The sequence below is a fragment of the Amborella trichopoda genome, chromosome 7, assembly GCF_054954075.1.
Source record: "Amborella trichopoda isolate Santa Cruz 75 chromosome 7, AtrichopodaSantaCruz75HAP2 v2.0, whole genome shotgun sequence".
NCBI lineage: Eukaryota > Viridiplantae > Streptophyta > Magnoliopsida > Amborellales > Amborellaceae > Amborella > Amborella trichopoda.
Window position 1 is genome coordinate 39,471,922 of NC_142342.1, and position 105,178 is coordinate 39,577,099.

The following is a 105,178-nucleotide window of genomic DNA, read 5'->3' on the forward strand; positions in this document are numbered from 1 at the left end:
TGCTCGGACTTGGCCAGGTTATTCGCCTCAAGCCAAGGTCAAGCCCAAACGAGTTAGAAAACATTGGTCATAACTAATCACCATCCAGGATTCAAGCACTACGGGTTATGATGTTGATGAATGAAACATTACATCCCAAGTTCAAGTCCCTATGGCCTACCCAAAGAAATATGTGTCATCACTATTCAATCAATAGATGGATGGTGAAGGACAGAGGGTAGGACCGATCTCCTCATGTTTAGGTGGCTCCTAAACATTCTACACTACCATCCAGTCTTTGGTTGGATAAAAAAACACTTTAAGATCATTCTTTCTTTGAGGTTAGAATGATTGTATCCCCAGAAAAGACATCCTCAATTGTGAAAAGGTAAATCTCCCAAAGCCCAATGGACAATGACGTATGGTACTCCAAGCTACATCCACCATTCTTTCCCACTGATGAACACATCAAAATAACAGTACCCTGGTGAATGTCCCTGTGGGTCCACTACAATTAATATACAACAATGCAAGAGTGGTCACAGACAATAGAGGTACAGCCTTAGTGTACCAATATACCATAGCTCTGTCCATTAAACTTTACCTTGCAAAAAGATGCCAAAAATACACCTAAGTGAGCAAGTAAATCGCTCAGTGCCAAATTCTACCAGATTTAAATGAGACCGAAGTCCCAAAATAATTTAATGTAGCATATTTAAAATGGACAAACAAAATTCACAAATTTAACAACAATTTGGCCCTCAAAAAGCTCCATAGTTTATACTAGAAAATGCAATTTAGTATGTTGACATTTCATAGAATGCTAGCACTACTGAAACTATACTAGTATTCCGCCACATCAAATGCATGGGCAGGAAAATGAGAGAGATCGTTAACTCTTTGGGAGTGAAATACTTAAGATAAAACAGTGTTCCGAGACTTGGCCGAGTAACTCGGCCTCACCCTATGGGCGAGGCGAGTTTTGGGTGAGCAGGATGTACAACGCTTTTTTTAGTTCAATTATATAAATACCTCAATTTTAAGACAACTGTGCTAAGAAGCCTCTTCGGTTAGTACTACATAATAAATTTTAGCCCCGTGAACCCACTCAGAGTTCGATTCCCACAACTGTAGGCCACTTTTAAGAAGTGTCATTATTTTTGGAGTTCTAAAAAAATAAAACCCCCGTAGGAATGGAACACGAGACCTCTTGAGAAGAAAGCCATTTATACACGGGAAGCTAACCGGCATTCCAGTTTACTATTCAATGGATAAAAGTGGCGCTTATAATATTTATAACTATTATTTTCTTTCCATTTTCTTTAAAAAAAGAGCTGGACTCGGCGAGTTACTCGGACTCGCCCGAGTAAATCGCCTCGGCGCCCAAGTACCTTGTGGCCGAGTTGATTTTTTGAACATTGGATACAATTTAAATTTTCATAAATTTTAGGGAAAATATCAGTAAAATGATCAAGCCTCTTCAAAAAAATCCACAAGGTGGTTAAATCAACTAATTTGAGAATAAAGTGGTTAATTTTCAAAAATCATTGCACTTAGGTACCTTCTAAATGGCTTTTCAAAAAATGACAAAAGTGCCTCCTTTCCAGCTCTATAACCCTGAAAAGCAAGGACATTTTGGTAATTTGTCCACTACACAATTTTTTAACATTAGTTTAATTTATTTGATATTGCAAAGATAGAAATTTTAGTTGAAATCGGAGTTATAATTTTCCTATCATTTGGCACTTAAAACAATTTCAAATTAATTTCGGTCTTGAGGAAATTCAGGGTTTATCTGCTTTTATTAAAAACAAAATGGCGGTCTAAATGAATTTACAATTCCTAATAGCAAATAATGCAACATCATTTATTATTCCTCTTAAAAAGAACAATTGAAAGTTCAAGTAAATTTAATATATGCTATTAGTTGATTAATTAACATGATTTTCCTGAAATGATATGCATTCTTCCCAAAAAGCTCATGTTGGATTTCTATACATTATTCCAAAATACTTCAAAGCTAGGGTTATTTCAATTCAAAATGCTGACACTGAGGTGGTTTGCAAACCAAATGGGGATGTAATGAATTGGATGAGATAAATCTCAAAATTAATACATGTGAAGAGATGTAGCTTAAAATCTGATAAATGATCACCACTCTGAACAGACATGTAGTACATGGAATTAGATTCTTTGAAATTTAAACCCTTATTTTTCATGCATTAAAGAAAGAACTCCACCACCAATTTTTACCTCATTGTTCATGGTTCTTTCATTAAAAGAAAAACCATTGCAAAATAAATAAGTAAAGGCAAACCCCTGTAAGTTATAAATTATTTATCTACAGGATTTTTTATAAGCAAAAGGAAAGAACGAAAGTCCATTTGTTTGCAGCTATAAAAGTAACCACCAATACCTCATAACACCAGCATCTAGCCACATTCCTAATGGTGTACCCACCGCCGCCGAGGAGGAGCAATGGCACATTGAATGATCTCATGAACCTCACACACTCTGCATGGCCTTTGATGGATAGGTTGAAGCAACCTAGTCGATCTCCTGATAGGGAGTCAGCCCCGCACTGTAAAACAACGGCACCCGGTTGAAAAACTTCCATAACTTTGGCCATGATCGGCTTAAATAAGAATTGGTAGCTGTCATCATCAATTCCATCATCCAGAGGCACATTCAAAGAGTAATATTTCCCTTTTCCGTACCCAATATCACGAATATCACCTGTCCCAGGGAAATAATCGCCAAACTTATGGAACGAAACTGTCATAACCCTGTCAGTTGTGTAAAAGGCTTCCTCAACACCATCTCCATGGTGGATGTCAATATCAACATACAGAACCCGCTGCCAACAAACATGGTAACATGGTTTAGGGGATTTCAGAGGCGAAAAAGTTAAGTGGAAAAAGAGAGAGATAAGAGAAAGAAAACAAACAAATGAATGATACAGACTTAATTAAAGAATTCCTCTTAGTATCTTCTTGTCACTGATCATTCTAATTCAAGAAATTTTGTTCCAATGCCTCATCAAAAATCACTTAAAGATACTATTATTAGGTGTGTGTGCATATAACAACATACATATTGGACCCACTAATATAACTTGAATTAAAGATAATTTGTTAAAATTATTAAATTACTATCTTGTTGAATGAGTTTTTGGCCATTTGACATCAGGCCGTTAGAAATAACACATATAGCATGGTGTCTGTCTTGGCCTTACATGTTTAATATCATGACATCAGCTCCAATGTCTTATGATTAGTCAGACAGTGACATAGACCCATGCTTTAAATGTCACCACAATGAATTGCGGAGTGTCCAGAGAGATCTTGGTGGAGGCTAAAAAGCTTTAATCGATAGTATCTTAGTAAAACTCTATATATGTAAACACATGTTTAGATGTATATTCTTGCCTTCTTTGTTTTTTTATGTGATACAATTATTATTTTAAGGGCAGTTTTGCCATATTTATTGTACAGGCGTGTTTATGCACTTTATACCACTCAGTTGTACAAATATGGCATTAATCACCTATTTTTCACAATTAAAAATTCTGCACAAGTTACTCTAATACTGACATGGTATCAGAACCTCACACTATGCTCAAACACCAACCAGGGGATCAACTTTACCATATCTTGACAACCAAGCACTGCCTAGTGAAAAATTCTGATCCCCTAATTTTATAGACTTTCCCTATATTTCCCATAACTAAAAATCTATGGACAGCAAAAATACCATTAAAACGTTATGTTTATTTATCTAATTGTAGTTTCTTGATTAAATTGTGAACCCTATCTAGGATTGACTAAAATGATGCTCAACAAAAAAGCATAAGCTGGAAAGCCACCTATTATAAGTGCTCCCTATGTGCACAGTATACAAAAATACAAAATCTCTCCCCGCTGGGCCACTCAATCCTTGATCACTGTTTGAAAATCAGCAAGCAGACTAATGATTCGCACAAAGCATCTTAGATAGGGACCAGGCTGAGTACTTTTTTGAGAAATGTTGACATTTGTATTGCTATAAGAAAGTACTCAGGCAGAGTACTTCACTTGCTGGTGACCAGGCCAAGTCCCAAGCCTAGTTCATTGTTTAAATACATGGTGCTTGATTGCATCCAAGAAACCAAAACATGACACATCAAATCTTTGCAATTTGAGAAGGAAATAAACAGCAGATGCTGACGGCACAAAGTTCCAAGATGGCAATTGTGGAAACTAGAAGCTAGTTTTCACCATACAAATTTTTGCAAATTTTGTAAAATTAGAAGTGGCCAATTTAAACAAATTGTTAACCTCAAGTTATATTAGAGGGTTCAACATTTATGTTGTCGCATTCACATGCACACATATGTGTATAACAGATGGATGAAAGCTAGCTTCTACTTCCAAAATTAGTATCCTGTTGCAAGTCAATTTCGGGAATTTTTGGTCATTTAGCAGCAGGAAGTTTGAAATGACACGTGTAGCATGGTGTATGTGTCGACCTGACATGTTTAATACCATGACATCAGCTCTAATGGCTTATGATTTATCAGCCAGTGACATAAACCCGTGCTTTAAATGTCAGTGTCAAACTTGTTTTTGGCAAATTTACAAAATTAAGTATCACCACAATGGAATGCAAAGAGTCCCAAAAAAATATTGGTGGAGGCTAACAAATGTTAATCAATAGTATCTTAGTAAAGCCATATATATGTAAGCAAACACATGTTAAGATGTTATTTTCTATTTTATTTTATTTATGTAATATGTCTACTAGTTCAAGGGTATATGGGACTAATAACTTGTTTTTCCTTGATAAAAATTCTGCACAAGTAATTCTGATCCTAACATGGTATCAGAGCCTATAGAAGAACCCTCCCACTAGGGCTTGAACCTTGAACACCAGCCAGGCGTTCAACTATTACATATGCTAACAATGCCTACTGAAACGTTCTCATTAGTTGCTCCTAATTTCTTAGATTTTCCCTATATTTCCCATAACCAAAAACTAATGAGCAGAAGAAAGCAAAAATACCAATTGAAACTTTATGTTGACTGATAAAATCATAGTTTTTAGATCAAGTTGTGAACCCTCTATCTCGGTTTATTAGAACGATGCTCAAATAAAAAGCATAAGCTGGATATAGTTGTTGCGATCAGGGTTGAAAAATATCCAAGACCAGGATCAGGATCAAGATAGGGATCACAACCACAAGATCATGACAAGCAGGAAGCCCCTTATGATAGGGATCGAGGTCTATATACCCTGAAATCTAGGTATCTCGATCCCAAGTATGTGGGGGAGCTCAATCCAAACGTAACCAACCCCAACTGGTTAAAATCAATGTTCCCAAGAATACTCAATTAGTATAGTAGTATTGTATATATGACTGAAATATATACAATACCAAACTGCTACACTACACTGCAGTACTATGTTATATGATACTATGTATTTGAATCTACTATATACAAATACAATATGTACTATACTTCAAAAAAAAATATCATACTACACCACACTACTATAATCTTTATACTGCTGTACTACACTACTATATTATACCACACTCTCATACTATACGATAGTGTTATACTATAGTTCTAGAGAATCTGGACACTTGCAACTCAAGATCTCAACCCCCTAGTAAGAAGGATAGAGATTACAAAGTTTAAAAATCGCAGAGGAGCAAGAATCCAGAGCAGAATCGACCCCTTGGTTGGGCAATTCCGGTGACTAAGAGCTGGAAGCCTCGTATTATAGGTACTCCTAATGTGCACAGCATACAAGATCTCGCCTCATCTGGGCTGCTCAATCCCAATCATTGTTTCAAACTCAGCAAGCTGACTCAGGAATTGCACAACACCACTTGGATCAGGACTAAGCTGAGTCCTACCAGTTTGAAATTTGAGATATAAAAGGCAGTTCTAAGGAACAAATACAATACATGAAAGACTACATATTATATCAGCCTTTGACTTAAAGCTTAACTAAATGATATGAAATATAAAGTAAGGGCGCGTTTGGATGTACTCATTATCATTGATAATTCACTATTTCGATAAAATTAAACTTGATACTCAATAACGTGCTGTTTGGTATGTCCATCATAACTTATTTGTGATGAACTTACAGGCAGCTTTACATCTGGCTGAAAATTGCCAAACTAGTAATTAGCTTTAAGTGATGGCCCACAGTATCAAATAACAGTTAAATTATATTATTCATAATATAGAGTATGTACCAAAAAGCTAACAAGATAATATTATGCAGAGTGCATTAATTTTAGTTAAGGTAGTCTACTCCTAATAGAATTAACTGTCATGCGAATAGCCCCTGAAATTATGAAACTACTTCTGAAAAATTACCAGAACATCCCTAGGCCTTAGAGAAATGAAAAGTTTGCAACAACCAAGTCATCATATAACCATGGACTCCTTCTACAACTTCTTCCCATTATGTTTCATCATCATCATCCGAGCCTTATCCCAACTATTTGGGGTAAATAAAATAGCAGATGCCCATGGCACAAGGTACTGATATGGAAATGACGGAACTAGAAACTGCTTCTTCCAACATAAACACTATAAGAACCACATTTTCTTGGTGTGAAATCCGACAAGAACCACCTAAATGTCACTTTTATGCACAAAGAACCTAACAGCTAATTTTATTGGTATGATGTGGTTCGATTATATTTCCATTCCTAACACAATCAATAACTTATAAGCTCTTGTTTTTCTATCAAATGAGAGTTTCTACTTGCTTTGGAAGGTCATTGAGTCTTGGACGAGTCATAAGAGACCAGACTGAGTCCTGGTTTTCTTTCACTATACTAGGCTAACTCTTATTGAGTCTGCTAGGCTTGGAACACAATCATGGCCTAGGTGATATCCCAGGTTTCACTCTTTGCAATTTCTAACACATTACACTATTAAAGAGATATGATTCATTTCAAGGAACACAACTCTCTATAGCAATCACAGATTACTATGATAGGCAATTCAGTAACATGGTGGGAACTAAGCTATTGTGTAAAAGATCACAGAGTCCATGCTAAATTTGACTATTGCTGTACATTTCACTCAAGTTAGAAACTTTTGAGATCAAATGTCTGGCTTAACAGACATCCAACATATCTACAAAAGAAGCTTGTGAGAATCGTATTCAAAGGTTTGAGATCAGATATACTCCAGATGCACATCCATTCAAGTAAAAGAAATAACAGCCAATGTCTCTTGCATTGCATATGCTTCAAAATGAGGGAAACTTTGTCTTAAAAGGGCCATGCTCGAATCGTTGAATCAATTCCAGAGTTAAATAATGCTTTTGGTTTTTGATAGATGAATTATAAAATAATATTGTCTTTGTGGCCCAACCACACAACCATGTGAACAAGGTTTTGCACCCATTGATGAGACAGTATGAAAATTTGTGACAGAATTCATGCTTAGTGATATAATTAAAACTTCATTCCCATGAACATAATTAGTACTTTATGATAGGTTAGAAAAGTGATTTAATCGATCTAATCTGAATTCCAAAACAAAATTGTGATTAAACTCATGCAAGCTACAAGCAGCTAAATGTCTACCAACATTCCAAGAATTACATACAAAAAACCTACTAAGAAAATCAATAAGGAAGCAATGTAAATTTGGATCATGAAAATATATGAATTTCATTCATTTTCAAGCCGGTAGCTCAATTGGAAGACACTTGTCATTGCGACCTCAAGGTTATGGGTATGGGACCTCGCTTACCCACCCAATGTGTGTGTGTGGGCGGATGTCAATTTAATAATGACAAAAGTTGGCCCCAATTGGAGGAAAATCATAGATAATAACGCCATGACCAACAAGATGAACACAAAACAAAACATAAAAAGAATGAGAAAATGAATTTGAAAAAGAAAACGAAAAAGGAGGATAACGAGATCAGAAACAAACTTTTAAGAGATCAAGCTGAGAGTGCCAGTGCAATGACAACAAATAAAAAAAGAAGGTTATACAAAAACAAACACATATTCAAAATTTCAAAGGAAAAAGAGCCTCACAACAACAATTGCATAAAAGACGATTAATAACAAAAAAGAACGATCACATAAAGAATTGAGTCCAATCAAAACTATGATTCACCTATTTGGTACTAACCTCATGCTGCTTCAATAGTTCCAAAATTGCCAACACAATATCATTCACATAACAAAACCCTGAAGCCTCACACTTTTTGGCATGGTGAAGGCCCCCAGCCCAATTGATGGCAATATCACAGAGCCTATGGTTCAATTTCACAGCACCCCCAACTGATCCACCAGCATAAGTTTGACAAAAAGAGTAAAGACCATCAAAAACCGGGCAATCTTCTCCCACGTTGAACCTCTTTAATGCCTTCATATGATCTTGTTGAGTTTCAGGAGTTATACCCCTCAAAAAAGCAACATAATCATCAGCATGGAACTTGCATAAATCCCTATCCCTAGAAGGGAAGGGCTTGAGAACTTGCATTTGGTGGAGGAGGCCATAATGAGCCAAAAGGGCATGGGTCATACGGATTCGATGGGGCTTCATGGGGTGACCTTGACCATAATAATAGTTCCCGACCTCTGGGTCATAGAAATACGAGACCTTTCGCTTCACCCCGTCAGGGCCTGAAGGAAGAGAGCTTCCTCCAGTGTCCATTATAGACTACCTTGTCTTATGGGTCCCTAGAGAATCAGATCACGCAACATCATTAAGCTGCACTAACCCCTCAATTGTATTATGGGAAAAAAAAATCAACATTTATTCAATAAAATGTCAACAATAGTAAACCCATACTTCTCAAAAGGAACCCTCTCTCTCTCAAAAAAAAAAAAGGACTATCTCGACTTCTCTCTCAAAAAAATAAAAAGAGTAATTCCCATGGAAACCTAGCGTTCCACTGGCAACAAAAACACAGATGTATTTCTAGGGTTTCCAAATATTGTCTAAAACTTATTCTGATCATCAGAGGCAACAAACTACAGTTCACATTGAATTGAAATTCAATCTTTCACCTGACATAAAGCCCTTGATTATGAAGGAAGTCTGGGTTATGTAACTATAAGTAAGCCTAAAATACCTAAACCATATAGAAACAATGAGATTTTAACCAATTTTCAAACAATTTATTTCATTTAAATACTTGCAGAATATCACAATGAATAAAGGATCTCTCCATCTGATCAACAAGAAGAACTAAGTAAAGGTGAACGAATTAATCAATTCATGATATAAATGCTAGAATTTGAAGACCAATAGAACAAAAACACATAAATTGAAATTTGTACACTGTAAGAGAAAATAAACAATAAATGCGCAGACCCATAAGACATTCACAAAACATGTAAATTCGTTCATGATCACACAACCAAGAAGCTGTATTAAATCAGAATCGACACATAAATAAGAAGACAAAACTTGGTAAGAGACACCACTCCTTTCATTCTGAAACAACCCTAGAATTCCATTAACCGCTAAGAAAACGTGGATCACATAAAAACCCATACCTTCAAAAAGAAATTAAACATCAACAAAGAATCCAAATATATCAAAGCGGACAGCCATTTTTTAGATTATTTTAGAAATAATCAGTTTTAGGTTCATTTAAAACCTATCAAAAAATTAGATCTAGAGGCCAGAAATTTTTTTGGAACACTGTCGTCACCTTTATCACGAAAACAAAATTTCAAATATTTAGCCATAGAAAAGAAAACAACGAAAAATTCCAAATATTTGGCCCTAGTAAATAAAACAACGAAAAAAAATCAAAAAAACAAATAAAATGGGTCAATCTTTTACCACACAAGAGCGCAGAGGTACCAAAATCTCTCTCTCTAGAACGCTTGATGCATGGATGATCTCTCTCTCTCTAGAACCGTACTGTACAAGAGACTGAAACTGCAAAATAAGACAATAAGATTGAGTATATATAGTGGATGATTTCCCCGGTAACCAGCTCGCGCGTCTGGCATAATTCAACAATATACGGAAATAATAGGAGATAAGGAAAATTACTCCATGCGTCGGGGGACGGATTTCTACATTTGCGACCCGGAGGTACAAAGCGTGCACAATTAGAGATGGACTTGACTTCTTAAAACTATTATTTTTTATTTTTAAATTTACTTATTTTTCTATATGGTGATCTCCCTGTTATAAATTATATGTCCAAAAAATTGGGTCAAAAAATCCATTTCAAAAACAGATTTTTAAGAGGAAATTAATTTCACATGGAGTTATAGAAACCGTGATTACGTAAAAATAATTGTTTTGTGGTTGGACTGAAATCTTGCAATGACCGCCATCCAATTTGATTGGACGGTGGACAAGTTGTGCGGGCTAGCCCCACGCAAAAGTGTGCCCCTGCATAGATACATATACAATAACTTGTGATTTGTATAAAGCGGAGGCCCTAAATAATCAAAGTAAGGCGGACCTTCTAATAGAGCCAAAATGTGTTGTTTAGTATCGAAGGTTTTTGTGATGGCTTGCAAATTTATTGTCATCTCTAATTATAAAATTTTATTTCATATCAATCATCATCAAAGTTTTTTTCTAATTATTAGGAGTTGGCCACATAAATTATGGTCTACCATTCAGCTCTATCAATGATCGTAACTTCAACCTTGTTCTTTTGGCCATATCCCTTGCCATTTTTAGCTTTCTACTTGAATCAACTTCTATATTCTAACCGGTGTTGTTTTCGGTTTGTGTTGCACATAGCTAGCCCACATAAAACTCCGATTGTACATCTCTACTTTGCCAACTCAGCTATAATTCTATGCGTGATGTCTTCCTCAATTTCTTTATTTTCCTGGATTATCGATTCGAGATATCGAAAGTGTAAGATGTAGTATTTTTTGTACTTAAGAACCTTTTTTTTAATATCCATACATTTCAATATCTAGATGATCAATCAAATGGTTTTTAACATCAAAATAGCCTTTGAAGATTTAATTTTTGAAATGCACCTTAATTCTTTCAACCTTATATAAAAAAGTTTATATAAGGTGCGGCCCTAAACAATAGTGCAGATTGAACAGATCTATAAACACTTAAAAATATTAAAAATTGATGGCTTAGATAATTCATCACAAGATGTATTATTTCTAAGACCTAAAATCTATTTTTTCTCATGTCTATACATTTTGAGGTTAAGATAATCGAATTGAGGCTTTTAAGTGCACTTTAATTTGATTATTTAGGGCCACAACCTTATATTATGAGGTTGAAAGAATTAAGTTGCACTTCAAAATCGAAGGCTGCTTTGATGTCAAAACCATCTGATTGATCATCTAGACATCGAAGTGTATGGATATATTAAAAAAAAAAAAAAAGTTTTGAAGTCTGAAAAATAATACATCTTGCAACATATTATATGGATTGCCAATTTTCAAGATTTTAATGTGCTTATAGATATGTTTTATTTGAACAATTTTTGGAGCTCAAAATTTTATAATTAGAGATGAAAATAGATTCTCCTAAGAATTTTCATCACCAAAATTGGAGGTGCATCTTACTTGATTGTTTAATGTTCTAGCCTTGTGCAAACTACACCCTATAGATAAAAATTCAGCCTCGTGCAAACTACGCCTTACATATATCATGTTAAATAATTAAAAACCATGAAAATTTAGAATCAATAATTTAAAAAAACTTTAGAACTAGTATTATTTTTTCTTTTAGTATACAAAAATTTTATTTTAAACGCTTAACAAAATATTAGAAAATATTGCACACAGAACTTTCTGAAATTCATTATCTTTAGAAGTATAAGAGTTAATAGAAAATATATAGTTATTTTTTAAAAAAACTCTTACTCGTTAAGAAAAAAACATCACAATTTAGTTGAAGTATTTAAAACTTCGTTACAAGAAATTTGGTAATTGGTCAAAAACTATTTGAAGAAAATGAGATTTCCATTAAGAATTATGTTTTAAAACAAATAATATTGGATATAAATAAAATTCAAAAGAAATTGAAGTACAAAATTAAAAAATATAAATGATCTTGAAACTTAAAACACATTTGTAGCAAAGTGACTATATTATGATTTATACAAATATCACAATCAAGAAGTATCATGACTGCAGTGGCATAATGGCTAGGGTGCAACATTGATATTTTGTAATTTTTAAAAATCTTAAAAATGGAGAAATAAGTATATATTGCATTTTTCAAGCTATAAAAATTCATAATCCAAAATAAATAAGTCATTTGTACACTAGAATTAAAAGACGTGGGGCATTTTTTAAAAATTGGTGTTCTAATTTTATAGTAAATATAATACGATGTAGTTTAAAATTTTGAAAGGACTTAATAGTAAAAACTAGTATAACTATAATTAATATTATATGTAATTTAATAAATACTATATTATTCGAGTGATTAAAACGTGAGAAAATATGGATACCTAATTAAATTTCTTACAAGATGGTATTGAAGTCGTGCTATGAATATCTATTTTAGAATGAAAATACTTACCCTTGTGGTATAACTTTCATTCAAAAAAGCTCACTTTCTAATGAACATTCCTTGATGTGGGAACAATATGTGCACAATATTGTTTCTTTAGCCATGTGGATCAAATAGTAAGGGCATTTGATGGACCCCAAAATTCCCAAGTCGGCTTATCATTTTTAAGGGATTGTATATTTTTTATGCCATGTATGAGGAAGTCACAATCTCTCCTAACCGTAAAATTTTAAATATAATATTTTGGGTTGTGTCACATTGTTTGAACAAATTTTGATATATTAGCTCATTCAGTAAAACACTCTAGCTGCCTGATTTCAAATCTAAGCCTAAACATTATTGTGCCCTTATAGTAAAGGTAAATGTTTTTATTGTAAATCGTGTATACTATACTCGGGCAATAACATATTGCGTATCTATTCTTTCACTTAAAAGACATATTTGGGAGGATTTTTGTCGGTCTGGATTTTTGGGAACCATCTAAGGATCACCATATGATTATCATCAAAAGAAGAAAAAAAAATGAATTTTAAGTTTTTTTTGTCAATTAGATCTTGCTCTTAAAAAATTAAATTGTTTGTTCAATTTTGAGACATTTGTAAGTTGGGAGGATTTACCAGTGTTCGCTCGTCATTGATGATTCATTGACATGGTATTTTAAATAATAATAATAATAATGATGATGATGATATTGAATATGTTATAATAATATTATCCTTACAAATATATAGTATTTATAATATCATAAAATCAATATCAATATAAAAATATTTTATATACCAATTTTTATTTTCTTCTTTTCTTTTTGTTTCATAATAGATGAATGTGACTTTATGAACCGTAACTTTTAGTTATATTGTAAATTATATAATAATATAATTAAGAAAAATATTAATTGAATTAGCCGACTCATCTATACTTGCGTTCCCCATCAAAATCAATCTTATAGATGGATTTTATAAAATTTTAGGATTTGCTACTCTCAACTATAAATATTATCATGAAACTAGACTTTTCCTTTTTTTAAAGAATAGAAATGGTATTTCTTTGGAATTATTTCCTCCATCCATTTGGCCTTATAGAGGTACCATTTCTTAATGTTTGTCCTACACTTTAGTGAGATGTTTTAGATTAGAGAGAGATTCTTGAAAATATTTTAGGTTAGAGATTATATGAATTATTTGAGGTGAGAGAGATATTTTTAGAAATTTATTGGTAAAGATAGAATTAAGAGAGAGAAAGAAATAAACTTTCTTATTAAGTTATTGTCCCTCTAAACCCATCTTATTTCTTTTTTAAGTTTGAATTGGAAGTCTAGAATAAGGTTTCAAAACCGAATTGGAAGTCTGGAATAAGGTTTCAAAACCGAGGTCAAAAGAAGGTAAAAGGTTCGGGCCTGTAGGCTCACCACTCGGAGTCAATGCCGGTTCAGAATCAGCTCAAGTGCGTGACTTTTGCCAAGTGCTTTAGGGTATTCGCATTTCGAGGTGTCAGTTGACGTGCTAATTCGGCGACGAGCCACCGCCTATGTGAGTTTCGTTGGCGCAGGGGTTGTTGTAGTTAGGAGATTCGGACGAATTAACTCTCGTGTTAGCCCGACATCTTGCCCCCATATGGACTCGTGTTAGGCCGACATCTTGCCCCCATACTCCATACTAAGTTATTCTCTGATTCTGGACTGTTTACTTCATATTTCCTCTTGTCTTGCAGCCGATCTTAGACTGTCAATATGCCTTTCAAAGTTCCAAATTCAGGGTCGGGTCCCATTGAAAACTCTGTCGAGTGGTATGGGTAGAAGGGTACAGTTTTGGGGTTCCAAGTGGTTTAGATTTTAAGGTAGTTGTCCTAAGGGCACTTCGATTTTCCTACAATTATCTTAATCGGGACAAGGTTGTCTACCCTAATATGACGTGGCTTGTATTCATCCCCATGATAGTTAATGGAGTGGAAAAAGATAAATTTGCACTAGACCATCATCACAATTTAGCTTGTGAGCTAGCACAACTCCATTATTTACCTTGGACCTTATCGCAAGATAGAAGGGTACAATTTTGGGGTGGTATGGGTAGAAGGGTACAGTTTTGGAGTTCCAAATAGTTCAGATTGTAAGGTAGGTGTCCCGAAGGCACTTAGATTTTCCTACAATTATCTTAATTAGGATCAGGGTGTCTACCCATGGCTTGTATTCATCCCCATGATAGTTAAAGAAGTGGAAAAAGACGAATTTGCATTGGACCACTATCACAAAATAGCTTGTGGGCTAGCACAACTCCATTATTTACCTTGGACCTTATCGCAAGATAGCTTGTGAGCTACCACTACTCCATTATTTACCATGGACATTCTATGGTGTGGGAGTTTGCAATGCCTTGGATACCAAATCCTTCAAACATAAGCTCGGTGGAGGATACGTGCCCCCCCTACCACATTGAGAGAATAGATATCTCCTAGTTTGTTAGGTGCTAGCGCACTCCGGCTTTCGAGCTGTAGATTGATGGGGGAGCTAGTTGCGAAGAAAAGTGCTAGCGGCCACATATATTTTCAAGCCAACGAAGACTACCCAACTTGGACTCGTGACATATGTTTCAAGAGATCTGCTCCTGGACGCATATTATGTATCTCGTTGTGTTAATACCTATTTTCTTTAGATTGTGAAAGACTTCCAAAAGACTTGGAGCCATGGGATGAATATTGCCCTTTATAAACACAGAGAAGTTGGAGTTAAATTATATTCATGGCCAACCCCTAGTAAGAAATCCTTATGAGAACTTCGTTAAAAATAATCTAAAGTATATATACAACATTTTAAGGAGTGTGGACGGTTGACAGTTTGCTTGATGATTAAAGAGTTACCTTTACTGCTTATGTCGCACCCCGATAATTTACAATACTGATATTCCTGAGATGTGACAATCAAAACATATATACATCTCTTGATAGGACAAATTTACAGTGGCGAATTCTTACAAAGTAACAAAAAAAAGCTTAGGCACAACTACAATATCTTCCAAAGTTGCCATTGACGAGCACTCAAAATGAAACCGCAGTTATCCTGAAAAAAATGTTTACCATAGTTTGATGAGTTTGGCTACTCAGTAAGTGATCATCATAATCCTAAAAAAATAATCATGATTGAAAGATATAAACGAACTTTCAAAATGGAGGTCAATTAAAAACAATGCGAGCACAAGCATTTATAGATAACAATTTCACTTTCAGAAATGTACAATTAAACATAATCCAAATGATTGAAATGCATATAACATTTTATCGTCAGTGCATAATTCAAAAGATTTAACAAAATTACCCTACTGGCATCCCAAGTAGGTCACCTATATACCTCATTAGCGTCTTGATGGGTCTACTTAATCCCTATCGGCATCCCAGATAAGTCCACTTAATCCCTACAGGTCCACTTATACCTCTCCGGTGTACCGGATGAGTCCACTTAATCCCTACCGACGTCCCGGATAGATCCACTTATACCTCACTGGCGAACCGGATGAGTCCACTTGCATACTTAAAATATTTCTAAATCTCTTTAAACATTCGAAAGCAGCAATATCATGTACTCAACATATACCTGAAATCATTAATATGAATTTCACTGAAACCATTAATAACAGTCACTTTCAATAACATTTAAAAAATAACCAATCAAATATCTTGGGCTTAAATTTAGAAAGGTAGTCGTTCGTAAAGACATTCTAGCATAATTGCCAATTTAATATGTATAGAAAAACTCTTACAGAATTTAAAAAATACGGAATTATCACAATTTATGAGATGTCAATTGGCAAATACATATTTCACAGACAATGCTATAATCAATTACAAAAATATCAGTTTTTAGATAATAAGGCAGTCATTTGCACATGAAATTTACAATGTCTAAATATTCAAAAACAGTATAAAGAAATCTCACAATTTTACTAAAAGCAGAAATATTACATTTATTTCTAATAATTTTACAGTATCTAAAATTTTCTAACAATAGACAAGATAAATAAATAAATTTATTTCTAAGAATTTACAGCATTTAAAATTTCTAACATAGATAAAATATCACAATTTTATTAAAAAGATTATTTTTCAAAATAATGAGGTCGCTTGCGCATAAAATTTATCGCGCCTAAAATTCATGATAATAAGCAGAAATAATTATTTAATTTCATTTTAAAAAAGAACGGATTATTTTTCAAGATAATGAAGTCACTTACCTAAAATATTTGAGAGGGAGCTTCCGATAAAAATTCGGCTACAGAGAAGAGCTCACTGTGTTTCGACTAGAGAGAGAAAGGTGTTAGAAGTGTTCTAGGGTGGGAGTCCTCGCCTCTCGTATTTAAACTCTTACGATGCTTTATTATAATATTTTAGTAAGTTACACCTCACACACACGAGGTGTAACCGTTATATTACCTCTCGCACGCTTATAGCCCATGTCCACTAGACGTGGCAAGGCAGAAGCAAACAAACAAATTCAAACCAAAGCTTTTGAAATTGGTGATGGTCCCTAAGGACCATCATGCTCATATAGACCATCACTTATTAAAAGTTTATTTTCCTTTTCTTCCTTCTTTTTTTTTTTTTTTTTTTTTTTTTTTTTTTTTTTTGAAATTTTAGGATTATTACATTCTTCCCCCCTTAAAGAAATTCAGTCCTCTAAATTTGTGTACCTGATTACTGAAAAAGATAGGGATATTTTTCTCTGATATCGTCTTCTCGTTCCCAAGTCGACTTCTCTCTTTAATGGTACTGCCATAATACACGGACCAAAGGAATCTCCTTCTTGCGCAACACTTGCACCCTTCTATCTAGTATCAAAATTAGCTGCTCAATGAAGGATAAGTCCTTTCTGATCGGTAAAGGTTCATATTTCAAGATATGGGATGGGTCGGGCTGACATTTTTGTAGTGAAGATACATGAAAGACATTATGGACATTTGCCAATTCGGGTGGTAAGACAAGTCTATAAGCGACACTTCCGATTCTTTCCAGGATTTCAAATGGTCCGATGTAACGTGGGCTCAACTTTCCTTTCTTGCCGAATCTCATAATGCCCTTTATTGGTGAGATTTTTAGGAAAACTCGATCACTTTCCTCAAATTCAAGATCTCTCCTTCGGTTATCGGCATAACTCTTTTCCTGACACTGAGCTGTCCTGAGCCTTTCACAAATTAATGCTATTTTATCTGTGGTTATCTGGACAATTTCTGGCCCCAAAAGCTTTCTTTCACCCACCTCATCCCAACAGATGGGTGACCTGCATTTCCTTCCATACAGGGCTACATATGGTGCCATCTGAATACTGGCTTGGAAGCTATTATTATAAGCAAACTCAATCAGGGGTAAATGGTCATCCCAGCTTCCTGTAAAGTCAATGACACAGGCCCTTATCATATCTTCCAAAGTTTGGATGGTCCTCTTTGATTGTCCATCAGTTTGGGGGAGAAAGGCAATGTTAAAGGTGAGTCTCGTCCCCATCGCTGACTGTAGCCTAGCCCAGAATTTAAAAGTAAACCGAGTATCCCTGTCCGATACAATACTGACCGAAACTCCATGCCACCGCACTATTTCCTTAATGTACAACTGGGTTAGTCGATCCAAAGTGTACGACGTGCGAATCCGCATAAAATGAGCAGCTTTGGTCAGCCGGTCCACAATGACCCAAATGCTATCATGTCCTGAATTTGCTTTAGGCAAGCCAGTGACAAAATCCATAGAGATGTGCTCCCACTTCCATTCTGGCACGGGTAAAGGCTGCAACAACCCAGCGGGCCTTTGATGTTCAGCTTTTACTCGCTTGCATGTTAAGCACTTAGACACAAATAATGCTACCTCTTTTTTTATATTATTCCACCAAAAGGTTTTCTTCAGGTCCTGATACATTTTAATATTTTCGGGATGTATCGTATAACGAGAGTGATGTGCTTATTCCAAAATAGCTTTATTTACACTATCATCATTCGGGACACAAATCCGACATTTGAATCTTAGCAAATCATCACTACATAAAGAAAATTCATCTCTCTTTCCTTGCTTCACCTCTTCTACAATTGTTATAAGCTGAGGGTCTTTCTTTTGTGCCCATCAAATCTGTTGGATTAATTGGGGTTCTGCCTTAATGTTGGCAATCATACTTACACCATTAATAGACGGAGCCGGATGCCAATCCACTATCTCCTCTAACAATCTCATTTCTTGGATCATTAGATGAGTTAAGACTCCCGTAGATTTTCTACTTAGAGCATCGGCCACAACGTTCGCTTTTTCTGGATGATAATGGATTGTACAATCATAATTTTTTAAGAAATTCATCCATCTTATCTGCCTCATATTTAAATCCTTCTGAGAGAAGAGGTATTTCAAGCTCTTATGATCCGTGTATATTTCGAATTGCTCACCATATAGATAATGCCTCCATATTTTCAATGCGAATACTATTGCAGCCAGCTCCAAGTCATGAATTGGATATTCTTTCTCATATTCTTTCAACTGTCTGGATGCATATGCCACTACTTTCTCATATTGCATTAATACACAGCCCAAGCCTTTATGTGAAGCATCAATATAAATCACAAATCCCCTACTCCCCTCAAGAATAGTTAAAATGGGTGCTGAAGTTAATCGAACTTTTAGTTCTTTAAAACTCTCATCACATTCACTTGTCTACTCAAATTTGACATTTTTCTGTGTCAACCGAGTCAATGGGGTTGCGATTCGAGAAAATCCTTCTACAATTTATTCGTAATATCCTGCCAATCCCAAAAAGCTTCGAACTTCAATCACATTACTTGGTTGTTTACAATTCACAATGGCTTCAACCTTTAAAGGTTCAACTGATAGACCTTCATTTGATATGACATGTCCTAAAAATGTCACTTGTTCAAGCCAAAATTCACATTTATTAAGTTTTACATATAATTTATTTTCCCTTAATATTTGCAATACCATTCTTACATGCTGCTCATGTTCCTTCTGATTCTTGGAATAAATTAAAATATCATCGATGAATACCACAATAAATTTATCCAAAAATGGCTTAAAGATCTGATTCATCAAATCCATAAATGCAGCCGGTACATTGGTTAATCCAAAAGGCATGACTAAAAATTCATAATGGCCATACCTTGTTCTGAAAGTTGTCTTGGGAACATCTTCACTTTTAATCTTAAGCTGATGGTATCCAGATCTAGGATCAATTTTAGAAAATACTTGTGATCCTTGTAATTGATCAAATAAATCATCAATTTTAGGTAATGGATACTTATTTTTCATTGTCACTTGGTTCAACTGCCTATAATCGATATACAATGTCATGATCCCATCTTTCTTTTCAACAAACAATACCGGAGCACCCCAAGGTGACACATTGGGCCTGATAATACCTTTATCTAATAATTCTTCCAATTGTTGTTTAAGTTCTTTAAGTTCTGCAGGTGCCATTCTGTAAGGTGCCTTAGAAATTGAGGCTACCCCTGACAATAATTCAATAGAGAATTCAATTTTCCTGTCAGGCAGTAATCCTGGCAATTCTTCAGGGAAAACGTCGAGAAATTCTTAGATAACCAGAGTGGTATCCAAATTTATATCTTCTTTCCTATCTTCTTTGATATAGGCAATAAAGCCTTGACACCCTTTTCAAAGGAGACGATTAGCTCGAATACAGGTGATTAAATATGACGGGGAGTCTTCTTTGATACCATTGAAGTAAAATACTGGTTGATTCGGAATACTAAAGGTAACAATTTTCTTCTAACAATCAATACTTGCATGGTATGCAGAAAGCCAATTCATGCCTAAGATTACATCAAAATCTTGAATTTCTAGGAGTATTAAATCAACCAACAGTTCATTTTCTTATATCTTTATTACACATGATTTGTACACTATATTGGTGTTAATTGAATTTCCCATCGGTGTGGCTACCTCTAGAATGTATTCTAATTGTTCTGGTTTTACCTTTAAGTGGCATGCAAAGTGTGATAATACAAATGGATGAGTAGATCCAGGATTAATTAAAACATGAGCTACTTTTTAGAAGATAATAAGAGTACCTTGGATCACTGATTTTGAGGCCTGAGCGTCTTGTTTGGTGATCGCAAATACTCTTCCCTTCATCTGAGGCTTTCGAGCTATCTCTCCCTGCTTTGGAAGCTGTTGCATCTGTAAGCTAGGACATTGTCTACTCTGGTGTCCCAATTTTCCACATTTAAAACAGGCTCCGGTATTCCAATAACAAGGGCTGGATCCATGGTTTTTCTCACATTTTTTACATGGTTCTATTAGGCTTTGAAGTGGTAAGGGCCTTGGCTTCTTGTTTGCCCTTTCAAACTGTTGTCGATTAGATGGTGTAGGTCTAACATGGCTTTTCTGATTTTTCGTATTTTGGTAATCTTCAAAATCTTTTTCGACAATTTGGGCTCGATCCACTATTTCAACATAAGTTCTCAATTTTAAGACTGATATTCTGCTTCTAATAGCAGGTCTGAGACCCCTTTCAAATTTCTTCACCTTTCTTGCCTCATTGTTAATTATATGTGGTGCAAACTTGGATAATTCAGTAAACTTGGCCTTGTACTGTGCTACTGTCCGGTTTTCTTGGATTAATTCCAGAAATTCCATTTCTTTTTTGTCTCGAATAAAATATGGGAAATACTTTTCATTAAATGTCTCTAGAAATACTTCCCAAGTCAAGGGTTTATTTTCTTTAACCAATACTCCTTTTGTCATTCGCCACCAATGTTGTGTTTCTCCTTCTAATAAGGCCACCTTCCTATCATCAGGACATTCCGTTACCTCGAATATTTTCTCCAATTGCATAATCCATCCCTCGGCTTCTAGTGGGTTTACAGCACCCTTAAAAGAAGGTAGGTTCGATTTCTTAAATTGTTCGATATCACTCCCACCATTTCCCGTAACTGACTGTCTGGGTGGATTGTTGTTTTCCATCTGATGTTACATTAGAGCAACCATACTTTCCAAAGCTTTGTGAATTCCTTCCATAATAGCTTCAGCTATTTTGGATCTTGACTTCATCCCAGTCTGTACACGCAATAAATACGATTTTAAGTATATATATATATATATTTTTTAAATTTCCTAAGAATCTTAAACCTATTGCTCTGATACCATAATTGTCACACCCCAAGAATTTACAATACTGATATTCCTGATATGTGACAGTCAAAACATATATACATCTCTTGATAGGGCAAATTTACAGTGGCGAATTCTTACAAAGTAACAAAAGAAAGCTTAGGCACAACTACAATATCTTCCAAAGTTGCCCTTGACGAGTAATCAAAATGAAATCACATTTATCCTGAAAAAAATGTTTACCATAGTTTGATGAGTTTGGCTACTCAGTAAGTGATCATCATAATCCTAAAAAAAAAATCATGATTGAAAGATATAAACGAACTTTCAAAATGGAGGTCAATTAAAAATAATGCGAGCACAAGCATTTATAGATAACAATTTCACTTTCAGAAATGTATAATTAAACATAATCCAAATGATTGAAATGCATATAACATTTTATCGTCAGTGCATAATTCAAAAGATTTAACAAAATTACCCTATTGGCGTCCCAAGTAGGTCACCTATATACCTCATCAGCGTCTTGATGGGTCCACTTAATCCCTATCTGCGTCCCAGATAGGTCCACTTAATCCCTACATGTCCACTTATACCTCTCCGGTGTACCGCATGAGTCCACTTAATCCCTACCGACGTCCTGGATAGATCCACTTATACCTCACCGGCGAACCGGATGAGTCCACTTGCATACTTAAAATATTTCTAAATCTCTTTAAACATTCGAAAGCAACAATATCATGTACTCAACATATCACTGAAATTATTAATATGAATTTAACTTAAACCATTAATAACAGTCACTTTCAATAACATTTCAAAAATAACCAATCAAATATCTTGGCCTCAAATTTAGAAAGGTAACAGTTCGTAAAGACATTCTAGCATAATTGCCAATTTAATATGTATAGAAAAACTCTTATAGAATTTCAAGAATACGGAATTATCACAATTTATGAAATGTCAATTCGCAAATAACTATTTTACAGACAATGCTTTAATCAATTACAAAAATATCACTTTTCAGATAATAAGGCAGTCATTTGCACATGAAATTTACAATGTCTAAATATTAAAAAACAGTAGAAAGAAATCTCACAATTTTACTAAAAGCAGGAATATCACATTTATTTCTAATAATTTTACAGTATCTAAAATTTTCTAACAATAGACAAGAAAAATAAATAAATTTATTTCTAAGAATTCACAGCATTTAAAATTTCTAACATAGATAAAATATCACAATTTTATTAAAAAGATTATTTTTCAAAATAATGAGGTCGCTTGCGCATAAAATTTATCGCGCTTAAAATTCATGATAATAAGCAGAAATAATTATTTAATTTCATTTTAAAAAAGAACGGATTATTTTTCAAGATAATGAAGTCACTTACTTAAAATATTTGAGATGGAGCTTCTAATAAAAATTTGGCCAGAGAGAGGAGCTCACTGTATTTCGACTAGAAAGAGAAAGATCTCAAAAGCATTCTAGGGTGGGAGTCCTCGCCTCTCGTATTTAAACTCTTACGACGCCTTATTATAATATTTTATTAAGTTACACCTCATACACGAGGTGTAATCGTTATATTACCTCTCGTACGCTTAAATCCCACGTCCACTGGATATGGCAAGGCAGCAGCAAACAAAACAAAATCAAACAAAAAGCTTTTGAAATTGGTGATGGTCCTTAAGGACCATCATGTTCATATGGACCATCACTTATTAAAAGTTTCTTTTCTTTTTCTTCTTTTTTTCTTTTTTTTTCTTTTGAAATTTTAGGATTATTACGGCCTAGTTGCTACACATTCTTAGGGTGCTTCTCTATGAGATAATTTTGGTAATATACAAACCCTAAAATAGATGTTTAGGAGGAGATATGACTGGAAAATGTTATGCGACATTTTTTTTTGTGCAAATTTGCACTTTCTAGCTCTTGTGATAATATATTAGGCCAGATACTTCATTCATGGCTAGTGAAATGGCATGTGGGAAGCAACTGACTTTAGATGCAACCCCTTAAATACAATATTTAGTATAATCTATAAAATATCACCTCAACTAAGTGCCCTAGTCACATTACTATGAGCTTTCCTGCTCACTAGTAGTATGGATGGATCAATCAATACTTTTCCAAGATATATCATTGAAATCCCACCCATACTAAGGTCAATTGCCCATTCCTATCGAAGCCTTTTAGGACCGTGACTATGTAGACAAACATGGGGTAGCCTTAGATGAGCAAGACATAAGTATATAGGTGAGTAAGCTGGTTTTCAATTTACAAATTTTGTTTTCCAGTTCCACCTGGATCCAACATTGGTCTTCATTACCCTCCCAAACAACCCCCTAAAACAATTCAATTAACCGATTAATTTCTTATAACGTACTTTCTAAAAAAAAAAAAAAAAGCCAGAATCCGTTGACGTTTCCCCATAATTTTACATATACCTCTAGTCCGATCCTTTATAGTAACTACCCGTAATAACTAGCTTGAAAAATGGATTTGTTTATCATAAAGAGATTCGTTGTTCATGACCCTGCTTCACCTTAATTGTTATTTGAACAAAAAGATCACAATCAACTTTTCTTTTGGTAAAAGTTATGTCCTGGTCCGAGTGGGGATAGCATTTCTCTTATGCATGTCCATGCTAGAATCTTTATATGGTTTTCTTGAAGTGTTGGAAGTAGAGACCAACATAATTTCTCTCATATTTCTCTTAAAACTTCTCTATATTAGAAAAACTATGTTATGCCTAAAAATTTGGAAAGAAAGATTTGCACTAACTCCAATGAAACCTCTCACCCTTTTTTTCTTTAATAATTTTGATTAATTAATGATTATCCGATCCTATCAAACTTTATGTGTGATCCTAACAAAGTTTATGTGATATAAATGTGGCATCCAAGCTCCTCATACTTTATACAAACTAGATAAAATTGTAGACAGATAATTGTTAGGCGGACCTGTTATTTATTGGTAAAGAAGAACCATGACCACGTGGCTTTTTTAAGCAACAACCATGATCATTTAGCTATTCTGTCATCATCATAAGATCCATTTCCCAACTAATTGGAGTTTGACTACATGAATCGTGGTCTGCCATTATGCTCTATTACGAGCCTTAGTTTTTCTATCAACGTCCAATTAATTGGTGGACAAGTATAAATAATGGAGGCATGTAAAGCCAATAATATCACTTCAATTTTTGTGGTGGGATCCACATCGTCCAACCAAATTAGCTGTAATATCACGGTCCATGTTGTAATATCATGTTCAATGTATTATATATATATATATATATATATATATATATATATATAGAAATTCCACTATTCCATTAAACGAAAATGAGATTACAGAGTTAGAGACAAGAGACTCAGTAAGGAGAGAATCCCCTTTAGCAAGAGAATCAGTCATAACATTCGCTTTCCCTATAGACATGTTCAAAAGGCAAAGAAAAAAGACTAAAGAGGTCTAAGATCTGAAGAAGCAGAGATTTGAACTCCAAGGCAACTTCTGCTCCCCTTTACACCATTTGATGACGTTCATGGAACCCACTAAAATGAGATTACAGAGTTAGAGACAAGAATCTTAGTAAGGAGAGAATCCCCTTTAGCAAGAGATCAGTCATAACATTCGCTTTCCCTATAGACATGTTCAAAAGAAAAAGAAAAAGGACTAGAGAGGTCTAAGATTTGAAGAAGCAGAGATTTGAACTCCAAGGCAGCTTCTGCTCCGCTTTATACCATTTGATGACGTTCATGGAATCCCCTTCTAGGACGCAGTAATGCTCCAAGTTTCTTGACACAAAGATACGTAAGTCATAGAAAAATGCATATAGCTCAACATAATTAGTAGTACGCACCCCAAGAGGACCAGCATAAGAACGATAACATTTCTCAGCCAATCCCTAAGCACACCACTAAATCCCACACGACCTGGATTTCCTAATGAACTGCCATCCAAGTTTAGCTTGAACCCCAAAGACCGGGCCACCCATCTTCCTTTTGGTCTACACTTTAAAAAACCCAGCTGGAACAAAATCTTTAAATTTCTCTTAATAGCTAAATCCGAAATATCTTGGCCAACATTGGTAATCGAAAGATATAGCCAAATAGCATGAAAATCTTCTCTCATATTATCTTAAAAGGCAATCTAATCCCCTTAAACACTCTTATATTCCTCTCTTTCCAGATTTCCCATAAAAGTACGCTTCTAGTGATTTGCTAAATAATAACGCCAATCCGAGGTAAGCATAGCGTCAATTTTTGTAAAATACCTACAACACTTGGTGGCATTATCATCGCAATCCCAAGCAGGTCAAAGAACATACTCCAAATGCGATAGGTAAAAGAACAGTGCAGAAAAAGATGATCTCCAGATTCCCCATCCTCCTTACACAGAAGACATACATTTGACAATATTTTTCCCTTATTTGATAAGATTATCTACCGTCAGCACCTTATTTTGAACAGTCAGCCATAAAAAACCTCGCACCTTAAGAAGTAAAGGCCACCTCCAAAAGATGATAAATTCAGGCCTAAACCACCGCCACCTATCGTGGAAGAGCAGCTAGTACATAGACTTCACCAAATAATCTCCATCCTTATCGATCTCCCAAACGACCTCATCCACGGCATTATGAGGGATATAAACTCCATCCATTAATATTAGCAAACCAAAGAGTTCAGAAAATAGAGTATCAAGAATTTTATTATAAGGAAGGTCGATATTCCAAAGAATATGATTACCCCTACACTCATAGAGATAAGAGATTATAACATTAGGGTTAGCCATTCTTTGGAAAATCAAAGGAAAAACTATTTTCAAATGAGCATCCCCCCAACCACTTATGATGTCGAAATGAAATATTGGTGCCATTGTGTAAGATCCAACAAATGTCTTTGTAAATCAAGGCTTTACAATTATAAATCGATCTCCAGCATGAAGACATTATCCTAACCCCATTTCTTGTACCCACCCACATACCAAATCTGTCACCTCCATACTTTGAAGCAATAACTTTGTACCAGATATGATATTTGCAAGTTAAATTCCTCCACCGCCATTTACAGAACAAGCTTTGGTTAATAACAATAGTTTTCCTAACCTCAAGATCACCCTCCCTTTTGGGCGTTTACACTTTATCCCATTGAAGAAGATGGAATTTCCTCGTCTCCGCAGAGGACCCCCACAGAAAGTTTCTCATCATCAATTTAATTCTCCTAGCCACCGAAGAAGGGATCTGTAAGATTAACATTTGATATATAGGTAAGTTCGACAACCATGCCTTAATCAGAGTAAACCTACCCCCAAATGAGAGATATTTAAACTTCCACAAGCCAAGCTTCACTTGGATTCGCTGAAGAATTTTGTCCTAAACTGCAATTAATAGTCGGTCATCCGAGATTGACATTCCCAAATACATGATTGCAAACTTCTCTACCTTGCACCCTAGAACATGTGCCATTGAACTTATCACTTCATCACTGCAAATCAAGCCAACAACTGCAGTTTTTCCAAAGTTAACCTTAAGTCCTAAGGCAACTTCACAGCAACTTAAAAAAGTTGCAATATTGCTAACTTGAGCAATCTGAGCTTCACAAAATAACAGTGTGTCATCATCATATTGCAAGTGGGAAATACAAGGTCCTCCATTAGGCAACTGGAAACCAAAAAATGTATACTCCTTGCAACATTAGACAACATTAAACTGAAACATTCAGCATAAATAGGGAAGATGGAAGGAGAGAGAGGGTCCCCTTGGCAAAGACCCCGAGTAGCCTTAAAGAACCCAGTCAGACTTTCTTTATACAAAATAGATATATGGGCTGAGGATAGGCAGCCAAATATCCATTGTCTCCATTTATCGCTAAAACTCATGTTCTTCATTATCTCTGATAAAATATTTCACTCCAGCCTATCATAAGCCTTTTCCATGTCTAGTTTGACCCCACTCTAGGCCCTCCACAAAGAATTTGTGAATGGATACACTTTTGTGCAATCAAAACACTGTCAGAAATCAACTTATATTTGATGAAGGCAAATTGGGGACCATAAATAATGACTGGTAGAACCACCTTCAAGAGTTCAGCCAAAACCTTAACCACTATTTTGTAGAGGTTCGTCAACATGCTACTGAGTTTGATGTCTTCCAAATTGGCTATAATTAACTTTTTAGGGATCAGAGCAATAAAGGTGGAGTTCACTGCTTTAAAAAGGTGTCATCTCCTAAGGAATCACCTAGTCATTTCCAAGAGCTCACCACTGATCAAATTCCAAAACTTTTGAAAAAAGATTAGAGGGAATCATCAGGACCAGGGACTTTATCGCCCAGGAGAGCAAAAACAGCATTTTTTAACTCTTCAAAAGAGACATCCCTATCCAATATAGGAATCAAATTAGAGGGAAGGACTTTAAATCCCACCCTACTAAGCCTGGGGGTGCCTTTGACTTTTGAGAAGAAAGCATCTTGGAAGTGACTAATAATAGCTTGGGACATACCTTCAATATTATCAGAATCCACTCCCTGAATTAAGAGAACAGAAACATCATTTTGACGTCTTTGAGCATTAGCTATGGCGTGAAAGAATTTGGTATTCAAATCTCTCTCATTCAGCCATTTAACTCTAGATCTTTGTTTTCAATACACCTCTTCCACTATTCTAAGCTCTTGAAGCTCATTCATTTTGACACTTCTTGACATAGCTAGCTCCTCAGACCAGACCCCAAACTATTGCATAGATTCATCAACCTCCTCTATACATTTCAAAACAACGTCAATCTTCTTTTTGACATAAAAGCACTTAACTCTTTTCCAATCAATAAGCTTATGTTTAATATTCATGCGCTTATGTATTTGGAAGTCTAAAGAACTAAAGGAAATATAATTCTCCCAATTACTTCTTATTAACTTAACCACTTCCTTTTCCTGTAGCCACCTTATTTCCATCCTGAAAAGTTTATGACCCCCAACCAAACTTTAGAAGATAGCAAAATAGGAGTATAATCAGAAAAAAGTATAGAGACAACTTTGACAGAAGCTAAGGAAAAAAATTCAAATCACTCTCCAGACACCGTAAACCTGCCAATCTTGGACATTGGCAAGTTAGAGATACTTCCAATAGTCCAAGTAAAAGTCGTGCGAGAAATGGGCAGATCAATCAAAGCACGAGACTATATAAAATGGTTAAAAAGGCGCATAGCAGCAGTAATCCCCCCACCATGAGAACTTTATTCTGGCTACCTAGTGGAATTAAAATCCTCCCCCTCCCCCCCCCAATGCATATAGGATAATCATAATCAAATTGAGAAGTAACATCAGACATATCAGTAATGAAACTTTTCTTCTGAGCATCAGTATGGGGATCGTAAACATTCATCAAACCCCACTGAAAATCAGCCTCTGGACCCACAAAGCCCATAAGCAAAAAAATTTATTTTTTAACCAAAGTAAAAGAAAGCAAAACCGAAGGATCCCACAATTCCCCAAAGGCCCCAACTGAATCTAAACCAACAAAGTCTACTGCTCCAGGACCCCACACCTCCCTGGCCCCAGACAAATTGGGATTGGGAAGTTTAGTTTCTTGTAGAATAAGCACATAAGGCTTATACTTACAAATAAAAAAAATGACGTCTCTCTTACGTTTGAGGTCACCCAGACCTCTTACATTACAAGAAAGCACTAACATTAAAAAAGTTTAGAGAGGGAAGAGCCTAACCCATCTCTGCCTATGCCAAAATAAGTCTCTTCCTGCATCAGCGTATCCTCCATAGCCTCATCAAAAGCTTCTTCCAAAGATGACAAGGAAGGAGAGGAACTAACTTCAATCACCTGTTCATCATGAATGACAATTCCTGGAGCAATACTAGGACGATAACCCCAAGCCAATAACCGAGCAGATGATATAGTGCCCTTCATCAAATTCTTTCTTCTTCTTTTTTCTAACCACCTCCTTAGAAGCGGACATCTCACCAGCACATACATCCTTCTTCCTTGCATCACATATATTCACCTTCCCATCAGATATGTCTTTATGCCCTGCATTCTCCACTCTAAGTTTCTCAACAATGTCCTTGAACACAACCCCAATGGACACATCAAAATCCATCCCACTATCATGAACAATAGACACTGATCATGAACAATGCCCTTAGGAGATAGCAAAGGAGAAGAAATCACATCAGGCGCCGAGACAGAATCCCCAGTAGATGCCGCTGTCAGATGCAGGAGTAGTGGCTGGTCTTCAACATGAAGCACATTAAGGGGCGCATTCGCTTTAGCTTCCACCATTGCAAGCTCAGGCCCCTTAGCCCCTCCATCTTCTAACACAACATCAAGTGGAAACTCCAAGGTTTCCTCTTCCATCACTGCAATAGGATCGCCTCATCCACCACCACCAAGGCCAGTGGATTGATAATAAGAGGGTCAAAGGACGGCCTATGGGATGGGCGCTACTTCCTTGTTGCTCGACGATGCCATAGGGGATACATGATACCTAGCAGAATGTGCACGAACTGGAGGGCAACCATCGATCGGAGGCGATAACCTGCAAGTAACAAAACAACGACGAGGACCTTAACCCTCAAAAGAGTTTTATCCACCGCCTTAAGAGTAATCTCTGAAAGCTTGGAGAAGAAGACTCCAACCTTCGCGCATGCCGACAGAACAATGGTACGAACTGCCACATTGCTTCCCCTCCCTCGTCATCTCAACCCTCAAAGATTGGACAGCAAATGTGGCTCAGAGATACACCTTCCGCCATTTCGACGTCACATTGTGCACGCAAAACTGCTGGCTTTGGTGGTCGTGCACAATTCGTGACAGCTTGTGATCCCTCAACTTTTCTAGCAATGTACGATGACAACCCAACCAAACAATCAGTTAAACGACCCACAAGAATCCACCTTTCGCGTATTTTTAAAATTTGAAACTCCCTCTTTCATGTCCTGAAAAATCCGGAGCCCATTCGATGGCAGAGAAACAGAGTCTGGAATAGCCTGGACCGGTGCAGCTTTAAGATGTCGAACAACTTTTTGCTATCCTACCTCCTCTAACACTTGAGGTACAATCCTCTTTAAGCCAATACGGCCACTGCACAAATCCTTCGATTCTTGCAATACTGTAATTAAAAATGACTCTTGTCCCACTTGCAATCTCAAGGACTTACGAATGAAAGTCCCACACAATTTCCAGTTACAGATACAAACAAATCACAAGTCAACTCCATCAAAAGCAACTTTATCGATATCACAAAACTCCCCACACTTATTAGCCAACTTACAATCATCATAGACCAAGCATAGAAGGGAATACCTGACAACCTGATCCAAAGACTTTCTTTCCATAAATAAGAATGACGAGACACAGGTTTCCATAGGTCAAGAGACAAAAGCTTGCCTCTAATACGGACAAAATGATTCTTCAACACCCAAACTGCTTCCTCCTTAGAACGAAGAAAGAAGATGATCTTGTCCCCCATGATTTTAACCTTTGGAGCATAAGATAAACCCCAACTCCTTCTAGCCCAATAAGAGAGACCGAAGATATTATTAGATGGGGGAGAGAAAGAACCCACCACTGGAAACTTCACATCTGACAATAGCCCACCTGATAGATCCAACCTGATAGAAACCACAACATCTCCACCTGCTTCAAGAGCATCCTCACCACCTTCGTTCTCTTCCACCTCCATCCTTCTAAATTTCAAAGACTATTTCTCATCTACATCTGATCAATGTTTTTTATATATATAATGAAGGGACATGTGACATTTAACTCGAGTAAGGCACTAATGGAGAAAGGAAATTTAGGGTAGAGTAACTACTATTTAGGAGCCCTATCAGAGTTTAGGGTACCTACATTCTAATCCAATTTAATTATTCTCTTCTTATAGTATATATACAATAAATTTATTAAAACCGATGTATGAGATCAACCCACATTTTTTATTTAATTTTAAAATATCATCAAAATACTCATGAGCTTGGGTTGAAATAGTTGAAAAAGGGTATATTGAAAAGTTAGGTGTATTCTAATGAACTCGCTTATATATATTCATTTGTAATTTAATTTGGAATATAATATATATTTGGAAATAAATATTTTCTTTTAATAAATACTTTATATCTATTCAAATTTAGAAGTAAATATTTTTGATGTACTTTCACTTAAAGAGAGATTTTATTCTATTTAAAAGATTATTAATTTCATTGAAAACCTTGTACTTGATCCCCAAATTTCAACCATCAAAATCATAAGTGGGGTGCAGGAGACATGTAACATTTTTATTTCAACCCTAAAACATTATTACGAACGGAAAAGGAGCACACAAATGGCTCAAATTCTAGCAATTTTAATTCCAATTCTAAACCATCAGTTTCTTTGAGCTTCAAATCAATTTCTTTTTGGCTCTTCTCTTGAAATATAATACAAGACCATTTGCCTTAGTTATAGAATTTGAATCCAGTGGACAAGAATAACTCTCATATTCTTGTACCAAAAATAAATGTTCTCTATATTTTTTTATGGGATTGTATACAAGATCTCAAAGCTTGGGTGTGTCACAAAATTTGAGAAAATTTATTTTAAACTTTGAGGTTGGTCATTAAAATTAATTCAGCCACCCAATTTTACATCCAATGGTCAAAATTAATTGCGACCACGGTAATTGATTTCCTTGTATCCCCCTTTCCCTAAAATATCCCTCGTGGAGCACCAATTTCAGTGAGCCGGCCGGACCACGTTATCATTTCCCCTCACTGTAAGGCTGTCTCCCTTGTATAAACCCCAACTCGGAGTTCTTCTCCTATAAAAGCCCTAAAACCCTAAACCTAAAAATGCGTCTTTTAGGAAGCCCTTTTCCGTGGTTTTGCTGTAAATTGGAGTAGTATCAGTCTCTCTAACCTCGACACCGGTTCTGCACTTTGTTTTACACAATGAGGCCCCCAAGAGGTGATGATCTTTTTCGTGTTTGTTTTTCTTCTTGAGTTATAATAATTTTTAAAAAGTGAAATGCGATAAAGAAACTGCAGTATTCGATACTTGTTTTCACTAAATCTCTTAAAGGTGGATTATTTTTTATTGTTTTTCTTATCTTTGATCTAATAACGTCTGTATTCCTGAACATATTAAATGGATAATTATTGGTTTCCATTTTGTATTCATTATGTTAACTTTGTGGAACTGATTGGTGAGATATAAATTTTTCTTTTGCATGAGTCTATTTTTTTTTATCGAGTAAAATGATGCCTGGTAATGCTATTTAGTTGATTTTTGTGTTGGCTATAAGTTGGCATGGTAGTAGAGGGATATTGTTTTTGGAGATTCGATGTAAACTTAGCTTTTCATAAGTTTGGGAAGAAGTGAGAGGATGGAAAAAGTGGGAAGAAGCTCTTCAAAAGATTGTTGAAGTGCCAAAATAAAAATATTGAAGCTGAAGAACTAATGAGATATTTCCTTATAAGTTCTCATCTTTATGAAATTTGAGAAAAGGCACTGTTTTCTCAGTCATTTACTTTTGGAATCATGTGAAGAAGTCAATTTTTTCTTTGAATTCTGCTGGTGGAGGGTTTTTGGAAACTAAAAATCAATGTAGCTAGCCTTCCAAGCAAGGTTTCAAAAAACGTTAGGCGGCTGGCCTGGCGCCCAGAGCCTTGGGGGCCATGTAATACAAATTCTATAGATATATAATATATATGCATATATTTGTGTCAATTTTGTGATTTACTGCATTTGAAAATGTTGTAACATACTTTTTATATAGAAATATATGACATATCGTAATAAACTTGTTCAAAATTCAAACCACACAAAATTTAGAAGTATCAATAATAGTCTCAACTCTCCATATTCCATAGTAAGTGAAAAAAGAGTTTAGAAAGATTATTCAAACTACAAAAAATACTTTTGATTTATAACTAAGAGATTGAGGGTTTATGGAATTGTTCTTTTAACTTTGGGGTTGTAAATAACCCCATAACCTATTTGAACCTTTTGGTTAAAAAAAAAAACCTATGCCTAGGCCTCTTGGGTATCTAAAAAGTCCGCCGGTGCATAGGGTCTTGGGGGCGGACCGTTTTTTGACTCATTGCTTCCAAGTTCCAATTGCTTTATGACATAAAACATAATGTGAAGGTAAATTACAAAATTTCTCATCCAGTACTCAATGGCCATTCTTCGGAACTCTAAACACTTTTGCCTCCGTTTTCTAGAACTGACCATTGTTTCCGCACGAGTAGTGTTCTAGGCCATAATCACATCATAGTTGGGGCTGTCCAAACTGTCAGGAATCTTGCTCTTTTATAGAAAAAATACCTATTGCTTGGATACTGGGAAAAAAATGGTTTTTAATTCCAAGAGGTGAAAAAAATGATTGCATGAATTATTTGTCTGTTGTAACTGTGTTCAGCCTTTAACTCGATGGCGGAATTATAAAACAATTTCACCAACCGTAATGGTTTAGAGGCCACTCTATTGTTATAACCATACATATAGTTTATGGTGAACATTACTTTCAACTATCACGAGCTATTTGGTCATTTGGCGGTATTTAGTTATTTACCATAACAGTGGTTATAACTCTTAGAAGTTATAATGGATGTTATGGTTTTCAGGACTTCGCTTGATGTAAAGGTGCAATATGATCCAGGCCCTATGGGAGAACTATGATTGCTAAAGTAAGAAATAACTATTATGTTCTTCATATTCCTTTAGAATATAGTTTTTTTCTGTTCAGTTAACCTTTTCTCAAAAACATATAATGTTTTTCTGCTTAACTTGATAGCTCAAGTTTCATTCTGTAAATAACTGTCAAAAAAAAAAAAAGGTTCACTATGCAATGTTTTATATATTTTTGAATGTGTTAACTGCATTATGCAATATTTGTAAACCCTAATCTCTTGTTATCTAATTTTTGTTTTCCAGGTGGAGGACGTGGTGGTGGTGGCGGATTTCGTGGTCGTGGTGATGGAGGCGGTGGGAGAGGTAGAGGGAGGGGTGGTCCTGGGGGGGACCGTGGTGGTCGGGGGCGGGGTGGCGGAGCCCGTGGTGGACGTGGGGGACGTGGTCGAGGCTCAATGAGAGGAGGCTTTAAAGTTGTGGTCGAGCCTCATCGCCATGACGGGGTCTTTATTGCCAAGGGTAAGGAAGATGCCTTGGTTACAAAGAACATGGTCACTGGAGAGTCGGTCTATGGTGAGAAAAGAATTGCTGTTCAGGTGAATACTCATAACATAAACATATGACTATATTTTATCTGTAGTAAGGCATAGTTGTTGTGTCTAGCATGTGTCTCAACAGCTGTAGTCTCTCCTGCACCCCACCTTGTGATTTTTATGGGTGAAATTTGAGTCTAGTACTTTTGCCTAAAAGCAAGACAAGGCCGCACATGTCTATTCAAGTAGCTTTTCATAAATCTTTAGATATAATATAATTTTTTGTAAACATTTGTGTACTGCTGAGATAAAAATTTAAAAAACTAGAAAATGCTGTGTAGTCTAGATCCGTCTTTAAAAGACATTTTGACATAGGCTTTAACAAAAAATTTATGATAATATATAGAAATAATATATGTTTCAATAATGGAACAAAGTTGTCAAAAGAAACTCAGTGACAATATTATGGCTAACAAGAATATTTATAATTCAATTTTATTGTCTGTTAGTTACCTTTGATTATGTTCATTATGTGGTTTATGGTTAGCCGCTCACAAATCTCAATTAAAAATTTAAAATAAAAGGAGAACAAAAATAAAAGGGAAAACATTGTGCGTTCAATATTCAATGTATATATATAAGTTTTGTTTTTTGAATTTATGGTTAAGACATTAACTACTGGCTTCATTTTGAAGTTATTACACATACATATAGTTATTGTTTTAATTATATGTATAAAAATGAAAAGATTGGTTTAAGAAGAAATAAATAAAATGTTGCTTATAAATTTTTGTTATGTGTAGTTATTTGATATTTTTTGTTATGTTCAGTTATCATAGAATGAAGGCTACCATTGAATGTGCTTCCACTATTTAAATCTTTCTCTATATTTGTTTAATTGAATAAGGTTGGTATTTCTTAGGTTTTATTTCCAATTTTTTTTTTTCAATATGCATTATATCTCGATGCCAAATGTACTATTCTATACATGGGGAGGTGCAAAAGGTATATGAAAAGTTGAAACCCCATATGACTCGTGCCTACTAATCCCCTCTTTAAATGCCAAATGTACTATCTTATACATAGGGAAATATACAAAGTATATGGAAAGTTGAAACACCATGTGACTCATGTATACTTTTTTATTTTTCTATTATCTTTTTTCTATGAGAAGACAACTCTAACCATGTGAGAATGTGAATTTAATCGATTCACCTTAAATAATGATGGATATTTTTATTGCAAAAAACATTGACAAATCACAAATGGGACAGTCCATAAAAAGTGTCTAATGGGACCAACTTTCCTCCAACATGGCAAACACATGGTCAAAGTTTCTAAATTGTGTTGTCATGGTCCAAGTATTGGCATGTGTTGACACATGACACAAGAGGAAAAGGGAAGTGGACAAACAACATAGATTATGCATACCCATATTTATATATGTATATATGTGATGTTTGAGCGTACATGTGTGTGTTTTTGTGGGCGTGCATGTGTGTGTGTTTCCTTTGAAGTTTGGTGTTAGGTGGGTGATTATTTATCAAGTATGTTTCAATCATGGTAAGTTTTGTAGGAAGTGTACTGTTGTTCTTATGACCATCAAAGGTCCATGGTCATGATGGTCATCACCTTCTCATTGATGGTTGGATATGAAGAGAGAATGGAGCCCACCATTTTCTACTATCTGTCAGTGTCTAATCTTGTGTGCTGTGCACTGTGCACAACACAAATCACTTAATGATGACCATGGTCATCACCTTCTCATTGATGGTTGGATGATGAAGAGAGAATGGAGCCGACCATTTTCTACTTTCTGTCAGTGTCCAATCATTTCTTTGACTGTGATGAATCTCATGACCTTGGAGTTTCCAGTCATGAGCATTATAGTATTATTATCTTGTAGAGTAGATTGGATATGTTATCAAGCTATGCACCATGGAGACATTGTTTTCAAGCTATGCGCCATGGATATATTCTTCCTAAGGGAAGTTTTGGCACACCACTTCCATTTGTTGAAATGTGTGCGCCCTTTTTGGCTTCCCTTGTTGGTGTATTAGTGTGGAATTGCCCATTAACATGGCCTTTTTGCTGGCATTTCTACTAGTATTACCTAGGCACTTCCCTCTTCCTCTTGTGTCGCATTTCGACATGTGTCAACAGGGGGCGGCATTGGCACTTTTACCGGCATGTTTACCATTTCCAAGGAGAGGTTGACCATATTTATTGAATGTCTAGTTTGTGAGACACGGTATCCATGTTGTTTGCAATAAAAATGTCGGTTATTATTTAAGGTATATCATTTCATTTCATATTCAAGGTGGGATCACGTGGCTAGAGTTGGCTTCTTGCAGAGAAAGACATAGAGAAAAATAAAAAGCATGCACGAGTCACATAGGCTTTTACTTTTCCATAGCGCTTTTTATATTTCCCTTCGTATAAGATAATACATTTGGCATTTAAAGAGGGGACTAGTATGGCTGCCCACAAAGGTAAAAGAATAGGCATGAATCATGTGGGGTTTTAACTTTCCATATACTTGTTGTATTTCCCTATGCATGCAATAGTACATTTGGCATCTAAAAATAATGTGTATTTATTATAAAAAAATCACAGGTTAAAAAAAGAAGTACAAGTGGACGGACTGGTAGCCTTTGTTTCATGAGAGAGGGAGAGATGCAGGGAGGGATATTTAAAGGATTGAAATACATTCTACGGTACCCTTTGTTCCATGAGAATTACAGATTAAAAAAAAAAATCAAAGAACTCCACGTAACAAAAATTTATAAACATTTATTTATTTCTTCTTAAACTAATATTTTCAGATTTGATATATTTAAGTTAAGCATGGTAGCTCTATGATATTTATATGCGTTAACTTTCAAAATTAAGCTAGTAGTAATGATAGTTCCAAAAAACAAAAACTTATATATTTACATTTGAGTATTGAAACATGATATTTTTTTTTCCTTTTATTTTTAGTTGTTTTATTTAGGATTTGTTAGCTGCTAATTAGAGAGTAGAAAATTATAAGTATTCTAATTTGCTAATGTATTAATGACTAATTTTCTTTCTTTGACAAATTTATGGACTAAGTAGTAAAAATAGATTATTTCTATATGCTATCATAATTTTTTGTTGGAGAATATGCCAAAATATCTTTTGAAGACGGGATCTGGAAAAATTAATATTTTTATACTTTTAAAGCATGTAGCATTTTTAATTTTTAAATTTTTCTTAATCTTCACATTATATAATTCTTCATAAAAAATATTAATTTATGAAAAGCTAATTGTACGGAAGTTTTGGGCCATGTCGAGTTTTTAGGCTGAAGAACTAGACACTTGAGACGCATGCCTGACACCACATTTGTGTTAGGGACCATGTAATACTAAATCTCCAATCATCTGCTGAAAGAGTTGAGGTCTTTTGTTTACTTTTGTCTTTCATATGATTAAAAAAATTATCAATTGTTTGATTTATTTGAAATCCAGAATGAAGATGGAACAAAAGTTGAATATAGAGTGTGGAACCCATTCAGGTCAAAACTGGCAGCAGCAATACTCAGTGGTGTCGACAATATATGGATTGTACGGTTTTCATCGATCTACTTATTTTTTGGGAAAAAATTCTTATCTTTTTTATTATGGTGGGGTGTACAGATAGAAGATTTAACTGTCAGCTGGGAGGGTGGGAGGGGACTGTTTTTCAATGGCTCCTTTGTTATTTTGTTCTTATTCAGGTTCTATTGCCTTTTAGCTTGCTTGTTAATAGTTTCATCTTTTGTGTGTTTTTATTTTGTGTTTTCTTCAGTCTCCTGGATCCCGTGTTCTTTACCTTGGAGCTGCTTCTGGGACAACAGTCTCTCATGTTTCTGATTTAGTTGGACCGGTAAGCTGATAACTGTTATAAAATACTGAAATTCATACTTGCTATATCTTGTGATAGTTGCTTCAATGACTCAGGCTTCTTATTGAACTTTGTGTATTGAAATGCGCTCTTTTTTCTTTGGGGGTGGGAATAGAATGGAATTGTCTATGCTGTTGAATTTTCCAATCGAAGTGGTAGAGACTTAGTCAACATGGCTAAGAAGCGAACAAATGTCATACCGATCATAGAGGACGCTAGACATCCATCTAGATATCGTATGTTGGTTGGCATGGTTGATGTCATATTTTCTGATGTTGCTCAACCAGACCAGGTATGTTCCCTTTTTTTTTTTCCTTTTGGTAAGTGTCGCATCATAACTGAAGGGTCTCTGTACTGATAATTGCCTTCATCTTTTTAAAGGTTTAATCTAGTGTTTGGTTAGGGCTTGTGTAAACAATGACATGGATAATCTTTACTGATGTGTTGTAGCTTGTGAATGATGTTAGGAACTTAGGATGATGATGCTTTCCTTAAGGAAGAAAGTATTTGATATGTATTAAAACTTCTATGTCAACGATAGTTTGTTATTTGTGTTTCCACATCTTAACTTTCTTTGTACATGAAGGTCCTGAACTAAATGAATTAATAAACGTGCATATACTTTATTCCTCGTTCTGGCTTACATTTAAGCTTATCATAACCTTTTTTTCAAGGTCTAACTTTTTTTATTACACATATTATTAGTAACTTGAATTGTCTTAGTTGTCTAAGCTTTATGCGGCCGACCCCATATTGTTGGGATAAGGCTCAGATGATGTGATGATAACGATAATGATCTTTAAGCTTTAATTATTTTTCAGGGTATTCTTCCTCGGAAATTAGCCAACTCCTATGATTCCCAGTGATTAATGCCAAAATTGGGGAAGAAATCTTCCCCTCATCCCCTTACCTCATTTTTGGGAATAAGATCTTCCTACTAAATAGGTAGGAAAGTTTATTTTCTGGAAGTGGGTCTTCAACCCAATCCTGTCTGTCTCTCTCTCCCCCCTCATATTCATCAAATCCCATACCCTCTTTCGCTTCTCCAAAACCTGAATCATCTATCTTCTTAGAATTTTCAAGAAATTCTTTTCAAGAAATTTTTTCCCAAGGAGCCAAACAGGTCCTATAAGTGTATCATTTGATACTTGTGTACCCACTGGTTATAGAAAATGCTGGTTTACGGTGCAACTTGATGTTCTGTTAACCTCTTTTATGTGATTACATATTCCTTTGATACTGGATCATTGGTTCAGCTAATGTTCCATCACTTGATATACTCTGTTATAACATAATAATATTTGTCTTATCTGTTTTATTTTAATAGTATTTTCGCTTATGTTTTATTGGATGATGGCATGATAAATTCCCCTTCAGGTATGATACAGTTTTGCAATATATTTTTTTGTTCTTATGATAATATTTGGCTAATTTATATCACTTGCTATGACTTTGCTAATTTATATTTGGCTAATTATATCACTGCTTCAACCTCCCCTTCAGTTTTTATACTAAATAGCTTTCTTACTTGGGACTGATCTTTAGTAAGAAAATATCTATGGGACGCTTCTTGTGCTTTCTGGTTTCTCTGATTAGAGGAATTTTTTTTTTCTTCATTTCTTTGTAATTCACTCTTCATGCAAATGATGAAATACTCAGATTCCCCTTCAGGACATCCTGGATGATGTTATCTCGAGTTGCTGATGTACCATTTGTCAATCAGCCTTTTTTATTTCAACTTCTGAATAATTTTAAATCTGAGCATTTAGAATTGCTTGAAATGTTGATTGTACTTTTCTTTTCTTTTTTCTTTTCCTTTTCCTTCGATCTGTCTGTCATATTTACTTTTTTTGCCCTCATTTTGGATTTGTCTACACTAACCTTCCTCAACCAGTGAATGAGTTTTTCTATGCCTCAATGCTTGCATAATGTAAAATGCATTATGCACTCTAACCTTTCTCTGATTAGAGGAATTTTTTTTCCTTCATTTCTTTGTAATTCACTCTTCATGCAAATGATGAACTACTCGGATTCCCCTTCAGGACATCCTGGATGATGTTATCTCGAGTTTCTGATGCTAGCATTTGTCAATTCGCCTAGTTATTATTTTAACTTTAATAGAATAAAATATTTGTGACTTAAATCTGAGCATTAAGAATTGCTTGAAATGTTGATTTGTACTTTTCTTTTCTTTTTTTCTTTTGTGATACACTAATGCTGTCTGTCATATTTCTTCCCCCCCCTGCATTTTGGATTGTCAACACTAACCTTTACCAGTGAATGAGGTTTTTACGCCTCAATGCTTGCATAATGTAAAATGCATGTGGGAGAGAGGTGATTGATGTGGCATTTCGGTCTTTGAAGATAGCGTTCTTCCTTAGGTTTCTAAAAGCTGTCTAACTTCATCTTATGTTAAGTGAAGTTTGATTTTTTGCTTGCTAAGGAGGAAAACATTGATTTTCTATTTATTTCCTTTCCCTTAGTTTGTTACGTAAAGTACTTATTTTCTGGACTAGGTGTTGGTGTTAGACATGTCTTGTGTCATATTCTTTGAGCAACAAAAATGAGAGAGAGAGAGAGAGAGGAGAGGGGAAGGGGGAAGGAGGGGGTGGGGGTGGGGGTGGGGGTAGGGGTGATTTCCAAGTTATATCTCAAAATAAGTCCTTGAACGTCCCCTTGGTGATTGTTCATGACTAGGTGGCTGCTAGATAGAGGTCGATCAAAAAACAAAAGATCATGGCTTTGATAAATAGGTCTTCTATTTAATTTGTTTATACTATAGGGCATCCCAAGTGTAGTGACGATCAACTTCAATATGTTTAGTATTTTGACAGAAATTAATATTACGTGCAATTTGTGTGGCATTGGTGTCATCAGCATCGGTTACAAGGGTGAAATTATGAATCAGACTTCCCATGCTGCTGATCCCTCTAGATGTAGTGGAAGCAGAATATTTATTCTTACTGATTTTGAAATAATTCACCATGTGACAAACTATAATGTTATCTATCATATTTTTAGTAAGAAATGATGTTATCTAACATCTTGCCTTTATAGTATAGTGGTTTATGAATTTTTGGTTGGTTAGATGGGTTCGAACCCACAACCTCAAAGAGTACAGTTTGTTTATTGAAAATGCTCTGCTTACAATTTTATGTTTGTATGCAGGCTAGGATTTTGGGGCTCAATGCCTCATATTTCCTGAAAAATGAAGGTTATTTTGTGATATCAATCAAGGTGCGTCTCTTGAGGTTAAGATAAGATTACACTTCGTTTCTCAAATTTGTTTAACAGTTTCTTGATGATTGTTTGAGAACCCTTGTCCAATGCCTCAATTATTTCTTCTCATAGACAGTTTATATACCTCTAGAGTCAATGTCATACCTATCCTTTTTTCTTTAATTGGTACTGACCATCACTTTCTATTAAAAATAATATGAAGAGAGAGAATTCCACAAGTTGGGGAAATGACCTAGCAATAACTTCTTCAATGGCTGTCTCCTGTTCATTTCCAGTAGAAGTGGAAGACTTTCCAGTCATTTTCCCAACTTTTGCCTGCTATATTTTCCTATTTACTTGAGCGTATATTTCCAGGAAAACTATGTTAGAAAAACTGTTAAATTTTTATCTTTTCAGGCAAATTGCATTGATTCAACAGTACCCGCAGAAGCTGTTTTCGTCCAGGAAGTACGTAAATTGAAGGAGGAGAAGTTCAAACCAATGGAACAGGTCACGTTAGAGCCCTTCGAACGAGACCATGCTTGTGTGGTTGGTGCTTATCGGGTGCCGAAGAAAGAGAAACCCGGTAATGCAGCTTAGCCCCAAAAACGAACCTCATTTCACAATCGACTCTCTGGTCTTCTCTTATGGTGTTGATCTGATCCTTTTTTGTAATGTCGAGATCATACTGTCAGATGTTTAAGAAGGCCACAATTGAATTAGAGAGGCAGGCTCATTTTTTTTTTGCTGTTCTTTTGTTTATAACTTCAATTTGAATTTTAGGCTGGATTTAGGAGAAAGTAGACATTTTCATTGCTCCATTGGTACACGTTGCCTTGGACTGTAGTCTGTAGACGTAAGGCGCACCTCTAAAATTTACGTAAGAGACATCGTTCAGGTGTCATACTTTACGATAACTTGAAAATCAATGTTTATAATTGGTTATAAAATTTTAAATTTCAAAAATATTATAGATCAAGCTTATCATTAAGCACTTGAAAATTTTAAAAATGGATGGTCCAGATTATTTGTTAGAAGATGTACTCTTTTTCATGATGTTGGGAATTTTTCTTCTTCATGTCTATGCATCATGAGGTTGAGATAATCAATTAAAAGGTTCTCCAATGCTGGAATACATTTTTTTGTGGTTTTTTGTGGGATAGTGTGCCTTACTTTATAGCACAAGGTTACAACTTTTAACTTTTCCTTGCGCAAAACACTTCAAGATGGTTAAAAAAGTAATAAAAAGTACATTTTAAAAAAGGGTGCAGTTGGCTTATGGTTGCATCCGTACAGGTAAGGTGTACTTTCAAATTTTTTATCATGGTATATAATTTTGATGTAAAATGTTTTTAGGATTATTCTAAAATATATTTTTATATCTAATTATCAATTTTTAAATTTTAAAAATGGTTAAAATCAAGTAGATCTATAGATATGAAAATCTTGAAAATGGATGGTGTAGATACTATGTTGTAAAATGCATTATCTCTTAAGATTATAATTTTTTTTTAGTTTTCATGGTCATACATCTTGATGTCGAGATGATCAATCAAAGGGTTTTTCAACATTAAAATTATTTTAGCCGATCGATTTTTGAGGTGCATTTGTAGTTCTACATTATAAAGTTGCATCTTTATATAAATTTTTTTTTAAAAAATTATCGTGTGATTGGAAAATTTTTGAAATAATCTAAGAAAGGTGGGAAATGCAAAAATAAGTTTTTAGAGTCAAAAGACCCTCCAATCTTTGTCAAATGATAGAAAACATAAATAAATTTTTTATTTTCTAGAATTTTTATGATTTTTTTTTGTATTTTTTTTTTTATCCCCGAGTGGAACACCCAACTCGAGGTTACTCAGGCACGCCAGGATGCAGAGCCTGGAATGGTAGGCCTGACTCTTCAGCACTCCGACTGAGTGCTCAAACACTGCTTACAAAGCACATGCATATCATGGTCTTTTTGAAATTCATGAACTGCACGAATAAAATGAAATAAAAATGATCAATGTAAGGCATGACTTGATGATTTGTAACCTTGCCGTAAATTCAATAAATTTTTAGAAAGGTTAGTGTCATTTTGGATGCATGATTTAAATTCTTCTTGTAAGAAAACTTCCAACTTCACCTTGACTTCAAAATTTTCTCAATTTTATTTTGTTCCATCCTTGAGTTGTTTGGTTGTAAACCAAACTAAAAAACCGGTTAAGGGCCAGGTCTGAGTAATCGGTAAACCAGCCCAATCGGTCAGGTTTTGGTTGGTCCAAAAAGTGTTAAAAATAAATAAATAAATATAAAAAATATGAAAAGTATATATAAAACATGATTAAACAAAACACCAAGATGAAAAGTAGTGAAAAATAATAATTTTTACATACGTGTCAGGGTTATTTTCAAAATTTTCTATAAAAGATTAAAAAAATGTAAATTTAAGTATTAAGCCAAAACATTTTATAATTTGTGTCAAAATAATAAAAAACATTCAAATGCACGAAAACAAATCTCGTATTTTTTTAATTTTTTTTTTAAAAATACCCGGCCAAACAATCAAAACGGCCAAACCAAATTGGCTAGTGCCCAAGTGCCCAGGTTCTGGTTAGACTGCCTGGTTTGAAGTTCGACCGCCTGAGGGTGCTAACAATGATTCGAAGAAATAATAGAGGATTCCCTCTTTGGAAATTAAGCTCTCCCGTAGAGGCAAAGCGAGGTGGAGTGATCCGCATATATGTTCCTCTATCTATAAAAAACATCAACGTCCAAACTTGAATGTCTATGAGGAACTTCAGATTTTTTAAAAACAACACTAAAAATCTGTTGGTTAACTCAGATAAGGATAACGTTTCTTTAAGTCGTCCTAGGACTTGTGTTAAAAAAGATAATTATAGCTAACTGCAGATACGATGATTTATGGTCACACTGAGAGTATGACCTTTAATATAACAGAATGACGGACCAGGATTTGTGTAGAAGACTTTAATTAATTGAAAAAAAAACTATAATAATAATGATAATGACAGTTAAACTTGAAGTGATGGTCCAAAAGCCTTATACACAACGAAACATGGCGTACTTGAATTGCATATGATAATTCCCCTAAGTAATAATATAAAAGGTGGCAAATCAAATTATTTTGGTGTATTATTCATGGATTCCCTATAATACTCATAAATCATGGAAACAGTACGGTCACATCTAGAGTTTCATTCCCACCAAATTCAACGTTAACACACTAGGAAAATAATAACAATGACCATATTGTAGAAAGGGAAAAGTTTATATAAAGTAGAGGCCTTAAAAAATTAAACTAAAGCACCTTAAAAATTCACTGGGAGAAGTTTGATGCTTCATTATCTTAATAAATATTGCACCTTATAAAAAACAAAAAAAAGTTTCGATGCCGAAAGACACTCAAATCCGATCATTTCAACCTTGAGATCATGGGCGTAAAAAAAAAAAAAAAAATTTCAAATCTTAGAAATAGTGCATCTTGTAATGCTCTATTAGTGCATCTTGTAATGCACTATCTAGACTGTCAATTTTCAAGATTTTTTAATATTCATATATCTGCTTTAAACTTTAAAATTTTATCTAGAGATTAAAATAAATTTTCAAACCATCATGAAGATTTTCAGTACCTATACAACATCCTTCAACACCATTTGGCACGTCACTCTTATACAAACCACTCCTTTGTGAAAAAAGAAAAATTACATATGAAATGAAGAAGGCTGGTATTTCAAAAGCATACACTGAAGGCTTGGAAACCACTTTAAAAAGGCCTTTAGAACCTAATTTTTGCAAACAAATCTTAATTCATTTAGTAAAAATTCTAAAAAAAAATAAATTTTCAGATCTTAAAAATGAAAAATATGTTAGTCATTTAAGGGGCTGGCCTTTCTACAGCATTGACTGAAGCCCCAACATATACTTTGAGTGGATTTTCATGACCAAAGTTTTGCAATTGTATCTTAATTCATGTAGAGACATTCTATAAAAAAGTGAAAATTTGAACTTCAAAAATTGAAGATCTCTAGGGTCCCAACTATGGATGGTCCAAAGTTCAAGTCAGAGCAGAAGCTGATGTCACAAGCGTTAGGCGGCTATCTAGTGGCCATTATAATGGAAACATGGTTGTTATTTGTCATATGGATTGTTTTCTTTTTGACCCACTTGTTAGCTGTATGCAGCATCACATTATAAAGGCCGCTATTAATGTTATAATATCCAAAACCCAAACCATGTTTCAAAGTTAATTGTAAGTTTATTAGAAATATAATTGTAATAGAAAATCCTTGGTGCTATGGCCATGGCTTCTATTCAGATATCACAATTAGTTAGTACGACAACAACGGCAACCAATTTAAATAAGGGTGTGGTTTGTATAGAGCCAAAGTAAATAAAGCTTTGAACAGTCAAAGTAAAGCACTCTTTCAAATAACGACGAGAATGTGGTTTCAATATTGGAATTTTTGTGATAGCCTTAGAATATATTTGAAAAATTTATGTATGGATCATATTGAGAGAAGGACAATTATAAAGTGGGATCACGTTGTCCCAAATTACAGGCAGCACCTCCCCTCGTAGGGTTTTATTCCCCAAGTTACCCATATCCGATAATGTAAATACCGGACAGATGAAATTTATACTGTGTAAAACAACACAGTTGTCCGGTATTTGAAATACCATACAACTATATGCTATCATCAAATCCAACAAGCTCTCTTTCTCCAAATATTGTGACTTCGCATTTTTTTAAAAAATAATCTCTCTCAAGCTTTCTTTCCCCCAGACCATCTCTCTGCTGTAATCCATCTCTCTCGACGCTTTCTTTTCTTGTTCTGCGTTGAGAGTCCTTTATTTTTGCTCTTTGCCAAACAGAAGAGAGAGAAAAGGAGTCCTTGATTTTGCTTTTTCTAATGTAGTGCTAAGAGCCGTTTTCAATCTTCTACCATTTCTATATTTTTACTTGATTTGTTTTACTTTTCATTTTATTTTACTTCGTGGTCAAGGAATTCGATCCTTAAAAGTTGGTTACCAAAGGAACCAAGAATTCCAAATGGTTTGAACGGGAAACAGCAGCAGCCCACAACGGCGTTTTGCCCTACATTGATAACAAAAAAGACAACATATTTATAGGAAAATTTATCTCCTCAAAAAGGCTGCTAAAATAAAAAAAATCACTCGATACTTCTACTGCAATTATTTGCCTTTGGGAAATTCTTCCATCGGCAGTGAGAGTATCAAACACAAAACTCTCTTCACTTCTATTTCGGGGGTCAAAATAAACTCCATCCCACACCCCTAAAACCCCTAAAACCCAGAACTCTGTTGGTCTTTCTGTGGTAAAGATTGAGGGCTGGGTTCATCTTCCAAGGCTAATGGCCGTTTTCAGGTTAGATGAGTCTAATAAGAGGATGGGTGATTCATCCCATTCCAGTTATTTCCGTATCTTTTCCGCATTGGCGATTTTAATGTTAGGGGAGAGAAGAGATGGAAGGGAGGTTAGGGGAGAGATGTACTTGGCGATTGTAATGTTAGGGGAGAGAAGGAAGGTTAGGGGAGAGATGAGAGAAAAGTTGAGAGATATTTTTTTTTAAAAAAATACAGTCACAATTTTTAGAGAGAGAAAGCTTGTTGGTTTTAAGGATAACAAATAATTGTCTAGTGTTTCAAACACGGGACAACTGTTTTGCTTTGCACAGTATAAACCTCACACGTCCGATGTTTGTGTTACAAGATAGGATGGTAATTTAGGAAAAAAAAACGCCGTAGGGGGTAAGTAACACCCGTAATCTATTTTGTAATTGACCCCCCCAATATAGCCCGTACGTAAATTTCTCAATATGTTTTTATCTCTAATTATAAAATTTAAAGTTACAAAAATAGTGTAGATCGAGTAGATCTATGAAAACTTGAAAATTCTGAAAAATGACGGTCCAAAAATACATTACAAAATACACTATTTCCAAAACTTGAAATCCATTGTTTTTTCATCTCCATGCATCTTGAGGCCAAGATGATCAATTTACAGATATTTGGGCATCAAAACAACCTCTTCAAGTGGAATTTTTGAGGTGCCCTCTAATTTAATTGTTTAGAGCCTCGCACTTAAACTTTTTCCTTTAAATGATAGAACTACAAAAATGTCAAATCACAACCATGTCTTTTTCTTTTTCTTTTTAATTATTATGACATGATGAAATTGTATACTTTGGCTACAAAATTGGATTGAGAAAGAAAAATGAAGGTAGATAAATACGAGGCAATCTGCATACTCTTTTCTTCATCGCTTGACCCACTGGAAACTCTTTCTGGCCTTGGCCTTCCCAGGCTTTTTCCTTTCCACTACACGCGGGTCTCTGGTAAGAAGCCCAGCTGCAAAAATGCAAATACAAGATATCAGCACAGGGCGAACCGGCTCCCTCTCTGTGTACGCGCGTGCACATGTATATGTGTGTGCATGTTCCTCTGCACGTCCACACACACAAGCATGTGCAATAACACCAATCATTTAGTTGATTTTGCAATGGATTTTTTAATGAATCTTTCTCTCTCCCCCACACACGCACAGACACATCCAAATAGGAATCTTGAGATTTGCCCTTCTCCCAAATGATTATGCTCAAGTGGTTTGCATTAGCAGAGAGGTGTACTATTGAGTCTCAGATATTGGAAAACAATAGCAAAACCACCAAAGACGCACATGCAAATACACATGATCATGGACTTTAACAACAAGGTGAACCTACTTGATCTAAGATATGACCGGAGCCCAGGTTCCCAATTTTGCAAAGCTCTGCTTATTCCGAGACGAATGGCTCCAGCTTGACCTGCAATTGTAAAGAAAGGAAGGGAGCCTCAACCTCTAATGCAAATATTCTATAGGAGATTCATAAATTCTTACCAAGTAAAGAATTTAACTCAAGCATCACCTTCTCTACCAGTGAGTAGCAGGCCTTGTGTTTGAATATCTTGTTTCCCATTAAATTTAAAGCGAAGGATGTGAGAAAGAGAAACAATCAAAACTTACACATTGGGAAAAATATGCTCATCCAAAGATCACATTAATGAGTCTCAGCAGATTTAAGTTATATCAGTGTGCTCGTGTCAAATATGGTTCCATTTGTTTTCAACAAATAATAATTGGTCAAATAACAACGATCTAAGGAAAAAGAGATTATTCAGCAGCAAACATGACAGAAGAAAAATACAATAAATCCAAGTCCTCAATTGATCCTTAATTAGCCTTTCAACCTCTCTTAAGACAACTTACACTGCCTACACTAATAGAAGACACTAATAGAAGACAACAAATTGAGATTACCCCCCGCAGAAGGAGGGCTTCATGGGTTTGGTGTTGGTGTTGGTGTTACGGATTGGAACTGAATTACTTTAAGATAATAAAGTACCATGTTCCCACAATGGGGAAATAAGCTTCTCGTTTGAAAGAAAATATTTCATGGTGATTGTCATATCTTTCAAGGAACTCTATTGCTTCATCATCTCATCAAAATGGCATTTCCTAGCAAGTAATAGCAATTGACAAAATGTTTAAACCTTTTAATTTAATGTATGTACTAAAATACAATTTTAAACAGCACTTTCTTTTATATTTATGTTTATCAATTACTACTTTTAGCAGAAAAGAAAATGTTTATCAATGATTAAGAGCACGTGTGTGCACACACAAACACACATCATGGTGTACAAGTTCTCACCCCCAAAAGAAGATGTACGCACCTCGTATGCATTTAGAAGAATAATTCCCTTCTAGAGAACCCCTATAATCAGTCCAATCTTAGCTAGGGATTTGTTTTTACAAGCATTGTGCAACCAGAAGTGCGCTGTGCTGATGATGTTCTTCTTAAGTGGTTTGTTATTGTTATTAAAATGGGTTGTAGTTAGGAATCGTTTAAAAAATAAAAATAACAACTAATTTTAGCTTTTTTGTCCATCTAATATTTCATACTCTCTATTTGTTTCAAAAAAGGTTAGGCAATATCCAATATTACAGTTGCTATTTTATTGTTTGTGGGCTTTATTGCATGGTACAATCTATGAGTTGTCGATGATATGGTTGGTGTATTAGTGTCTTTGAAGTACCCATTTCAGTATCACTACTATCCTGTACAATTCTAGTGGCAATAACAAAAGAGAATCAAGTGATGGTAGATTTTATCAATAGTTGTATGAATACAATCTGGAAGTTTATCATCTTCCTAAACAGTAGGTGGAATAGCATATCAGATTAAATAACAAGAGAAACTTGGCATCCCGAAATTATTTAAGTATATCATGCACCAATAATTGAGAAAAGGTTATAATGATGATGATGCACCAATAGCACATCATATATGCACCCCACAGGAATATGAATCAAAAGTTCCTGAAGATAGATATTGGAGACGATATCAACAGGCACAGCTGATCATCAGGGACGTGGATAGTGGATGTTCCTATGGTGTGTCACACACCATAAGCCAAAATTTAAATGGTTAAATTCATTAAAAAGCCACAACATAAATGGTTAAATTCATTAAAAAGACTTCTACAAACCCTTTCAATGTAGCACAGCACTCTACAAATGCTTACCTGATACACCACCTCCTTTCACAGTGCACTTCACATCCCAAAGACCCAAAGTCTTGGTCTCAACAAACGGTTTTAGAAGATCAATACGATGGTCGAGGATTGGAAAATAAACATCGAATTGCTTGTCATTGACAATAAACTTTCCATCACCAGGTTGAACCCAAACACGAGCTATGCTACATTTCCTCCTTCCAGTACCATATGCCCTTCCTTTTTCATCAACTTTTCTCACATAGGTTTTAGCTATTTCTTCCTGTTTTTGTTGCTCCATTTCAAATCTAGGGGATTTCCTTTCACTGTTTGCCAGGCGGGCATCCTCAAGCTCACTAAGAGGTGGTAATCCCTCAATGCCTTCCAAGTCCTTTAGGGCAATCAAGCTGTCAAGCATAACCTCTGTGATTCCTGAAGCAGCAATCAGGTCTCCAAATGCACGATTAGGACCTGTCATTTGAAAAAGAAGACAATCAACAAAATGTTATGTTAATCATACAGTTCATTAAACACACAATGCTATAAACTTCAAGGGTAGGGTTTTAATGGAGTAAGCATATGTCTGCAGTCTGCACTCCATTAGCATTTAGTTCTTTTTAGCTCTTTGAAGAGTTAAAATTTGATGCAAAAGATCACGTCATCACTCTTATTGCCTTAAATTAATTCTCCACATTATAGCAATGCAGTTACAAACAGCCATTACCACTAGTTGTAACAACAAGCATATCGTTTATTTTATATAAAGCATGGTAATAAATGTTCTCTCTCAAAACCAGTGATTAAAAAATCAGTGACTCAGGCTTGGGCATGCCTGAGTCACTCTGACCCGGCCCCAGGTAAAAACATTTGAGACTTGGGTGATCTCACAGACTCACAACCCCCCATGTACTTTTTACAGGGACTTGCAGAGTGGGACCGCAGAGCAGCCCGAGTAGGAATCTGACTCAGGCTTCTGACCTGGCGAATCCAAGCCCAGTCAGGAATTTTAATCACTGCGCAAAACCTTCTAAAGTACCTAACATGCACCCATCTAATACCAACAACCTATATTTCCTCTAACTATTTGGCTGCAGTTTGCCTGCCAAAATTATATAAGACAAGGACATTTAGTTTTAGCTAGACAGTAATCAACAGTACGAAAAACACAACTTTAACCATGATGACTTCATACAATATGATAACATACATGCCACCACGGGATAGAAATAAGAAGCGTATCCAGGAGTTCTAAGGAGAGTATTTGCCAAATTTAACAACACCAAGCAAAAGAAAGAAGAAATCAATAGGCAAAGGTGGCCTAATTTACAAGTTGAAAAGTATTAGTTCAATAAGAGGTTGAGTTTCACTTTTAAGCAAGCAATGTTCAATATATGGCAAGAGAAAAAGCAATTGAACCAAATGTTTTCAATGGAGCTATCTTCCAGGTATTCTGGGAGGAGATTGTGAAATAGGACATTTTGGACTAATTCCACAGCCAAAAGAGGATGATTGAAGTACTTATTACAAAAGTTATTATCATATTCCCAAAAGGGTTATGAATGACCTAAATGTGTAATAAGCTCTGTTATAGCGTATTACAGTGATTACTATAGCCCTAGCCAGAGGGATCAAGGAGTACATGCTTATTGTAATTTAGACATCCCAAGAGAGCTTTGTTAAAGGTAGGGAGATATTTGAAGGGTTGAGACATGACTAAATGGAGAAACCTGGGCATACTCCTTTTTTTTTTTTCAAATTGTTAACCAAATTCATTAAACAATCTGATTCAGTGGCTGCAAGAGACGAAAGTCAATTAGCAACTAATTGAGCCCATCTCTTGAAAGGTCAACAGAAGATCTTACATGGTAGATCCCTACAACAAAAAATATTGAAGGACATTGTGTTCGCGTGTGGTTGTCTTTATTTTCCTCTTCTTTCCCTTTTTACCCTTTATGGGTTTTTCTTCTTTTTTTTTTGTTTTTTTTGTTGTTGTTTTGGATGGGGGTAGAGGAAAATATGAGAAGATGAGGCGTCAATCCATTGCAAAATAGTTCTAAAATTGCAGCAATACCATTTAGCAGGGCTTTCCCATTATTGCAGTAAAGATTGACTACATTATAAATTATACCTTTGGATCCCAGGGTGAGGTGTATGAGCATGAAAAATGAACAGTGGATGAGGAGTACGAGTCAATAATTTATCTCGACAAGATTAAGGCCTTGTGGAAGATGTAAGATATAGACATGCACATTGTTGGAAATATTTGGATGAAGATAACAGTTACAATTATAAAAAAGAGGGATCGCTGGTTAATTTCTTAGTTAATTTCCCAGATGAAATGTGTCCCTCAACTCTATTGATGTATGGTTATGTTGAGAAGAACTTCTCCGAGTTATTTGAAATACAGGACAAGGAAATCAAAATGCGGGGAGGAGAAGTTTGTGCGACTAACAACTGATAATCCAATTGCCTATCTAACCAAGAAGATGAGACAATTGTTTTCAGCATCATTTGTCATGGCTACTGCCCTCTACATTGGCTTAACCTTAGAAGGTCTGGGAGAACTCCAGAGAGCATCTAGCCTCACATAAAAAAGACAGGCTTCCACCATAATCACAAGTAGGAATCAAACTTCGGCCCCATGTGGATACCACGAAATGGGTCTCTAGAAGACTCAAGACACAGCATTTCCGCAGTTTGGATGCAATCAGGAAATGGAATTTCAATCTCCTTGTGGATATCTGTATCCACATTTTGAGGCCAAAACACAGAGATGTGTATTCCACCAAAATAATAATATAACAATTAATATATATATATATATTTATTTATTTATAATTAGTATGCATAATAATTCATATATTATGGTAAATATTTATTCATATATTAATTATATATTATCATCATTAGAGCCTTTTCCTAACTATATAATATATTAATTATATATAATTACAACAATTATATAATTATAATTACCTATATATTGTAATATATAATATTACAATAATATAATTATTATAACATCATATAATAATATCATTATAATATAATAGTATTAATATAATCCAAACAGTGGACATGCATCTTCTAGGTTTCTTATCAGATGCTATCCAAACAACAAATACTCATATTCCAGGAAATGCCAATTCCAGGAGATGTCAATTCCAGGATACGCATCTCCCGAGGACATGCTATCTAGGTATCCAAATGGGCCCTTGATGACAAAAGCATTGGGATAGGGATAGTGCCATCATGGCTAGAGAAATTAAAATTTCAAAATCACGCACATCACTGCAGAGTACATTAGATCTTAATTCATATTAAAGAAGGTGTCCTTCCTTGATGTCAGCAAGTTGGTAACACAATGATTATGTAAATCATAAGCAGTAAATCTAGTAAAAAAAAGCACATATATGTAATGAGATAGTACGGCTAGAGATTTTAAAATTAGAGGAACTAAGACGAAGTAAATATGGTTTTACTTTTAGCAAAAGTTTTGACTTGTTTATTTCAAAAGGAAAAAGTCTGTAAATTCTCAAAAAATACAAGACTTCCTTTCCAGTCTTCTATGCATGTTTAAGAGGAACCCTTTTTATTTGATACATTCTGATGTGTGGGGACCAGTCCCAGTTGACTCCTCTACTGGCTTTAAATATTTTGTTACTTTTATTGATGATTGGTCTCGTGCTACTTGGGTGCATTTATTGAAATAAAAAACCAAAGTTTTTCTTGTATTCAAAGAATTTTCCAATCTAATTTCCAATCAATATAATGCTAAGATTAGAATTCTGCGAACTGATAATGGCATAGAATATGTGAACAAAGCTTTTTCTAAGTATTTATGTAATCTTGGCATTATACACCAAACCTCATGTTTTGGGGCACCTCAGCAGAACGGAGTTGCTGAAAGGAAAAACAGACACCTTTGGGAAGCTATGAGGTCTTCGATGTTTCATATGTATGTTCCAAAAAATTATTGACCTTTTTCGCAACTTCAAAGGAGCAAGAGTCAATTTCTTAATTCTTTGGGCTCTAGTAATAGCTTTGAGTTTAGGTAAATTTACGCACCCACTAATTTTGAAAAAAGGAAGGAAAATTGTGTGAAAAAAGAATTAACAAATGCAAAAAAAAGGAGAAAAGAAAGCTGAAAAAGATGCATCTCCAATCCCCATACAAAGCACAAATACTAATCAGAGGAGTTTTCTTCTTCGTTGCTATTCCTCTGCTACCTGAAACTAAACTGGTTTTAGAAAGAGAGGAAGGAAAAGACGCCAAAGCTCACAACAGAAGGTTGGGTTGGGTCAAATCAGTTAGGAATGGTTTAAGGTAGTTGTTGGAAGTAGCTCGACATGCTAGTTCTCTATGTTCCCTTGTGGGATGATGAGTGTCTTAAGGTTTTTCTAAACCTTGTTATCGAGCCAGAGCCTCAATTTTTGGTTGCATATGTCCTTGTACTTTTCATTAATGTGACCTAACTAGGCTGAGCATGTCAACTTCAGTTGTGAGCCCAACTAACAATCTATGACACCATATTTGTTATTGTGTATCATTCTGTAATTGATTAATGTCTCGTGTTGGATTTTTATCTAAAGCTCACTTCATCCTTTCACCCATCATGTGGTTAACTGATACGAAGTACAGAATCCATCACATGCAGATTATGAGTTTAGTCTTTCCGTAATTACATTCTAGTTCTTTCATTATCTGCCTTTCATATAAATATCAGGATGATATCAGGTAACAGATTGTCCGATCACTAATTCAATCTGCATATCAGGCTGTCATACCATCACACTATCTCATGAAACCACATATGGAAGCCTATAATGTTTGCATAAGTAATGGACAGGAACTGTACTGCCCAATGTGAATTCCATGAACAGGCTACAAGATTGCAGTAGCTAACAGGTAGATGAGTGGTCATTCTAACAGTTGAACATCCACATCAATTTAATATGGAGGCATCACATGAGGTTAATTGAATAACACAGGTCCTAATATAATCCTAACAATGTGACACATCAGCCCAAAAAGCATGTCCATACCCATGGCAACAAGCAAGTACCCTTAGAAATATCCGCAAGTGGTGCGCGTAAATTTTGTGCATATTTGGTACGAATTTAGTGTGCTAACAGATTCTTTAGCAAGAGATGGTCCCTTGAGAGGTAACTTTGTTGTTGCCCCTCAGCCACAGATTTTTAGCACCATCTCCCATGTCATATATTTCTGTTGTTCCCTTTTTCTTCAAAACACACATTATTGTACACTTTCACAATGAACTAATGAACAATGTCACCAATAAGACAAAATTCTACAAAAGTGTCGTCCTTTCTAAATGCCCAAATTTTGGAAGGGTCTCATGTAATATTAGTTTATCAAATAGAGCAATTTATGACAGTCAAACCTAGAGTGATGCAGTTTATCTCTGAACAGTACATTCAACTTCTTGAGGGAATACAATGAGATACCACAACATAGATCTCTGGTGGAAATCAAGCTAAAACTAAAGTTGAACACATCAAATCTAAAGATAAGGGAAAGAACGAAAGAACTATCCTATATCACTCACCCATAATGGGCTTGAAAGTACCTAAGAATGGAAATTACAACACTACTACATGATTGATTCACTTGCAACATTATTATTGGGAACAGCCTAAAATATCAACTTTGCAGAAAGCTCTACGTTTTTAATAAAAAAAAAAAAAAACAGAAAAAAAAGATACAACTGAAGCATTGTCCAAGGAGCATTAAGGCAAGACAATTTAGAACCTTTTCCATCTTCAAGTAGAGAAAACTTCATAAAGAGGCAGCACAAATATAGACCAAGAAGATGTTTACAAACAATACAAAGTGGCAAAAATAGACAAATAGGAACTGCGCTGCAAGAAAAATCTCAACAACCAAAACATTTGAGAATGGTATTATTCACCAGAGTATTGCCCATATTAACCACAACAGAATGGTGTTGTCAAAAGGAATAACCATGCACTTGTGTATGTGTTCAATGTCATGCGTTTTAATTCCAATCTCCAATAGATTCATAGGGAGAGGCATTCCTGTCTGCATGCTTAATTTTGAATAGGATATAATATTCACATTCTAATGTTATACCATATGAACTCTTGAAAGGTTGGGAATCTTCCTTGGAGTTTCTTAAGATTTGGGGTTGTATGGCATACATGAGACTGCTGGCTTTAAAATGCTCAAGTTAGGACCTAAGATTTCAAAATGGGATTTTGTAGGGTATAAAGCTAACTACAAGGCCTACAAATTTCTGGACCTAAGATTCCAATGTGATCATTTAGATGCAAAAGTTTTTGAAATTGCTTTTCATGGTGACAGGATTATGACCACAAAAGCCAACGTGTAGGATAGGGTCAAGAGGAACATGATAGCCTTGATGACAAGGAACTTAGGAGAAGTAATAGAGCTAGAAGACCAACTAGCTTTGGTAACTTCTAGAATTTTCTTTTGGAAGAACCTACAAACTTTCGAGGAGCAATATCATGCCATGATGCTCCTTTCTAGAAGGAAATAGTCAACGATGAGATGGATTCCTTTTAAGTCACAGGAACTTGGAAACTTGATGAGTTACCTCCTGGTGCTAAGGCTTTAGGCTGTAAATGTATTTTCAAAAGGAAAATAAGGGAGGATGGCAGTATTGAGAAATTTGAGGCCATACAGTTTGCTAAAGTTTTCAGTAAGAAAACAGGTGTTGACTTTTTAGATACCTTTGCACCCGTGGCTAGAATGGCTTGGCTTCAAATTACCATCTAGAGATTCACCAAATGGATGTTAAGACCATATTCATGAATGATGAACTAAATGAACTTTACATGAAACAACTCGAAGGGTTTAGCTTGGAAGAATAAGAGCACAAGTTATGCAAGCTGGCAAAGTCCTTGTATGGACTAAAACAAACACCCAAATAATGGCATAAGAAATTCGACAAAATTATTCTTTCTACAAGCTGGCAAAGTCCTTGTATGGACTAAAACAAACACCCAAATAATAGCACGAGAAATTAGACAAAGTTATTCTTTATCATGGATTCTCTATCCATGAATCTGATAGTTGTCTCTATACCAGAGTTTTGAATCGTGCTATTCTAGTTATATGTCTACATATAGATGAAGTGCAATACTTAGGCAATAATTCTGCATGCATAGAAGAGACTAAGAATTGTCTTCTGAACTTAGTATGAAGGACATAGAGTTAGCTGATGTGATTCTTAGAATTGAGACAAGTGAGAAAATCAGATGCGTCTATTTTAACCCATTCTCACTTTATAGAGAAAATTCTCAAGAAGTTCAACCTCTAACTACAATCTCGTATAATCCTCATATCCTACTGAGGAAGGGCAACGTAGCTCGGTGTCTCAACTGGACTATGCCAAGGTCATTGGATGCATATGTATGTCATGCATTGCACTTAACCTAGTGTTGCTTATACATTTGGGGAACTGAGTACATTTACCACTAATCTAGGTTGGGTGCATTGGATGCAGTTCATAGAGTCCTCTAATATGAGGAACCATGGACTATGGCCTACATTATGTTGGTGAACCCTCCATTCAAGAAGGATACAATGTCGCATAAGGGATTTTGGATTGAGATGAATCCATGTCTACTAGCAGATGGATCCTCACCTTTGGTGGGGATGATGTAGCACGTGGCTCTAACATGCAAAATTGTTCTCTAGATTCACTATGGAATCATAGCTGAAGCAAGTTTAGTAATAATAGGAGTAGAGATGAGGAAATAATTAAAATTTACAGCCAAGAAACACCAAAAAGAGCCACTTTCGATATCTTAGGTAGATAATCCAGAAAAATAGAGAGATTGAGGAAGGTATCGCACATAAAATTAGAGCCGAGCGGGCGAAGTGGAGATGTGCAACCGGAGTTTTATGTGTATGCCGCATACCAATGAAGCTGAAGGGCAAGTTGCCAAGTTCTATAGAATAACTGTGAGACCAACTTTGCTTTATGGGGCAGAATGTTGGGCGGTCAAGAAACAACATATCCATAAAATGAGTATAGCTGAGATGAGGATATTGAAATGGATAAGTAGCAAGACAAGAAGGGATAAAATTCGAAATGAATACATTCGTGAGAATTACGTGTGGTACCAATATGTGATAAGATGAGATAAATTAGACTTCGGTGGGTTGGCCATACGTAGCGCACACCCAGTACAGCACCTGTTAGGAGGTGCGAGTTGGTTCAAGTGGAATGTTAGGGTCAGGGGTAGGCCTAAAAGGGCATGGTTGGACGTAGTAAGAAAAGATATGGGGACTTCAGGCCTCATTAAGGTTATAGTCCTTGATAGGGCAGAATGGGGGACCAAAGCCAACCCCAAATAGTTGGGAAAAGTCTCTAATGACGACGATGATGATGATCAGTATATTTTCGATATCATACATATCACTGCAAAGCATTCCTTTCAAACGAAAAGAAAGCATCGATATCAAATGATTGGATTACTAATAAAATTGCATATTCAAATCCTGTTAGTGAAGTTGAAATAATAATATGTCAATAAAAATTTTTGAGGTTCAGAAGAGCAAGGAGTCAATGGAACACCTATTTTGAGGACATTTGTCATAAAAGACAAATTAATATTGGGTTCCCATACAAGGCCATGGACAAACATACGTAAGCCAGAAAGAGGGTACACGTGTTTTGGAAGCAATTTTGGAGGACTAAAAATGTCAAAGGAAATAAGCAGTTGCATTAAAACATATATAAAAGGGGAATGCATGTCTTGGAAGCAATTTCAACAAACCATCGATGTCAAAGGAACCAGTTGCACTTGAACATCCATACAAAAGTTAAAAAGATAATTGTGCGATTGTTTTATTCAATAAAGAACAATTTATATTATTGTCTCCAATATACCATTTTTTCCCAAATGTAGAAAGCATAACTACCTGTTATTTGCAATACTATCACAATAAAAATGTTGGAAGTTACAGGAGATATACCTACAATTGAAACAAATGTTCATTAAGGTTTTGATCAAGACATGCTTTGGTTTTGGTAGTAATTGAGACTGGAAAAATTCATCTAGGACAAGGTCAGAAAGTCAGTTTATGTGGACAATTAAGGTCGATGCAGTTTAAAGGCATCTAGAGAAGTATAATCCATGAAACTTGATTGCAAGTTTCCACGAGGTTGGTTCACTTGATTGGTAGAGAAGAAAACGTCCCTCTTGACAACCGAAGGAACCCCTCACATGAGGAGCTTAGCATTTCATATGAACCAAAATGTACCTATAAATTTAAGATCATTAATAAATAGAACCAACCAACCAAAAGCCATAGATGGTGGCTGCGACATTAGCAATATTAGGGAATTGTCTAGATGGTGCTAATAGAAGACATGAGCATATCAACTCACTATCACTATGTGATGAGGCCAGTCAACCAAATGATACTCGTAATAAGCTGAAAGAGATAGGACGAACAAACAATAAGGAAGATGCCCATCATGAGGATCCAATGGCTAGTATTTTCCCATGACCATGAACAAGTGTAACTGAACCATCAATAAGGAAACATGACAACTCTCAATGATTTCATTTTGGGAAGGTGAAATCCATACAAATGGCATGATGTTTGTATCATATTAAACATACTGAAACTTGATACAAGCATCGAACGGATTTAAATTGGATCAATTTTAAGTAAGCCCTAGTGGAATGTTATTAAGGAAAACCATGAATGTCAAATGAAAACGATGAAATTTTAGTTTCATAGATTGCAAATACACATATAATCCAATATGCATGCATAGACTAAAAAACAAAAGGTAATAAATATACAAGTACTACTTAACTATGTAATTCACACACACACACACACACTATTCCCATGAGCTAATTTGTACAGTATTATCTCACAGCCCAAAACCTCATAAAAAATATATCTAAGGGGCCTTGTATGAACCCAATTTTTGCACATACACTCTTTTGAACAGAGGAACAATCTAAAAAAGGGGGAAAAGAGAGAGAGAGAGAGGAGAGAGAGAGAGAGAGAGAGAATCTATTTGTTAGAAAGAAAATTTGGTAAACGTTGGTCCTTCATTTTAGATTTATACCTTTAAGAGCTCAAAATCAATTTTTCCTTTTTAAATTTTTTTCATATAGTGATAATGAGGACATTTACAAAGTTTTGGGTGAAATAAATTTCCCTAAAGCCCAGAACTAACACCAACATTTCTTTCTTAAAATGGACCACTTGTATTTGCTGCATTTACTCTTTCGTAAAACCATCATTTTGGGATCTTTTTTTCAGGTGCTTTATAATTGGGATGAATATGTGTCATCTATAAACTTTGGGGGCAAAAAATGTCCCCCTAGAACTAGCATTTTTTTTTTGTGTCGTAAGATAATGTTGTAGAAATTAGTGTGTGTTTCGGCACGGTTTGTATAAGGTGTCAAACTTAAACAATCAAAGTAAGGTCACCTCTAAATCTTATTAAAACATGTAATTCCAGTGCTGGAAATCTTACGATGGCCTCAAAGTCTATTTCCACCACCAATTAAGAAAGTTAAAGCTCAAAAAATAGCTTTGATCGAACGATATATAAACTCTTAAAACTCTGAAAATGTATTGCCTAGATAATGCGTTGCAAGATGTACTACTTTTAGGACTTGAAATCCTTTTTTTTAATATGGATACATTTTGAGGTCGAGATGTTCAATTGTAGCGTTTTTCAACGTCATAACAACCTTTTCGAGTGGATCTTTTAGATGCACCTTAATGATTTCATGTCACCATGTCATTATATAATATTATGAAACCACTTCTAGAAAACCATGTTTGTGGCATTTGCATGACCCTAAAAAAATTACGCACATCCTCTCCTTATCCCAAAAATAAAATTCAATTTGCATCCTGGATATGGTCAAAATGAGTCCCCCTCCAACAATTAATCTAGATCATCCATTTGGTAAATTTCAAAATGTACGCCTTTACGAACTCAAAATCATTTTTTATTTTTTTTAATATTGTTCATCAAATGATAATGAAGCCATTTAAAAAGTTTGGAAATGGAAAAAATACTTCTAAGGCCTAGATCTAAGCATATTCCCAAAATGGACGGCCTATGGTAATTGAGCTAAAGAAACACATTCTGAGTTGTGTTTTCAAATTTTATTTTTTTGTTGTTCATTGGTATGAACATTTATCTTTGAGTATAAGGAGGTCATAATTATTCCTAGCCATTAGATTTCTAATTGGATTGAAATTTGTTTTTGAACTTTGAGTCTAGTCATGACACTCTTAGAACTAGCCGATTTGAAATCTAATGGGCAATAATGACTGTAACCTCCTTATACCAAAAGTAAATGGTCGCTTTGTATACTTTTCCATATATTTGATAGATATATAGATAAATAGATATAGGCCCAGTTTGGATGGATCATTTATTAACAAATAGCTTTGTTTACTACACCTTAAAATTAGGAGTGTCAAAGGAAATAGCTTGGTCTGCTTTGCAATTCCAGGGCATGGGCCCTTTGTGCCCCCTGCTTATCAAGATAAAGCAATACTATGTTTGCCCACACTTTAAACAAGATGTGGTTCACGTATTTGCTCCATTGTTTAATGGACTTGTTGGACCATCCATGAAGGGTGAAAAACATGACAATATTGTTATTAATATTTATTTAATATGCATATGGTATAATTTATATGTCTGTAAGACTAGATAATACATTAATAATGCTTTTTTTTTAAAAAAAAAAAGTTATTTAATGCTATTTACATGTATATATAGAGTTGCCAATCTACTTTTATGTGTACTAGTGTTTCATATTAATAAAGAACTCCAAGCTTGAGCAGAAGAACTCAGTTACTGTAATACCAAAGCCAATGAATTGCCAATATATAGATTTGAATCTAAAGATGCAAGAACAACAATAAAGGAGAAAGAAAATACCAACAAGCACAAAAGGGAAGCTATTTTTTTAAGAAAAAATGGATGACAAGTTATTGCCAACAATTACACAAAGCACAAAGATATAACAAATAAATTGACGACAACAACAATCATACAAAGCCTAACGAGTATACCTAACAAATCACTAGAGCTTTCTAATTAATAAGAAAAAACACCAAAACTTAAAAGCAGCAATGATCATATAAAAAAATAGTCTTAAAAAGTCCACCAATCAACCAACCAATTGACAATAAAGAAAAAGTATTTAATTAGCAGGGTATTTCTTTCTTTTTTTCCAAAAAAAAAAATACCTTTGAGCACAACAGATAGCCCCTTCTCCTCCTCCTCCAAAAGTTTATCAGCCTCACTCAACTCTGGCTCCATTTCGACTCCATCTTTCTCTGAAATTCCCTCCATGCCCTTGCCCTCTTCCCCTTCGTCAAAGCTCCATGGCTCGAAACCCTCTGCTGTTTCCCATTCATCATCTTTTCCCTTTGATCCAAACTCTTTGTCGACTTCTTTGAATATATCTTCTTCGACTCCTGAAACTGACCATTTGTCTTCTTCATCGCTTTCTCTCTCTAGACCCTTACCTTTTTCTCTCTCTATTCCACCATGAATTCCTCTCTCCTCTTCACCCCCGAAACCTGCAAGATCATTAAGCCCATCTTTTTCCACCCCAGAAATCAACCATTTTTCACCTTCATCACTTTCTCTCTCTAGCACCCCCTGACTTTCTCTATGTAGTCCAATAGATATTTCTCTCTCCTCCTCCTCGCCACCAAGGCCTGCAAGGCCCTTGAACCCTGCATTGTCATCCTTCTCATTGAAAATATCCCATTTTTCACTACCATTTTCTGGTGAAAAGCTCCACCGGTTTATGGTGTTTCTCTTCTCGCCTTCTTCGTTTTCAGTGTCTGATCCATTGCTTCCATTGGTTGAGAATAGCTTCGCAAGGTTGGGTACAGGAGATTGATAGACTTTGTGGTGGGAGATTACATGTCGGGGGGGGAAGCTAGGTTTTGGTGTCGCAGATATTAGGGTTAGAAGATGGAGAACATTTGGTCTGAGGATGCAGCGTGAGAACATTATGAGAGTTTGAAGAGGAACATAGTTGCAGAAGAGGGAGAGAGGTGAGAGTTTAGAGAGAGCAAAGTAAGGATTTTAGGAGCGGGTGCCTGAAGAGAAGCACGGAATCATGAGATAGGGGGTAGAAAGGCGGTGCACTGCAATGGATCATGAGATAGAGGGGGTAGTAAGGCGTTGCACTTCAGTAAGAGAGAGAAACTGCAAATTAGTGAGAGAGATGATCAATGGGTTTTTCAACATTAAAACGACCTTTTTCCGATCGATTTTTGAAGGGGCATCCGTAGGTCTACATTATAAGGTAGCATCCTTGTATATAAACTTTTTCCATTTTTGAGTTCTTCGAAAAATCGAACGACTGTGCATGTGCTCCGAAGCGGTTCAACTGATCTCATCGGTTCGAACCAATTGTTTACAAAACGGATCGGTGACTTGGATCGGGCATCCAAAAAACCGATTCGGATCGACGAATCGGCAATTCGGATCGAGAATCGGGTGAATCGGTCATAATAAAGCTTAAAAAAAATCCGAAAAAATTATTAAAATTCATTATAAATATTGTTTTTTAGGAATTCAATAAGAAATGAGGGTACTCCATTAAGAATTTTCATGTTTTTGAATGAATATGCGAATATTGATATGTTCTTTCCCTGCATGAGCCGCCATTCAGCATTTAATTTACATCACACAAAAGGATAAACATATAATTATCATGGAATAAGTATATCAACATACATGGACTACAATAAAGCATAAAATTAGTAACATATGATCTAAAAATAAAATGATAGACGACGTTATTGTTCTTCTTGGTCACGCTGGTGCCATTGATTGAATTCGTTTAACAATTCATTGATTCGATCTAAAAACGAATCATCAATATTAGCAGGCGTCTGACTATTTTCAAATCCCTGAGTGTTAGTGTTTTGTTATGTTCCCAATCTAAAATCTCCGAAGATTGTCCATCCTTCATGCTCACCTGCACTGTCGTGCTCATCCCTACACTGTTGCTGTTGGGACTCGATATGTGAATAATATGGCTGGGATAGGGTGGCCTCAGAATCATCATCTCTCTCATTTTCTCTTTGAATAATATGGATTAAACAAAAAAAAATAACAAATTTTCAAAAAAATCGATCATGGATTAAAAAAAAAATCACAAATTTTCAAAAATTCTATCATGGATTACAAAAAAAAATTTGATCATGGATTAAAAAAAAAAAATCACAAATTTTCCAAAAATTCTATCATGGATTACAAAAAAAAATTCGATCATGGATTAAAAAAACAAAATCACAAATTTTCAAAAAATTCAATCATGGATTACAAAAAATTCGATCATGGATTACATAAAATTCGATCATGGATTACATACAATTCGATCATGGATTACAAAAAAAAACAAATAAAAAAAACAAAAAATTCAATCGTGGATTACAAAAAAAGAAAAAAACAATTCGATCATGGATTACAAAAAATTCTTACAAAAAACTCTATCATGGGTTACAAAAAAAGCAAAAAATAAAAAATTCAATCATGGATTACAAAAAAAAAAACAAACATTTCGATCATGGATTACAAAAAAAAAACAAACATTTCGATCATGTATTACAAAACATTCGATCATGGATTACAAAAAATTCTATCATGGGTTACAAAAAACAAAAAATTCGATCATGAAGAAAAAAAAAAAAACATTTCGATCATGGATTACAAAAAATTCGATCATGGATTACAAAAAATTCTATCATGGGTTACAAAAAAACAAAAAATCCGATCATGAATTACAAAAAAACAAAAACAATTCGATCATGGATTACAAAAAAATCAATCAAGTATTACAAAAAAATCTATCATGGATTACAAAAAAAAAAAAAAAAATATTCCGTATGGGACTCGCCGATTTACTGTTTGGACTCGGCGTTTTTTAAAACACTGGTTCGAACCATCCAATTCAACCTTTCAAGTAGGACAACTCTTGTGTGGTAAAAAAAATGTATAAAATCATGCAAAAAAAATCTAATTAAAATATAAAAAATATATTTTAAAGAACTATCACACAAACCACGTCTAAGTTTAAAATTAAAGAATTTTTATTTTAAAAAAATGGATTTATACTTAAGGGTATTTATGATTTTTTATAAATATATATATATATATATATAAATTAATATTAATGACCAAAATAATTTACAATCTTTGCCACAATGAAAAAAAATATTAAAAAAATATTACAAACAAAATCCATTACTTTTGGGATTTTTCTTTCGATTATTTTTTAAATACCTATCGGTCACTAAACCAGGCCAAAACTAATGACCGGTTCTCATCTAACTGGGCAATTATTAGTTAGATCGCCCTGTTTTACCCATAGTAGTTCTACTTCACAGGCATGACTCACACATCGTGTTTCAAAATTTCCATATTGTTTATGGATGAAGTTTCCATAGGGATTAGGTTTTAGGAAAACAAAACAAAGCCTCATCTCAGATCCTCATCCATAAATCACTTTGGGCATCGAAAATCTTCATGATGGTTTTAAAATCAATTTCTAAAACCGACAATAAATTTTAAAACTAAAAAAATGGTACAAATCTTGTGGATATGTTAACACTAATTTTATAGTGAAATAGATGGTCTAGATGATTCTTGCAATATACATTATTTTTAGAATTTTAAATCCTAATTCTTTTTCATAACCATAATGTTGAAGTTGAGACGATAGATTTAAAAGCTTTTCAACACTTGAATTGCAATTTTTAATGAGTTATGAGGTGAAGCTTTACTTATTTTGAAAGGGTTGCAGCCTTGTCAAACAATTTTCCATTATTTATAGGGAGATTTATAAAAACTACGGTTTGTATAGAGCCGAGGCTCTAAACAATCAAAGTGAATTGCACCTGTAAATAGTATCGAGAAATGTGGTTTCAATATTGAAAATCATTGTGATAGCCTTAAAATATATTTTCATCTTTAATTATAAAATTTGAAGTTTAAAAAATAGTGTAGATCAAACAAATCTATGAAAACTTGGAAATCTTGAAAATTGACGGTCCAAAAATGCATTACTAGATGCACTATTTTCAAAACTTGAAATTTATTTATTTTCATGTCCATACATCTTGATGTCAAGACGATCAATTTGAGGATATTTGGGCATCAAAATAACTTCTTCTAGTGAAATTTTTGAGGTGCGTTCTAATTTGTTTGTTTAGAGCCTTGATTCTATATAAACATTTTCCTTCCATATTATTTATAAGGAGATTTATAAAAGGGTGTTGTTTGTATAAAGATGAGACCCTAAACAATCAAAGCAAGACGTACCTTCAAATTGTGTGGAAATATGTTGTTTTAATATTGGAATTTTTATGAGAAAAATGGTTTGATAGGGCTGCAGCCCTATCAAAATAAGTAAAGCCTTACCTTATAATTCATAAAAAATTGCAATTCAAGCATTAGACAACTTTTACATTGACCATCTTGCCTTGAACATTATAGTTGTGGCCAAAAAAAAAAAGGATTTCAAGCTCTAAAAATAGTGTATACTGTAACAAATTATCTAGACCATCCATTTCACCCTAAAAGTAATTGTTTGGATCTTGTACCAGTTTTTGAGTTTTGAATTTTGCTGTTGGTGTTGGAAATTGATCTTAGAGCCATCATGGAGAATTTGTCACTTGAAAATATGCAAATAACAGTGTGAATGCATTTTTTGAATTATACATTTTTGTAATTTCAAAATTGAAGAATTTTTTAGACGAACAAAGCAAAATGTTGGGCACTTAATCGGTTGAATGTACCTTGAGCCTTGATTTTCCGAATTATTGGTTATTCCTGGCTAAGAAATTGAATATGATCTTCAAAAGGTTTCTGAGTTCAGATGGGCAATTGAAGATGAGGAAGTCAATACATTTGACTGTCAGGAATCAACTAAGGTTTATGAATTTAATTTTTTTGATACATAACAAATTACACCTGTTGTTCACACTGTTCCATCACCTTCTTCATTTGCTGATGGTCTGTCTAAGATTCGGCATACTGGGAACTTAATGCCAGTTTTGCATCTTTTTTCTTAGCAATGCTTCATCAGTTATCTTTTTCGCGCCTTCTCTGTTTCACTGTTGTTTCCCTCCCCTCCCCCAAGCGTAATTTAGAGTCGATTTCAAAACTTAAACAAGATACAACTTCTATGTTGTAGGGAGAACATAAAAAGCTTTCTCAAAAAATAATGCTTTAGTAATTTGTTTCCCTTAAAATCATACTGAATGACCATGTAATCATCTGGACTAGTTTTGCTTATGTCGTTCTTTGGTTCATCTCAGCTCTGAATGGCCGTTGGATTGTTAACTGTGACATGTGGTAGTCGAATATACTTTAGTAAATTCTTGTACCCTAGAGGTATTTTGTTTCATGTTACTTGTTATTCATGTCATTTTATTGCCCTGGGGCTAAGGATGAAGCCAATTATTTCTGCAACTTGATGGGACTTTCAAAATTTCTCGCAACCTTGGGCTGTTCGAAATATTCGGAAGCTTGAAATTCTGATTACGTTTCTCTACAATGAAATCCGATGATGAAATTCATTTTCGTTATCATGCAAAAACTCCAATCACTTGTTTTTCACATTTTCATTATTGTTTTTCATGAGAGCTGTCCAATTTATCAAATACAATTAATTCTACCAAAATACCCACACCCTTTCAAGCAACCCACGACCCTTCTCTCTCTCTCGCAAAATATCACAATAACTGTCATCACATAAGCCCTGCCAAAAGAAAAAGTTATCCTTCTTTGGCTCTAACCCTCCTCTATCTCTCTCACACACCCTCACACTGATCGAGCAAGCTCTCTCAAAACCTAAGGGAGCTTTCTCTCTCAACCCTCGTTATAGATCATTGATTTTTAATACGAGCGGTCACAATCACTCTTATCCATCAGATTTTAAATTCAGTAGTTGTGAATTATCATCGATTAGACTCAAATATCAAAAAGTATTTCTCGAACTTTATGATACACCTTAAGCCATTCAATTTTTTGACATCTAATGCCTAAGAGAACTTACGGCTTAAAAAAATAAATAGTCCTATAGTATACCATCCCTAATTTTAAAAATTGGGAGAGAATGAAAAAAATGTTTTTTTTTTTTTTTTCTCAATTGAGTTCTCTAGTTTAATCAAACAAAAAAGTTTATAAACATCATAATTTCCAAATAGATCGTCAAACAAAGGTTCTAGATCTTAAAGGCTCTCATTTCATAGAAGCTCCCAGTTTTCAAGAAAAACTATGGTTCCCTTACTTAAACACACCAAGTGAATGCATCACAACTATGGTACAAGTAGAAAGATGTGCGGTCTGCGTTTTAGGTGGAAGAAGGTTGAGTAGGGGCATGCTCCCAATTTTCAAGAAAAACTATGGCACCCTTACTTACAACGCACCAAGTGAATGCATCAACAACTAAGGTACAAGTAGAAAGATGTGCAATATGCGGTAGAAAAAACGATGAGTAGGGATGAATTTTTTTTTGGGTAATTAAGTGGCCCCTATACGTTTTTTTAAGTAGATTTTAAATTAGCTTTTTGAAGGTGTTAATGAAATGGTGTTAGTAGTGGATATGAAAACTACGATATGGTAATTAGGATATAGGGGTACTACCACTACGACCCATCCCCATCCCCAATTTGTTTTTGACGGGCTAAGTTACCACGTTGAGTAGGGGTGATTGCGCACTTGAAAAGGCATAAATGATATTATATGATAAAGGGCATACATATAGCCAATGGTATTGTCCGAGTTCATGCTATTGGAAAGTAATGGGTGAAACAGGGGCAATAAACATCAATTCGTCTTAAAGTTATGCAAAAAAAAATCTCTTCTTTTCAAGCTCTTTATTGTGCTATGTCAACATGATATTAATCGATGTGAATAAGCTTCTTTGAGGAAAATTTTTGTGAAAACACAAGATCAAATACTTATCTTGCTTGATCAATGCACAAGAACAATAAAATCTCAATGCATTGGAGTTATTGTTGTTTTAGTGAAAGAAATTACATAAAAATATAGCAATAGTATGTAAAATTTATCTATAAAAAGTGAGATTTGTATTTTATTTATAGAGGAAAAAAGTAGGTTGTGATGATTTGTTGTGGAGCAACATTGACCAGCACTTGGATGCCTACGCGAGCTAGTAAAGCATAAAGTGTTGGAAATATGGCTTATCAGGCCCTTTTATCCCGAAAATTTAATTTTTCAATAATGGTACAAAAGCCATATTGAATAGTATATGTGAAATCCCATGTGGTTGACATGACGCAATGTCATATACCAGGATCTATTTTGGAGCTTTTATAGGATGTTGTACTGAAGGTAAAACCCAGTGTCACTTGAAGAAAAACCCAGTGATGTGTTTGAATTCTTTGTAAGAATTTTTTTTTATATTATAGATGTACAAAATTATTTAATTTCTAAATATCTTTTATCAAGTTGTAAGAATGCTTGGATGACATCCTATTACAAGAGTCATTAGTGCATTAATGACAAGTTTAACTTACTGCATATGATTAACAGTTTGGTGACAACTTGTTAATCCTAATTGGCTGCACTTAAATAAATTAAGGCAGGATTTATACTTGGATCTCAACTCCTATAGGCTATGAATGTGAGAGTTACAAAAATATAGTTCTCTATAAAAAGAGGTTAACCCTTCAAGTAAATCAAAGAAGGATGGAAAATTGGTGAAGGAGATTCACCAAAAAGACCCTCAAAGTAGTCTGTTACCAGATGGTTTGGTCTATAGGATTTGGTATGAAACATTAGGTTCCTTGTGTGATTTAAGGACAGATCCGAGTAAGTTGTTTATCGATTTCAATTTTATTTATTTGTTATTATTTTTTCTAGTGGGACTAACAATGGTATCAGAGCGAGATTGCTACACTTATTCCCAAATATAATTTGTTGGATCATTTTTTTTAGTGTTGTTGCCTATATTATTATTATTGTTTTCATTGATTTCTTATTAGAACGATCTATATGCATAAGACAATTTTTTTGTGCTTATATTTTTTTAAAAAAAAAATTGGGGCAATTTTTGAGGTCTTTTACCATTCTATAGTGATTTCCATACACTACCATATAGTCCAATTTATTGCTCAAACATCTAACCACTTATCAAGGGCATTTCCGTCAATTTTTTTAATGCTCCCATTTCCAAACTAAATATATGCCTCATTCGAAACTCCTGTCAAAACAAATGGGAAACTTTCTGGACAACTGCACCCTTCCTTTCTCTCTCGCTAAAAGCTTTGAGCCCAAACACTGCCATCTTGGTCGATGATGGCAGTAGCCGTGAGGCGCTGGCCAATGATCCCGCACTTCAAGTGCTCATCAATGTACACCTACCACGACATCTTTACAACTCTCTCTCTCTCTCTCAAATCCACTACAAAAGGAGAGTTTTTCTCCAAATTTTTTTTTTAAGCAAATCTCCATATGAGAAATCTTCAACAATCAAGAAAGAGAGAAAATATGGAGTAGGATGAGGAGCCATAAAAGGTAAGTTTCTTTTATTTTCCCCTTTTTTTTTTTCACCAGTTCAGTTTTTTTTTTTTTTTTTTTTTTTTTTTTTTAACTATTTCCTTACCATAATTATGGGCTGCAAAATTGTCCATTTTTTTTTCTCAACGAATATGACTGTTTCTTGGCAAAAATGGTCTTCTAAAACGGACATGCTGTCACTTGCCAAAATAGCTTGTTTTTTTTTCTTTCTTCAACGAATATGGTTGAATCTTACCAAATTTATTTCATTCTCTTCTTCAATGAGTATGACTGTTTCTTGCTAAAATTACTTAATCACAGGTTGCACACTCTAACGGCTATGTAACGGGTATGTGCCTCATTCACTAATTATTTTTGGTTGCTATGAAGTAATATAAACAGAGCTTGTAAACCCTACTGTATGATTAGAAAATCAGTCGTTCAATTTTGTTTCCCCCTTTTCTAAGACACTGTGTATTCTCTTCTCCTGCTCATATATCTAATTTTTATTACTGTTTATTATCCTAAGAATAGTGAGTCCTCTTCTCTAGTGTTAACATAATTTGTGAATCTTTTATATTTCACTGCGGTTTAATTCATATTGTTATTATCATTTTTTTCCCCAATTCCAGAGAGAGAAAATAATCTACTTGAACACCATATATTGTTGTTTGTATGCAATTTAGGTCTTTTCTGATGAGAAGGTTTGGAAGAATTATTGATTGAGCTGGATTCACATAAATGCTTCCTCAATTAACCGGTTGTTGCATATTTTTTCTTGAGCTCTATTCTTGATTGTCCACACTATCGCCCGTTGAGATAGCAACTATAAATTAGATTTATTTTTTCTTAGTCTGTATTTGTTATCATTCGCGGATCCTAAGCTCGATTTGAAGATATAAACTAGAATTGAAGATATAAAAACTCAATGGGCTAAATTATAATACATGGAAGAGAAGATTAGCATAAAAATTTAGATCACATTATTTCAACTGTAGTTCCTACTAAACCTATTGATATTAGCAATAGTGCAGGAAGATCAGCTTATATTGATTGGAAAAATAAAATAAGAGGTGTAGAAACATAATTTTAAGAAATATGAATAATGAATTATTATTGAGTTTTGATGAATTTAAAAAATACCAAAGATATTTATGATGAATTAGAGATACAATTTGGGGTGACTTCTATGAGTAATTTAAGAGTATTGACTCAAGAGTACTATTCTTTTAAGATGAAAGAAAATGACTTTGTGGTTGAATATGTTAGGACAATGATTTTGCTGGGCAAACAATTTTTAAGTATTGGTTATGATTTGAATGATCAACAACAAGTTTAACTATATTGAATAGTTTGCCTAATTCTTGAAAATCTGATGTGACTACTTTATCTTTAAACCGCAAGGATCTTATGCTACAAAATCTTGCTGTTGAATTAAAATCTGAAGGGGATGGTAGATCTTCAAGGAGTGCTGACGCACTTTGCATTGCTCAATCTCAAAACCCTGGCAATGGAGAATCCTCTAACAAAAGAAAACATTACTAATTTTGGAACAATAATAAAAGGTAGAATGTTGAAAATAAAAACAAGAAGCCTATGCGCAATGGACCCAATGGGGCATGTTTCATTTGTGGGAAGATGGGACACTTTAAATCCAAATGCCCAAACAAAAGGGTACTCAAGACTCCCAACCAAAGTCGTGACTACTTGTGTGTAGTAGTTGATTGTTTACTAGTTAATGTGTCTATTAATGATTAGTGGGTGGACTCTATGGCCACTAAACACATATCCAGTTCTAGAGAGGGCTTTGTGGAACTTAAAGAGCTTAAAGTTGGGGAACATGTCATCTTTATGGGCAATGATTCTAAATTTGATGTATTAGATATTGATTCTGATACTCTTTATGCTCCTTCCATGCGTTGTAACTTGTTGTCAGTCAGGAGACTTGATATCAAGAGATATGAAGTTCGTTTCAAGGATGGGAAAGTTTCGATTGGGATTAATAGGAAAATCATTGTATGGGGGAAAGCTCGAGGGGATATATATTTACTTGATAAAATGAATGAAATTTCATCTTCTTTGCTTACTTGAATATGAGTGATGATGAAACTTCTTTTTTGTGGCATGCGTTTGAGTCATGTTAGTAGAAATATAATTTCTAGACTTGTTAATGATGGCTTGATTCCTAAAATGGCAAATTTAGATTTTAAAAATTGTGAACCATGTTTATCTAGTAAAATGAGTAGAAAACTCTTTGGTAAGGCAACTAGATCTTATGATTTATTGTCTATTATTCATTATGATATTTGTGGGCCATTTAATGTAAAAACACATTGGGGTATGGAGTATTTTATTTCATTCATTGAAGATTATTCAAAATTTGGTTAAATTTATCTAATTAGTAAAAAATCTGATGCTCTTGAAGTGTTCAAAGAATTTAAATTAGAAGTTGAAAACAAATTAGATAAAAACATAAAATCCTTAAAACGGATCGAGGAAGGGCATATTGCTCTAATTTGTTTGATATTTTTTGTAAAAAAAATGGGATAATACATCATAAGACCATGCCCCACACACCCAACAAAATGGTGTTGCCGAAAGGCGTAATCGAACTCGTATAGAAATGGTGCGATCAATGATGAGTCATGCTAACTTGTCCTCATATTTAAACCAAGTTCCCTCAAAATCTATAGAGAAAACACCTTACGAGTTATGGATTGAACGTAAACCTCGATTGGAACATTTAAAATTTGGGGTTGTGATGCTCATGTACTTATCTCGAGCCATGAAAGATCTAAGTTGCATGCTAAAGCTAGAAAATGCTCATTCATAGGATACTCTGATACTTCTTAGACTTATAGGTTTTGTGACCTTGAGACCAAATCTTTGGTTGAACAGATGCACAAACTTTCTCTTATAGATAAACATGAATTAGACAATAACAAAGCAGTAAATGAAAACATAGAAAATTATGAATCCAATGTAGAAAATCGTGATAACTACATAGATAGTGGGAGTGATATATTTGATCTTACTAATGTATATGACAGTGAACCTAAGAGAAGTTCTAGGAACAGAAGAGCACCGTATCAAAATTTTTGTTTGCACGGACACTTTTGACTAATACTATAATTTTGCTTGTAAATTTCCATTGAGAAATGCAGTTTTAACATCCGTTTGAAACAATTCTAAATCAAGGTTGGCTACAATAGACATCAAAATTCTAAAAGAAGGAAATCTTACTACTAGAGAAAAAGTATCAACAAAATCTATACCTTCCTTTTAGTTATACCCTTTAGTAATATGTCGTGCTTTATATTTATCTATACTACCATCAGCCTTGAGTTTTCTTTTTAATATACATTTGCAACCAATGAATTTTCTCCCTCTAGGCAAAATCTACCAACTCCCATACATGGTTTTTAGAAGAGATATGCATGTTACAACATGAATGATATATTGTTGAAGGCAAAAAAAATAAAAAGTGCAAACTAATTAAATTACTATACGGATTGAAGCAATTTTCTAGACAATGGCATTTAAAATTTCATGATGCAATTATGAAACTTGGTTTTGTTTATAATGAAAGTGATCATTGTATTTACATTATGACTAGTGGGAGTAAGATAGTGATATTGTCTTTATATGTGGATGATATTTTGATTGTTGGAAATGACATAGATATGATTAATGAAACAAAATTATGGTTGCAATATAATTTTGAAATGAAAGATATGGGGGTTGCATCATATGTTTTAGGAATTGAAATTATAAGAGATAAATAAAAAAAGATGCTCAGTTTTTTTTAAGAGCATTATTTAGAATCTGTTCTTAAAAAGTTTAAAATGGATTTATGCAAGCCGGTCTCCACCCTTGTTGATAAAAGCAGTTAAATTATTCATTGATTTATGTCTTACTAATGATAATGATGATATAAGAAATATTCCATATGCTCAAGCAATTGGGTGCATTAATTATGTTGTGTCATGCACTAGGTCAGATCTACGTTTTGTAGTTGGACTTGTTAGCAGGTATAAGAAAACCCCAGAATGATACATGAAAACCCCAGAATAATACACTGACAAGCAGTAAAAATGATATTAAGATATATTCAAGGAAGAAAGAAATACAAGTTGCACTATGAAGGTTCTTCCTTTAGGCCTCAAGGTTATCTGATGCAGATTGGAGTGGTGATTATGGTGATAGTAAATCCACTTTAGGTTTCATTTTCAAGCTTGGTGGAAGTGTTGTATTATGGTATAGTGAAGATTGTGTTGCTGTATCAACCATGGAAGCCGAATATATGGCTTACATTTTAAGATCACAAGAGGCTGTTTGGTTGAGAAATTTCATCATGAATTTAAAATTGGAGTGCATTGAAAATTGGCTTATAAACATGTTATGTGATAATCAAGCAACCATTGCCGTTCTCAAGGATTCTAAAATAAACTCTAAATCCAAGCACATTCGCAGGAGGTACCACTATATTTGAGATGTAGTGGAATATAGAGATATATAACAGGTGATTATATACCTTCAAATGAGATGATTTCGCATCCATTGACTAAAGCTTTAAGTTGGGAGATTTTCGAGGAACATATAACAGCTATGAGACTGAGATAAGTCCAAATGGAAATCGAATAATGATTCATAAAATCATATTGGTGGGTATATGGAAATCGAATAATGATTCATAAAATCATGTGGGAAACATGAGGGATTTCCATATATAAGATGTCAAAGAGCCTTCAGGATGGGTATATGGAAATCTCATGTAGAAAGCATGAGGCAATGTCATGTACAAGAAGTTAAAGGGCCTTCAGGCTAACTTGGAGGTGTTGGAAATATGGCCTATCAGGCCCTTTTATCCCCGAAATTTAATTTTTCAATAACGGTACAAAAACCATATTGAATAGTATATGTAAAATCCCATGTGGTTGACATGAGGTAATGTCATATATTAGGATCCATTTTGGAGTTTTTATAGCATGTTTCACTGGAGGGCAAACCCAGTGTCATTGGAGGGAAAACCCGTGATGTGCATAAGCTTCTTTGGGAAAATTTGTGTGAAACACAAGATCAAATACTTATCTTGCTTGATCAATGCACAAGAACGATAAAATCTCAATGCATTGGAGTTATTGTTGTTTTAGAGAGAGAAATTATGTAAAAATATAGCAATAGTATGTAAAATTTATCTATAGAAAGTGAGATTCGTATTTTATTTATAGAGAAAAAAAAGTAGGTTATGATGATTTGTTGTGGAGCAACATTGACCAACACTTGGATGCCTACGCGAGCTAGTAAAGCATAAAGTGTTGGAAATATGGCTTATCAGGCCTTTTTATCCCGGAAATTTAATTTTTCAATAATGGTACAAAAGCCATATTGAATAGTATATGTGAAATCCCATGTGGTTGACATGAGGCAATGCTATATACCAGGATCCATTTTAGAGCTTTTATAGGATGTTGTACTGGAAGGAAAACCCAGTGTCACTGGAGGAAAAACCCAGCGATCTGTTTGAATTCTTTGTAAGATTTTTTTTTATATTATAGATGTACAAAATTATTTAATTTCTAAATATCTTTTATCAAGTTGTAGGAATGCTTGGATGACATCCTATTATGAGAGCCATTAGTGCATTAATGACAGGTTTAACTTATTGCATAGGATTAACAGTTTGGTGACAACTTGTTTATCCTAATTGGCTGCACTTAAAGAAATTAAGGCAGGATTTATACTTGGATCTCAACTCCTATAGACTATGAATGTGAGAGTTACAAAAATATGGTTCTCTATAAAAAGAGGTTAACCCTTCAAGTAAAACAAAGAAGGATGGAAAATTGGTGAAGGAGATTCACCAAAAGGACTCTCAAAGTAGCCTGTCACCAGATGACTTGGTCTATAGGATTTGGTATGAAACATTAGGTTTATCGTGTGATTTAAGGACAGATCCGAGTAAGTTATTTATCGATTTGAATTTTATTTATTTGTTTTTTTATTTATTGGGACTAACATAAAGTGCGCCTCAAGTACCCTTTCATATTTTGATATATGAATCTCAATTTAGATCTAATAACAAAGTATTTATATACTTAAACTTGACTTTTTCACTCCCATTTTTTTAATACAAGACTAAAATCACATGAGTTCTATTTTTTTAGGTGTTAATGTCACCTTTTTGAACCACCTTTGTTAAAAGACAGTTAAACGTACAACTAAATTTGAAAAGAAAGTAAAATAGAGAAAGAAAGGATAAGGTAAATAAGAAATAAAAAGGTAAAAGTTTATATAGAGCCGGGGCTCTAAATAATCAAATTAGAGCCTACCTCAAAATTTTCACTAGAAAAGGTTGTTTTGATGCCCAAATAACCTCAAATTGATCATCTCAACATCATAATGCATGGACATGAGAAAAAAATGGATTTCAAGATTTGCAAATAGTGCATCTTGTAATGCATTTTGGGAACGCTAATTTTTAAGATTTTTCAAGTTTTCATAGATCTGTTCGATCTACACTATTTTTGAAGCTTTTAAATTTTATAATTAAAGATGAAAATATATTTTAAGGCTATCATGAATATTTCCGGTATTGAAACCACATTTCTGGACACTATTTGAATGTGCGCTTTACTTTAATTGTTTAGAGTGTCGACTCTATACAAATCAGGGCCATAAAAAAAAGAAGTTAAAAAAGAATAGTTCTAAATAGAAGAGAAAGAATGAGGAATGAGAGACGGATGAAGATGGTTGAGAAGGTGAAGCAAGCGAAGAGAGAGAGACAGCAGGAGCAAAAAGGTGGAGAAAATAGAGCTGCAAAAGAAAAAGGGAAGAAAGGAAGAGAAGAGCAGTGATGGGGATGTTGGTTTCATGTAAAAGAACCTAAGGGTTTAGGTTATGGAGTTCTTCTCTCTCTTATCTCTCAAATATGGATTTATGGCTAAGGGTTTTAAGGTTTAGCAAAAAGAGAATCCATATCTCTCAAACTAGGTTGTTAAAAGAATTCACCTAGGGTTTGAGTTTGTGATCAAATGGGTTCTTGTTCTATTGGTGTGGCTTGGTTGAAATTTACCTTCTCGATTCGAGATTGAAGCTATACTGTTGATCCCGCGCCATCGGATGGTGGTGACTCGGTGCAGAGTGTAATAAGCCTGGTTGAGGTAATCTCCGACACTCTTCCTTTTGTTTCTTGCAATCTTATCTTTTATTCTCAAGCATAGTATATAGTTGTTTCAATGACATCAAGTTGTTAAGAAAGGGGTGAAGTGATCTTTTGCCAAAAGAAAAGGGTGAAAAAAAAAAAAAAAAAATGTATTCCCCAGTAAAAGATTACATAGGTCTTTCTTTCATTGGTATCAGAGCTATTGATACTTGATGTCATTAGTTATCTTTTTTCTTTATTGAGTTTAGATCAAGCTTGGGAATAAGATATAAGAAAGGTAATGACCTTTGTGGTCAAGAAATACACCCACAGTTAAGAATTTTTGAAATATTCCAACATTGAAAAGGTGCTCTGCATAATGAGTATTCTGGGTTTTTTTTTAGTAAAGATTTGAAGAATATAATGAGGTATTTTTCTATTATATACTTCAGTAATATTTTGTGTATTTAAGAGTATGATTTACCTATAGAATTTCAGTGGGAAATCCTATAGGAATTGAGATATATGGATTCAACAATTAAGGGTGTCAGTTCTGACCATGCAAAATTCAGGAACTGTCTATTGAGTATCGTGATTTTTCTCACCAACCATATGATATTATTTCTAGTTGAAATTGGATTGTCACTCATAAACTTGAGTCTACTTTCAAACAAAAAAAGTTTAATCAAGAAAATCCTTGTGGTTTGAAAGATATGATCAATTTATTGAAGGATGCGCAAATATTGTTTTCTGCAACGAAAATTATTTTCATGACTTGGAAGTTAAGATTTAATTTCTATTCTTACAAATTAGACTTTCATTCTGAGCCTAATTTGTAATAAAATTTATTTGAGAGAGAAATATCTATGGGAAGAGAGGAATACAAATTTTAGATTGAAAAGTGGTCATCCTGAATTTTTTGTAATTTGGTATGTCTTTCATTGAAGACATGAATAACTATATTTATCAAGCCTACTTAACAGAGTGATATAAGGCATGTGAAAATATATGTAGTACTATTATGTATTTAATTTCAAACAAAATTTGTTTGAAAGGGAAACTCCATGATGGTAAAGAGAAAAGACAATTTTACTAGATAGTGTCGATCTTGAAATTCTGTAGTATGATTTATTTTGTGAAGTGAATGTCATTTATTTATTTCTCTGAATAAAAGTGTTATTTGGGATTCAAACTATGATGTTATGATTTGGTTTTGAATCTAGTTTTCAACACAAAAGATTTCAAAACGAAATTCTTTGAGGATTGAGATAAACAAATTTTTTATTGATAGGTGCTCAACCTGATTTTCAACTAAAAAAATTGCATAGTGACTTAAATGAATATTCACTAATCGGTATGATTTAGGGATGGAACTGAGCACTATTTTATATTTTTTTGAGTCTATTTCAATACTCAAAAGGATTCGAAGATTAACTCTTTATGAGTTGAGAGATATCATATTTTTATCATGAGATGCTCAAGATTTATTATGCAATAAATTAAAAAGATGTGGCATGTTAAGACACATCTTTGGATTCCTAATTATAAAAACCTTTTTTTTGGGCTCATTTAAAAAGGTTTTATAGTGTGATAGTAAAACTTCAGAGAGAGGTAATACAGAGTTGACAAGAAATGACACTCTATGTGAAGAGTATTTGATCTGGGAATAGCAGAAAGAAGAAGAAACACAATACCTATAAAAACATCTTGGTTTCTTCGAAATGAATGGACATATAGAGAAACTTGGTGGTAGCATAGAAACGCTAAAGATCAGTGAGAGAATCGAAATTGTGATATTTGAAATAATTGAATGAATAAGATATTTTCTTCACGGTGTATGACAGGAGAATCCAAGTGCCGAATAGATGAACACTTCGTGACATGTGAAACTAATGACCAATATATTCTCCATCAATTGCATGCACTTCCAAGATCACAAAAGCTTACCAAACAAGTAAAAATGATGAATCAAGAAAGCCCAGGTACCTCACTACATGGTTTTGAGGTATGAAATCTATCCCACATTATATGGTAAAGTCATATAGGGAAAGGTCATATAGGGAAAAATCATATAGGGAAAGATGATTCAATAACTTTGTTTAATGTGCTTTGGTTATATTTTGGCTAATTGTTTTATGAATATGTTTGGAGTGTATGGACATTAAGTGATAAGTGTTAACAAATTTGAAAGTGCCGGTTTTGAATATCTTGTGTTTTTGTGCCTCCTTGTGCTTGAGTATAAACTACTTAAGGTACTGATACACATGGAGATGTGATTTGATCAAGGGCTTTGAGCTCTAAGGATGAAACACGAGAGATGGGTGTGGCTCATTCAAATATGTAAGCACAAAGCGAGTGTTTTGATGGAATTTGGTCTTGGTGACCATCCTATTAATAATGTCTATAATATGATGTGTTGCATGTGATAATGATTTATTGATAAATTCTCCATAATTGCCAAAGAGGAAGTATTTTGTCAAGGCTTTAATAGATATTATTTAGTCGTGTTCTATTTTGGATAAAATTATAAGATAGTATATATGATTTGTTTATATGTCCATGAATTTGACTTGGTAGGAAATTAAAGGCGAATGCGGTAAAATGATTTATGAAGGCTAAAGATGTATTTTATAATTAAATTGGATGATTTGAGAAAAGCTTAGGTCTATGAATATGGTTTTGAGAAAACCACATAGTCTTGCAATGTTCATTAAGTCTTTATGAAAATCATTTTAAACTGTCGTACTATTATATAACTATTGCTTGTGAATGCATATATATATATTCCAAGTTAATTTTTTTTATTAAAAAGAAAAACATTCTGTTTTGAAGATATTTATAAAAGTGTGAGAAAAACTATCATATACTGTTTTGTTTTTTTAAATACCTATATGCCTTGACTCATATTTCTAGTTATTTAGAATCCTCGATTACCTATGACTTTGAACCATAGGGAATGTTGTAGAAATGTATGCTGGGTTTCTCTAACACATATTATGTTGATTAGATAACTTGGTTTATATGAATTTACTATCAAGATATCTAGTGTGGTTGAACCTTTGTGGTTCATGAAGGGTTTTGCATATTGTGAAACCAACAAGTATTGAATTACATATTGCATGAGACTTTATATGCTACCTTATGATATATGCATAAGAATGTTGAGAATGTATATGTCGTATGTGCAATAATTGAGTGGGAGCTGCTACAGTCCCACGTTTTTTTTTAGCTCGCATCTCATAGATCCAGATGATGCGAAGTCTACATCTAGATATGTGTTCATGCTTATAGGGGGTGCAGTTTCTTAGAAATCAAAGAAACATGATGTAACAAAATTGTCTACCATGAAGGCAGAGTACGCGACGTGTTGTTTGGTGATCGAGGAGACCGTATTGATTAAGAAATTTCTTAATTGACTTGATTTTCACCTCGTGTGTTGTGAGGCAGTAAGAATTTTCTGCGACAACACGGTGACGGTATGCGTGTCAAAGGAGCCACGATTCTATAAGAACTCCAAGCATATAAAACCATGGTTTTATCTCCTGAGGAATGATGTGAGATTGAGAAAGATCGAGATCCAGATAAACTAAATATTCTAGTGGGAGCACCTGCTAGTATTTAACATGCTAAATGGAACAACAAACTATAATTTTGTTCACCCATGGAACCCAAATGTTTGGTGCTGGTTGTATGGCTACAAAAGAGAGCAGCTTATTTGAAGAACTCTTTTGAGCCCATGAACAGGTCTTTTGCGATAACAGGTCCTTGATTCACGATACGATGTGAAAGATGAGCTACGACCATTTTTTGGATGAAATCCGAGCAGCAAAGAGAAAAATGTGTTGCCTCTAAAAATCTTTTTGTGAAAGGATTGATGGCGAAAGCCATGATCAATGTATTGAGAGAATAAGTAAAAATGCTTGAGAGAAATTGTAATTGGGAGAGAGAGATGAGAACGAGAGAAAGTGAGAAAGAGAGAATGTAAGGCCTTCAAAGGCCAAGTGGGAGATGTTGGGTTCATGTGGCCTTTAAAAGCCTTATGAGTACTTGTAAAATGAAATGATATAGTGGAACATGAACTCAGTGGGAGTGTGGTCCCTCGTAGGCCATACTAAGCAAACGATGTTTGCAGATACTAGACTGTGCTTGATGATCTAGGGCAGTCGTTTGGGAAAAACCCATGTTACTTGGGCATAAAGAACAAACTGATGAGGGTTTATGGGTTAGTCCTTGATGAGGTCGGAGAACATGCCCAGATAAGTGAGCCGAAGGACTGTGTGACCCACCCTTATGTGTGATGGTGGCCTACAGAGACAGGGGCCAAAACCTCATCCATATACCATCACACGGCAGGCATATCGATAGATCGTTCGGGAAAGCTAGAAATCCACAGCGTATGCATGTGCGAGAGATACCCCTATGCGTCATAGAGCTGTGGTCGCATAAGGTCTTCGTGACCTTGACTTGTCTCTAAGGAAAGACCTGTAATCTACAAACTAGGATTGTGACCCCTTGACTCATCTGTCAGATTTTGGTGACCCGTTAATTAGCCCCTACTTGGACTGTGAATCATGAAAAACACTGGGTCGGTCTGATAAAGCAAGTGTGGTCTGTAATCCATAGTTGAAGGTGGAGTGCCCCATGATTGTTGATTCCTAAACCATATGGATTATTTTCCCATCAAATTAATTTAATTGTGTTTGTTTTATGATGACAATTACTTTAAGATTATTAGTTGAATTTTTATGAACAATTGGATATTTTATTTATAATTTTTAGATTTTTAAAATTAAAGATATTGCTTTTATAATTGATTAAATATTCAAATAATATTCTAAAATTATTTTATTAATTTTAAATATATAAAAATATCATAGGGACCTATTGTGCACATGGGCCAGCAATGTTTTTAGAAAGTGGGGCCCATGAGTGCCTCACTTGGGTGGCACGCCCCACCTTTATTCTCTTTCCTACTTTTTTGGTGATATGACATGTGGCCATATGGTTGGAAGATATTGACTAAATACTGACTTGATATATCTTTGAAAGATTTTGTGGAAAGATTGAGTAAACTTGTGCTATTTTATGGTATGCACAATATTTTGATTAGATTTAATTTATTTATGGGAAAATGGTTTAGGAAAGGAGGATAATGGTTCATGCACCTTTCATAATGTTGATGACCCATCTATGAAATGGATAACTCAGATCTCTCACCCCACAAGTCACCCTTGATCGACGGTCTACGTTCAATCTCACAAAAAGAGACAAGCCAAAGAAGACCCTAAGAAACCCTAATTTTATTCGAAGCCTATAAAAAGGGATTGTCTCTATCAAAAATCTCTATACTTTATCTTTATACCTCTCTCTCTCTTAAGAAAGTTTATATCTCTCATGTTTGATCTCTCTTTCCCACAGTGTGAAATAACCTAAGGGTTTAGGTTATGGAGTTCTTCTATCTCCTATCTCTCAAATATGGATTTATGACTAAGGCTTTTAGGGTTTAGCAAAATAAGAATACATCTCTCTCAAACTAGGTTGCTAAGAGAATTCACTTAGAATTTGAGTTTGTGGTCAAAGGAGTTCATGGTCTATTGGAGTGGCTTGACCGAAATTTACTTTCTTGGTTCGAGATTGAAGCTAGACCGTTGATCCCGGCCCATCGGATGGTAGTGACTCGGTGTGGGGTGTAATAAGCCCGATTGAGGTAATCTCCGACATTCTTCCTTTTGTTTCTTGCAATCTTATCTTTTATTCTTAAGCATAGTGCATAGTTGTTTCGATGGCATCAAGTTGTTAAGATCTTGGTTTTATTATTATGTTGATTTTATTTTGAAATTTATCTTATTATAATAGAGATCACATGTAAGTGATCTTTTGCCAATAGAAAAGGGTGAAAAAAATAAAATAAAAAAAATGTATTCCCCAACAAAAGATCACATAGGTCTTTCTTTCAGGGGATGCATAAAAAGAAAGGCGAGGCGGAAAAGAAAAGAGAAATAGAAAAGGTAAAAAAAAAACAAAATAAAAGGTCAACTGACGGCAAACATGTCGTCGGTAACTGTGGACTTTGGTTCAAGGGAACAAGATCTTCATCTTCCTCCAATTACAACTAAATAATCCCCATTAAGTCCTTTAACGCCCCTGCCTCGACAGGGCGTCCAACTCCTGATTTCTCTCTCTGTTGATGTGTTTAAATTGATCATCTCCATCAAGCAGTAACCATGTTACTTCCTCAATTATTGGGCTAATTTCCATAGGGGCCTTTTGGGCTGGTTTGTGCAAATCCCCTTGGTCATAATCCTCCTAAAGGTGGATGAGTTACATGTTAATCCTGGCTTAAGAACCCTAGTTCTATTTCATTAATTATGTGGCATCCCATGGGACCTAAAAAGGATATTATAATGGAATAGGTATTGTATCTCAAAAACCCGTCTATTCTTGCTTCCCTTGGCTCCCTTGAACACTTATGTCAAAATTAAGTTTAAGCCACTCCATTTTTTTCGAGGTAATTATGTGGGAAAGACAAGTCTTTACCCATTGTTTCAAATAGTTTAAGAATTAGTTTTTTGAAGGTGTTAAAAGACAATAACAATATGAATAGAGGCCACAAAGTTGGGACTAAGATGTAGATGTACTACCACCATGACTAGAGCCCAAACTATATGGTGGTCTGGATTTATATAAGCAACGTAGCTATCAAGTCTCTAATTGTGCGTTTGAAAGTGCTTATGTTCTTTTATTATGAAAGTACAAACATCACATCATGTCCTCCATACCCACATAACACCGGTTCTCGTTTTATGACAATATAAAATTTCATTTTCAAAAGATCGTAGCTTTGCGGATGATATTCTTTTTGAAATAATGCTTATTATTTTTATTATTAAAAAAATAATACTTATTATTTTTTTGAAAAAAAATAATATTAGAGGGACGTCCTCAAATCCTAATGTAGGCCAAGTGGATGAACAATGGCCAAGTCCCCATAGCCTAATGCAGTGGCAAATATTAAAGCCAAAAAAATAAAACAAAAGAAAAAAAAAGAAAAATCAGTCATCTATGAATATAGAAAATAATTATCAGTAAAAAAGATGCTTTTTGTCAGGCGGTTGTCAAAATGTGTAAGGACTCTTCTTTTGGAGACAAATGCATGCATTTAGCAACATAAAATCAAATCTCACATCAGGCCATGATGAAAATATATATATATGTTTTATGCTATATCCATTCCACCACTTTGCAAATGTTCTTTGCCAGAAAATTAAGGGTGGGTCGCATGTATCTAATGTTTACTGGTTGTTTTCATTGGACTCATATTTTGAGAAAATCATAGTGGGCACGAAACCTTGATGTTTGTTTTAATTTTATTTTGAAAAATCCCTTGATTTCTTTCATTAGGCAAAACACAAGCATCAATGTACAGGAGAATCCATGTCATAATAAAGGCAAGGGAAATTTTCATATATATAGAAATAAAGAATAGGCGATCAAAGATCTGAACCGTCCATGTATGAGCACTGAAAGATCATGTACTTCGATCTCAAACATAGGATGCTTCATTCATAGGGACATGCGAAATAAGCCTCCCATGCTCAATCCCAATGAATAATAAAGCTTTTTTTAAAAATCTCTCTCTCTCTCTATATATGAGGGGTTGACCGGATCTAAGCTGAAAATATATTATAGGACCTGGACCCGACCAGGTCCCAGAGTCCCCAAACACTGACTTAACCCGACTCAAGAACCAAAATATTTATATATAAATATCTTTAGATATATTTCATAAATATGTTTGTATAGATGCATTATTTAAATATCATAACTATTCGGGTTTGATCGGGTCTACCCGAGCCCATACCCAAACAGCGTTCGGTTCCAATATTTGGACATGGACCCGACCTGCATGGTCCAAATTTTCAACCCATACTTAGACCCAGGTCGGAAATACCCGTCGGGTCTTGGTCCGGGTCCATTGCCACGCCTAGAGCTATTTACCCTTGGAGGCTACATGTTCCGGGCTTTGGATAAAATTAAGTAGGCCAATTCAATGTACAGTCGTGGGTAATGCTAAAAAAAACATATAGTATTGGGAATCTTTTCTTGGTATCCGTCCTTCATGCATTTATGGGTGGCTTCATTCTTCCCAAAAGGAAAAATAACTTTGGTCATAGAAAGGGTGCGGTTTGTATAGAGCCGAGGCTCTAAACAATCAAAGCGGAGCCCACCTTCAAATAGTATTGAGACATGTGATTTCAATATTGGAAATCCTTGTAATAGCATAAAAATATATTTTCATATCTAATTATAGAATGTGAAGCTTAAAAAATAGTGTAGATCGAGTATATCTATGAAATTTTGAAAATTGACGGTTAAAAAATATAATATAAAATACACTATTTTCAAAACTTGAAATCTATTTTTTTTTCATGTCCTTGCATCTTAATGTCAAGATGATCAATTTGAGGATATTTGGGCATCAAAACATCTCTTCTAGTAAAAATTTTGAGGTGGGCTCTAATTTGATTGTTTAGTGCTTCGGCTCTACATAAGCTTTTTCCTTGTACAAAACATGCATAATTTTTTTATCTCTTTGGACGCTCAAAAGTTGCTTGGCCTTTGGGCAACTTTTGAAATGGATTAGGACTTATTTGTCAAGTTCATTGGATATGTGCTGCCCTTTCTCACTCTAGAATGAGGCTCACATCCACACTTTCTCTCTCTAAATGTCATTGGCGGCATTTCTCACTCTCTATATGAGTGATGGGCTCCTCATGGCCAGCATGTACATCAAAGGAGGAAAAGTAGAGAGAGAAAGGAAAGTAGAGAGAAAAAATGGCCGCCATGGGAAGGCTGAGAAGGTGTGGTTCAAAGGCTATGAGGTCTATGAGCACTTATCCTTTTTTGGCTTCTCAACCTCGACTCTCGCCACAAGAGCTGGCGCACCCGGAAATAACGGATTTTGCTAGACTTAATGTAAAAAAAAATATGTCTCAGGTAAGTTTAATTTCACAGATTTTGTCCTCTTTTTAATGCAAAATTTCCATTTTTAGATTTTGAGTAGATTAGTGTAGGAAAGCACGAACCGGGAGTGGAACCGCTCCTGGGCCAGGCCGAGTATCGTAAGCACTGAGCGAGCCATGAGCGAAGTAAGAGGAACAAAGCTAAGCGGTTCTACACACCAGGTCCGAGTAACCCCGGCCTTAACCGGGTAGGAAACCAAACTGGGTTAAAGAAAACATGGCCTGGTAGTCGAGACAATGCCCAAGTGGGAGGCCTACTCGGGCAGGTCAGGTAAGGGGTCCAACCTGTGGTGGTTAGAACCCCTGAACCCGCCAATAACTGGCCCGGTCCGGTTCGAACAGGCCAGTGTTTCCTACGTAGCCATATCTTGAACCTTCTCTTTCGATTTAATAAATAAGCTGATTTTTTTGTACTACTAGTGGGAAAAAAAAAAAGTAGGAGAGAATATTTTGATAATTTTCACGCAAGGGGTTTTATTTTTTTTTATTTATCAAAAAAATTCATCATCATCATTATAGTCATTTTACAATTAATTGAGGTCCTCCTGACGAATCTTAGTCGGCCATTTTACTCTATTAAATCCTATATCTTTAGTTATTAAATCCCAATAAATCCCTTAGCTAAGATTTATAAATCATTATTTTAAAATAGTTATCAAATTTAATTGATTTAATTATGAGTGGAAAGAGTATTTATTAAATTCTATTATTTTTTAGGTGATTGGAAGAACCCCTCTTGTTTATCTCAACAAAGTCAGCGAAGGTTGTGGGGCTCACATTGCTGCCAAATTGGAGATGATGCAGCCTTGTTGCAGCATCAAAGATAGGTATATATAGTCCATAGCCAAATATTACATGCTCCCGATATGATAATCTAGTTTCGAAAGTCTCATACCGTTAGATCTATGAAGCAACAGTAATGGACAGAGGGTGGGACCTATAGCTTGGTTCATCTCTGGTCTTGTGGGTCCCACGCCCTCTTCATGATTGGCCTTGTTGCAGCATCAAAGATAGGTATATATAGTCCATAGCCAAAGATTACACGCTCCCGATGTGATAATCTAGTTTCCAAAGTCTCATAACCGTTAGATCAATGAAGCAACAGCAATGGACAGAGGGTGGGACCTATAGCTTGGTTCATCTCTGGTCTTGTGGGTTCCACGCCCTCTTCATGATTGTTTATCCATCGATTGTATGGTGATTCAACTTAGGACCATGGAGTTTCTATGCCTATGTGGTTCATCGCACACACTCCTGTAATTTTTACGTGTTTCTCACGCGTACTGAATTTGTGACTCCTACTAAGGTCACACTCTACAAACTATAAAGACTTATAAATAGTTCTTTTAGGCCGGCAATGGGTGGCCTGGCCCTAAAAACATAGGGCCTGGGCCACAAACTGTGGCTAGCCCGGGCTAGGGTTAATACTGTCCCGGTTCGGCTAGGTCCAACCCTTTCTCTTTTTTTGTTTTTTGTTTTTTATTATTTTTTTATTTATTTTTGGCCTGCCCCTAATAAGGTTAGGGCCTATCTTGGTCTGGCCTTACGGGGACAAGGGTTGGGCCAAGGCCCGGGCTGGTTCGGCTTAGGTCCGGCTCATTGCCACCCTTACTCTAGAGTTTAGCTAGTTATTAAATGAATTTACGTTTTGATATAAATATGAACCATATAAATTTTATCCTACATACCAGGGTTGGCATCGCCATGATAGAAGACGCGGAAAAGAAGAAATTGATATCACCTGACAAGGTATAGAGTTCTACACTAAAAGGCAAAAGGCAGAAAGCAATTTAGTAAAACAAATAAGCATATAATATTGTTTGCATTTGGCTTTCACATGAAGGTCGCAATCACTCATAGCTTCAGATATAAATCATGTGATATATATATATATATCTAAAGAAAAAATTTATATAGAGCCTAGGCTCTAAACAATCAAATTAGAGCCTATCTAAAAAATTTCACTAGAAGATGTTGTTTTGATGTCTAAATATCCTCAAATTGATCATCTCAACATCAAGATGCATGGACATGAGAAAAAAATGGATTTCAAGTTTGAAAAAAGTACATATTGTAATGCATTTTTGGGCCATCACTTTTTAAGATTTTCAAGTTTTCATAGTTTTGCTCTATCTACACTATTTTTTAAGCTTTAAATTTTATAACTAAATATGAAAATATATTTTAAGGCTATCACAAAGATTTGCAATATTGAAACTACGTTTCTCTACATCATTTGAAGGTGGGCTCTAATTTGATTGTTTAGAGCCTAGGTTCTATACAAACCGTGCATATATAAATAGAAAGTATATAATGATACCATTTACCTTTGGGCAAGGTCATCTCAATTAATCTTGACTATTGGATATAAAATTGGGTGGCTGCATCTATTTCATTGACCAAGTTCAAAGTTCAAAAGAAAATTTTTCAAACTTTGTGACACACCTTAGCTATTAGATTTCACATCGGATGGTTCTTAGTAATTGTAACTTTTACATATCAAAGATAAATTGACTCATTTATATACAATCCCATATATATAAATTAGATGCTTAGGATTGTGCCATACAATGTTTTCAAACTATGTGTTACACTCCTACGTACCTTACCTACTTATATTTTATATTTATTTACAATCCCATGTATAAATTAGATGCTTAGGATTGTGCCATAGAATGTTTTCAAACTATGTGTCACACTCCTACCTACCTTACCAACTTTTATTTTATATTTGATTGGTGGGGAGTGGTTTCAACCTTTTTGTACCCCTAGTAAATGATTTTACAGTGTACGATCCCAAATTATATCTTATAAGCTAGAAGTGATTGTGCCAGTGCACAATCCCAGCCTGATGTGATATCTTATGGGTTATCTTATGGGTTAAAAGTGATTGTGACATTATTGTGAATATACAATTTCAATATAAGTACGAGGAGCAAGTGGTCCAAATATTTTAAGACAAGCCTTTGTTTATATATAATACTATTAAAAAAAAAATGTGTCCCCCTTTAACGTACCAATCACCTCCTTTTCCACTTGAATTTCTGAATAATCACAAAAAGTTGGTAAATTTACAAGACAAAATTACCTATTCCTACGGTTGGGAATGGACAGGGTGGTCCGCCCTCAAAAAAGGAGGGCTCAGGCCACAAACTGTGGCCTGAGGGCAGGGCTCGGGTCAGTTTCGGTGCGGCCCTCTTTTTTCGCTTTTTCTATTATTTTTTTCTCATTTGTTTTTGGCCTAGTCTGGCCCTACGGGAAAAGGGTTGCGCCAGGGCCAACGCTGGCACGGACCAAGCCGGGCCTGTTGCCGTCCTTACCTATTCCCTTTAGTATTGAGCAAAATAGTCATTTTGTTGGACTTTTCCGTACAACCCACGGCCTTTAAATAATGCCTTAAAGTTTTAAATTTGAAATATCTATTTTGTCTTAGCGTGTGGCTTTGCTAACGCGCAATGGTGTTGTGAAGAGTAAAGGCGAGATTATGTAAATTTCTTTTGAAAAGTAAAATTTTAAGAGAAACAAATCCGTACTCTTCGTTGTGCAGAATGTAGGGAAGATTTATGTATTTTTTCATGAAGTAAAAATCATAGGAGAAAAATATCCTAACTGATATGTAATATGGACACGCCTGGTTATAGTTTTTGGTGTATATCGATATTATATAAATATGATACTTGTGTTTGACATTTTAGAATTTCAAATTTATCCTTTTAAGTTTTCTGGATGAATTCTTACTATAAAAATACCAAAGTCGGCTAAAAATCCCACCTTCAAATATAGCTAAACGATATACCGATGCCTTATTTCCGAAAAGTCAATTATGTAGTTGGAGTTTACACGTATCCGTGTCCAATGATAAGACATGCATTGTGTTCTTGTAGTATAGTGCGTGTGACCTTGGAAAGGAGGGAAGATTATATGTCTTAATCTGTTTAATTCAAATGAGATACAGACGATTTTGATCGAGCCGACTTCTGGTAACATGGGGATCGGGCTGTCTTTCATCGCGGCATCGAAAGGTTACAAACTCATATTGACCATGCCCTCTTACACAAGTTTAGAGAGGAGGGTGACCATGAGAGTGTTCGGGTCCGAATTGGTACTCACTGATCCCACAAAGGGTATGGGAGGTGCAGTCAAGAAAGCCACTCAATTGCATGAATCAACCCCCAATTCATTCATGCTTCAACAATTTGAGAATCCTTCTAATGTTAAGGTAACTATAAACTAGAAAAAAACTCAATTGGGATTACTATTTTCATTGATTGAATTTTATAATAATGGAAGTTTGCATTCTAGGTGCATTTTGAGACTACAGGACCTGAGATATGGGAGGATACTCTTGGGCAAGTTGATATTTTTGTAATGGGAATTGGGAGTGGAGGCACTGTCTCTGGTGTAGGAAGATACCTCAAATCACAAAACCCTAATGTCAAGGTTAGTACTTTGTTTTGTTTGTTCCATGAGGATTAAAGTGTAATATATGTATTGATTCTCCTTCATGAATAGGGCTGTGTGAACCAGCTTGGCTGACCCGTGGGCCTTATGGCCGGGCATAAATAACGGTAAGAGACCTCGGGCAGGGGCAGGGTTTAGCCTTGCTTAAATTATTCGAGGCTGACCCTAGTTGTGGAAGTTTGAGGGACCCGTGCTGGGCCTGGCCCAGCCCAAACACAGTCTACTAGAGACCCTATAGTGTAGGCTTCCATTTCGGCCTGACCATCCAGCAAGACTCCAGTCAAATCCCGGCTTCAAGCCAAGCTCGGGTAGCCCTAGAATTTTGGGGATTTCAGAATTTTGCCAACCAGACATTTGGGGATTTCAGAATTTTGCCAACCAGACACTATCAATATCACTTCAGTAACCCAATGGATTTTTCTACTGTACATAGTGGCAACTACACACTATCAAAATCTCCTTGGTGTTGGCCATCTCCATTGATCTTATCCACTGAACATTTAGGTAACTAAGTAGTACTATTAGCTTAGCACTAGTCATCCCTGTCTCGAGAATATCTTTATCTCTCCATCTATGTGTCTCATTTCTCTCTTTTTTGCGACGACGCGACGAGGAACTAATACTTGGCTCATTTCTCTCCTTCTGGCAACAATGCGACGAGGATCTAATGCCTTTTTCTTTTTCTCTCCCTCTCTGAAGAATGTAACGTTAGTGTATGCGACGAGGATCTAATGCCTTTTTCTTTTTTTCTTCCTCTCTGAAGAATGTAACGTTAGTGTCTATATGTGTTTATTTGAGATCTTTGGGGATGCAGATTTATGGTGTTGAGCCTGCAGAGAGCAATATCCTAAATGGTGGTAAACCAGGTGAGTTATACTCCCAAGTTATTAGCCATTGATTAGATTTAGACTCTCTCTGTCAACCATGTAAATCAATTAGACAAGTATTGTGTCTTTTTTTCTCTGTGTTTTCCAATTTTTTCAAATGCAATTGGACAGGTCCACACCTCATCACTGGAACTGGGGTTGGGTTCAAACCAGGAGTATTGGATATGGATGTTTTGGAAGCTGTTCTTGAGGTAAGTAATCAACTCTTCAATGTTTTCCAGTCAACCAAATCTTCATTATCATTAGTTTTAAATACCTAGATTATCTTTTAAGCCTGGTTTTATTTTTTCTTGAGCAGGTGTCTAGTGAAGATGCTGTGAAAATGGCCAGGGAATTAGCCCTCAAGGAGGGCCTTATGGTAATTCCTTTTATTTAGTTTTCTTAACCCCTTTATTTTAAATTCAATTGTTTGTATTTCTGTGCAGTGCAAGCATACATCCATATGGACATGCTAATATATATGAGTATTGAAACTCTATGGCCATGTGCATCTTCACCATCTAATTAGGGCTGGCCCTAGCTTGGCCCTAGTCCCTACAAGGCCAGCCCTAGCTCGGCCCTGCCCTAACTGGGCCAAGGAGGCCTTGGCCCAAGCCCAACCCTGGCAGGCTAGGCCAGATTGGGCCAAATACAACCCAAGAAAAAAGAAAAAAAAGGACCGAGATTGGCTGAACCAAACTGGCCCTGCCCAACCCGACCCAGCCCTCAAGGCATAGTGGCACGGCCCAGGTCATAGTTTTTAGAGCCAGGACTGGGCCGCCAGACCCATCACAAGCCTACAACCAATCAATGATGGGTGGTGATTGAGAGAGAATGGGACCCTATTACTGGAAGACATGAATCAAATGGTTGGGCCCACTCTGTGTCCATCTCTCTCCATCCTTGTTGAACCTTAATGCCACAAATTTTTTTTGTGATGATGTGGATCATAGTATAGATTCTCACACGAATACCTTTAGGATGCGTTTGGGAGGACCATGAATTGGAAACTTTGACTATTTTTCTACTCCTCTTGTAGGGGAATATTTCTGCCACACTGTTCGTCTTCGTTCGATCTTGAACCTAAAGATGTGGAAAGTGTTAAAATGGAAATAACTAGTATAAAAAACTCTTTTCTCGTTCGAGGATTTTATACTATTTAGCTTCAATACAAAGAGGTCACAATCACCCACCCCTCGCCATCGAATATAAAATTAGATGATCCAAGGTATGTCATAAAGTTAAAGAAAAGAAAAGAAAAGAAAAGAATTTAGACATTGAACATGGTCAATGGTACATTCTCAACTAACCGATTTCACATCCAATAGTGCAGAATGATTGTGACCTTCCACCAAAAAGCAAATCTAAGTGTATATTTTTCCTTTCTGTGCTGTAAAACCATGAATTATGAATACTTATTGAAGTGGCGCAGTTTGAACTCAGCCTTGAAGTTTTACTCTCTTTCTAGTAACTACAGCAGAGAGTTGAGTGATTGAGTAATAGCGTTTGGTGTGAATAGAATTAAGAGCATGCATTGGCTTTGCAGGTTGGTATTTCATCAGGAGCCAATACGGTAGCGGCACTCAGGCTTGCAAGCATGCCTGAGAACAAGGGCAAACTCATTGTGGTATGAGTTTTTCTATAATCCATGCATTATAATTCTTATTTATGAGTTGCCAAGGGTCCTATATTTCTATCTCTACCCTCCCCTCAACCCCCAAAAAAGCAAAAAAGTTCACTTTTAACCCACATTTCCCACTTTCCCTCTCTCTGAGCTTTTGTGTCAGACCGGCACAATTTGAATATAGAAGTTGGTCTGGTACAAAATGTGTTGGACCAGCGGGATTTCCATACAAATTGGTTCGACACATTTTGTGCCAGACCAGCAAAATTTGAATAATAGAGGCCGGTCCGGCACATTTTGCGTCAGATCGGCAATTTTTTCAGAAGCCGATTGTATACATTTTGTATGCACATGTTGGGCGTCACATTTTGGAACATTTTAGAAACATGGATTAAAATGGAAGGGTATTTTGGTTCAAAAAATTAACTTATTTTTCTTGAAAAATGAGCATAAAAATATATAGTATTGGAATTAATAAAAATATATAGTATTGGAATTAATAGTGTGATATAAAAAATATAGGGAGATAAAGTACAAATTAGATGAATTTCTATAAATTTCAAAAGACCCTGGAGAGAGAGCGCCAAGTTTCTCAAGATGAACAAAACACTATTATTTATTTTTTCATTACAAAAAATTACTCACAAGCGACTCTAACATCTATATAAAAACAATGACTCACAACTGATTGTAACACCTATATCTCAATGTACCATCACATGTTTTCCTCAGCAACACAACCCAAAAATTTCCACAAAAACTACACCTATTCATTATTAAAATGACCAAACTACCCTTCATTTTAAGAAGACATTTATATGAACAAAAGTCTATTTACCTACTTTCTCAATATGTTCATCATTTCTATCATCTGTTAAGACTTTTTTTATCCAACTTATTTAACTAAACTTTAAGAAAATGCTAGATTGGCTTATTTAGGACAAATTTCAAGGTTTCCAACCTTTGATCTCTCTGACCCAAATTGATATGTCGACCGCTATATAATTAGCTTTAATCTGGCATATTAAGCCTTGCTTAATTATTTTATCTTGTCCAAAAACGAGAAAAAAACAAAAAGAGGAAGAAACAATATATATTAATATCATTGTTCATATCGGCGCTCAGACGGTTCATCCAAGCTTTGGAGAAAGGTATTTGTCGTCCGTCCTCTTTCAAGAGCTTCGGGACGAAGCCGAGAAGATGCAACCAGTTCCTGTTGACTAAATGCTGCAGCTTATGTACTTTAATATGTTTTTATTGTGCCTTAATGCATACTTTTTGTGTAGTTTTGCAATGTTTGGAATCAATGATTTTCCTTTGTGTTCTTTATTTTTATGAACAATGAATGGTAAATAAGGTAAAGAGCCTTGTGGCATGTTTGGTTTCTGGAATTTCTGGTCCTGGGAGCTAGAAATTCCATGTTTATGTGGTGTTTGATAACAAGACGTTCCATGTTTCTAGAACTTCCAAGTTCCACAAAAAGTTGATATTGCCAGTTCCATGCCCCCATGAAGGACTGAAGTTGGGAAATGATAGATGGATTGCAACATCATTTTTTAAAATTCGTTTATTAAATTTCTATACATTTTTTATTTTTACTTTTTAATAAAACTTAAATCTGAATGAATTTTGGAGGGTTTGTACCTCAGGGCATATCTTTATTTATATATATATATATATATATATATATATATATATATATATATATATATATATATATATAAAGTGTTTCGAGCAAATTAAAATGAAAAAAATACACCTCAAGGGTTTAGGGGATATTTTGGCCAATTTATTTTTAAAAATATCTTTTATAATTTTTATAGGTGTATGAAGGTGATAAATATAGATGCCTAAAACCTTAGCTCGATCCGATGTACTGAAAAGATAAAATAAATTTGAGATAATCAGACATGCTCTCAACCATCTATCTTGTGGGACCTACAAACACACTATTTTCTTTTTTATGTGATGTAAACCGTGCATTTTCTTAGACATACCGTTGATGGCTTATGATTTTAAAATATCAGTTATTGAACAAATATGACCCCCTAATGATAAGGACTTTAATGAACAGTTAAAGCTAGTTAATTTTACGATCTCCCATTCTCCAAGATCCCAAGTTCAAGCTTCCAGACTTTCTAGATTTCTGGAGAGGTCATCAAATGCAATATTTGTGTTCCAGACATCAAAATATCAAACTTCAAGAAGTTTGGAAATTCCTCTTTCTAGAGAACTTCTAATTTCAAGTTATCAAACTGGCCCTTAACATTTTCACGCAACTAAAATGCAATGGGGACATTTCCTTCGTGTATGAGGCATGACAAGTGAATATTGAAAAATGAAAAATGAACAAGTTGACATGATTTTTTTGCTTTGTTTCTCATAAAAATAAAAAATAAAATAAAAGAGATATGAAGAACAAATACAGAAAAGAAAAAAATATAGGGTAGTAATGACTAATGACCCACTTAAAAGTACGGTAACTCGAAAATACAATATTTTGATGATATATATTTCTAGATACAAAAAGTATCTCTCTAACCATTTTCAATACCCAAGCGAGCAACTCTTTAAACAACTCTCTTGACCAAGATCACTCATCGATCTTCCTTCTTTATACTGTAACAACTATGGCTAAACTTCATAAATATGCGAGAGCAACACAAAACTGACTTTCACTTTATAAAAAGGTTACCGTCCAAATCTCTATGAGAATCACTTCTCTATTAGAACATTTTTTTCTCTTCATATGAGGCATATGTACATTGAATCTCTCACTCGAAGCCCACTTATCTCTCTAGAGGCTCTTCTGTGCAGGAGGCTCTAGCCTCTCTCCAAAGGTAAATCCACCCTGACCCAAATAGGGTACACAAATGTCACATATACACTGGCATCATATGGGCTCAAAGAACTATAAGCAAGAGCTACATCCAATCTCGATCTTCTACCCTAGAGTAAGTTTTCATATGGGAAGATATAGGTTTCCCAAATTAAGGATTCACATCCTCACAAATAGAAAACTAAATCAGTCCCCAAGGTTTCTCTTTGGGATTCAAGAGTTACCAACATAAAAGGAGGCTAAGGAAAATAAATAGGACATCCAAGATTGCCTCTAGTTGTATTGTTTGTCGTACTCTTTTCTCCTCTCTCCATATCCTTCTCTTTTTATTTTTTGGGTAATTCAGTACGGATGACAGGTCCTTAATTTTTTTTTCAAATAGCTAGTGGTTTTATAAGGTGTCAGTGGGATTGGACGGCACAAATATGCAGGTATAAGACGTGCTACCACTTCAACCTCGGCTCCTTTCTCATCCCTTTTCTCTTTATGAGATTAGATTATGGAATAGTCTCTACCAAATGGGAAGGAATTATTCGTTAATTTTGGTTTTTATTATGTGGAGTTGATATTATAAATCACTTCCAAGATGCTACTCTCTATTCTTTGCAATTTTTCTCTTGTTCATGCCCTTTATGAATTGGCAAAGTCGAAGAATATGAAGGAGGAAAATCGAAGTTTCCATTCAAAGAATGTGCTTTCGAGATTGGAGAGATTCTCCTAGACTGAAATGAAAGGAGAGGGTATTATTCTTACAAAAGGTTCAATGGAGAATAATATTAAACTAGTGATAGTAATTGTAGGTAAGTGGATGCTAAGTTGCCCACTTCCATTAAATTCAGAGAGAGAGAGAGAGACAGCAATATAAGCATTTCTAGAGAGAGAGACATGGTTATATGAGAATACAATAATATCAGCATTTCTAGAGAGAGAGAGGTCAAGAATATAAGTATTTCCATACAAATCTAGTTTGTCAAGCACTAAAAATAAGAATATACTAAAATCATGCCACAATAAAAAAAATCCACCTTTGAGATGCTAACAACTTTGATGTAATATTTCTTTAACAACTTTGATATATAAAATTTTTTTACTTTTGTAAACTGATTAGGTTGCATAACAAACAACAATTTATACGGAAATATAAATAAAAAAAGTCAAACAATCTAAAAAATCTTAGGTACCCCTGCAACTATTTTGATAAAAAGGGTCCAAATTGTCCTCATTCTAGTTATGGGTCCTAGACCAGTGAGGATGAATTGGTAATTTAGTTATTGAATTCACTCTAGTCAAATGACCTAAATCCCTGTGATGGTCTGAGTTCGACCCCGCAACACGTGTTTGCCTTAAAAAAAATTGTTTCGGATTTTGAGCTGAGAGCGAAAATGGGTATTTACATATCTGGCTTGAGCAGATTACTAAAACGCCTCTCTCCTGCATGAGGTTTCGACTCATAATATTGTTTTTTAAAGACAAAAAATGAAATGTTTATATAAGGTTGCACCCTTAAAATGTAGAATTAAAGATGCACCTAAAAAACTCATCATAAAAAGTTGTTTGGATATTGGAAAAACTTCTAATTGATCATCTTGACATCAGATATATGAATATGAAAAAAAAAAAAAGATTTGGAGTCCATGAAATAGTGTATTTTACAAAACATTATATGGACTGTCTATTTTCAAGATTTTCATGTGTTTATACATCTACTTGATTTGAACCATTTTTAGTGTTAAAATTTTTATAATTAGAGATAAAAATAAATTCTCAAGTCATCCTAAGAATTTTTTATGTAAAAAATTGCATTATGATAAAATTTAGAGGTGCGCCTTAATTGAATTTTTTAAAGTTGCAACCTTATATAAACCACACCTGACAAAAAAAAATTGCCTTGGGTTCCGAAGTTGAAACCAAGGTATTTAAGTCATTTAGTATAAGTGATAATTCAAACAAATTAAAAAAAAAATGCCTTATACAACATAGAATAATAGCAATTTGAGTATTTTTATTAAATTTCTAGAGAAGCTACTTTAATTAAAAAAAATTAACAAGTGACAAAAATTTTGCTAATTTAAGCATCTTGTAATTGAAGCACTTTGGAAGGCATGACAATGGTTTACAAAAGCAATGTTTAAAAGAACGGATCGGTAACATGAATCGATCACTCCAAAAACCATGTCAAATCGGTTATTCAGATTGGAGAATCGCGGATCAGTTGGTTTTATCCTCAGAAAATAACTAAAAATTCATTAAAATAGTATTTTTGTGAGTTTTTTTTAAAAAATAGAGGTGATACATGTGGACTTTTTTGCAACTAGGCTAGCTTGGATATCCAATGATGGTCTTTCATTGAGAGAAAAAGAGTCAAATGGCCAAGTTCAAATATTCAGCAATTGAACCCTCCCATTAGTAAATATTTTGGAGTGAAAGACTGGTTCAAACATCCAATTTTTCAACAGTCCCGTTATAAAAGAAAATGTCAAGCTATCCAATATCTAAATTGTATTTTTATTGAGAATATTAAATCTATTATAAAAGAAAGGATAGAGTTCTAACATTGGGTGTCCAGACGAAGGTAAGTTGAGAATAAAAAAAATGGGAATGATCCTATACATTTTAGATACACCATATTAATGTGTATAAGAGTTTTTTTAACTTTTCTTTTGAGAAATGAAATTCATCCTTTTTTTGCTTTCTCATATGCGTTCCTGAACCCAACACCCAAAGCATTCATCGATCTTAATTCCTATATCCTTGGCCCAAAATGCTCTCTTTCTCCCTCTAGCTCACAAATTAATTACCCAAAATCGTCTCTCCCTCCCCTTAGCGTGCCTAGTTCTATTTGAACCTTCTACTGAAAAGAGAGAGAGGAAGCTGGTGCCCTTTTGTTGTGCTGCCCATGTGCTTGTATTTGAGGAGAGAGAGAAAGAGAACAACAAAAAGAGTCACTTTAAATGTGTTTCATATTTCCAAGTATGACAAGATTTGTGGATAGAGAAGAAGACTAACACATACTTAAGGAGAGGATCATAAAATAGGTAAAACGATGCAGAGGCATGGAGAAAGCTTCAAAGTAACTAATAGCTGTTGGGGACTTTCCGATTTGCCTACCTGAGAAAAAATAATGTACTGGCTTCGAGGGCTAGATTCTAAAAATTTTGAGAAAGATTTATTTGTTTTTCCTTTTATTAAGGACTCAAAGAAAGAAAAATTGGGCTTTTTCTCTCAAAAACCAAAGTTAATCAAATTTTATGGTTTAAGGATATCTCCTTATAAAGTGTTCATATTTCAAGAAAAGTCTTCTTCGTCCCATTAAAGTTTGTGATCATTGCATCAATAAGATGGAGATATGAGCTTGCGAGGATATATGCACGGTTGGCTTTGGAGCGGCCTGCATTTTGAGGAATACACAACAAGAAATTTGCTTGGTGTGAAATAGAAAGAGAGATGACATGCACAAAGCGTATTGATCTTTAGGTGATTGCCATGTTGTGGACCATCCCAGCCAGAGGAGGGACGAGACTGTTAATGTCGCAGCCAAAGGAGGGACGAGAAGTGAGATAAAAGGGGTGGACCTAATAGAAGACGGGTATCGACTATCAACACGTAGGGACAGGGAGAGAGAGAGAAAGGGTAAAAATGCAAGAAATTTAAATTAAAAAAACCTTTGCCTGGCTGGTCCAAATAATAGGTTAAAAAATTTTTGAATTGTCAAAATCAATAGTTTAAAACTCAAATGCAATCTATGACGGTTTATCTAAAATACATACGATCATTCCCCATAAAAAAATAATTTGAAAAGGGACTGATATAAGCTTCGAAAGAATAGACTATTTTCACAAATAAAAAAACAAAGGCATTTTTCTATATATGTCCCTTGTTCATGTGACAGTGTGTTCCATTTTTAGCTCCGGTTAATCAAGAGACAAAGGGTTCTCCTGTCATTCTCCCATAATATTTGTCCTCCTGCATAAACCACAAAGACTACATAAAAAGAGGGAAAATTATAGATACCCCCCAATGGAAACTTTTCCACATCCTACCCCCTTAATACATTTTTTTATCACACCTTAAACTCCAATATTTTTTTTTCTTGTATTTATCCCATGTCAATAATTTTTAACAAAAATGCTATTTTTCTCTCTCTTCTCCTTTTTAATTTTTCATTTGCATATTCTTACTCTTTCTCTCCACCTGCCCTTTCTATTTCTCTCTCTACCTGCCCTTTCTCTCATTCTCTCTATCTTTTTCTCCCTCTATGCCCAAACTCTTTCTCTCTTTACCCAAAAAACCTATTTGCTTCTCTCTGCCAAACTCTGTCTACAGAAAAAGCCCATTTGGATCTCTCTACCCAAACTCTCTCTCTTGAAACCCACTTTCTCTCTACCTCGCTCTCTTGAAACCACTTTCTCTCTCTATCTCTCTCTCCACCCACCCTCACTCCCTCCGCTAAAACCCACTTTCTCTTTTTACCTCTCTCTACCCACTCTCTCTCTCTTTGCCCGCCCTCTCTCTATCTTTATATATCTCTCTACCCGAAATCTCACAAAACGGGTTTGCAAAATGGTCTAAAATCAAAGACCGGTTCTTGAAAACTCTTGTCCTCCCTTTGTTCAATGCTTAAATCCTCAAACCAAGTCTTTTTTATAAATCAATACTCTCTGGTTTTGACTGCTTAAGCATCGGAGTAGAAAGCTTAAGAAAATTAGTGGCTAGCACTTTGCGGCGATTATAAGTTTAACAATTAAAAAGCGATGTTGCAGGAGATAAAGAAATCATAGTTTAAAAATTTTAGAGCCTTTTTCTGCTTTGGAAGACACAATGTTGGTACTTCCATTGATTTTACTATGCTTCTATTTTTTATATTTTGGTCTGGCACAGAGTTTAGAGAGAGGGAGAGACGACAGGTAGATAGAGAGAAAGAGAGAGAATGAGAGAGATAGTGAGTATAATAATGTGTGTATATAAATAAGATGTATAATTTTCACTTGTATCTTTTATTGTCATTATATATTTATGTAAGGATAATGTGGTCTACATTGAATATATATTGTATGTAGCCTTTTTAGGGTTTCATTCCTCTGAATGAGAATTGGTCGACATCATTTCTCGCTCTAGGCAGTTAACTGAGTTCTACATCTTCTCTAAATCTAATATGGTATTAGAGCTTCAAAGATCTGATCATCTCTTCTTTGTTGCTGCTCATAGATCGCCATTCCCCTTTTTTTTTGTGAAGTTTCTATCTCTAGAAAAGTTGTCATCAAAAGCAAATCTCATCAAAGCAAACTTTTTTTTTCCTTGACATATTTCCCTTTCCTTGGCATGCGAACTAATTCGCATGTTTGATCGCTTTCTCCGATTGATACATATCCTATCGCATGCATCTCAAATTAGCTCCAATTGAATTCGCATGTAAACTGTATCAAATTAATTTGTTTGCAGTTGCTTTCTTCCATCTAATTGCTTCCTTTGCAAGCAAATTAGTTCATATTTTTGTTTTTTTGCATGCAAACTCTTTCATCCAATTGCTTCCATTGCAAGTAAATTAATTCATATTGATTTTCCTATGCACACTGTTTCTATCATTCTAATTGAATTTGCAGTGTCATGTTGCTCTTGTTGCTCTTGCTATGCAAACCGTATGCAAATCACCACAAATTATCCATGTATAGAGTGCAAAAATGTTAACGAGAGTACAACTATTTTTGTTTGTCTTGATGAAAAGGACTGTAGTTTGTGGTATTTCCAAATACGACATTTTCTTATGTGAAGAAAGTTATGGGGCTCTATTAATGGAACTGTTCTAACCTAAGGATGAAAACAAGCATAATGATTGGCTTGTCGTTGATAGCTCTTGTGATATGGGTTATGAACTCAGTTGAGCCCAAAATTGGGCGCAACCTCACATATCAACTTAGTGCCAAAGGAAAGTGGAATTATTTACGAAAGATTTATTCTCAAGCAAACATTGCCCAACTATACACCCTTGAACAATAGAACATGAAGACACAACAAGGGGATTCATCAATTCAAGATTATTTTAATACTTTCACAAGCATATGGAATGAGATGGACTCAACAGAAACATAGTCACCCACTAAAGCTATTATTAAAACACAAAATCGATCTCGTTTATGTCACTTCGTTATGGAGTTGTGAGTTGAAAGCATGAGAACATCAATCCTTTATTATACTCCCACTCCACCATTGAATGATTGCCTCTCATATCTTCTTGCTGAAGAAACTCACTTAGGCTATATTGAGGTTTGCAAATCCTCATCATAAGAAGTCATTGATGTGGCCTTTGCCATTTCCAATTTCCCTAACTAAGATGCCAATTATATCCAAATGTAGTGTCATATATGCAAACAAAAAGGCCACATGACTAATCGGTGTAAGAAGTGAATTTTTTGCAATTATTGCAAGAAGCCAGAGCATGTAATTAATGATTATCAAAAACGCCATCAAGCATGTGGGAAGCATCATGTACCTAGTCAGACTCAATTGGCCGCACTTGTCTTTAGTCCTAGTCCCATCAACATAGAGGATGTCACTTCCATTCACTCCCATTGTGCCTCCACATTTGTTTTTCTTGCATCAATGTCAGATCTTCACTCTATTGACTTAACTACACTCCAGCAACTTGCTCAGGTTTTAGCTATCATGGGTTTTTTAAGTAATTCAATTTTTTTATCAAACACTTGGATCATTTACTCAAGAACATCGAATCATTTGACTAGACAACTTTATTAATTATCCTCGGTAAAACTCCATTATGAAAATATAATTTATTTTATTATTGATGGGTCTCTACTTCATGTTACCCACTCTAGTAATACCAATGTTCCTAATCTATCTAGTAACTCCTTCGCACTGAAAGATGTCCATCATGTTCCCAATCTTTCACTTAATTTAATATCTGTTGGCTAGTTAGTTGATAACAAGTGTCTTGTTTCTTTCTCTAATAAAGGTTGTAGATGCAGGATCTAGGAATTGGAAAAGTGATTGGGAGAGGTACTAAGCAATGTTAGCTTTTCCTAGTTAGTTTCACTAAAGCTCCTTCCCACCTTCCACAAGCTCTGTCAGTTTGTTACCATTCCCATTCTCCTCGTGAAATAAGTCAATCAAACTCTCTTTGGTATGTTTGGCATTATAGGTTAGGATACCCATACACTTAGAAAATGTTATCTATTTTAAACTCTGGATTTTTACTTGTTGTCTTTACTCTTACAAAATTTGGTAAGAATATTGTTTGTGAGAGTTACAAGTTGGCAAAACACTTGGCTTAACTATTTCCTCATAGTAATAATAAAAGTGTCAAGCTTTTATATTTAATACACCCTGATGTTTGAGCCTTGCTCATGTTCCTTCAATTAGTGGTTTTTCTTATTATGTGGTATTTATAGATGATTTTTCAAAGTATACCTGGGTTTATTTTCTCAAAATCAAGTTAAGTGTGTTTGGTGTTTTTAAAGAATTTCATAATATGATTAAAAATCAATTTGAGAAGAACATTAAAGTTTTTAGGTCTGATTCTGGGGGGGAGGAGTATCTATCTAATGAATTCCAAGCATGTCATCATACAAATGACATTATTCATCAACATTTATGCTATCATACACCTGAGCAGAATGGAGTTGCTGAAAGGAAACATTGTCATATTATTGAAACTGTTCATTCTCTTATTATAAGCTCCCATTTTCTAAATAACATTGGGCTAGAACAATTTCTATTGCTATCTATCTTGTTAATCTTCTTCCTACACCAGTTTATTCAATGTGTCATCATTTCAAAAGTTTTTTCAAAAACCCCTGATTACTTACATTTACGTGTGTTTGAATGCACATGTTTTGTGCCTTTACCATCTCATACTCGTGATAAACTCTCACCTAAGTCTGTAAAATACATGTTTGTAGGTTATTTAACAAATCAAAAGGGATATTGTTGTTTTGATCATTCTGTTAATCATATTAGAATATCCCGACATGTTACTTTTTTCGAGCAATTACCCTTCCACCAACATTGCTCACACCCTACTTCAACCACACATAGATCAAAGTTTTCTTTCTTTTTGGTTTCGATATTTCTCATTCTATCACTTCCATCAAGGATGTGAAGCTTCGATTGTAAAAATAATTTCAAATGAAGGACCATGGGGAAGAATCTTATTTCTTTGGCCTTGAGATCCCTGACTCTAAATATGGTATTTATATCTATCAATAGAAGTATGCACT

At 34.9% G+C, this 105,178-nt stretch overlaps 4 protein-coding genes, 1 long non-coding RNA gene and 2 other non-coding genes across 11 annotated transcripts in view; 5 read left to right on the forward strand and 2 right to left on the reverse strand.

The window, feature by feature from the left end:
* HD1 (histone deacetylase 1) overlaps positions 1 to 9,907 on the reverse strand; it is a 13,288-nt gene extending 3,381 nt beyond the window's left edge. Inside the window, exons 1-3 of the mRNA XM_006827488.4 lie at positions 9,807 to 9,907; positions 8,139 to 8,692; positions 2,396 to 2,836 (exon numbers count right to left, since the gene is read on the reverse strand). Coding sequence (XP_006827551.1) covers positions 2,396 to 2,836; positions 8,139 to 8,666 — 969 coding nt within the window. The 5' untranslated portion in view covers positions 8,667 to 8,692; positions 9,807 to 9,907. The remainder of the gene's footprint in view (positions 1 to 2,395; positions 2,837 to 8,138; positions 8,693 to 9,806) is intronic.
* Positions 9,908 to 32,423: 22,516 nt separating this feature from the next.
* On the forward strand, positions 32,424 to 42,831 carry LOC18422838 (rRNA 2'-O-methyltransferase fibrillarin 1). The gene is made up of 7 exons (XM_011626504.3): positions 32,424 to 32,536; positions 34,508 to 34,800; positions 38,232 to 38,327; positions 38,551 to 38,628; positions 38,762 to 38,938; positions 41,815 to 41,883; positions 42,283 to 42,831. Exons 1-7 carry the CDS (start codon positions 32,521 to 32,523, stop codon positions 42,463 to 42,465), a joined length of 912 nt encoding a protein of 303 aa, XP_011624806.2. The 5' UTR covers positions 32,424 to 32,520; the 3' UTR covers positions 42,466 to 42,831.
* Positions 40,284 to 40,354, forward strand: LOC148781411 (small nucleolar RNA snoR60). Its single transcript, XR_016060063.1, has one exon. It is a non-coding gene; the product is annotated as a small nucleolar RNA snoR60 (small nucleolar RNA).
* Positions 40,655 to 40,725, forward strand: LOC148781412 (small nucleolar RNA snoR60). The gene has a single exon (XR_016060062.1). It is a non-coding gene; the product is annotated as a small nucleolar RNA snoR60 (small nucleolar RNA).
* A 4,996-nt stretch (positions 42,832 to 47,827) lies between the features above and the next one.
* LOC18422840 (uncharacterized) lies at positions 47,828 to 63,847 on the reverse strand. Of its 2 annotated transcripts, none has more exons than XR_016059108.1 (4): positions 62,686 to 63,820; positions 50,422 to 50,898; positions 48,615 to 48,695; positions 47,828 to 48,240 (listed from the first exon to the last, which is right to left on the reverse strand). XR_016059108.1 is itself a non-coding variant. In XM_006827490.3 (4 exons), exons 1-4 carry the CDS (start codon positions 63,461 to 63,463, stop codon positions 48,149 to 48,151), a joined length of 1,392 nt encoding a protein of 463 aa, XP_006827553.2. In that variant the 5' UTR covers positions 63,464 to 63,847; the 3' UTR covers positions 47,828 to 48,148. The 2 variants fall into 2 exon arrangements, 1 of the variants encoding a protein (XP_006827553.2); XM_006827490.3 differs by having other exon boundaries at positions 50,458 to 50,898; positions 62,686 to 63,847.
* A 6,876-nt stretch (positions 63,848 to 70,723) lies between these two features.
* Positions 70,724 to 80,128, forward strand: LOC148781413 (uncharacterized). The gene is made up of 3 exons (XR_016059109.1): positions 70,724 to 71,008; positions 71,312 to 71,339; positions 79,979 to 80,128. It is a non-coding gene; the product is annotated as an uncharacterized LOC148781413 (long non-coding RNA).
* Positions 80,129 to 86,919: 6,791 nt separating this feature from the next.
* On the forward strand, positions 86,920 to 95,483 carry CYSC1 (cysteine synthase C1). 4 transcript variants are annotated; one of them, XM_088871700.1, is made up of 10 exons: positions 86,920 to 87,131; positions 87,875 to 88,171; positions 88,849 to 88,906; positions 91,113 to 91,376; positions 91,460 to 91,597; positions 92,433 to 92,484; positions 92,617 to 92,696; positions 92,804 to 92,863; positions 94,031 to 94,111; positions 95,234 to 95,483. In XM_088871700.1, exons 3-10 carry the CDS (start codon positions 88,862 to 88,864, stop codon positions 95,330 to 95,332), a joined length of 819 nt encoding a protein of 272 aa, XP_088727826.1. In that variant the 5' UTR covers positions 86,920 to 87,131; positions 87,875 to 88,171; positions 88,849 to 88,861; the 3' UTR covers positions 95,333 to 95,483. The 4 variants fall into 4 exon arrangements, with proteins under 4 accessions (XP_088727826.1, XP_006827554.2, XP_020527579.2 ...); XM_006827491.4 differs by having other exon boundaries at positions 87,875 to 87,984; XM_020671920.2 differs by lacking the exon at positions 88,849 to 88,906 and having other exon boundaries at positions 87,875 to 87,984.
* The last annotated feature ends 9,695 nt before the right edge of the window (positions 95,484 to 105,178 follow it).

Excerpts from the sequence above, each read along its gene's own strand:
- LOC18422840 (XM_006827490.3), bottom strand. The coding sequence starts at position 63,463 with ATGTTCTCACGCTGCATCCTCAGACCAAATGTTCTCCATCTTCTAACC. Across the intron at positions 48,696-50,457 it reads GAAAGGAGGTGGTGTATCAG|GTCAAGCTGGAGCCATTCGT; the intron begins GTAAGCATTTGT and ends TTACAATTGCAG. Across the intron at positions 48,241-48,614 it reads CCGGTCATATCTTAGATCAA|CTGGGCTTCTTACCAGAGAC; the intron begins GTAGGTTCACCT and ends GCATTTTTGCAG.
- LOC18422838 (XM_011626504.3), top strand. Across the intron at positions 38,629-38,761 it reads TTTCTGATTTAGTTGGACCG|AATGGAATTGTCTATGCTGT; the intron begins GTAAGCTGATAA and ends GGGTGGGAATAG. Across the intron at positions 41,884-42,282 it reads ATTTTGTGATATCAATCAAG|GCAAATTGCATTGATTCAAC; the intron begins GTGCGTCTCTTG and ends TTATCTTTTCAG.
- CYSC1 (XM_006827491.4), top strand. The coding sequence starts at position 86,970 with ATGGCCGCCATGGGAAGGCTGAGAAGGTGTGGTTCAAAGGCTATGAGG. Across the intron at positions 91,598-92,432 it reads CACAAAACCCTAATGTCAAG|ATTTATGGTGTTGAGCCTGC; the intron begins GTTAGTACTTTG and ends TTGGGGATGCAG. Across the intron at positions 92,864-94,030 it reads CCCTCAAGGAGGGCCTTATG|GTTGGTATTTCATCAGGAGC; the intron begins GTAATTCCTTTT and ends TTGGCTTTGCAG.